Here is a 124439-nt window from a genome sequence, read left to right as displayed (position 1 = left end):
GAAGACAGCGCATCTCAATTACTTTCCGTTCCCTGCCTACATGAAAGCAGACTGATTATCATTTGTGTTTAATTCAAATTAGACATTTGCAAATCTGCTTTTACTTTGTAAAACAGGTAAGTTTCCAAAAGGAACATAAAGGAACACCACTCCCTTTCCTGTGACATTGATTAATTGTTGTTTGGTTGTTGTTGTTGTTTCTTTTGTTATTCTTAAACAATACTAAATATATGGCAATAATTAGCGACAAAAAAAGAGAGCTATCCAGATCACTTTACAAGTCACAAATTAACATGTTTTTAGATGCTTCCACCTATTGTAGTTGACTTGCAATTACACATTCTTGAATGGCAAAAAAAAGAGTTGCCTGGGTCACACGCCGCCCCTCCCCACCAGTGGCGGTTCTGGGGGGGGGGGGGGGGGGGGGACGGTGGCCAGTGCCCCTGTAGCACCGATTCTGGCCCCCCCCCTGTGGCCCCCCCTCCGAGCGCAGATTACGCAGTCGTGCCGAGTCACCGACGCGAAGGTGGAACCAAAGTGCGTGATTTAACATTCTAGTCGGACTCTTTAGTGCGCTGCGCCACTTAAAAATGAGCGGGAAAATGAGAAGCAGTCCGCAGAGAAGGAAATTACCACAACACGAGTGCTATTTGCGTGTGTGTGCGTGTGCGCGCGTGTGTGCGTGTGTGTGTGTGCGTGTGTGTGTGTGTGTGTGTGTGCGTGCGTGCGTGTGTGTGTGTGTGTGTGTAAGTTTTTTAGTCTCCCTTTTTATTTTAATTTTTATTTAACAGGATCAATATATAAGACATTGCCTTTTAAAATTTGGACAATTATATGCATGTAAAACATCTAGCTTCAGTGTATTTAACTTAGCTTGTAGCAGACGTGTGCACATTTTCAGCATGACGTCTGATCCACTGGTGAAAGGACACTTTGATCCTCTCCTCTTTCATCTAGAACTGCTTCAGAGAACAAAGTGAATGCAGAAAAGTGGTGAAGATTGCACGACTGTCTGTGTCCTATGTGTTGTGTTGTGTTATTTTTGTTATTTTGACTTCAAAATGGCGCCGCGAGAGTGGCTGCCTTTCCAGCAGCTCCTATATTTTGTTGTTCTACTTCTTCCTTTCATAACTTTGCTGCTGTGAATCGGGAATTTCTCCATTGCGAGACTAATAAAGGTTTTCTTATCTTATCTTATCTTATTTGCAATTTTTGTCCCCGGCAGGCTGGTACCATATCATCCCCTGGCTTGAATATTCTCAACAGATGGACACGGCGTATTGTTACGCTTGCAGACATTTTAGCCCTCCTAATACTGTTTTTTTCTCATCACTGTAATGTTATGACTACAATTTCAAAGTCTGAAGAAATAAAAAGTCAAATAAGATTTCGAATCTGTCTTTTTAGCCCTGGGTTGAATGTGCCCCCCCATCAAAACCCCTGGCCCCAGCCCGGCCCCCTCAGTGAAATTGATCCAGAACCGCCCCTGCTCCCCACCCCGACATCTCACCGCACCCCTTCAAGGGATCCACCCCACTATTAGAGAACTGGTTAAACCATGAGTACTACCTCAATCATACATTTCCCCAAAGTAGAACATAACTGATTTTTAAATGGAAATCATTTTATTTCATTCCTCTAAATTGAACATTTAATTATTTGGCATAGACTTTTTTTAAAACTCAAATGAAACAGAAAAAAATACTTTGAAAATAAATAAATCAATAAAAAAAAAAACATGGGTGGCCCAGTGGTCGACTGGTTAGCGCGTTGACCTCACAGTGCAGAGGTTGTGGATTCGACCCTGGCTCCGATCTTTCTGTGTGGAATTTGCATGTTATCCCGTACCTTCATGGGCTTTCTCCGGGTACTCTGGTTTCCTCCCACATTCCAAAAACATGCTTGGCAGGCTGATTGAAGACTCTAAATTGTCCCTAGGTATGAGTGTGAGCGTGGATGGCTGTTTGTCTCTGTGTGCCCTGCTCTTGGCTGGCATCCGGTTCATGGATGGATGGAAAGATGCCTTTGTTTTATGTCTTACAAAATTTCCCACAAAAAATGGAGCTCCTTTGAATAATTCCCATTTAAACTTTAAATATCAGGAACAAAATATCAATGTTCTGTGCTCCCTGGACATCATAGGTTTGTTGATGACAAAGTAGGTCTCCAGATTCCTAACTAGTGAGGCCAAGTGAGGAAGCACAGTGGCACAGGCAATGAGAGTCAGCTCACTCTTTCCCCTCCCCGACCCCCTTGCTGTTCTATATTTCATTCATAAAATGCAGCATCACTCGCCACTCCATTTTCACTCCAGCCAAAAGTTGCTAGGCAACAGCAGGAAAAAAAAGGAAGGTGAATTGGGAAGAGGGAAACTTTCACCCATGTAATCTCGTAATTGAAAGAACTTAACAGTTGGTGCCAAGTCACTGAATACTCAGATCACCACTATTTTCCACGATATAAATCTTATTTTAAATGTAATTGTGTGTGTGGGTGTGGGTGTGTGTATACATATGTATGTATGTATGTATGTATGTATGTATGTATGTATGTATGTATGTACAGTAGGTATGTATTTATGTATGTATGTATATAAAGTATATATATATATATATACCGGTATATATGGGCGCCCGGTGATCCAGTGGTTAACGCATCAACCTCACAGTGCAGAGCTACCGGGTTCAATTCCAGCTCCGGCCTACCTGTGTGGGGTTTGCATGTGCTCCCCAGGCCTGCATGGGTTTTCTCTGGGTTACTCCGGTTTCCTCGAACATTCCAAAAACATGCATGGCAGGCTGATTGAACACTCTAAATTGCCCCTAGGTGTGATTGTGAGCATGAATGGTTGTTCGTCTGTGTGTGCTCTGCGATTGGCTGGCAACCGGTTCAGGGTGTCTCCCACCTATTGCCCGAAGACAGCTGGGATAGGCTCCAGCACCCCCAGCGACCCTTGTGAGGATAAGCGGATCGGAAACCAGTGAGGTAGAGGGGCTGTGAGCATTTTCATGAGCTATCATTAACATGATTAGTGTCTTCACACATTAACAGCAATCATTGGTAATAACATATCAAGGTAATTTAAACAAATTTGTTATCCAGTACAATATATATTTGTAGAGCACTTTCACAACAGCTGCAGCTTTATCTCAAAAGATTGTATCAAACCGTGAACCCGTTGCATTGTTAGTACGAAGAAGTTGCTCTTAGTTGTAAAAAGGTTGTTAACACCTGATAAGTCAATCATTCCAGCCCTCTGAGGTCAACGATATAGCCCACAAAGCAAATGTTTACCACCCCTGAAGAAGTTGGCAGATCTTCTCATAATTTTCATATATGTTTCCTTGTGGTACATAAGTGAAGACACAACTTTGAAAGAGACCAATCCCAAATGATCAGTTTCTCTGATTTAGTGATTCATACCTGCAGGTCGTTTGTGTATCATTGAGTAAAATGAGCTTTTCTTTTGATTCGATAAAATGAGATCAAAAATTCCAAATACAAATATTTGCACTGGGGTACGGTGTTTTTCTTGTTTTCTCGTTAAATATAATTTGAGTTTCAGATTTTGTGCACGTTCGCCTAATGAGAAGAACCCGAGTAGGCCTATAGGGAGGAGTCGATGATGATATGCTTCCATTTCGATCTTTGGTTGTTACTGCAGAAAAGCTGCGCTCTCGAGTTGTATCTCCCTCCCGCGTCCGTCTACCATGCCGCGTCCTGCCAAGCTGGCCAGACCGCGCCGCGCGTGCGTTCCATTCTGACCAACATTTCTAAAAATAGCTATTGGTTGACGTCACTTGGTGAAACGTGTATGAGTCGCTTAGCGGCGTAAGAGAGGTGGTGGGGGGAGGGGGGGGTGATGGAGGAGTCTGAAGCTCGTGTCTGTATTTGGAGTGATTTGAAACCTCGATACAATCAGCAGTCAAACGGCAGCATCACTATCCCAAACATTGTCACGGTGCTGACACGCCAGATCAGCGGCAGAGGAAAATATCGGTGACTTTACCCCCATCCCACCCACCACCCCACCTTCGTTTAGTAGGGCGGTGTGATGCCGTCGTTAGAATGCTGAAGACCAATTACAGCGCGGAGCCTGACGTCGCCGTAGATTGTTGGCCAATGAGATCCGAGACTTATCTGTCAATCAAGTCGGATTCACTTGAGTGGGCGGGACATTCACTGGACTGTAGTTCCGTCATCTAGCTCATCTCCGGGGCTACTGGGGGCCAATGTTGATTTGGGCGAATTCACGTCGATATTGGTGGACAGTCGATTTTAAAAAGCCTCAGGTTGCTAGCGCTGAAGCTTTCGACTGACAACACCGCATCCCCGTTATCCCATTGCTGTTTTTTTAATGTCATTTCCAAATATTAATTTATTTATGTTTTTGGGGAGCCTGTGTTGACGGTGGGAAGCCAGGGGGGGGGGGGGGGGCTTTGCTCGGAGGGGGCTGCAAGGAGGCAGAGGAGAAGACTGGCTCCTCGGCGACCCGGGATTGTCGCTTAGAATCGGCTGGGTGAGCGAGCGGCTGCCTGCACCCTCGCGGCATCAGCAGCGGACAGCCTGTTCAAGATCAACACCTTGTTCGGATTTAGGAAATACGCTCTAGAACTAATCGACCTGCTTGGCGGAGCCCGAGAGCGACTGATCGCCCGTTGACAGGTTGTCATCATGGGCAACGCTCCCACGGCTCGGAAGGGCAGCGAGATGGAAAGCGGTGAGTAGAGCAAAGCAGTACACTTCCACACCTGACTATCACCTGGCCGGCGCAATCCTCTTCATGTGAGCGTCAGAGGCCTTACGATGTATTTATTCAGAGCCACGTCGGACTTGGCTGTTCATGCAATCCATATAGTGCACACTGCCAGTTTTACAATCCGAGCCGTTTATTATGTAAGTAGCATGCTGATTACGTGGTTTGTGTTTTCAGTGGTGTACAACTGTATTACATCAGCCCTTTTTATTGTTTTGTACCTCTCGTGAAGCCAAACTAAGCAATGAAACTATCAGCCGAAACGGCTCTGTATGATGCACAGCACTTCAAGTGGCAACCACAAGAGTAAACATCCCCATAGTATCTAACGCAATGCACGTGGGCCAGATGTGGGCCGCCAAATCATTTTATGTGGCCCGCAAAATCAAATCATGTGTCTCCACGTGTTTCTTCATGTGTTTCTTGTCATCACTTTGAATACTACTGAGTTTTTGAAAGCATTTTTTTGTCATCAAATCATTTTTTAAATTAAATGGAGTAACATTTAAACAAATGTTATGAATGACCATTTTAAACTAGCTGTCCCTCAATGAGGCTACTCGTTGAGGTGTTTATACATTTTTATTGTTTTGAAACTTAGCTCTGCCCTCCAGTTTTCTCCTGGTGCTCCGGCTTCCTCCCACATTCCAAAAACATGTTTCCTAGGTTACTCGAAGACTCTAAATTGTTCAGTGGTTGTTTGTCTCCATGTGCCCTGTGGTTGGCTGGTGACCAGGGTGTACCTTCTCAACACTAGTAAACATGAGTGATATGTACTACAGGAGAGAGGGTTTCAGTCATCATGGCCTTCAGAGGAAAACCAAAAGTATGACAGAAATCAATTTTACACCATTGTTCTAGATGTACTGTGTATCGCTCGAGAAAAGTCAATCTGATTATCATCTTTGTAAAAACGGATGTGTTACCACAATACACTTATTTGATCTTGTAGGTGTACCTAATCTTGTGTCCAGTGACTATGCACATACAGTGCATGTGCCAGTTGTTCAGTCAAGCATGATTTAATACGTAAAATTTTCAACTTTGTTCCCAAAATCAACACAAGATCTCAGCATATTGACATCTTAAGTGCACTAAAATACAATCAATGTGTGATCTTGATCTCCAAATTATTCTGTTGATCAACTTGTTTGAGAATGATAACTAAAGCTATGTGGTGCTGACTGGCTTTTTTCCATTATTAGGTGCTTGCTTGGCTAAGGCCCCACTCTACAGTTGAATGAAATAAATTGTATGTCCAGTTCATTGTAAATATTGTTGAAATCGAACACTACTGTTATGTGGGTTAAACGTCCATTAATAAGATTTTCATATTAGGGTAGGGAGCTGTCCAGAGCATTCACCGTATCACTGAGCAGTTAATTGTTTTGATGGGTTAAAACTGCCTTATCTGAGTATTTTTTTTAATGCTTTGAATAATATTAATATAAAGAAAAGACAGTGGCTTTAATTTTTTTCCTCTTGAAATAAATAAATCAAGCATTGCTGGTGTTGTCTTCAACAGTTAAGGAGTTCCTTGCTAAAGCCAAAGAGGACTTCCTAAAGAAGTGGGAGAGCCCTGAACAGGTGAGTGAAACCGCCAGACAGTAAGTACAAGAGGTCCTGATGGAAGATGTTCTCTTCATTTATTCGCTTCCATTTCATTCTATCCAAACATGTTCAATGCTATCTTATCAAGTAGCTCAATGTCATATTATTAAACCTTTGCTTTTGTTCAGAATAATGGAAAACATAATAATAATAATAATGGAAAACATAATAATAATAATAATACATTTTATTTAAAAGCGCCTTTCATGCCACCCAATGACACTGTAGAATAAAGGAAATAAAATGTAAAAATAAGTAAGAGAAATATTTTATAAAAACAGGACATAAAATTACAAAACAGAGGAAATGGAAGAATTATGTGTTGTAGGCAGTCCTAAACAGGTGTGTTTTTAGACGGGACTTGAAAGTGGAGAGAGGTATACAGTTTTGGAGGTCCGGAGGTAGATTGTTCCAGAGCTGAGGAACAGCGCGATTGAAAGCTCTGGCTCCCATAGTGCTGAGGCGGGCAGGGGGCACTGACAGGCGGAGGGAGGACGAGGATCTGAGGGAGCGAGTGGAGGTAAGCACCTGGAGAAGGTCGGACAGGTTGGGAGGGGCCAGGTTGTGGATGTCCATATATGTATATAGGAGCAGTTTGTAGTTGATGCGGTATTGGACAGGGAGCCAGTGGAGCTGCTGAAGGACGGGGGTGATGTGCTGCCAGGAGGGTGTTTTTGAAATGATGCGAACAGAGGCATTTTGAACCAGCTGGATTTTATGGAGGGACTTTTGAGGTAGGCCGAAACATGTTACGTTTCTCTATCAAGAACCAAAAAAAGAAGTCAAGGAGCTATATGAGGTCCCAAATTATTATTTCCCATGCTAGCTGTGAATTTGTAATTGTTTCATGGGTGCCTTTAGGCTAGAAATAAGACAAGAAAGTGGCAATCTACTAGGAAGTTGAATTTGAGATCTTAATGACAAATAATCAGGATGTTGCTTGTGTTTCAATTCAGATTCTTGATGTGATAGCACAATTTTTGAGGAGAAAAAAATCTTGACACCATTATAAACGGGGTCACCAACCTTTTTGAAATGGAGACCTACTTATTGGGTACTGATGCACACAAACGCCTACCATTTTGATACACACTTCTGAAATGTCAAATTATTTCCGCGGTAAATCAACTCCTCAACTCCACGAACTGGTTTGGCCATACACACAATACGAGAAGTATACTGTTTTTTTGTTTTGTTTTAATATTGTCATTTCCAAAATTTCACTGATGAAAGTATGATTTAAAAAAAGAATAGCACCCCAAAAAATGTCACCACAACTCACAGCTAATTTCCATTTTTTTGTGGATTTACAACACACACAAAAAAACCCGATTACCATGAGCATGAGCTATTTTTAGAACAGACCTGTGGGCTACTCATGTGGTCCTTGGGGGCTACCTGGTGCCTGCGGGCACCACAATGGTGATCCTTGTTCTCGTGAAATCCATTGACTTCTAATAACTTGTATATTTAGAACAAGTGTGAGTGAGTGTATTGAGAAAAGTCTTGAATAACTGCCATGAATATGGATATGTTTTATTCAATTTGTAATTTGTAAACATGTAAATAATAATTCCTCTTAAAAATGAATAATTTAAAAATAATCAGAAGAAATCTAAGATAGACCTTTTAGGACTTTTTTGTCACATCTATCTTAAAAAATAACCCTTTCTCAAGTGAAAATTCTATTCTTGAACTGCTCAGACAAAATTTGGCCACCGTGTGAGGAATAAGGGTCAATACATGAAACCACATGTGGGAAGAGTGCGTTTGTGCTGAAATATTTCATTTATTGTTTAGGACAAACGGTTAAAAGGGACATCTCAGCATGTTATGAAAATATGCACAGCTCTACTCGATGTGCAATTAAAGAACACAAATAACATTTGATTTTCCTAAATATTAAAGGGGCCATATCATCCTCAATCAACTTTTTTTTTCTCAGCTTTTTGCCATGGTAAAATGCTAATTCCACACCAAAAACACCCCATTCCCCCATCTCGGAGCATTCCTGCTAATTCCTGCTGTCTAACACAAACACAAACTTAATATTATCATGTTTCAAAGATTAATTTCAGTGTATGCTTGATTGACCTCGAACAGTATGTTCTCACAACTTGTACACAATGGAGCACACAGAAAAAAGGGCCAACTTGAGCTGAATAAAGCCAAGTCCTCATTAACTGATAATGTCGACAGGAAGGTTCAACTTCGGGAGGGCAGCATGATAAGATGTCTTCAGTTTGCAAAATCTACCCATTGAAGTAACAAGGTATCCATCCATTGTTTGTACCGAGAGATGTTTTGGCCTCTGAGGGGTGTATCGGTGGGCTGGACTGAGAGGCATGACATGTAAATGAAGAAGGGAGTGTTTTTCTGATGTATCATTTGTAATTTGCATACACGATCAATAAAAAGCCGGCAGAGGCTGCAGAGGTCAGGTGTCAGTTGGTAAGCGCACACGGAGTGGCTTCGTAGAAAACTGCGCCTCCTGCCGGCAGAAAAGACAATCTCTTCCTGAGTCTGTTTGTTCAACTGTCCAAGTGAACATCTCTGACACCCGCCCAATCCAACAAAACGACAGAGTCTTCACTTTTCTGCGTCACAAAGTGAGGAGCCACTCCTGCCCCACCCCTGCCGACAAAACACACGGCCACTTTCTCAGAGCATTCTCGTGTATTAAAAAAGTTGAACAAAATAAAAGAACAGCTATACCATGTGCCGTAGTTGTGGTATGACACATAGTTTACATTTGGTAGGCCAGGAATCCATATTTTCTAAAAGTTATGCTTTAAGTGTAGTTCTTATCAGATAGACAATATAATGAAAGTTTCCTGAGAAACCCTCACACTTAAAATGCCTTTGTCACAGAAAACAAATCGAACTGACGCTTTGTGTTTTTGTTATTTCAGAACACTGCTTGCCTGGAGCAGTTTGAGAGGTTGAAAACTCTGGGCACGGGCTCATTTGGTCGCGTTATGCTGGTGAGGCACAGAGAAACGGGACAGCATTACGCTATGAAGATCCTCAACAAGCAGAAGGTCAGTCCGGGCCAGAGCTCAGGGTGCACTCTCTGCCACAATGCCAATTTTGAAAGAGGCGATGTGTTTGGATGCTCACAGAAAACATTGCAGTGTAATTGTAAAAGGTCCAGACATTTTGACAAGATATAGTCGGGTTCGCCTTGACACACAGCTTGGGCTCTGGTATCAGTCCTCTTGAGAAGTGTTGGACTCTATTTCACTCTGGAGTTGACCCCCGTTGAAAGACGCCAAGCAGGTGTTGGTATGCTTATTCCTTATTACTGTTTGCCGGTGTGGCAAAACCTGAGAGGTGGGAGGATTTTCCTGAGGCAATGAAGAACAATTTCCGAATGGCTTTGAGGAAATTCTTGTCCCACAGATATTGTGGGGCTGTCCTGGTTGACTCACATCTGCAACATCGAGTAGATATCAAGGACAGTGCCTCTGGATTGACAGACCGAAATAGTGGTCCCCCTTTTTAAGAAGAGGAGCCGGAGGCTGTGTTCCAACTAAAAGGGGCTCACACTCCTCAGCTTCCCTTGTAAGGTCCATTCAGGGGTGCTGGAGAGGAGGGTCCATTATGAAGTTGAATTTTAAATTCGGAAGGAGCGTCGGTTTTCATTCTGGCCGTGGAACAGTGGACCAGCTCTACACCCTCGGCAGGGTCTTAGAGGTACATGGGATGTCGTGCAACTAGTCGACATGACTTTTGTGAACTTGTAGAAGGCATTCGACCGTGTCCAATCGGAGTCCTGTGGAGGGTTCTCCAGGAGTATGGGGGACTGGCTCCTCTGATATGGGCTGTTTGGCACTTGAACGACCGGTGTGAGACTTTGGTCCGCATCGCTGGCAGTCGTATTCGTTTCGAATTAGGGTTGGACTCCGCAAAGGCTGCCATTGTCACTGTTTCTGTTCAGGACTTTTGTAAACACAAAGTGCAAGCGCTGCCGAGGCATTAAAGTGGTCCAGTTTGGAGGCCACTTTAATATGCCTCTGCTTTTTGTAGACGATGTAGTTCTGTTGGCTTTATCAAACTGCGATTTTCAACTCTTGCTGGGTCTACTCACAGCCTCAGACAGAAAAAGGGTGGAATCGGGATTGAGATCCAGCCCCAAACGAAAGAGTTCAAGTACCTTGCATTCTTCTTCGCAAGTGAGGTTGAAGATGGAGCAGGAGATCAGCGCGGCTTCTGCTGTGCTGGTGAAAAGGAGCTGAGCAGAAAGTCAAAGCTCTGGATTTACCGATTGATCTACGTTCCTACCCTCACCTATGGTCGCAAGCTGAGGGTTGAGACCGAAATAACAAGATCACCGATACGTGCGGCTGATATGTGTTTCCTCTGCAGGATGTCTTGGTTCTGTCTTACAGAGATAGGGTGAGAAGCTTGGTCAGTTGGGAGTGGCTCAGACTAGAGCAACTGCTCCTTCGCATCAAGAGTAACTACATCAGGTGGCTCAGGCAGCTGTTTAGGATGCCCCCTGGACGCTTCCCTGGAGCGTGTTCCGGGCACACCGCACCGGGAGACGGCCCTGGGGTAGAACCATGACATTCTGGAGAGGCCGTGTCACATGGCTGCCCTGAGAACGTCTCTGAATTCCTTCAAAAGAGCCGGATGGCTGGGGAGAGGGAAATCTAAATTTTCTGCTGAAGTTGCTTCCCCTGACTTCCTAGATAAATCGCGGAAGTACATGAATGGATGTATCATATGTATCGGAGTCTGATTATGATATTCATCCACTCATTTTCAATACCGCTTAGTCTGTTAAATGCTGTATGTGTTTATGTATGAAAAGCACTTGTAATGTTCACCACCTTCACGGTGAAACTCTGTCATCTGTCACTAAAGTCAGGACTTTGTGTTTTATTACTTTTGTTTAATATACAGTACATGCATCTATAGTGAGGATAAGCGGTACAGGGAATGGATGGATGAATGTCTTAACAACACAAGTTAAGTCAGTTTTACATCAGTGTGACAGTTAAGAATAGTTCCTGTGCAATTTCAGCTTCATCAAATCCGGAATGGATTCTTTCTTTTAATTTCAGTATTTCCCATTTATTTATTTATTTATTTATTGATTTATTTATTGGGGTAAATCCAAATAAATTGTTCCAGAGGTGATTGCATTCGACCTTGGAGGTTCAAAGTTTGTATTTGGAAAGCTGCATCTTCACATTAGTAATTAACCGGACGATTTATATTTTTATGTCTCTGTTTGAAACACAGTGGTATTCCAGATTCAGATTCAGATTCAGAAAACGTTATTTATCCCCGTGGGGCAATTAGGACAGGGATAAATGTTAGGGATAGATGTGTTATTATAATCTTCATTAACTAATTGAAAAATCACAATGAGGCCATTTCAATTCTCGCTTTCCCCTCATTTTAGGTGGTGAAGCTCAAGCAGATTGAGCACACTCTGAACGAAAAGAGAATTCTTCAGGCCGTCAACTTTCCTTTTCTTGTGCGGTTAGAGTACTCGTTCAAGGTAAGACGATTTTGATTGTTTCTCCAAAATTGTGTCTGATTGAATGCTGATGTCATGTGGGAACACCTTGACAGCAGACTTGTTTGACACTGTACCTGGTCCCCAGCTGGCTGTTCTCCACTTAAGGCTTTATCCATTTAAGCTGTTTGGATGAACCTTAAATGCCCCGCGACTGAATACTTTGGTGCCTCGGATAAACCTGTTAACAGCAGGCTTGCCCAGTGTCTGGTTTTTCTACCTCCTTGACATTTCACAGAATTAAGTGGTTGGTATATGGAACGAACCGGTTTGTATATTCCAAAGATAACACCGACCCGCGGGCCATATTTCTTTGAGACAGGACACTGCAATCCCATTTCATTTTAGCTGCTTTTTGTGGAGAGCGGCCTCTACTGGCAATTTTTAGAAGTAGATGATAGTAGCTCTGCTGAATCAAAGATGACAGACAGTATTTTGGTAGCATTAAAATGATACTTTCTGAATTTTAATTTATAGCATTGTTAATGTCATAGTTCAATACTGCCAAGCCCAATGAACCTAACGACCCGATGACGGAAGAGTCAATCTCATCAATTTATCTTCCCTCATTTATTACACAGATTTTTCAAAACATATACTGTCGATATATTTGTGTTGTTTTAAATATAAATATTTATTGAAAATATTATATAATTGTCTTGTCATCCCAACTCGCCCTAAAGGTCTTAATTGGCTTCCTGTTGCACATTATTGCTGGAGTGTATTTTCATGTGGTTCAGGGCTTTTGAACAATGTTGGGCTTTTCCAAAAGCAAGGCAAGGCAACTCAATGAGCTTTACATAATGAAGTAAAACATTTAAAAGCATTTCTAAACAAACAGATGAAAAACTAAATCTAAAAATAAAGTACAGAAATAAAATAAACATTTCTAAAATTACTAAAAGAACATACAGTAGAAGAAAAGTCTTTTGGAAAGTTGATTTTTTAAAAAAGCTTTAAAAGACCTCCATTGTAGGTATGGTTAAAAACAACTTTCCAAACCACCATATCATAAGAAGAAAGTTGGCGGCAGCAGGCTACAGAGAAAGAACATTAATGCAGTCTGTTCTATGTATGAAAATATATGAAAACAACTGTGTTGTTGGTTATCCGCAGTTTTAGGCCCTTTTTCATCATGACATAAAAAAAGTACATTTTTCACTCTCCTTTCTCAACAGGATAACACTAACCTTTATATGGTCATGGAGTATGTGCCAGGTGGAGAGATGTTCTCCCATCTACGGAGAATTGGCAGATTTAGGTTAGTATGTAGTTGACATGAATCATTTTTTGGGGGGCATCATGACAATGGTGGTTCTACACATTTGTACTCATGCGCATGTTTGCCTATGTTTGCAGTGAGCCTCATGCTCGGTTCTACGCTGCTCAAATTGTTCTGACCTTTGAGTACCTGCATGCTTTGGATCTGATCTACAGAGATTTGAAACCGGAAAACCTTCTCATAGATCAACAGGGATACATACAGGTACATTTAATGAAGGAATACAAGAGTAACTTTGGAGATTCAGTTGTTTGAAGCTTTTTAAAAAGTCATTCAGTTAGCTCTGTTTTATTTACTTCCTGTGGTGTTACAGTTACAGTGATCCCTCGCTATTTCGCGGTTCTTTTATTGCGGCTTCAGTGCATCGCGGATTTTTTCAAACATATTCATTAAAATATATATATATTTTTTTTCATATACATGGAGTACAGTACAGTATATGTTGCTCTATGTGACTCGCTGTTGTTTTGCAGCTTCTCGCGGACCGTTTGCAGACTTTTTTTTAAATGTTTATTAGTCGCTACTTCGCGGACTTTCGTTTATCGCGGGTGGTTTTCGTCCCCATTAACCGCGATAAACGAGGGATTACTGTACATTTTTTGAATATGTAACACTGCTACATGTATTCAGTCACTCCTCAAGCCTGCCCAATCCTGCCTTCAAGACTTTCTGGGTCCCTGTTAGACAATGTAAAACTGGCACCACTAGAGGGCACATCCATGCCGAATGCAGCTAGCTACACGACGGTGTCCCAGAACCTTTCTCAGTCTCTCTTGTTGTTACACGAAGCAAATTCCCAGGCCATCTTATACAGTCATGCAGCAGTGTCGCCTCTTTGTTACCTCTTGGGGAGACGCAGGGAGCTGGAATTGCTGTCCTCCGCCGATAGCACCTGTGGTCCGTTGCCAGCGATGGTGGGAGTCGGTAACCATATAACAGAGAGGTGGGCGTAGCACTGCCGAGATGGCTGTATTTATGGCACTCATTCCCTCTACTTATTGAACACAAGTCAAGATTGTTCTGTTCTTTTCCTACAGTACACAGTTGTGCACCGCTATGCACAAAAACATCTGCATTTCTCTCCCGGGCACCCTCTTCCCTCACACATGTGCACTCCACCCGCAAATGGCTGAGGAATATTCAGTATGAGGGTAGACTCGGACAGTTTTATTGGTCCATTGTGACGTGTTCTGTAATTTCATTGGTCAGGTGGGACGAGACTATGGGTAAATCTATTGGCGGCTTGAAGCTCATCAGTGAAAATTAATAGATGGATAGATACGCTTACTCAGAATTCAGTCATTGGTCTTTTCCCCCTCATAGGTGACAGATTTTGGCTTTGCCAAACGTGTAAAGGGCAGGACCTGGACACTGTGTGGAACTCCAGAATATCTGGCCCCTGAAATCATTCTTAGCAAGGTGAACCACTGTTTTCCTCTTTTTACATTTTTTTATATCAACTAATGCTGGTACTTTAGGTTACATTCAACCTTTTATTCTCAATCAATGTCATAAACTGTTTAAATAGATTAAGACACAAAACGGTGTACTTGTGTCACTCAAATGGTGGCATATAAAGCTATAAAAAAAAATTTTTTTAAATTGTGCAGTTCCTTTTACTGATGCAAGCTGCTTCGTGACTGCACTCAACGTGTTTATGAGATGCCTCATGACCATGCTCTCCTCCTAATTAGGGATATAACAAGGCAGTGGACTGGTGGGCGCTGGGCGTACTGGTCTACGAGATGGCAGCCGGGTACCCGCCTTTCTTTGCTGACCAGCCCATTCAGATCTATGAGAAGATTGTATCTGGGAAGGTACAATTCACTCACTGACTGACAGTTATGTATTCATCACTGTCCGTTGACAACTGTGTACTAAAAATTGCAGTTTTATCTCTTGAGAAAAAAAAAGAAACGGTTTTACAGCAGTTATTCGTTCAAATACACCACAGACAACTGACAGATTAAGCACAAGGAACCTAAACATGTCTTTGCACAGACATTTACAGGATGTATTGACAATGACACCTTTAAAGCTGTGTCTTATTTGGTTTTACTGGACAAAAGGCAAAAAAGAAGCAAATACTTGGAGAAGGGTGCTACGGTATATTTTCAGCTGCAGTGGTGCATGAAAAGAGTAATTACATGCTGCTGGGCACATTTTAATGCAGTTGTTGGTTTAATCATCTCATCATAACCAACAAATGTAATTCCACACCTGCCTGCAATTTACAGTATGCTGATAATTCTTTTTGAGTAAATATACCGAAATATTTAGTTTGACCTTCAATTTCGAGTCAGATTTTTAAATGATTGGATTCGTTTAGCTGTCAGCAAATTTAAATGCAGAAGCAGCTGAGTGCTGGGGGATCGAATTGTAATTGCTTATAATTACAATTTGAAGGGACACAAAATGAAAATGTTGCTTTTGATCATTCAAATATCTGTGTGTAAAGTCTCTGACAACCCCTCGTGTGAAATTCAACAGGCAGGTACATTTGTTCTCAGATTTCAAACAATGTGAGCATGCTCTTCTGCATTTTTGTCCCACTGTTACAAAACATTGGGGTGCATACATAACATAAACATAAACATAAACCATCCCACAAAGACTTTCGCAGCCAATGACATGATCAGTGAGGTGGCTGTTGACCACTAACATGTCAAAACCAAAAGGTAAGCAGACGTAAGGAGTGTTTGGCAATGGTGATGTATCCGTGCGTTATCTATCGAGGTAAATGTTGCGTCCTGGGTCAAATTGCTCATATTGTCTTGAAGCCAGGCATGGACGAGTACTGACACAGCTATTAGTATCGATACCGGCCTTATTTCAGTGTATCATGATCGCGTGAAGGCAGCCGATACCAGCCACTGATACTTACATGTATAGCTGGCATTATGTTTTATGTGTGTGTGTGTGTGTGTGTGTGTGTGTGTGTGTGTGTGTGTGTGTGTGTGTGTGTGTGTGTGTGTGTGTGCGTGTGTGTGTGTGTGTGTGCGTGTGTGTGTGAATTGTATCCTTTGCAATCCTCTCATATGCCCATTGAGACATATGTCTGTAATTACACATGTTTATACATTCTATTTTGATGCTTAGAGTGCTTCATTAGCATATTGATATCGAAATCCATCCATCCATTTTCTGATCTGCTTATCCTCACAAGGGTCACGGGGCGTACTGGAGCTGATCCCAGCTGTCTTTGGGTAGTAGGCGAGATACACCCTGAACTGGTTGCCAGTCAACTGCAGGACAGACATAGAACAACCATTCGCACACCCAATCACACCCAGGGTCAGTTTAGAGTGCTCCATTAACTTGCCATGCAAGTTTTTGGAATGTGGGAGGAAACCAGAGTACCCGGAGAAAACCCACGCAGGCACAGGAAGAAGAGGCAAACTACACACGGGAAGGCCGGAACCAGAATCGAACTTGCCACTTCTGCACTTTGAGGCAGACATGCTAACCAGTTGCCGCCCGTTGCTATCGAAATGTGCATGTTTAGTTACTCACTCAATTTGGGCGGTTGATGACTTTCTGCATTAAGGCATGTCATGCATGTATTTTACGACTGTCATTAACAAATATTTATTTATTATTTATTAAAATTATATGTTATTCTATCAATTACTCCATCAAGTTTGCTTGAGTCGATGTGTTTACACGATACTCACTTCAAAGTAAACATTTTCATATTAACCAGGTTAAGCGGGGTGGTCCCTCTTCTGCCGCAAAACGCCATAAAATGCAAGTTCCTTGGGTGCAGTGGGCTTTGTATAGATCGTATTTATCATGTACTGCTGTCAAATCATGACTGTTTTGACAAATATTAAATTAATGGGTTTTTTTGGGGGGGGCAACCCCACCACTTTAATTTGTGACAACAAAAACAATTTCAGTGACGTTTCCTTGAATATACTGTCGCTTTTGATCCCTTCCTTATGTCCCATTGTAGTTAACATTTTGCAAGTGAGGCAGACCATTTTCGAAGGTGAAAATGAATATTGGTCAACTCTAAAAACAGTGACGGATCAAGACTAGCAAGCAGCTTTGTTTTCTGCCTTAGGTGCGTTTCCCGTCTCACTTCAGCTCCGACCTGAAGGATCTCCTGAGGAACCTGCTACAGGTAAAACAGTGCAGCTATTTAAATGAGCATTTTCCATTTGGGTTTCTTTGCCAAGTGTCCTCGCTGAATCGTAATGGAGGAAATGCTTTGGTCTGATTCTCAGGTGGATCTCACTAAACGCTATGGAAACCTCAAGAACGGCGTCAATGACATTAAGGGACACAAGTGGTTTTCGACGACAGACTGGATTGCCATTTACCAGAAAAAAGTATCTTTAGTTTTCTGTGTTTGTGCGGTTTTTCGTTTTATGTGCAGATGAAGGCAAATTGTTCTTTTTGTCCATCAACAGGTGGAAGCTCCATTCGTCCCCAAGTTTAAGGGGCCAGGCGACACCAGCAACTTTGACGACTACGAGGAGGAAGAGATCCGCATTTCCTTCAATGAGAAATGTGCCAAGGAGTTTGCTGAGTTCTAGAGTGAGTGTGTGAGTGAATGAGTGAGGGAGTCGATCAGGGAGCTGGGGGAGTCTGAGCTAGGCTGGTCGAGTGGGAGATGTAAGGAGGAGCGTTACCGTCTCCTGTCACAATCACAAGCACCAGCCGCAACAAGAGGGAAAGGGAATCGAGCGAGGAGAACGATAACCAGCAGTGTTGCCTTTTTTTCTCTTCTACTTTCTTTATGATTCTGTCTCATGTTTGGATTCGTCTATAATGCAGGTGAGCTTCAGATTCATGGGTTGGGGAACCCCACTTGTTGAGGGGTCGCCTCTACAGTTTCCTCCCCGCCGGTATGATTTCATCTTTCCCGTGCGCAGCCCGAGAGAGGCAAGTCCATTTGTTAGAATCAACCAACTGTGTTGGTTGTCCGCGAGGACCACTGGAGCCAGATCAGCTGAAGTCTGCGCTGAATTTTTAAATTCACATCGGTAATTGCTTGATTTGGTGAAAAACAGACATTTCAAAGGAAGCGCTCAAATCAGACACACACAGATACACATTTGGCTTGAAAGGCTTTGGTTTTACAACTTTACAATTTACCAATGTCATATCTTTAACCATATGATGCATTGCAGGCACAAGTCACTCTTGATGACTCTGTGTGCGTCAATATTTAGTCTCATTGCGACTCGGCAACTTTATCCATCTCCGCAGCACCCACTTTTAAATGTTGACATGTGTCTCGGTGATCTCATGTCGCAATAATACAAAGACGTGGAGAAGCGATTGGACAATTCAGTTTTGTGAGGGAACCCATGATGTTACAAAATGGTATCTCAGGTTTGAATAGGTCACTCGGTGGGGACATTGGATCAACGTAGGTGACGTGGAAATGGAAATTTCTAGTCCGAATTCAAAGGAACAAAAGGGAATTTTTCAATATTTGATTCGTGTCTTCCACATTTTTGCCCTTCCATTTGGTTTTGTGACTGGATAAAAGCCTGTGTTGTCTGTTGCTCGGATCTCACCTGCTCTGCATGTTCTTGCCCTGAAAGGGACCATCTGAGGCAGACTACCTCAAACTGCTTCTGGATTACCAGAGCACTTTGATCTGTCATTGATGCTGGTCTCATTGGTGTCCTTTTTTTAAATGTTTTTGAATATTCCAATGCTCAACTCTTTTTTTCAAATGTGCTTTTTTCCATATGTGGTAATGATCTTTAAAAAAAAAAAAATCATATCATTGAACAACCCAGGAAAAGGGAGAGCATCTGCAGCTCGTCATTGGAGAGGCAAACATGGTTCTTCGTGCGCTGTATACTCTTTAACTTACATGATACATGTGGTCAGTAACTCCTTCAGCAAGGATGGCATGTGTTTTGACCACAAACTTCAACAATGCTCAAACAAAACAAACATCAAAGTCTTTCAGTATTATTTTACAGCAACATTTGAATGCACCGCCAGTCATTAGTTCTCGATATTTGAAGAGAATTTCATACAAAAAGTCGCGCACTGTAAGTAGTGCAAACACACTTCAGGTGCAGTTCCATCAAGTTTCATGTTGTTGTAAATTTAACAATGAATGGGGAGGGAAATTAAGGGGCTGTTGGTAGTGTAGTTCATTGACTTTCGTACAGCGAGTGTGGGCTCAATGCCCTCTTTGAAATTGCCCTGTGATGACTTAATTCAAAGTCTTGGCCCCTTTCATTGACTTTGCATGGTGACACAAATGCAGCGGCCGCAGGTTTAGTGCAGGATATTCTAATTCACCACATTTAAGAACTGCCTAAGCTCAAACTAAACTGCTCTAATTTCATACACCACTTTTTTAGTCATTTCACTGCCTTACATGCAGTCTGCAATGTTTTCTGTGTTTCTGTTTTTATTTATCTATCAAACTCCAGAACATTTTTCAAAATGCAACTCAAAATTCATTTGTCTATTTTTTTTAAGAGCAGACTCCATACCCATAAGAACAAAACACAAATCAAAGAGATTGTTGAGCTTTAGCCATCGAAAGACTGACTTGGAGCCACCTTGAAAAGGAGTTCATACATCAAAAAGGGTTTTATCCAAATGAAATGTACCATGACTGATGCTTATCTAACAATACACTAAAACAAAAATTGCTCATTTACTGAGCAGTGCTTTTTCTTTTGGGAGGAGTAACAATTGACTAATCAATATGATGTCAAATTCACAGTCATGAGATCAATCATGATCATTCCTGCTTTTTTTTTTAATATGTTGTTGTAACCCACTTCTTAAGACTTGACATTTGCTGTATCCCATCCACGTCCAATTCAATGTTGACTAACACCATGGACGAAACAAAGTTTGAAGTTACATGTGATTCAACAATACTGTGTGTCCATCGATGATTCTGCAGTGACACTTCCCCTCAAAGCAGGCACAATGCTGGTATATGGTGTCGCATTTTTAGGGAAATGAGAGACTCTGGTGTGAACCCAGTTAACCCTCGCCACACATACAGCTTAACACACACGCTCAGACACCCATGCAGACAGACACTGAGTAAAGGGAAGTCACAGCAGCAGTGGCAAAAAAAACGTGAGTGGCATATTTTGCAACATAAATATCATTCCAATAAAGTTTTACTTGTAAAATTATCCTGAAGTTTGCTATCTTTCCCATTGTGGATTTGTTGCTTCTTCAAAGTTTACATATAAATAGGGTTGCTGCACGAAGGTAGATTTTTCAGGTATCTAAATGTATGAGAAAGTATGACCACGATCATCTAACACAGGGATGGGCAACTCACACACATTCACATTCTGAGTGGCCCCTTTATTAACTAAAAAAGTAAAAACTTTTGAGAAAAAAAATGTTTTATTTATTTTCCAACTTTCATCATTTAAGTTGCCCATTTCTGATCTAACATATCAGCATATCAGCTCATCAATAGTACGAAATTGTTATCAGTTGAAAAAAAGCTGTCTTTTGTGATAAACAGCATGATGCTGTACAATTTTAAATCAGCCTATGCACTGTGTGTGTGCATGTGTATGTGTGTGTGTGTGAAAAGAGATTGGCCTGACTGCAGTGATGCTAGCCGAAGAGCTGCATTATGCTTGCTATGCAAATGCACAGCGACACAGTTGAATTTGGTGCACAATACTTGTTTCTGTGCGCATGCACACTTGCAAACCACTCATGCTTGAACTAAGACACATTAACAACAATGATGCAACAGATTTGGACAAGCAAAATATTCCCCACCTGTGGTCTTGCTTCAGAAAACTGTTTGATGTTGTCAGCATGACAAATGATTCTCTGCGCAAGTGTTAATTGGCTCGTGCCAGCCTATAGAAATTCTCAGTGTTATATGGGAAACACATGACAGTTAAGGTGATTTGTTTGAGTTGTCATTAGCTAACGTCGTGGATGTTGTTTTGTTAGTTACATCCCAATAATCTTCCGGAAACACATTAGTTTAAAAGCCTGAGCCAATGTGGGCTGGCCTTTATATTTTTGAAATGTGAACGGGAATAATATAAAAGATGGAAATGACTTATAATGTATACCGTAATTCTAATTATTCACAAATAATTATTTTTATTGTATATTTTTATATATTTTCCATAGTAATTGATAAATTATCAAAGCGAACATGGGTAAAATGAACAGTAAAAATAATCATTAATAATAATAGTAATAAATGTTATTAATAATTATTATTCTTAACTAGTTAAACCTAGCACTCCTAATTTGACCTTTAGTCAGTCTTCACCCACGTATATCTGTAGCCTATTTGTGCCTATAAGTACAGATTGGGAGTACTTTTGCCCCCTCCAATGATGGTATTGTAGTTTAAAGGTCAGTCGTCCTCTTCGTCTCTAACAGTGCAGCCGCCTGCGGAACCTAGTGGGGGCGGCGGGGCGGGGGAGCGCCCCCACCCCGCACATCTCTTGAGCGTCTTTCCCCACCACCACGCGGCGCACACGCAGCCCACCGCGCGTAGCGTGCGTCAGTCTTTGTGTATCCACCGTGGACTCCACACGATGACACGGTGAACAAAGAACGTGGCTGTGATGCGCCAAAAGCGAGACAATTCCACCTTAAATGCCGTCGCGAGCGCCATCTTCGGTCCACCTTAAGCGCACATTGTGGCCGACGATCGGCGAAGTGCCGAGCGGGCTTCCGTAGCGGTCCTCCAGCCGGGGAGTCGCACTCCGCTTCCAGCTTTCACACAGCAGCGCCACTTGAGGAACAACGAATTCACACATTCTCAGGCCGAACCCCAAGGAGAACATGTCCGGACCCAACAAGTACCGAGAGTGGATCCTGGAAACAATTGACTCTCTCCGCTCGCGAAAAGCGCGTCCGGATCTGGAGAGGATTTGTCGAATGGTTCGGAGACGACACGGGTCAGACCCGGACCGAACCAGGGCAGAACTGGAAAAATTGATCCAAGAGCAGACTGTGCTTAAAGTTAGCTACAAGGGCTCCATCTCGTACAGGAACGCGGCCAAGGTGCAGAGGAAAAGCAGAAAGAAGAGTGAAGACCCTGTGAACAACAACGGCGACAGCGCGCTCAGCTTCACCGACCAGGAGGACGACTCGGAGCCCAGCCCGTCTCAGCATGCAGCGGCCAGCAAGAAGCGCGGCGCTCCCCCCAGCCCGAGGAGCGGAAACGAGAGCATCGGTGGCGACGGGGCGGCGGCCCGCCTCATAGAGCGAGAGAAAACAAGTGCAGCCACGGGAGCACACGAAGTGCGTCCCGGTCCCGGCCGCGACGATGCACTTGGGGGAGACATGCAGCCGAGTCCGTCCGGGGATGACGCCCGCAACCAAACTTGCGCAGGATGCGCCAGCATACGCAAACACACAGTGGCCCCGCAGCCCAAACTTCCAGTGGAGGGAGCGGGCACCGAATCTAACTCGGACCTGGGCGACCGGCTTGTGGCTTCAGTCCGCAGCCTGTCGGAGAGGAGCCACCGAGGGACCGCCGCCGCCGATGGCACAGGCCCCGTGAAGCCGCCGGGGCTCAAGGAGATTTTGGGCTGTCTGAGCAGCCAGGAGGAGCGTCTCTTCGAGGAGAAGCTGACCAGGGCCGAAGTCAAAGTGGGCATGGAGAGAGAGGTGGTCAGCGGCAGGCTGCGCACGACCCGCTGCGGGAACATTACTCTTCCTCCCAGGGGGGCGACGACGACGACGGAGGCGTCCGCTGAGAGTCTTGCAAAGAGCGCGCTGCAGCCCGCGATAAAGGTGGGCGACACGAACTTAACATTTGCAACACGTCCGGGCCCGCGCGGCGCGGTGAAGCGCTGTCTGCTGTTAAATTAATAAAATCTGGTCGAGATCGTGCACATTGCAACATAACGCGTTCCACTTAAACCAATCCAAAAAAAAAAAAAAAAAAGAAAGAAAGAAAACAAAAGATACTGCTGCATAATGGAAATGTTTGTTTCTCGTTAATTATAGTGAGACATGTTTATTGGACAGGCGTGGATTTGGCCGGTTTTGCTTGTGCTTCAAGCACAAAAGCTGCTGGTGACAGCTCAGGAGCGGCTCCCGAAGAAAAAACGCGCGCGCATGTTGTGAGCGCCTTTCTGCATGGCGCGTGCACGAGCGAGTTCTTCTTTGGAAGTGAGATCAGTCACGTGTCCTTTTCCCTCTCAAGATTGGTCGTCGTGGTTGTGACCAGCCGACCCCGCTCCGTCTGTTAATTTGCATCAAGCAAGCGGTCACTTTGCTCGCCATCCCCGTCTCTCCCAAGTTCCTGTCATCATCATACAGCCCTTTGTATCACCGTTGTTCTCCTCCTCCCTTTCTCCACTCCCACAGCGTGACGTCTTCACACGTTGGTTAGAGAAGTTTATGTATTTATTTCTTTATTTTACAGTCATTCGATTTGGACGTTGATTTGAAGCATGAAAATAAAAACAAAACAACCAACAATAGACAGTGAAATACTTAACACAAGTGTCCCATTTTCAAAAAGACAAGGACATCTCATCCTTTCTCCATGTACGTAAAATTAATTTATGCTCCCATGACACTACCATCTACTATTAATAATAATAACTAAGTTCGTACATCAAGTTATCCATAGCTCTTATCCTCATTCATGTCACCAGTCGATTGTAGAGCACATATAGAAAACCTGAGGACAATTTAGAGTACTCGCTCAGCCTATCATGCATGTTTTGGGAATTTTAAGGGGAAGCAAGCGCACCCGAAGAAAACACGTGCAAGAGAATGTGCAAACTCCACCCAAGAATGCCTGATTTGGGATTTAAACCCTGAACAGAGAATAAATCAATTACAGGGGCATTTGGAAAAAAAATAAAAATAAAATGTACAATAAAATAATGACAACGGTGTACGTACCTTAAAAATATCCATCCATCCATCCATTTTCCGAACCGCTTGATCCTCACTAGGGTCGCGGGGGGTGCTGGAGCCTATCCCAGCCGTCTCCGGGCAGTAGGCGGGGGACACCCTGAATCAGTTGCCAGCCAATCGCAGGGCACACAGAGACGAACAACCATCCACGCCCACACTCACACCTAGGGACAATTTAGAGCATCCAATCAGCCTGCCATGCATGTTTTCGGAATGTGGGAGGAAACCGGAGCACCCGGAGAAAACCCACGCAGGCCCGGGGAGAACATGCAAACTCCACACAGGGAGGCCGGAGCTGGAATCGAACCCGGTACCTCTGCACTGTGAAGCCGACGTGCTAACCACTGGACTACCGGGCCGCCCACCTTAAAAATATAATATTTTAAAAAGATTGAATGAGACATGCTTGGTTTTAGCAGTACAATCTTTTATCTTCACATTCTGGTCCAAATTGGAGCCACAATTGGTGAAGTCCAAGCAAGTCTTCTTTTTTTTTTTTAACCCCTTGTCGATGCTGCACTTGCCGTCTCTTCAGGACATTGAGCCGATAGAAGAAGCCAGTGAAGACGATGGTGTGCAGGAGGACAGTGAGGATGAGGAGGATCCCAGGAGTTCTAATGAGGAAAGAGGACAATCATTGGTCACCATGACAACCGCAGCAACCCTGGTTGGGAAAACCAGTGAAGATAGCGAGAAAACGTCGGAAGAGGAGAGCCTCGGTCATCATCTACATCATGACAGAGGTGGCTTTTTTTTTGACAGATTTCAAGAATAATTAAGTTCATCGTTTAATAAAGGCATTTTCTCATAATTTTAGTATGTTGGCTGTCCCTGCCCTCCTGCACAAACTAACGAGATCCCATGTAGAAGATTAATAACAATTGCTGCCGCTAAAAAAATGTGACTTGGTTTTGATTGACCGTCAGACAAGTACTCATTTTAAAACATGTACAGTACATCAGTACGCATACAGTGATGTAGAACTGTACAGCGTCCCATGGAGAGGTTACAGGTAATACTATTCAAGTTATTAGTGTATATCTCAAGTTCGAAATCGAACAGATCCACCTCTCGGTATGATTTCGCTTTACTCTAATGCAGATATTTTCAGCGAATACCTCTCTGACAATGGCAGTCAAGGATGAGCTTTTATATGCGCGTTGGGTCTCATTAGATCGTGCAGGTGTATCTAATATTGTGGCTGGTAAATAACAGTTCAAACTGTTTGGTGATCTCATCTCCGTGCGGCAAATGTTTATTTGCTCATCCTCCCCTATTGGCGCCGATGCCTTCTCAGTCGTGGATCCTCTCAGTAGGACCGAGTCTTCACGTCGTTTGGGTCCTCCTCCATCGCTGTGCTTCACAGCCTATGTGGAAGAAAGATCTGCCACACCTGATCAGCCACTTATGGATGTGCAGGTAAACCGCTAGAAATACAGTCCTTACTTCAGACAATCGCCCTACTCGGTGACTTTGCGAAACTCCGTGTGAATTAATGTCAGTTTTTGTTGGTGCCTTGTGATTTTCTGGCCGTGGTGTATAGTCTGCCTTTTTCCCAAAGTCAAGTGAGATAGGCTGCAGCTCCCCAAAACACTAACCGTATTAGCAATCTGGAACACGGATGGATGGACAGGAGAGAGATTTACAGTCACATACCGATCAATGAATCGTTTGGATGTTTTTATTGATTTTATTAGTCTGCCTCATAGTGCAGAGGTGCAGGGTTCGATTCCTGCTCCGCCCTTCCTATGTGGAGTTTGCATGTACTTCCCGTGCCTGCGTGGGTTTTTTTCCGGGAACTCTGGTTTCCTCCCACATTCTCAAAATAAAACATGAATTGATGGATAAAATACATGCTCTTAATATATTTTATTTTTCATAATAAATTTCTCAATGAATGTTTAAAAGATCCAATTCCTAACCTACCAACACAGGGTGTGAAGCAAACAACAAAATAACTACATCGTGTAATTTCTTTTCAGTGAGATGCACTGGGGGACAAAACAATTTTTTTGTAAACCCGAGACGTTTTGCAAAAATGCTTACAACCTCCAATATACGTTTTCCGCAAAAAAAAAAATGGTTTGCTCCTCGAAGAAAAATCCAAAACAAAGAGAAAAATGAACAAAAACATTTGTATTAATAATGAAATAAGAATATTGAAAACATCCGCAAATGGTGTTGAGGTGTATTCGGTGGTCCACTGTAGTAAAGGAAACATGTTCATGCTGTGATGTGACATTGTGGTTGATTTCCTAGCAATGTGGTCAAAATGATTATTTGAATATGTAAACATTGGCAGACATTGTATTGATATTTTTCTGTTTCCTAATTATTGTGAGAAATCATGAACGTGAAGATTGTCTTCAGTAATTATTAAGAATAACAATATAAAACATAATTTGAGCAAATTTGCTATTTTGGAAGTGTGCATAAATTAGATGGCCTTTGGCACTAATCAGTACCCAAGAAGTTGCTGTCACTTTCAAAAAGGTTGGTTAACCCTGGTTTAACTTATCAAGGACGTTACATATGCGTGGTTTCGCATTTCAGCTGTTTCACCGTTTGTCCAAATGGTAACTGAACGAAATTGGTTTAAGTCAATAATTTAAATATTTTCTTTACACGCAGAGTCAGATCCACACCCAGCACACCCAGTCAGGCTTTAACGGTGAGCTCGTCTCTCCTCTGCGTGTGTGCGTATCCGTGCGTGCGCGCGTGCGTGTGTGTATACATTGATGGTTACAACAAGAGCAGGGAATCAAACTTTGTGTGTGTGTGTGGGGGGGGTAGGTGTTGAATGTAAGCCAGAAGCAGGCGTGTCGTCATGTTTGCTCACACCCACCGCTTCCCCGAGAGACCCTGGCCTGTCTGAAGAACAAGGGATGAACGATGAACAAGTCAGTCATGGAGGGTGAGCACAATCATTTCCCATCCATTCTTTTTCTACCTCTTATCCTGTTTAGGGTCATGAGTAGAGTAGTCACCATTTATCACAGGGCACACAACCAGTCACACTTACATGCATGTGAATGGTCTGCCACAAGACAGCAGGGGCGTGAACAATGAACCTCGATATAGCAGGGGAACACTAATTAATTGATGCCATTCATTTCATTGATTGATTTTTTTCAATTTGTAGGTTTCATAAGATGGAAGGGGCCAGGGGTAGCCCAGCGGACTGGACTGTGTCGGATGTGGTCACTTATTTTACCATAGCAGGTTTCCCTGAGCAGGCCACCGCCTTTGGAACACAGGTGATGATGCCTTTTTAACACTAGGGGGCGGCAAAGACCGATTTAACAGTTGCACATTTTATGTACAAGATACTTCTGCCTGCCCAACTCCTGTACCTGGCCGTTGCTCTCTGTAGGAAATCGATGGGAAGTCCCTTCTCCTCATGCAGCGTAATGACGTCTTGACTGGCCTGTCAATCAGACTTGGCCCCGCCCTGAAGATCTACGAGCGACACGTGAAGGTTTTGCAAAAAACACACTTTGAGGATGAGGACTGTATATGAAACACATACAGAATGTAACTGGGAAAAAAACATGCACGAAACTATTACGCTCTCCAATACATCCATCCATCCATTTTCCGAACCGCTTGATCCTCACTAGGGTCGCGGGGGGTGCTGGAGCCTATCCCAGCCGTCTTCGGGCAGTAGGCGGGGGACACCCTGAATCAGTTGCCAGCCAATCGCAGGGCACACAGAGACGAACAACCATCCACGCCCACACTCACACCTAGGGACAATTTAGAGCGTCCAATCAACCTGCCATGCATGTTTTTGGAATGTGGGAGGAAACCGGAGCACCCGGAGAAAACCCACGCAGGACTTCTTGGAATTAAAAAATATATATATTTAAAAATCGTGTTTTTTAAATATATTTATAAGTGTACACAAACAATTGAACAATGTTTCTCGAGGTAATTTCAACGACAAAGACTGTTTCTTTGTCATGCTACCCCATGTTTTGCTTCTGAGTGGGTACAGTTTATCTACCCCTCCATTTTCTATACCACTTGTCCCAAGTCAAGAATCAAACCCCAAACCTCATCAGCGATGTGCTAACCACTTGTGGATACATTTACGTGTTTATGTCATATGAGGTAAAAGGTCATTCTTATCTGGTCATTCTGTGTGCACAATGATCAGAACGATCATTTTCTTTTGAAGGGGCGGGGTATTCGATAACAAGTGGATTGATTTTCTTGCCCTCTCAACTCACTGACTGTTTTTCATATGCATTTTGTTGCCGTGGATGACATAGGATGATTGAGACTAATATTAGGTACAATTGATTGTGGTTGGTTTAGTCAGGGATATTGATATTAGTACTTCCCAGAAGTTCAATTGTTTAAAAAAAGTTAATCAGTTGAGTGGCTGTTGAGCTATGTCTATTATATGCATCAAGAGTTCTGAGACAGTCCTAACAAAAGTGTAGCGGAAGTGCAACTTGTAAACCGCCATGAAACCAAATCAAGTGTTTTTGTGCTAATGTGACTTTAATAAGAAGCAGAGACTATCATCATACCAGGACATATTTACAAAATGATCATAGATCTTGAAAGTGCTCTTCGGGCAGCTTTAATAGGATATGTGATGCGATGTGTTATGTCATGTCTCAGATTGAGTTTCTATATTGTTCAAAGTGAAACTACACAAACAACTGACAGTATCTGATCAAAATGGAGCATTATTACTTTTGTAGGGGTGGCCCGGTAGTCCAGTGGTTACCACGTCGACTTCACAGTGCAGGGGTAGCAGGTTCAATTCCAGCTCCGGCCTCCCTATGTTCTCCCCGGGCCTGCGTGGGTTTTCTCCGGGTCCTCCGGTTTCCTCCCACATTCCAAAAACATGCGTGGCAGGCTGATTGAACACTCCAAATTGTCCCTAGGTGTGAGTGTGAGCATGCATGGTTGTTTGTCTCTGTGTGCCCTGCGATTGGCTGGCATCCAATTCGGGGTGTCCCCCGCCTACTGCCCGAAGGCAGCTGGGATGGGCTCCAGCTCCCCCCGCGACCCTAGTGAGGATAAAGCGGTTCGGAAGATGAATGAATGAATATTATTTTTATAAAAACTAAACATTTTTTTTTAGTTTCCTGTGACGTCATCCTATTGCCCAAGTGTACCTAATATTGTGGATAATGCCCATGGAGAACTAGATGCTATATCTCCAAGGAATCTGGTACAAGCCTCAACAAAACACAACATACTTCTTACCTCAACAATTGATGTTAATTTATAGCATACACTTGTCAACAGACACACCAGCTAAGTCAACAGAACAAATAACTTAATATGTACATACACTGTATGTAAATATATTCGGGCCTCTGACAAGAATTTGTAAATAACATACAAGTGATTCTGCAAGTGAATCACAGGTTCAAGTCAATCAGCTGCTGTCATGTAACACAAAGTCCGCCTATTTAACACAAACTCTCACGACAAACAAACATTCAAGCATCTAGTTTGACAGCACATAAATGCTTATTTTGTTATTGAAATATGTAAATGTTGTTCCGTTTTATGAATGGTGTCCTCCACAAGCATGACTACCTCTTTCATTTGCCCATTTTCCACTCTCTTCAATGTCCAAGAGCAAATTCTCACTTCACATTGAGGTGTTGATGAACCTTTTCCATGCAGTTCAGATGTTAACCAAATTTCTCTGGTTTGCTCATGTTGTACAGTCGAGTTTTGTCCTACTTGCTTGTAACCTTTCATAATAAAGTCTGAACAAAAGAACGCACTCATGTGTCTCCTCTTCGTGTCTATGTTGATCCTCCGTTCTGACATTGTGAAAGCAGAGTAAATAATAACCGACGTGCCCATGTTTGAGACTTAGGGTGTGTGTTTCTGCATAGTTGTGTGCCTAATTTGAGGTATTAAAGGCGTCTAAATAGGTACATGGAGTGCCATAGAAACATGTTAAGTCATGGGCAATTATAAAGAGAGGGGGAGGGGAAAAATGCACACGGGAGCCAATCAGAAAAGAAGCATGCAGGAACAAGAACCTAATACCGTTGGCACTGATTCGAGGAGAAGGCAGATCATACCCGACTAATATAGTCCGACTGGACCCAGAAGGACAAGTGAACAAAATGAGAGCAGACCAAACAGAACGAGCTTCTGTTGGAGAAGAGTGAGTGAAACGGCAACTACAGTTTCATCTGAATTTGTCTCATACTACACATTTACTGAATAATGTTTTTTTGCCACACTTCAGAGTTGACACAGAATTTGGTCGATTATATTTGGATTCAAATGCCATGTGTCATTTTGCAGTTCTCATTCTCATTTGCATAACTTAATACAGAGGTTCACAAAAGACATGATTATGTACAATTATCCTGCACAATGGCACTCCAGTGTTTCATTCTATTTCATATACACTTGTCCGATGTATTGCAACATTGAGCCTTTATCTTTGCTCAGGTTTGTCATGTAAAAAGTGACTGAGACAAGCAATCAACTGTTAATCTTTATGAAGCTTGTAAATTTAGACCTGTGGTTTTCAACTGTTGTGACCCTGGGTTTTCATTTTTCTACTTTCAGCACATTGCGACCCACTCTTACCTGATTTATTTATATTTAGGAGTGAAGAACAATAAAGAAAAAGTATTTGTCAAAAATAACCTTTGAAGGCATTTATTTTCAAATATAACTAAAAATGCTTTCATGTGAATATGAACGTGTCTTTCGAAGCCCCTTATAAAGAAACTGAGGATGGACACATTTGTACAAAAATAAATTGTTGGACTGAACTCTGCCATGGAAAGCAAAAACCTAAAACCGGGGGGTTAGGTTGATGAACATTTCCAGGCTATAAATGTAAAACAATCAAATGAAAAACATGGCAGTTACTGAGCTTGCATTCTTATGTCCACGCGTTTGCACACTGCTGCCCAAACTAGTCAGTTGCGCACCATTCCTAACCGTGAAACGTTATATGTTGGTAGCATTGTAAACTGAGAACCCCCCCCCCCCCCCCCCCGGTGATGTTTTTATAACCTGTCCACCACCCAACCTTTGGGTCCCGATCCACCAGTCGAGAATCACCGACTGAGGCAATTGCATTTTTTTATAATGAAACACAAAATTTTAAGATAGCAAGAGAATAGGATGTCTTCATGATATTTGGATTTTTTTTTATTTTATTTAAATGTACAACAGGTCTTTGCTGTGACTGAATGCAATTAGGGAATCCAGTAAAATTAAGAAAGTCTGCATGATCATTGACTATCAAAGGGTAAAATGTTGAGATAGAGAGAGATAATGGTGCTTCTTCTCAGACACAACATTGCTCTTTTTATTTTTTTTTAGGTTCGGGGAATCAAGGCGTTACACAGACCTCTTTGTGTTTGTTCCTCAGTTGTCATCGACAAAAAAGTACCCTTCACTCCACTGTGGTACAGAAAACTGTTTCGACATGAAAGGATTGGTATCCTTCATTCTGCATGACCTCTCAGCTGAACAGGCCAGGTTAAAAAAATCAATAAGGGGACGACCCTCGGGACCTGTGCGCTGGCACGGTCAACGCCAAAACGCACGCTGAATGAGTCATCGGCCAAAGTACTGCAGACATGACAGGCGACAGGTGGAGAGTTCTCTGCCATATATTCTGTATTCTATCTTTGCAATGGAACACTTTATTCACTTCTTCTCTGTATCTCACTGTCTCATAGTTACTATCACACAAGTGGATCTGTCTGTCTACATGCCTGTCTGTATCACATCGCAGACGCTTGCTCCAGGAGAACAGGTCTGCTGGCAGGCTATGGATCAGTGGCATTCAGTGATGTCGCTTGGTGTGTGGTGGGCCCAAGGTGCTGATCAGGTATCCCATTGAGTGAGAATGTCGGGTTGATTCTGCAGTCACGCTCGGTATCGTTGCACGTTTAAACTTCTGAGGTTGTGATTGGTACCTGCTCTCAGCTAAAATCCGCCCAGTCCACCACTCAAAACAGAGTCAGGCTTTGTGTGCCTGGTACAGACTGAGTCAGTGGAAGATTAAAACATAAAATTCCCTACAGGGCGGCTGTATGTTTTATAACTTTCAGCCTTTGGAGTGGGAACACATGCAATGTAGTTAGAAATATTAATAGTAATCTATTCAAACGTTGTTTTTACATTTGTTTCTTTTTGTAGGGTGAAGACGTTTACTTTATTCCAGGGACCAGGATGCAATGCTGTAAATGGGTTGGAAAATTAATGGTTTTATATGTCACATTACAATTCACATATGTCACATTATATATAGTTATAGTTTCATACACACCCATTGCATCAGATTAACGTTTTATAACTCCCGGTGCACACAGTCAGTCATACCTGGACTTTATTTTCAAAAAAACTTTAGATTGCACAATTTTTTACATCACTAGTTTGGAGGTACAGTAGATATCTTCCAGTCTGACATCAATATGGGACAGCCTTTCCCAAAATAAACTTAGCATGAGTTTTTATTGGGTCATTCATTATTCAGAATATTAAAATAAATAAGCACAATTTTCAGCATTTTGTTTTTGCGTAATAGTCATGTCTGTTGTACTCTCGTTATTTGTATGTACTGTGTTGTGAAAATACTTTAAATATTTCTGTATGTTTGAGTTCCTGAAGATGAACATTTTTAATGTGGATTTTGAGCATATTATATTTTCTACTTAGGTTCATATCAGATGTTAAAATGTATCTAGTACAGTGGAAACTACCTCTTCAAGATATACAAACATGTAAGACAATGTCATTAAAAGGGGGCAATTAAAATTACATTATATTGAAATACAGACTATTCTAAACAGATTCTAATTGATCTGGGGAAAAAACCATCTAGGCTGTAAAAAAATGACAGGAGGAGATCAAGACGAGTTGTGTCACAAAGGAAGCAGCAAGCTACTCTCCTTCAATCCTATTAAGTCTATCATCCCTATAGGTACAGGTTCTTGGTGACCCACGTTTAAATGTTTTATTATTATTGTTTTGTAAAATTGAACCAAAGCATGAAACATAAAAAATATATATACAAAAATAGCTCGGCACGTTAAATATTATTCCAACTAGTTTTGTCTGCATGTCCCAATGTGGCATTCTTAAACCATCACCAGAAAGTTGTGTGCAAAAAGCTTTAACAATTGATTTAGAGGAGCATCAAAATTGCTTGATCACCCTGAAATTTACTAGCGGAAAGGTTGTTGCTTGCTTAAAGGGGAAGATGTTGCTGAAGGACTGAATTTGTCAGCTGTTTATTTCCGGTGGAAACGGAAGTGGATTCAAGGGGCTTGTGTAGGTGACCGAATGGCAGATCGCTGAACCATTTTGAAAATAATTTCCCAGCACGGAAGAAAGACAGTTCCACTTAATATTATTAAAGTACATACTCTATAAAGGATACAATGGGGGCTCACCTAGTCAGACGGTACATCACCGAGACCGACACCGAGCCAGACCCGGCGAAGAAATTCGAGTTCGACCCCAACTTTGGATTTCCTGAGAGGAAAGAGCGAGGTTTGTACTACGTACTTGTGAGACGTTAGTGCATTGGATGATTGTGTTTGTATATTTCGGTTGGTGTCTGAAATTAGCGTATCTGAGCACGTATCGACGTAATCTCGCGATAACTTGTCAGATTGGCCTGTGCGTATTTGGGCTGCATCAAACCATATTTTGGCATTTATCGCAATGTAACAGGAAATGCATCTTTCTCGTTCCAATTTTTCCTAGAGGGAAATATTTACTGAATTAAAAAATGATAATGTGTGAATTAGGTTTGTGCAGTTTACCATCCGAACACAGCAATATTTACAATATTTAAATCAGCATGGTGTAATTGTGGTTCCCACGTTTATCTCACAATTCTGAAGTTCTGGGTTCGAATGCCCTTCCTGTATGGAGTTTGCATGTCCTGACGTGCATGTTTGTTGGTTCACTGACTAATTGGCTTAAGGTTTGAATGTGCGTGTGAATGGTTGTATGTTTTCTGTGATTGGCATGGCGATTACGGTGGTGTATGGTGCAACCCGACTCTCTCCCAAAATCAGCCCGGGTAAGGCACCAGCTCACCCGCTACCTTGATGAGGACAGCGCCATAGAAGATGGATGGATGTATTTTAAAAGGCGTGTCATTGCTCAGAAATGATTCTGTAATGCAAAACCAATTACTAGCAATTCCCAGATAACTAAATTGTTACTAAGCATAATAATATAGCATAATAATAAATAGTTACTCCGCGTGCTGTGTTAACCACCATTACAGTCCTGAATTAATTCATTTTCACCGTTCTCACAGCCAAAACATTTCTCAGCATGGCAGGTTAATATATATATTGCGAGTGGATTAAAAAAAAAGAAAAAAAGACTGATGGTATGTTTGTGTGTGCGTGCTCCTTCCAGAGATGGTTGCGACCCAGGAGCAGATGAATTTGGCCATGCTGCCGTTGGAGCAGAGGGACTATTGTGCTCATTACCTCCTGAAGTTCATGAAGTGCAAAAGGGACAACTGGCCAAACTTCCTTGCCTGCAAGCACGAGAGACATGACTGGGACTACTGTGAACACCGGGAGTAAGTCTTTCCATCACGAGTTACTGTTTTGTCAGTGGTCACTCTTGCTTGAAAGAATATATTTGATTGACCACATAGGGAAAAGTTTGCTACGATGCAGTTTATTTGCCGACGCTAATGTTTCAAAACATGATCAGTTCTCATGGCACAAGCATTCCATCTTCAAGCAAAATGTGTATTTCATGTGTTTCTTTGTCTGTAGCTATGTGATGCGGATGAAGGAGTATGAGAGGGAGAGGAGGCTCCAGCTGAGGAAGAAGAGAATTGAGGCCCAGGCTGAAGCTGCATAATGACACACATCTTTTCCCCTCATCTCTGTATATAGCTTACACTGTTCACATTAAACAGTGCTGCTTAATTACAGATCGCAGTCATCGCTTTTTGTTTTTCAAGCATCTGGGATTTCCCATTTCTCATAGCTCTACCTAGCTCCTTATGATTCATATGCACTTTTAAAGATTTCTGATATATGTTCCATCTTGTGACAATGACAGTTTTGAAAGCTCTAAAATCACATCATACTTACTTTTTTTTTTTTTAATTGCTTGAAGAATTGGGAGGTTTTAATGTTCTTTTTGTCTATGTTGAATGTGTAATTGTGATTGGCTGGCGACGAGTCCAGGGTGCACCTTAATTCTCTCGCTAAAAATCCAAGGCTAACGGTAGGGATGTGTCTTGCCTGTCTTCATTGCACACACACAATCAAATAGATGATTCTGTTCCATGTGTTTTTTTTTAAGAACAGACATAGTTTTGTTCAGTCATGTTAAACAGCTGGGCGGCCCGGTAGTCCAGTGGTTAGCACGTCGACCTTGCAGAGGTTCAATTTCAGCTCCGGCCTCCCTGTGTGGAGTTTGCATGTTCTCCCCGGCCGGGCCTGCGTGGGTTTTCTCCGGGTACTCCGATTTCCTCCCACGTTCCAAAAACATGAATGGCAGGCTGATTGAACACGCTAAATTGTCCCTAGGTGTGAGTGTGAGTGCGCATGGTTGCTCGTCTGTGTGTGCCCTGCGATTGGCTGGCAACCGGTTCAGGGTGTCCCCCGCCTACTGCCCGAAGACGGCCGGGATAGGCTCCAGCACCCCTGCGACCCTAGTGAGGATTAAGCGGTTCGGGAAATGAATGTTAAACACCTTTTACTTTTGACTGTGCTGATGTGCTAAAACATTGCGAAACACACAAAAAAAGTTAACATCCTCTTCTTAAAACAATGTATGTTATTGTCATGTGTCACCCTTGTGCTATAATGTCTATACCTGTGAAATTGTGACTTTTTCAATTTGTATTTTTTTTCCTCCAGCATGGGCGGCCCCAATACTCTTTATAAGCACAATTTTGTGCAGCTTTTCCATCTTGTGCCTTGACAAGTACATGCTCAGATTCTGTCAAATGTTTTTTAGCGCTACATATTCCAGACAGATAAAGAATCAACAAAACCCGTCACAGATTTGATTCCTTTTTATTAATAAATTACTTTTTCAGAGGATTGGATGTAAACAACAATTGACATTTCTGAACATGAAAACATAAACCAGACCTGCATGAGCTGTACAGTGTATGTCAGTGCACAAAGTCGTTTGGGGGGCAGAACTTATGTGGGTGTACAAAATAATTCACGGAACCAGGCAAAACTGGTTGGTTTGTTGAGTGTGCGAAATGAGGCAAAGCAAGTGATGCGTTAAAAATTTAGCATTTATAGCGAACAAACATGCAAGCAGCACGCAAGCATGTTTTCAGTCACTATTTCCAGTATAGAAGCGGGGGCGAAACAAAGAGATGATACTCGTCAGGTTGGGAGAGAGACTGGCGAGGTGTCTACCAGCAACGAAAGCAAATTTAGATGAAGGAGCCCTCATCTACAGGACAAAGGGCAGGATGGGTGACCGGAGAGGAGGGTAATCCCGGAATTCCTTCAGGTAGCTACGATGCTTGCCCTTGGCCCACACAGTCATCTGAATGAAACCCACCAAGGTGAAGAAGGCCACGGGCAGACACTGCGTCATCAGCGTGAAGCCGAGCCAGGAGCCCAACTGCAACAAAAAGGAATGTGGAAATGTATACAATGGCTGACCTTTCACTACTTATATTAACATGATTAAGAATTTTAGAATGGAGTCATATTTGAGTTTTAACACCATAACAGGAAAAAGAAAGAAATAAAACAACCTCATAAGTGTAATTGGGACAGGAGACCAGCAGGAAGATCCAGGTAAAGGGGTTCTTTGTCGGGTAGGGTATCTTCCTGGTCTTGGAGCCTGAATAAACAAGTGGAGAGAGAGAGAGATTTTTTTTTTTGGTAGATCCATAAGTGTTTGTACATTTTGCTCCAACAGTATTTTATTATACAGTAATTTAACACCCGTTGAATGGTATCTCAACATGATGAATGTGATTTTCCAAGTTAAATTTCGGAAAGGTGAATTTAAATGAATTAATGTCATGGTAGGTAGGTTTGGATTTTTTTTGTGTGTCTAAATAAGTTAAATTGGTTTTTCGAGATTGCATTTCATATTTCCTTGGGTTGTGTCTGTGTGATATTAAAACTGGTTTGATAAACTGCAAATTGCACAGAAATCAGGAAGGGTGCAGATACTTTTTCCATGCACTGTATCCACAAACATTTAATTTACAAAACAAGTCGATGTACAAAATATTTGGCCAACACTTAACATTAAAATCACAAATTTTCCACTGGATAGTAGGGCAAGAGTGCGTATACCTGGTGGACGAAGGTTGCGAAGGGCGATGTGGATGGAAAAGTTGCCAACTTGACAGAACTGAGAAAGAGAACGCCGTTGATGAGAAACACGATCTCTGCGGATGCCATACATTGATTGGAGGGGTTCTTACCAGGAATAAGATGAGGGCCAGTCTGATCTGTTTCTCGCCATAAACTGGAACAGTAATTCACACAGACACGCGGAATGAAGTTCCAAGGAGACATTTATGTACAAGAGAGTATAGAATATGTGCATGTGCTATGTGCACACTCACTTGGCGGTGTATAAAGTGGGTGATTGATGTAATAAGCCATCCATGCTGCAAAGCCCCAGTAGTATGTACAATTCTGAAAATAGACACTTCTTTAAAAGTAGCACTAAAACAGGTGCCTCAAACATTGACGGGGCAGCGACATCACATGATCAGATGACAGCGCTCAAATAGTTTAACAGTCTCACCTTGAAGATGTTGCGGAGTGGCATGGTTCCATGAGAGAAGCGATGGACAAACAGCGTCTCCAGCAGCCTTTTCACGTAGTGGAAAGAGTGGCACATACAAGCAAGACTGGGAAAAGCAAAAGATCTGGATTAGCAGCTTATTAAAAAGCAAATCTTGACTCATTGGCCTTTGTGTCATGAAAAGCACGTTGTCGCGGTTCTGTGAAAAACAGGTGTCCATTTTTCATGGGAGTGTCTGCCTTTCGGACATGCCATTAATGAAAAAAATAATAAATTAACGACAAAAACAAGCATAATGTACGTGTGTTTCACAGGACAGCGACGATATATAAAGCCTCGCTCATTTGTAACTTGTTGTCAGAAGGCTAGGAGTTCAATTTTGACATGCAAACACATTTGTAAACGTGTCACTTGAGTGACATTTTCCGAGACACTTACTGCACGACCCAATGTTTACTGGTGGTGAAATCATATTTGGGGGCGTAGATAAAGGGGACCCTGAAGTAGAACATCAGGTAGATGACAAGAGGTCCGGTGTACTCTGTCAGGAAGACCTGAAAGTCACAAGATGCCACATAATCAAGCATTTAGTACCAACTAAGCGTGTAAACTAGAAAGAGCCAAGAGCGGTATCCATAATCCTTCTTTCGCAAAGTAAATATTTACTGGTGATTGATGCTGTCAGAGGTCCTCATTTAACATGCCTGTTTCTGTCATTGTTGTGTTTGCACTGGTGTAGGACTGAGAGCCGTTCGTAATCTTTGCTTACCTTATTTAATTAATTACATGAGAGTGATAAACCAAGAAATGGCCAGTAGTATAAAAACTGATTTTGTTTAAGATTGTTCATTAGATCTCATTAAATTGTGCAAGTGCATCTAAATGTGTACACTGGCTGCAATGATCTAAAATGTCCTATTTTGCCATAATATTGATTTAATGAGGACATACTGTACACTGCTTAGCAAATGTATTAGAGGGCCTCTCATGAAAAGATCATGCATCGTGAAATGCTCTTATCTGGACTCCGTGCAGTGACTAAAAGCCGCAGCAGCTAAATTCAGCCACAAAAAACATATTTGTACATATTTTGGCTGCTTCATTGGATTAGTTATAATGTATGGCCAAAGACAATATAAAGCAATAAACTGGTTTGATAAAGTCTAATTTAGGCTGACCGTCACACACCCACACACACTGTAGCATTCATGTGCTGATGTGTGCCCTTAGAGGGTGCGGCCTTGTGAAAGACTCCAGCTCCAGTTGCTCTTTCGCCATGTGGCTTGTTCAATGTTGGGTGGAAAATTCGCCTGCCTTCACTGTGCTGTTATGATATGTCATGACTTCTTCTTTAACTGCCTGATTTCAGCAACCTTTGTATCTGTGCAAATAAGTCAGAACATACTCTTCTCCAACATAGTCGAGGCAAACCATGAACTGTTAATATCATCGCTCAACTCTACTGGATGTGGTAGAACCTGTACTGACCGTGACCCAGCTGATTTGAGCCCCCAGGTCTCGGAAGTAAAAAGTTGCTGTGGTTCCCACAGGAAGCTGCTGCAGAACGTCCTCATCCTTCAGTGATTTCCCCTCTGAAACATACCGGTACACACTTTTACTTAACACACACTCAGAGAGGTCCAATGTAGTCCAGAGAGAAAATTGCAATGTTGTATCGCATTATATCTTGGTTCATCGTTCATGCTCCAGCGCCATGGTGGATGGTTTTATAAGTGGTCATTTATGGTTTGTTACATAATACAGGCAAGTCTGACATGGCCATGTATGTTAAAGTCGTTTTTTTGAAGATTTATAATGAGTACACCTTTCATATTACACTGTATGTTAGCATTAGGCTAATTAAGGTACAGTGACATCTCGCATTGTTGCAAATTCACCTATTTTCAGGTTTTAGTTTGTAACCTATCAAAAAATAATAATTCTGTCAGTAAAAAAATACTTCACACTACAGTATGTTTGATGTTTTATTGTATTGTAGCATCTCTTTAATTGAGACCAAAAAATAAATAAATAAATAGTCGACCGCTTAATTAAACAATGTTTGATTTGATGTGTCCGTTTTATAGTAAACTTCAACAGGGAGTTTGAAATAACTTACAGCAAGCGTGCCTTGCATTTTATTTGGAGAGCTGCACGAGCAAGAGTGAGCACAGAAGCTAAGGACTACTTTAAAAGTCTGTTTTAATAAATGTGAGCGTGCTCAACGTGGGCGGGAGGAGTGAAATGGCAGTATTTTATTCATGTTTTATATGGTCTCTCTACTTTGTGGATTTTCACCAATTGTGGGTGGAGCTGGAAAACATCTTGAAGATAAATGACGTTTAACCACAGACTTCATTGACTATGAGGTGACGTTAATGAAGCCACAAATGACTTACTGGGGTCAAGGCGAATGGATTGTCTGGCTGGGTACCACTGTGGATCTGAAACAGACAGACAAGTGTGAACATTTGTTTGCTATTAATTACGATGTATGAGGCCATAGCGAAAACACTTACGGCTCTTGTGGAACATAGACTTGATCTCCCCAATGGTGGCATTTGGTTCCACCTACAAATAACAACGTGACAAATCAATTGATGTAAACACACAGATGAACAGACACCAATCCAGTTTTCCATTCATGACAGTGATTAGCAGTAAATTTAGCTCTGGCAGTGCCCCCCCCCCCCACACACACACATGAGCAATCCAACAGCTGGTATTCAGATTTCAAGGATCCTACAGCCACAGCCAAGGCACACGGCATCGTGCCAAGCTGACAGCAACCAACTTTACTAAATATGAACCCAAAATTGTAGTAAACACTCAAAATATTGATGCCTATACAGTACTAATGGCTATATAGTGAACTGATGTTGGCATACTCCCCCCCACCCCTCCCCCCAAAAATCAATCAAACAAGCAATCAATAAATCTATTTACACAACATATTCCATGTACAATATCCAGACACACACTTCAAATTAACTAAATTCAAAAATACAAAATTCAAAATGAAATAAAAATTAACTACGGTACCTGTTTAATGAAAAAATCCGAACTATTACCGGGTTTAACCTTGGTTTGGAGTTGTGTCGCCCTAAAATTTTGAATTCGTACCAAAACATTTGGAACCATCATAAGCATCTGACTTTGTGGAAGAAGACCCGTCCGTCTCTGTTCGCATCAAACGAGCACATTTCATGATTTCATGCCCTACAGCCACAACAGATGTTTCTGGTGACACTCTGTGAAGTTTCATCAGTATTCTTTCTCTCTTTCCTTACTGTCATTCTTCCCACATATCACAAAAAAGAACTAAAAAAACCTACAGTAATGCTTATTCTAACACGGTATTATGCTTTGGAATGGGACCAAATGACCCTGTATCAATTAACTCAACTGAATTGATTGTGTACAATGCAAACTTAGTTTGTGTATGATTTAAATTGCTCATCTCTGGAAAGCAGAGCTTGTTTGAGTGTTACAGCTCTCTCGCCAATTACAGGATGGGTTTGTTTTTCCATGCGTGCTGAACTTTCAGAGCCATTTCATTAATAGACTGCTTGCCCAAGCTTTGCTAGACTGACAAGCTTCAATTCTTTCCACGTCAGTCTGAAGACCTTGCGACCTTTTCAGCAGGATGACATCATTAAAAAAAAAAAATAACTGCACACAACCCCCCACAAGTATCTGGACTTCATTAAGTGCTCAGATTGCGGCTTCGTCCTATAAACCCTGACTAGACATAATAAACCGTTTATAGAAACAATCCCCTTCCAAAGCAACCCCATCCTTTCTGTACTGTATCTGCCTTACACGAGATTGACAAAAGCATTGGGACACCTGTCCATTACACTGCAAGGAGTGAAAATGGCCTGTATGTGCTGCTATGTCATTCTAATCTGCCCAAGGCCTTCAGAATCAGTAGTACCAATCAATGTAATTTAAAATAGATGAGAAATTTCACAGAATCTCCAACAAATCTGCCTTTCATTTCTCCACCCAAAGCAAGCACATTGACTCTGAATGACATCCGCATTTTTCCATTCTCTGGTTGGTCAGAGCAACCCAAATTCGACTAGCAAAACACATCTGCAGTGATCTGAAAACATAAATACATTTAATAATTATGTTGGTGAATATTTGCTTATTCATCCAGAAGAACATTTGTGAAGTCAGCCTAAAAGAGGGTCTAATGACACACACACACCATCTTTGTTCTAGTTCACCTTAAAGGTGTTTGATTGACTTGAAGTCAGGATGCTGAAGTTCTTGCCTTGTGGACATTACCCTGTATATTATGGTACACTCATGCTTGAAAAGAAATTGGCCTTCCCCGACTTGTTCCTTCAAAGTTTGGGTATAGAATTGTTTTGGTAAAATGAAGGAAATTAAAATTTAAATGGTAAATGGGGTGCATTTATTTTGCGCTTTACAGAGGCTAACCTTCACTCATTCAGACACCAATGAGCAGCTCCTGCCCTGCAAGGTGCTGCCAAGGCCCTACTGGGAGCAAATCAGCGTATTGTTTTTCCATTTGATTGTTTAATACTTCCAGCCAAGAAGTGATTTTCAAACAAATATTAACTGGGATGGTGACTGCACGACTGCGTTTGCATCGGCTAGTGATCAACTCGTGATCGACTAACTAAAGCATTCAAATTTGGGTTGATATGGGTGATGTACCATAAACTGAGCATCCACTGCATATCGACTCTGTACCTTTCAACTAAGTGGCCAGAACACCAAGCAGGCAGAGTTTGGTCATGTGTGAAAGTGTGCGTTTACAGTTGCACGCTCTTTGACGACAACTGAGGCAGCTTCAGTATGTTCTCGAAAAGGTATGACTCTCACTGACACAGTTGGATATTTTTACATTACAGAGAACCCAACTTAGTTGTACCAGTTGTGTGCAATAAGCATTCGCACGCCCAAGCTATGCAAAGAATCATGCAAATTGTAATATGAGTGTTCGTGAAAAGAGTTCAGATGTCATTGCTCACCTTGTCCAGGAAGCAGAGCTTGTCCTTGGTCTTGGCATCAAGTATCTCCACCTCAAAGAAAACAACAGCCTTTTTAGCTTTTTTAGCAGGTTTACGTTTGACCGGTGCGGGGGCCAGTAGAGGTGCAGCCGCTATCCCGTTAGCTGGCCTTTTCCCAATGGCAGCCTCAAGCGCGAGGGCATCCATGTCAACGGTCCACCTTCTGAACTCACTTTATTCACTTCTCTCCACCACCAAAGTGTCAAGCCTAGAAACACTGCAAGCCAGAGGAGAGTTGCTGCACTCAGCTGTGGAAATAAATCTGTCTCCCCCATGCTTGGTGCTTTGACAGCCCCTCCCTCTTCCTCCGCTACCTCATCCAACAACCCCATCCCACCCCGACTGGCTGCCTCTGTCTCATTCCTTCGCTTCTGGCCAATTGCTTATTTCAATTGCCAAACAAACCCTGGAGAGTGGACAAGTGTGCAAACAGTTGCAGATTCGGATTGGCCATCTGCAAACATCTCATGAAGGGAAATAGGCACGTGATTATGGAGTTGATTCGATTATGCAATACCCCCCCCCCCACCCGGCCACTCCCCTCTCCCAATCTTACCATAAAAACAGTCTGACACCGCTCAGTCTAGTCTACAGCTAAGTTGTCAGAAGGGACAGAGGTGTTATGACAACCAACACCGTTCGACCCCATCTCCTCCTCTCCCTGTAGCTAAATATAAAATCAACTGCTAACGCTGCATAACCCTTTTGCCACTGACCCCCCCCCCCCCATATGTCTATGGGGTGATGTCATTAGACTGACATTGCCATTTGTTTCTTAAAAACACCTGACTTCTTCAACAGGTTCTGTTGGTTAACTGGTAGTTTCAAACCCTCTTTTCCCATCTTTCAGTCACACACAGCAGGAGTTGCCTTTTTTGCCACCCAAAGGTGATAATACCACAGATTCTTCTCACTAAGTTAGGGCATTCCCCTTGCTGAAGCCCACCCATGCCTCTCCACCCTCTGATGATCAACAGTTGCTCATACCGTTGTCATTTCTCAATGAAAGACATACAGTTAAACCTTGCAACGTGGCGCTTCAACTCAGACGTGTTTACTGTCGGACTTGTCGATGAACATCGAATTTTAATGCGCCAACGTATTTTCACATCACTCGCAAGCCCAGAGGCCAACGTTAAAGTTGAACGGTACTTATTAGAGCGTTGCTATTTGGCATGGTTGTGCATCGTAGAGCGCCACATTGTTTTGTTTGTTTGTTGGCAGGGTACTTACTGTCTAATGGAGAATCGTTTACATCAGGGGTTGTCATTTTTGATGACTAATATAATATTAATATATATATATATATAGTACACACACTTTTTGATGATTACTTAAACTGCTCATTTGACTAATTACAGGTCGATAGGATCCACTGTATATTGAAAAAAAGGGACAATATTGGGGGGGGGGGGCATATGGCCCCATGATACTGTTCTTGAGGCCAAGCATCCAAGCATACCCATGGCCACTTTATACCCCTCACGCCCTCTCATCCTTGTCTATATAAAGGCTCAAGCTAATAGTAACAGCCTGTCAGTCTAAGGCACAATGAGCTGAGGGTGAAGCGAGGAGAATTTAACTTCAACAGCTCTTGGTACGGTAAACACAAGCAAAGATGGGCTAATTTGCCAGATCCCTCTGCAAGGTAAGATTGTGATTGTCAAATCATTATTATTTGAATGTTGGGAGTCGATTTGCAGGGTTTAGCAACTACTAGACACAGTTGGTCTACAGTGTAAGAGAGAGAAAGAAGTAGGGATTTTATGGCCCTCTGGTGCAGTCTGGGTTATATTTTACAAAACTAACACATGGATTTTTTTGTTTTTAAAATTAGTGATTGTCATGATAATCGTCAAGTATTGCGTAGAATGTGTGGAATTGATTGTTGTTTGTTTAATCAACTAGGTCCAAATGGAGTGCACTAATTGGCTTCCACCAGCAGAGGTAATAAAGTTGTGTTCAGTACGACAACGGGACAAAAATGCTAGTGAAGAGAAAAATTCACAATAAAATATTTGAAAAAGAAAAAAACAAGTAATGAATGCTATGACTGCTTTCGTCCAGAGACATTCAAGCAAATGTTCATCCAGCTTTTGTTTCAAGGAAGTAGTGATGGGCAATACCAGACAATTTTGAACCAATTTCATATCGAATAGTTGTAAATACCAATTTTTTTGTAAATACCAAAACCGATAATTTTTTTTCTAAATACCAAAACCGATACTTTGTGTGGGGGGGTTTTTGTCCTAATTAAGCACTTGACAATCACCGCCCATTTAACAATTGTTATATGTTTTGTTCATAACATGTTGATTTAAAAAAAAAAACTATATTACTTAAAGGGGAAGTCATCTAAAAAATATCTTTGCAATAATATATTATATGCGCCCCCATTAGTCTCAAAGCGGCATTACGATTAATATTACATTTGTGGAATGTGAAATCCAGTTGTTTTTATCCCTCTCTGGGGGTGGGCATTTTGCCACTTGCTGTCGACTGAAAATGACATCACAGTTGTTTAGGTCTCAGGTTACGACCAATTACAGCAAATGCTAGCAAACGTCACATGACCAAACTCATGAAAAAGGTGAGCTGTGATCAGTCGTCACTTGAGTCCTGAGCAACTGTGAAGTCATTTTCAGTCGAAAGCAAGTGGTAAAATGGCCACCCGCGAGATACATACGAGGTGGATTTTTTGGATTAATTCATACTACACAAAAAATAAATAAATAAAAAAGATGACTCAGGATGCCGTGTTGAGACGAGTGGATGCACATTGAAAATATTATAGTAAAGAAAATCTTTGAGTTGATTTCCCATTTAACTTGACATTTTAATTTGTCAAATGAACAATAACTTTGGTGAGCAGGATTATTCATCAAACAAATGTCCTTACAGGAATGCAATTTAGAAGTACTTGTAATTTCTTCAAATAATTATGAATTAAGTTGTCTTTTTTTTAATACAATAAAAAAATTACATATATTTGAACACGTTTTCAGGAACAGTAGCAAACTGTAATCACATTTGTCATACATCTTGTATGTAGTAAATTCTCCTAACAATTGTGGGACACATTGCCTTTTTATTAAATTTATTAATTAGAGTGCATTCACAAATTTAATCTGACGCTCTAACTTTGCTGTGAGAAAAGCGTTCCAAGAAGCAGAGCATCATCACTTTACTTGAATTTACCAACATTTTGTCAAATCCATTCAAATCCCACAACAGCCCAGAACCCTTGCATCTTTCATGAATAACTTCCATCTTGTCAAGCCTCAGGCTCTGACGCTCTGTGTCCACAGTCAGAGCAGCCAGAGCGCACTCCAGGCACCCCCAAAGTGTGGCACTCTAGTCTATAAAACCAAATGGCACATTCCAACAATGCTGTGAGTTTCCAAATGGTCGGAGATGAGCAAAGCGTGCTTGGAGAAATTTCCGAACACTTGATTCTCGTGAGATTATCAAAATATCATTACCACTGAATCAGTACACCCATCCCTGCAAGGAAGTAACTCCATGATTAAAAAAATAAAAAACTAATGTGTATCCCCATGTCCACCAAGTACAGTCCTGTATTCAATATTTTGAATTTTGACGGTTAACAAACTAATCCAAACTGTACCAATTTGGCAATTTATTAAAACTTTTACCCATCAACTGAAGTATACATGTCACATCACGGACACATTGTGTTCACATTCTAAGTCACTTCTATTTTTGGAATGTGAACAAGTACCGGGGTACATAAAAAGGTCGGATTTTACAAAAAACAAATCAATCATCTGAATTGAGCATCACACTCTTCAGTGTGAACATAGCCTAATAATAACAAATACCATTAGCAAGAGCATACATTTAAATATAAATCAAATCCAAATTGTTGTATTTACACTAGTTTGAGGTACTTCAAATTTGATGGTACAAATGGTTTAACAATAACGATAATAAAGACAAATAATGTTAATATATTATTTAATACAATCCATGGCAAATGTTTTGGAACAAGATTGCATTGTTAGTCATGTCCAGATAGAGCTTTGCATCAATGTGCTAATATTTTGGCTACGATTAAGCACCAAATTTTTCAGTAAAATTCAGTGCCCTTCTACACTACTGCTAACGATGACCACAATAACAAATATATTGTCCAATGAATACAATGCCAATCACAGCATTAAACATTATTAGCCTTATGACATCACTACTACATTGGATCTCATTCATATATGTGACAGATTAATGTACATGTTCATTTACCTTAAGGGTAAAAAATAAAATACACTCTAATCATCAAACTTTATTAAATGTGCTGCTTCTTACAGGATTTATTTTATCCCGAGCATCGTTATTTATGATGTGTCCACATGGTCCCTGGATTTGTATCATTCATGTGTTGTTGTTAAATTCCCACTCAGGTTCACAAACCCATTAGTGCCAAGAAACACTTGTCGAGTTGGTTTCTGTCATTCTGCTTCAATCCTGTCTGATGGGTTGTGGGGGCTCTTGGAACTCAAGGAGACATTTTATTTCCCTCTTTCGGTACTTGCATTGTTTTGGTTGTGTTTTCCACACGATCAAACACGTGAATTTCATCTTGATTTGCAGAGACGTGAAAAATCTTCGCTAGGCCAAGAGGGACCGTTGCAACAAGACTGTCTTATCAAGTGGATTATTGAGTAATAACATGACAAAGAAGGCCATGAGTCATTCCAGCCAGAGATGGCGGTGATGCAGCGTGTTACGCGATGTCTTCGGATAGCAGATATGTTTAGTTCAATTGCAGATTAAAGAAACGCGACACACTAGTCTTCTGACTACGACTAATTCAGCGATGAGAGCGTACCCTCACCAATAAAAAACGCTGAGGTCAGAATACGCTCAAACACAAAGCTTCGGTCACAGCAGGCAGTCGATGTAAACTGCCGTGCTGTACCATGCTAACTCCTGCATAACCAAAGATTGGCTAATGACAGGGTGTTCACTGCGATGTAGTCACACAAAACATTCGCAACTCATTAAATTGCTCAAATCTACGTAAACGCCACACTGAGTTGAATTACTCATAGTCGCTACTCACCTCGTAGTGCTTCATCTTGTCAGTCCTTTCCTTGGTATCACAAATGATTGACGCAGCAACCTCCAATCAGAGAACTAATGTCCAAAACGCTGAGCGGATATTGGGCGGGCTAAACGATCCCTATTAGCGAATCAGATTTAGTGTTAGTCGGAAGAATTTCCGCTTTCAGCAAATACGACTCTGGTGAATTGGAAGGTCGTTGTCCATACGAACTGTTACATTTGTACTCAGAAATGAAGACCATACCCCGGCAGAATTTGAGAAATGTTGGCATTTTTTTAGGGAAAATAACAATAAAAGCATCTAATAATTTTCTGTATTGCTATGTATCCAAATAAAAATGTGAATGTGAAAAATTATGTAAAATTAAATCAGTTTGTTGTGCCTGATCATTCATGTTCTTGTTTGTGTTTTACATAGTGGTACACATCTTTCAAACCCTGCCGACGTATATAAATTTATAAGACCAGCAGTATGTCACGTGTTAATGCCAATGCTCACTGGTCACAATCAGGGCCCGCCTATGCCTCTTTCTGGCATGAAGCAAAATTTAATTTTGAAGCCCTCTATTTCTTCTAATATAGATGATAATTGACTATTAATACCACTATTAATACCCACATTATAAATTAATTCCTGAAGGAATGACTGCTGATATGTTTATTAATCTGTGAAGGTAACACATTCAGAGATAAGAACAGCGAGACAGTTGAATTATACAGTACATCTTCAAGTGATAAAGAACTAAGTGGCGTAGTGAATATTATTACTGGCCTTACTTTATTTCTGATGTACCACTGCAAAATAAATGTGAAGAAGTCATTTGTAGTTCAATAACAACATTAAAGTGTAACAACGGCGGCCTGGTAGTCCAGTGGTTAGCACGTCGACTTCACAGTGCAGAGGTACCGGGTTCAATTCCAGCTCCGGCATCCCTGTGTGGAGTTTGCATGTTCTCCCCCGGCCTGCGTGGGTTTTCTCCGGGTATTTCCTCCCACATTCCAAAAACATGCATGGCAGGCTGATTGAACACTCTAAAATTGTCCCTAGGTGTGAATGTGAGCGTGGATGGTTGTTCGTCTCTGTGTGCCCTGCAATTGGCTGGCAGCCGATTCAGGGTGTCCCCCGCCTACTGCCCGAAGACAGCTGGGATAGGCTCCAGCACCCCCCGCGACCCTCGTGAGGATCAAGCGGTTCGGAAAATGGATGGATGGATGGAAGTGTAACAACAAATAAAATCACTTAGTGTGATTATTAAAAGAAAAACAGGTACAACTTTAAAATACAGATACAAAAAAAAAATACAATGTCAAGCTAATACTGATGTAATGATGAGGGAAAATATCTAAACCTATACCGTATTCTAAACATGTATCTTGTATTTGTTACTATCGTCTTGCTAAATACAGTACTCAAGGCTCTCTTCACTGTTAACTTCACAGGGGTCCCCTGAGTGGTTGTGGGGCCTTTCACAGGTGCTTAGTTTTTTATATACCCTGAGCTAGCTCTGGTCACAACATCAGGTACCCTCGATAATCCAATGTGATAACAATACAGGAACAAAAATGATGCCCGTAAAAGATGATTTACAATATGTTGCTTTATGTATTAAACGACAGCTACCATTAAATTGCCATCATCATCAAAGGCATCTTGCGTTACACTGTCCATTTTTTCATCAACCGTGAAAAGAGCGTAGAGCGCTCAACCTGAAGCCCGGGACACAGATCCTGAAGGAAAAAAATAATTTGTTTTTCTTCATTTAACGTTTGTTTGTTTTATCCCTCGCAAAAAAAAAAAAAGATCGAGAAGTGACCGGACTGTCTTGCTTCATTACTTGAGTAACAACTATTTACATACCTCACTAGTGTGCAAAAATCTGGGCCACACCTTACTCAAACAAATGTTCAAGTCAGCACTTACTGACGTTTGGTTGAGAAAGAACAACCGCTCTAGAGTGTTGCGCATTTGTCTTTATGTCGCATTTTCAACTCATAATGTTTTATGTTGGCTGTGCAATAAGAACTACCACATGCTACTTTAAAAATAGTTTGTTTTATGGACAGACTAAAAAGGGATGGAGCTTTACTGTACATGAAGGCATCACTGTTGACGTGTGTGGGGCGTGGTTTATTTCAGTTGCTGGATTCTGCACAGCGGAGATTGTACTGGCTTGTTTTGGAAATCTCTGGAAGTTTCCATACGGTTTATAGTCACACTGTCTCGGGTGTGTCGCAGATTTGAAACCCGGCATTGAACGAGGACTCAAGGCTCTTCCGACAGTTTTGCATTCAAACGACTGACTGGCTGCCGGTTGGGCGGGCAGAATGGGGAAAGACTACTACGACATTTTGGGAATTAAAAAAGACGCCTCTGAGGACGACATCAAGAAAGCTTATCGTAAGCAAGCTCTGCGTTACCACCCAGACAAGAACAAGTCGCCGGGAGCCGAGGAGAAATTTAAGGAAATCGCCGAAGCTTACGATGTTCTGAGCGACCCAAAGAAAAAGGATATTTACGACCGCTTTGGGGAAGAGGGTAAGCTTTTCATTTTGTTTATTTGAAATAGCGACCCAGTAATTTTTTTTGGTGGGCCACTTTTGATGGTAGCAACACACAGACGTCGTTTGGTAGTGTGCCTAATGGAACGCGTTCCTAATAGAGCTCACTCGATTTAAGTTTAGTCGTCGAACTTTGTTGTCTGGGCCGGGATATAAAAGCAAACCTCTTAAAGCAGCGACTCCGCTGCTAGTCCTTAGTTGTGTTGTCAGACTTGTACGAATTAAAAGATGGATACAAATAACATGGAAGTGACGTGTCTTCCAAATTTAAATCAAGCGTCACACTGTTTAATACTTGGGATGGCAAGTCGAGTCCTCTAGATTAGACGTGAATGTGGGCCATAAATATACATAGTAGAATACGTCAGCACAGTAATTATAATAGATTTTTACTGTACCCGTTCCTTTTGTTTTGTATGACTGGAGAAACGTGTTCGCTGGCCCACGTATTGTTACCATGGTAATGACATACACAGCAAGGTCCCTGTGGAATGAGTCAAACTTTCTTCCAATTTTAAATATTACATAATTTATCTTATCCATCATATACACTTTTAACGCGTGATTTTATTTATGTTGTTATTTTATTTGAAGTAAGTCTTGTTGCCTTGCTTAATGGTGTCCTGTGGTCAGGCAGGAAGCATACAAAACATCCAATGTCCCACCTGAATTTTAACCTTCGCTCTTTTAATCTGCTCTTTGAGTTTTAACTGACTCAATCAGAGGCAAATCTCTATTACAGGGTTCAGGGGGGGGGGGGGGGGGGGTTCAACTTAATTGTGTTAATTTATCAAGACAGCTTTTTTGATGTTTTTGTAATCATCAATTTGCACAGTTCAAAGCACGAACAACATGCCTGCCAATAGAGAGGTAATTTACTAAAATATCAATTTTGCCAAATCACTTAGCAACTATCCCGACCCTTCTAGTGACTATTTTTCATCAAAGCAACAAGCAACTTTCATAAACACTCAACATAAATTGAGTCACAGCTTTCCTTACAGCTGGGCAATATGACAATTTCTATCGTGAACACGATAGAAATCATTCCGTCCTTTCACTTGTCTACTATTGCATCTATCGTCATTTGTCATATGGAGGAAAGTGCCTGTTACAAGAACGTTAGGCGTAAACTTTGAATCTTATGCCGTACAGCTGCCACCAGGTGGCAGACTAAACAACTACAGTATGGTTGTAGGGAAGTGAATCATATGCAGTACACTACTCTACTGTACAGTCATCCTACATTACAAACGTACGGGGCATAATTAAATCTAATGGCTAATGAAAATTAATAAATAACCAGGTGAGTGAATGCAATAATGACTACTACTACAGTACTTTGGGAAAGAATACATTAACAACAACAAACCCATAATTATTATTAACTATTTACAACAACAACAAAAAGTCCCCCAAGGCATGCCGGGTACTCCTTAAACTACACAACCTTAGCAGTTTGCATTTTGAGCCTCATCAGCATAGAATGTAATAAAACAACAACAACTGAGAACAAGTTTTTTTCCCTACGGAGACCGTCCCATAAAGCTTTGCTGGGCTGCTTATGTCACCTGCATCGAGACGCTGCAGCAGCAAGCTGCTATTTGCAAAGCTAACCACGTTATCGTGAAAGGCCGCAATTAAGGGTTTGGATGAGTGAGTATACTTTACAGAGGTTTAGCTGGGCTCTCATTCAAGTGGAGCATATCTACCTTTTGACAGCAACACAACAGGAAGATTAATAAGTGTCCGAAGAGAAAATTATAAGAAAAAAAAAAGATAAGAAAACCTTTATTAGTCTCGCAATGGAGAAATTCCCAATTCACAGCAGCAAAGTTAGCAAAGGAAGAAGTAGAACAACAAAATATAGGAGCTGCTGGAAAGGCAGCCACTCTCGCGGCGCCATTTTGAAGTCAAAATAACACAACACAACACAACACATAGGACATTATACAAAATAATTCTACACACAGCCAAACTGGAAATGACTGGTCCGGCTCCTTGTACGTCAGCCGAGAGGAGTGGCCTAGAAGATCAAGTCAAGTCAAGTATCAAGTATAGTACAACTTTATTGTCACATGCAGCACATGTGACAATAAAATGTGATGTAATTTCCTCGCTCATAAACAGACAACAAGAGGATGAAAAGTATCTTACAATTGAGGACAAGTGAATCAGAAAATGGCAAATACCAAGTCCTTAATTTTTGTACTTGTAGCAGAAGTTGACAAAGCATTGCGTTTTTCAGTCAACTCCGAAGTAGTCTTTTTTTTGTGTGGCCGGTATTTATTTATTTATCCCCCCCCCCCCCCCCCCCAAAGAGACCTGGAACAGTAAATACTCTTGGTGCATTAACTTATGCATGCTAAAGAATGTTGCTACCGGCAATAATGTAATACTACTACTTGTTTTTCCATTTCTTATACTTTGATCTGGCTAATGCTTTTGGTGCCACCATTTATTTTTGAAGCATGACACTGTTAAGAATGCCACTGTTAAGTTTGAGAGGACATTCAGACCTCCAGGATATACCTTCCAGTTGTTCTTTTGCAAAAACCTTACGATTTTCATGCTGAGGGACATCACACAAATATGTGTCATCAGACTCATGCTTTCTTCAGATTATAGTTTATTGTCACCATGTAGTGCAATTCTGGAATACAACAGGCCATTCATTGCTATTTTTAGTATGGAAAATTAGATATTTTTCCAGTATTAAATTATTTTTATTTACCTGTACTTGTGACCTAGATGTCTGGATCAGTATGTTTGCAGGCACCAGATTGATGATGATGACGTGAGAATTACACCAGACAATAATATATTTGAGAAAAAACATGCATCATTGGGTAGCACAAAAAACAACAGACTTTTTCATCGGTACATTAATTTTACCATTCATATCTGTGTTCTCCCCCCCTCTCAATCAGGTCTGAAAGGAGGCGGTCCCTCAGGTGGTGGTGGCGGTGGTCCAGGCAACTTCAGCTACACCTTTCAGGGTGACCCACACGTCATCTTTTCAGAGTTTTTCGGAGGACGAAATCCTTTTGAGCAATTCTTTGGCGGCCGCAATGGCGGCATGGATGAGGATATGGACACTGATGATGCGTTTGCCCGCTTTGGAATGGGTGGCGGCGGCTTCCCCCGCTCCTTCAGCTCTGGTTTGGGAGGGTTTGGCGGTCACAGTAGTGTTGTGAAGAAACAACAAGACCCCCCTTTGGTGCATGAGCTGCGGGTGACCTTGGAAGAAGTGCTGTCTGGTTGCACAAAGAAAATGAAGATTTCTCGCAAAAGGGTGAATCCTGACGGGCGAACGCTGAGAAGAGAGGAGAAAATCCTGGAGGTGCAGATAAAGAAGGGTTGGAAGGAAGGCACGAAAATCACATTTCCCAAGGAGGGGGATGAAACCCCAACAAACATTCCAGCTGATGTGGTCTTTGTGTTAAAGGACAAACCGCATGCTTTGTTCAAGCGTGACAACTCTGACATTGTTTACACAGCCAGGATTTCACTCAGAGATGTAAGTTCAGAATCAATATTGTATACATTTTCAATGTGCTGGAAATACCCAAATGAGGAATGTTTTTTTCTTGATGTGGAACTCACTTGGATGTTCCTTCTGCCTTCAGGCCTTATGTGGCTGCACGGTCAACGCACCGACACTGGAAGGCCGAGTCGTCACAGTGACATCAACGGATGTGGTGCAGCCCGGGATGAAGAGACGCATCAGCGGTGAGGGGCTACCGTATCCCAAGCGCCCTGATCGTCGAGGCGACCTCATTGTGGAATATGAGGTCAAGTTCCCTGAGAGGCTCAGTCAAAGCGCCAGGGACACCATCGCCCAGGTTTTACCTCGGTCATAAACACGCTAAAGTGGACTCAAGCCCCACACCCCCACACACCGACCCACCCTGCCCCCTCCTTAAGCTGCCAATTCAGTTTTATTTTTTGTATAGCACCACATGGCAGATAATGTTGTGTACTGTTGTCACACCATAGATATGGGACATAATACCTAGTGACCCATATTGTAAATGCCTCATTGGAAAATGTAAGATATTATAGGCTAGATTGTAAAAAAAAAAAAAAAAAAAAAGCCTATCTTTTGAATGTTACATTTTATGAATGAGATTCTATTTTGCTGAAATATTTGTGTATAAGGGGACTGGAGCTACGGCATTGTGTTAACAGCAATAAAAAGTGAGAGGATTTGATTGCTTATACTGTGTTTACTGATCTGTCGACTTGGCAAGTGAGCTGTATGATGATATCTTGGACTCAGATGTGAGACCTTTCAGCCATTGCAGTGCAGTCAGGAATACACATGCGCCGCCTCAAACAGGATACTTTAAAAGGTAAGCAAATATCTACACGTTTGTCTCATAATCATGAATGACCGAACCCACAGGACAAACTGAAGTCAGTCAGTTGGTTAAAACGAGCATCTAGGAAAATGACAACAACTGCAACTTCTACTTAAACTAAAAACACTCGATTCATCAGATGGCTTTCTTATTCAAGATGGCTACATTAAGAAGTTGTTCTTAAAATCAGTATATATTACTTATAATATGACAATTCCATAAATATTTTGCACATGTTTTTTAAAAGGAATTTGAATTTTTATGTACCGGTAACGTATTTCCCTCTTATGTTGAGTAATAGTGACTGAATGACATTGACTCACTGACTGTGAACTCCAACCAGAGTTGTGCTTTTTCTGTTTCGGTATGCACTAAAATGGACGGCCTGGTGATCGACTGGTTCGCACGTCTGCCTCACAGTGCAGAGGTGCAGGGTTCAATTCCGGCTCCGGCCTTCCTGTTTGAAGTGTGCATGTTCTTCCCGTGCCTGCATGGGTTTTCTCCGGGTACTGCGGTTTCCTCCCACATTACAAAAACATACATGGCAGGTTAATGGAACACTCTACATTGTCCCTTGGTGTGAGTGGATGGTTGTGTCTATGTGTGCCCTGCAATTGACTGGCAACCACTTCAGGGTGGCCCCCGGCTACTGCCCGAAGACAGCTGGGATAGGCTCCAGCACACCCCGCGAACCTTGTGAGGATAAAACGGATCGGGAAATGAATGGGTGCATGGTTGATGTGCACTAAAACGTGAGGCAAGTAATTTATCCTAAATACATCATTTGAACACATTTTGTACATTACAATTTACAATTTGTACATTTAATAATTGTTGAGGTTACTGAACTGAGCATTAGGTAATGTGAATAAGTCCCCGCCAGTCATTTTCAAAATACAAAAACACTGCTCAATCACTCAAGGCCAAATCTTGTGTTGTCGCTCGCTTGTCAGGGACAGGTAGTTTTGGATTTTTTTTTTTCTTCTTGTGCCTTAATAAATTAAATTGGCATTTAGATGAAACCTTTCTATGTGATAAATAGGCAAAGAACACAGAAATCAGCAAGGGGGCAAATACTATTTCACAGCACTGTATATACTCCTTTGTTGTGACTCATCAAAACCCAGTGGATTTGGTTTACTGTACTCACAAGCTTACCCATAGACTTGTCGCACACGTTTCCTGCTAAGTGCCATCACCGATCCCAACCCTCACATACCCCACAAACCTAGAATCGCCCCTGGTTCACAGACAGAACATTTAAGGGGTTTCCAGTCCCAGGTCCTGTTCTCGACTGTCACTGTGCTCTAAATTCAAACTATAGTCAACAATTTGAACTGCTGGCAGCCGATGACAGGTGGGAACTGAACCAATACAAGCTGTTGCTTGTTGTATAAGCATGATACAATAAATCTGAGAGTAACTTTGTTTGGATAGTCACAAGGAACATGTATTTAACTTTATTTACCAAGAATAACTACTGATACCCGTGACACAGTCAGCAGATTTCCGTTTCAGGCCTCCCAGCATTTTGTGTTGGTCAGGCACCAAGATAAACATCCCTCTGCAGAAACAACACTTGCAGACATTCATGTTGAGGCTGGAAGGTCGTCGTGGGCAGACTGAGCATCAGATAAGGGAAGAGGAAGAGGAATCGGCAATCTGACTGATCCGACTGGATATTCTTTGTCTTCAACTCCACCGAATACAAAACACAATGAATTCTTTGTAGCTTTTCTGTAGGGCACTCATGTTACATGGTACTGTATTACTTAAGCAGGCGACAAATGAGAAGCATTAGACCTCTTCGTCTCAAGGATGGACGTTCTTCATGTTGTCCTGTTTTGCTGCCTCTCTGGTGAGTTCTGAATTTACCGTAGTCTCATATGAACATTTTGGTCACAATAAATGGCATAAATTGGTTTTGTTTATGTTATTGTTATTTTATTCCAAATATTGTGTGATCGTTCAATGTATAGAGATTTTCTAAGTCATTTCCCGTCAGATTTATTTGCATCTATTCTGGAGGGATAAATTGTAACAATGTATTATAATTATGAGATCCATCAGTGAGATTGACTTCAGCATTGAGGAGTGCTCATACATAGTGAGATCAAAAGTGAAAACGACTAAAAATTGCTGCTATGTATGTGAGGGGTAGCAGGCAACTCAGATTCTTGAGAGCCGCAGTTCTATTTGTATTAGAAGTTTCACTCTCCCAACAACCCAATCCTGGTCATTAGAATCAGGTATGTTGGAAGAGGGAAACTTCTATAATAAGCAGGAATGCGGCTCTCTTGGCCTGGAGTTGCCCAGCCCTGGTCTTGTTTCACAGAGCTGGTCAAAGCAGCGGTTGTAGCTTTCATTTATAACAACCATGCACAGACATGTTCTTAAATTATATCTATGTTGTGATTCTCCCACCATTTAATCAATGAGAGCTAACCTGACAAAAATGAAAGCATCCGCAGGCAACGGGTGCTTTATTTACACAATGGTAACATTTACGTGTAATTTAATAAACAGACGAAAGCATAGCACCAAACAAAACAATAAAAACATTTGATGGGTTGACTCAAATTATTGTAAGTAGTCATAAAATGAGGCATTCAGTGGTTTGAAAAATATCAAGAGACTTAATGCACATGCTGAATGTTTTTTGAAAAAGATGACGGGTGGCTGGCGGGGAGACTTTATTCACCTATTACTTGTCATTTTTGAGAACTTCTCAAACCAGATGGAGATACTTGTTGATTTGATTTCCCAAGAATCCGTGAATCAAAATTACTGTACATTGTTACTATAGTTGAATGTCGTCAAATGACTTAGTACAAGATCCTTTCAAATTATACTAACCAGAGGATATGACTTGTCTTTTGTTCTATGGGAGTGTCAAATAAAGCCCATTGGCTTTTTTCTTAAAACCTGTGAGACAATAAACCCACATAATAAAAACATGTATTTGTTGTCTTAAAGTGTTAGCACTCCCTCCTGGATCTCCCCCCTCTGGGAGTCTGCAGACACTTACAGAAAACATTCCATCCAGCACTGTGAGATTGCCAGCAGCATCAACAACGTCCATCACCAAGGAGGAGACCAACCAGAGAACGACAACCAAACTATCAGGTTCGAATCATAAGTTCCTCTAACAACAGCACACGGTACATCTCATCATGGACAGATGGGTCAGGAATAATGTTTTTTTTTTTTTTTGTGCAAGTTCACACACTTGAAGTATGTAACTTACCTTGGAAATAACACAATATCTGTTAAGTTTTTAATATTCATCAGTAACATAATCTTAAGAGTTAATTTCAGCAAACATGATGGAAGCGTTGAAGTGGAAAACTCACTTTTCTGAATAAAAAAATATTCCCAATTTTAAACAGGGTTCAGATAACTCCAGTGAATGCCATAAACTACAGTACAAAGTAGAACGAGATGAAACAAAACATGATCTCAAACCCACAGCTCAACAGAGTACAACTATGAATATATGTTGAGATCAAATATAACGAGTAAATAAAACTAAGATGAACGAAAATTACAAACTGACATTACCCCCTTGCTTTCATGGGTGTACCAAACATTCCACAAACGTGCATGACTACACAATGATTTTCTTCACCAACTGTACAACTGTCATAGTATTGTATTCTACCACTGATCACTTTAGCTCTGCTTGATACTTTGCACATTGTCTCACAGTTGTCATGGGGTGGTACCACCGCACTACGGTTCACTTACATTACAAAATGTTCTACAATACCTATTTGTCATGTCCCTGTTTATGATGATACTAATGCAGCGTGTTATACCGGAGACAAATTCCTTGTGTGTTCTACATACTTGGCCAATAAAGATGATTCTGATTCTGACGATAAGTGACCTAAATATGTGAATTGCCCATGTGTGCGAGTGCAAGGGCAAATTGTCAGTTTATGTAGGAACCGTGTTCCCTGCCTCTCACCCTAATTCAACTGGAAAAGACTCCAGCTCACTCATGAACCTAAATCGAATAAGCGGTCAAAAATGGAGAGATTATTTTCAGTTCCCGAGCAAGTCATTCAACGGCATCATGTCTCTGACTAGTAACTGAAGAAGGTCAAAATGTTCACTAAAATAAGATCGGGTGCGGCAATAAAACTTTGGTGAATTAATTTTAGCTGGTTACTGATACGTCTTTCCATGAGTGTACCATCCTATAGAGGCATATTCACAGAGAAAACAATGTTGTTGTAAAGGATAGAAATATAAAATAATCCATTTTTATCCATTTAAAATCACATAGTAAATTATTTTGACTTATTTTTTGGTCAAATTTTGTTCGAAGGAAAGGCAGCATGGTGGGCTGTATATGTATTTTATATACGGTGTATATACTGTATGCACATGCACGCACGCACACACAGACACACGCACACACACACACACACACACACACACACACACACACACACACACACACACACACACACACACACACACACACACACACACACACACACACACAAACGTGGGACAGACATTAGATGGATGGATCTTTTTTCGGGGGTTCTTCATGTAAGCAGACTTTGTCCAGCCACAGTAATGATACTTTTCGAATGTTTTGCATAACTTCCAACTACATTTTTTTTTTGGTTTGTCTGAAACTGCATTCTTGCCGACCTCTGTAATGTTCACAGACACCACTGTGGTCATCATTGTATCCGTGAGCTTGGCTCTTCTGGTTTGTGCGGTCATCCCGCTGATATTCTATGGAAACTGGAGAAGAAGCGCAGGTGAGGCCCCGAAACAAGTTTAACACACGGCAAAACAGCATCACACATATGCTCAGCCTTGCCACTTCATTCTTTCAGAAGCTCAGAACAGACCAGGCACAAACAAAGCAACGTAAGTGTGACTCAAAAAGCAAAACACTTTACACAATGTTTACTCAAAGATTTCTCTGATTTGTTTGTACACAGATTGAGGGAAATTAATCAGTAAGGCTGCACTACATTCAATCAGGCGGTGGCCCATGAGCAGAATCCTTTTTTATTTGCCGCATTTTCCACTCAACCAGCCAGATCCGGAAAATCTTGAATGGATTGGGATTTTGTATGTTTGTCCTTCCTGAGTGCTGGCAATGATTATCAAGTGACTTGTTTGTTATCAAGACTTCTTGTTAAGACATGAACTAGCCACTCCGGCCACTCCTATGCCTTGGGAAACATTTTCATCGCTATGATTTTGCTGCCATTATCACATGAACGCAATATTCCATAGAGATCTTGACAGTCTGTCACATTTGTGTTACAGATATTTTAAAAATACATGTAAAATTAATCTGAATGCATATAATGTGTTTTAAATAAGGAACATTCAATTGTTACTGTTATTTGTCAATAAAATCGTTACTTTCACAGCATGGCAAGCAAACAACATGGCGTAGAAGTAATTGTTGAAATTGCATCAAAGCATCCACAGTCATGGTTTCATGAAATCAGATGCACCCTTATACCAATCACTTCTTTCTAGCTGTCCATCATGTCTGATGATGACACTTGCTCCAAGGGAGGGGAGGATGGGTAGGGTGGGGGGGGGGGGGGTGTCAGCGACTCTGTCGCTGGTGCCACTTCTCGTGGGCATAGAGACCGATTCTTGAGCCGCAGACTCGACCACAGATGGAGCAAGGGAAACCGGATACCAGGGGGGTACCAGCTGCCCGCTGGTGTCGTTGAATGCGTTTCTCGGTTCGTCTGGCTTGGTTAATTTTGTGTATTTCAGAGATTGCAGTGGCACAAGTGATCTGCCAGGTTGGTCTGTTGAGTGCAAGTGTTTCAAGCTGCGTGGGGTTGACGTTGGCTCGCTTTAGGAGGTCCCTGCTGTAGTCCTTGAGGCGCCGCTTTTGCCCCCCAGAAGAACGCTTTGCACCTCTCAGTTGGCCATAGAGGACCTGGCGGGGCAGGCGGTTGTCTGGCATGCGAATGGTGTGTCCAATCCACCGAAGATGTTTCTTCGCCACGGCCGCTTCCATGCAGATGGAATTGGTGCTTTTGAGGATGTCTGTATGGGGAATTCGATCTTCCCAGGACAGGCCAAGGATCTTTTGCAGGCAGCGGATGTGGAAGGCTTCCAAGGTAGTAATGTGCCGGCGATATGGAGTCCATGACTCTGACCCGTAGAGCAGAGTGGAGAGACACACTGCGTTGTACACAGCAATCTTGGTACAGGTCTTCAGGTTTCGGTTTTCAAAGACCCTGCTGCGTAGGCGACCAAAGGATGATGATGCTTTATTAATACGGGTGTGGACTTCAGTGTCAAGGGAACAGTTTGAAGATAAAGTGGAGCCAAGGTAGGTGAAATGGTCCACTACGTTTAGTGGAGTGCCATTAATGTGAAAGCTAGGGGATGTGGAAGTTGGGGTAGCGAGTTGGAACATGACCTCAGTTTTTTTAATGTTGATCTGAAGACCAAAGGATTGGTACAGATTGGAAATGGTGTCCAGGGCGTGCTGCATAGAGTTTGAACTGTGAGCTAGTATAGTGCAGTCATCAGCATACTGAAGCTCACAGATCTGACAGATTTTTGTCTTTGTGTGAGCCTGGAGCCGTCTGATGTTGAAGAGGCTTCCGTCTAGGCGGTATTCCATATGGACACCGTCTTCATGTCCCATGCCACGGTGGAAGAGGCACGTGGTGGCAGAGAGGAGGATGTTAAAAAGCACTGGAGCCAAGACACAGCCCTGCTTCACCCCGACTTTCACCTTGAAGAGCTCTGACTGGAGTCCTCCGATGAGCACTCTGGCTTGCATCCCATCATGCAGCTGCTGGAGGATGCAGAGAAACTTGGGTGGCACCCCAAGTTTGGAGAGGTGTTTCCAGAGCAACTCACGGTTGATGGTGTCAAAGGCTTTGCTGAGATCGATGAAGGCTATGTACAGATCCTTGTGATGTTCTCTGCTTTTCTCCATTAGCTGTCTTAAAACAAAGATCATGTCAATAATGGATCTAGTCCTCCGGTAGCCACACTGGGTTTCTGGAAGCACACCTTCTGAGATGTGCTCGACCAGCCTGCTGAGCATGATTTTGGCCAAGATCTTTCCTGCGGTGGAGAGGAGAGAGATTCCTCGGCTATTCCCACAGGCTGCTCTGTCCCCTTTCTGCTTATAGATAACAACGATGTTAGCATCCTTCCAATCCTGCGGGACGGTCCCATGTTCCCAGATATTTTGAATCAGGAGGTGCAGTCGGCGCGTGAGGAGATAACCTCCGTGTTTGATAACCTCTGCAGGGATGCCATCGGGTCCAGCGCTTTTGTTGTTCTTTAGGCCCGCAATGGCTTGCTGGGTTTCAGAATAGGATGGTGGGGCGTCGAGGCTCATGATTGTTGGCAGGTCTGGAAGATTGTCCAGAATGTGTGGGTTGACAGGGTTGGTATGGTTGAGAAGATGTTCAAAGTGGTTTGCCCAACGGGCAAGGATCTCATGGTGGTCCTTGAGGAGTGCAGAGCCATCAGCTGATCGGACTGGAGCAATTGCCCGCTTCTTGGGACCATACAGTGCTTTGATGGCATTGTAGAAGCCCTGGGTGTTGTTACAGTCTGCCAGATTTTGGATCTCATTTGCCTTCTGCACCCACCAGGTGTCCTCCATGATACGGAGTGCTCGCTGGGTCACTGTTCTAACTGCAGAAAAGGTGGCTTTACGGGTGAGAGATGTAGGGCAGGACAGGAGAGCTTTATGGGCCTCATGCTTTGCTTTCAGAAGTGTATGTATCTCGGTTGAGTTGCAGTCAAACCAATCCTGGTGGCGTCTCCTTGACTGGCCAAGCACCTCCGAAGCTGTGCTCTGGATAGCCTGGTGCAGAGCTGGCCAGTCACCTGATTCCTCCGGGATCTTGTCAAGGTTTTCAGCAAGGAGTCGCCGGAGGTTGGCTCTGGAGGTGGGGTTGTTCAATGCTGCACAGTTGAGCCTTTTGTTGGGAGCTGCCCTTGGATGACGGGGTTGAATGCTCATGAGGAGTTTGGATCTGACCATGAGATGGTCAGGTAAGGTGGTGATCCCACCGAGGCGATCCAATCACACACACACACACACACACACACACACACACACACACACACACACACACACACACACACAAAAACACACACACACACACACACACGCACGCACGCACGCACGCACGCACGCACACACACGCAAAATACAAGCAGGAACAAACCTAAAGTAACTTAAAATTGTGAAGAATTAACTTTTTATTGTCTTTTTGCTTTTTTGATATGATTTGAACGAATGAGCCATTGATTGTATCCAGAAAGTAGGGCTATGACTTCACCAAAACACGCCTCTTTGATGGTTATGCACAAATTTCCAGTTTACACGTTGTGGGTGTGTCAGAAGTCTGGACAGGAGAATTGCCGAAGCTTGCAAGTGTGCAAAAAATGGCTTCAGCGCGAACGTGAGAATATGTCCCTAAATCTAAAAATTTGGGACATATTGAGTAAATGTGTGTGTGTGTGTGTGTGTGTGTCAATGACTACACCTGTTTTCACAAGCCAACCTTTTGACTATACTCAACACGTCATATGGGAAAGAGAACAGAGAACTTTCACTTCTGCAAATCTACATTGCAGGTGAATTGCTTTGGATTACCAGTAACTTTAAAACAAGACTTTTTAGTAAGTCACGCCCCATTACCTTCACTAAAAATGGAACTATGCTATCTGAATACCAGTGTTTTCTTTTCGCCCACAAATGTCATCCTCGGACTAGATCATTTGGGAACTCACCCCCAAACCACAAACATTCTCAACTTTCTAATCAGTCATTGGTCGGTATGAAGCGAGTCACAAACGTTACATAGTAAAGAATGTAGAGAAATCAATTTAGGATTGTGTACAATTTTCCACCACAGCAGTCAAATGGGCTGTGTAGGGTGTACCAACCATCAAATTAGCAAAAATCGGCAAACAAAACAATACAGCAATCACAATGTCATCGTTGAAACCATCCACAAAGTCCACAATGAAAACTCTGTGGTGGAGGATTTAATTTAAGAGATGATTTTGGATTTGCATTTTCTTCTCAAATTCCTAACCAGAGATTAGCAGTCTTCAGTGCCCAGGTGTTTCTGTTTTGGCATTTTCTTTTCATGGAGATTATAATAGACATGCTCCTCCACTTGGCTGAGATCTAAGTCGAGGTATTCACTGGTGCTGAGACGGCCTCCGGACTCTTGATTCTCCTCCGTGAGGTCTTTTGGTGCATCCGAATGAGCGATACACTCCGGACTTGAGTCCCCAAAGTGACCCTCACTTATAACAGCAGGCATCATGGTCACATAGTCGGATGACATCTGTTTGATGGGCACAAATCTTAGAGCAGGGACGTCAAACCTTTTTTTTTTTTAATGAGGGCAACATATGGCCCGCTTGAGCTGATATTTAACAAACATGTTAAAACCAATTTGTTATACCTCAGGTCAACATAGGACATGCCAGGCGGTTACAGATACTTAAAGAAAAAAAAGGCTAATCTTATTTATGCTGTTGTTATCGTGTTGTGACAAAGCAAAGCAAATTCTTACTATGCGTGTGATATACTCAAAGAAAATTGCCTGCTTTCTTGTGACATTTTTTCACATAAAATTTGTGCGACATCTTGCAGCATTAAACACACTGACAATTTAAATGGAAAAAGAAAATCCAGAAAATTTCGATGATTGTTTTACTGAAAAAAATAACAATGCATCATATCATGTATATTTTTGTTGGAATATGCGAGAGGCCAATCAGAAATTTGCAGGATTCCCAGTTCAGATTTTGGAGAGCTCTATTTTCATTGAATTCGATTCAAGATAATTCCAAGCAATGCGTGTTTCACTGTGAACAAACCTCTCTATTCTGTTGTGGGATGATCCGCTGGGGTTTCATAGTCACCAGCAAAATGAGTGTATATAGACACACACATATGGCAACTGTACACACCACCGCAGCCACAAATAGCATTGGGTTAGCCTCTGCAAGAAAGAAAAACGACAACTCATCTTTCAGCAGGACTCATTCCAAGGCTCGAAATAAGCATTTTTGATCACCAGTGACATCATTTGAGGAGCAACTTCGTAACATAGAGGATCATATTTTATGGGGTTTTTTGGGGGGGGGGGGGGGGGGTTGCGGGTTAATTCCAGGGACATAATTAAACAATAAAAAAATGACAATATAATGTGAGAGTTATTCTTGTCATTCACTGTGCTATATTACCAGACATGGTGTCATAAAAAATGTCTGCGGCTTCTTGGACGAGGTGAGTGGCCACTCTACAAGTCTATGTGTTCATATTAGTCACAAAATACGCATTTTTATTTCTAGCCTTGCATTCATGCATAACAGTAATTTTAGTTGTGCTAATTGATTTCTTGTCTGCCCAAATCAAACCTCAATGTAGTGTGGTGAATTTCAATTTCTTGATTCTGGCTTCCAAACAAAATAAATAATAACTTGATGCGTACGTAACAATAGCAAAAAAATAATCAAATGATTCTCCTGTCAGTGAAAATTGAAGACATTTACATACAGTGTACATTGAGGCTGAGTAGTATTTTACTCCAATGATAGCACTAGCTGTGTTACGTCTCTTACTTACTCTCCACAATGATGTTTTTTGGAGTGGCCAATGTTCCGTTTACTAGAAAAGAAAAATACACCAAACATCAAATGTTAAAATTAAAGAACAACTACATACAGAGGTGCTTGGGCTAAGAGTTAAGTGTCATGTGAGAGAGATAATTGTCATAGTGTGTGGCTTCTATGGTATCTACTGCCTTGTTCTTGTAAAAACTGACACTGCTTGCTGCTGAAACTGACATTTGCCACAATGTGGTCGGACAAACATATCCACCTAGGTGCAAGATTTTTGGAGATCTGTTTTCCATTACTGTACCTGCTTTTCACACTTTTCCTCACCAGTAAATGGGATATAACACATTGTATACTTCATTCATTCATTTATCTATTTTCCGATCCGCTTATCCTCACAAAGGTTGCGGGGGTGCTGGAGCCTATCCCAGCTGTCTTCGGGCAGACACCCTGAACCGGTTGCCAGCCAATCGCAGGGCACACACAGACGAACAACCATCCGTGCTGACGCTCACCCTTTGGGACAATTTCGAGTGTTCAATCAGCCTGCTATGCATGTTTTTGGAATGTGGGAGGAAACCGGAGTACCCAGAGAAAATCCACTCAGGCCCGGGGAGAACATGCAAACTTCACACAGGGAAGCCGGAGCTGGAATTGAATCCTGTACCTCTGCACTGTGAGGTCGACGCGCTAACCACTGGACAATTGGGCAGCACTACTGTATACTTTAAATGTGGAAACATTTAATTGTATGAAATTGTAATGACTTGAGTTAAGGTAACCATGGACACCACACACGTATATGCCACTGTCGTTTGGGAGGAATTGATCCATCCTGACAATGAAAAAGCCTCCACTGGTGTGAGCCAAAAGAGAAAAACCTTCCTCCTTCCACCAAGGTATTGTATGGTTCCGTTGATATCAGGTATTTGGAAAGCATGTTGTCTTCAATTGGGCTGAAGAACTGTGCTTTACTTTGCTCACCATGAGGATAGTTACATCTAAGTACAATGCGTTGACCTTCCCGGATGGTTATCAGGCTCCTAAGAGCTTGCTGATGAGCTCATCATTTGAATCAGGTGTGTTGGAGATGTAAGCCATCCAAATCATGCTGGACAGGGGCCCTTGAGGACCGGAGTTATCCACCCCTGAATTAGAGAATTGGTTTTCAAACTGACCACAGCGGTCCATCAAAAGAAATTGTTAATGTTGCGTTATTGTGTTTTGATTAACAGTTTAAACCAATGTACTGTACTTTAAAAATAAGCAGAGCACGTAGCCTACCTTGAATATGTAGCATTATGATTATTGAAGATACTCCCATCACTTTCAAGCTTCTCCAAGTCTACTGTGTGTGCTAAGGTAGTCTCATGCAGGAATGAGGAAGCATCTCCTTATATGTCCATGCGCTACCCCGCTTCCTCTTTCAGGAGCCAACTTGTCCACATCTAATGCTCACCACCTGAAAGTGAAACCAAATCTTCTGTAGGGAGTCGCAAAGCGTTGTGTTTAAAAAAATTTTGCATCCCAAGAAAGTTGTATTCAAGGAGCATAGAGAGAGTCACACACACACACACAGTATATATATATATATATATATATATATATATATATATATATGTATATACTGTATATATATATATATGGGAGGACAAGCCTTGTCATGGCATTTCTCATATATATATATATATATAAAAAATGTTAAAAAATGGGAAAGTCTCGTGTGGTGAAGAGCAGTTTGACAGATTGGCAATCAGGTGCAAGGAGCCTGGTGCCTGCATTTACATCAGGATACGGAAGAATTTTCGCATGCTCTTCTCACGTTTTTCAGAGGCAGATGTTGACAGAGGAAGTGCAGCAAAGAGGAACCAACCAAGGGCAACCAAGAGCTGGACGAGACCAAAAGTAAAAACGAACCGATGCAAGAAAGCATGGAGATACTTTTCCTTGTCATGGCATTTCTCATGCAAGGTAACAAAGAACTCATTTTACGTGTTTTTTTTTCTTTTGTTGTTGTTGTCGATTTTCTGTACTGTCACCCATTGAATTGCAAGTTACAAAGTAAGTTATATAAGTGGTGTCTTTTCTGTGTTTGGTGCAGGGAGAGCAAACACGGTGGTTGAAGTGACAGGAGTATCTGGGAAGGACATAACAATAACATGCTCTCACGACAGTGCATTTGATAATGTCAAATACTTCTGCAATGCAGTCTGTAGACATGATAAAGATGTCTTAATAAAAAGCAGGGAATGGTATTCTCAAGAGAAATACAGCATAGTAGATGCGAGAAACATCTTTTATGTTACAATCTTTCATCTGACAAAGCAGGATGCTGGGACCTACTGGTGTGGATGGGAAAGAGTTGGTCTGGATACATACCAAAAGGTTGTCCTCACGGTCAGAGAAGGTGAGTGGATAAACAAGTCTACACTTAAAATCTCTTTATTAGGTACAGGTAGCTCTGCACTATCGAATCTTTTTTGGTTCGGGGACCTCCGACATGGGAAAACATTTTTAAAGGACCCCTTCATACTCTTTCACACCAACTAAAGAAACAGTAACTACCATGTGGACTCCTAAATGCCATATTAAGTTTTTATTTATAAAAATGCAACCAAAATGTATTATTACTGGAATGGACTACATGCACGCACCATTTACACATTTGGGCTATGGAGACGCGCTAACTTCCGGTTGCTAGTCGAACGCATAGCGATAGCATCCATCTCTCTAAAATATAGCAGGAGACAACAACAGTGTATTCTATTCGGAGTCAGAAGGAGTCTCACGAAATATAAAACTGATGTACAGTAAATTGCTTCTGTTGAGTTCCCGCCTGGGTCTCAAAGAAAAATATCAAAACATGTCAGATCTAAACCAAAATTAATACAATTTGAGAAATATGCAATAGAGGCTATTAATATTATTAATAGGGGCTCACATTGTCTTCCCATCAGGAGGCGTTTGAGTGTTTATTGATTTTTGTTATGATTCCTGCACTCCCCTGTCCAACACACGCAGTTATAAAGGCAACATGACAGTTTTCAAGATTAAAATGTGTACCAAAACAGTGATAAATTAAGAAATCCAAATGTCAAACGTGTCTGAGCACGGTGCTGAGTGTGTAGACATATGAACAGAATGTCGATGGCTGTCATGGCTGCCAGTGAGACTTGATTGGCTGATTTTTGACCCCCCCATAAAAAATAAAAAAAAATAATGTGAAACATCTAAAACATGAAGGAAAGCGGAGTTGCCCACCCCTTAGCTCGAGAAATGGTTTGTGCCAAGTGAGTCATGATTAAAATGACTGATGCAAGGATGACACAAATTATGCGACGAGACACAGTCTTGTCAGAGCTTTTTATTGGCCCAAAGCAAAAGGAGGGGGAAGTAATGGTTTATCATGGTTTGTTTTATTGGTGTGCTCTATGCAGCTATGCATTTTATTTAAAAATAACAAATAAAAATAAAAAATACATGACACAACACAAATTTATCTGAAACTGTTTTGCTGACGCCAAAGCTCAAAGACCCCCTTCGGTGACCCCCTGTTGTAACTACCATAATGGGGTTTTGTACAGTTTTTAATGACATTGTGAGAAAGCTATTCATTTAACAATAGTTATTCTTAAGATCACAGACACATTTGATATCCAAGTGACCACTTCACAGATCTGTGCTCGACGTGCTCCGAGACACGAGCAAATCATTTCATTCTTCCGCCATGATGAACACTATCAGTGAGCCTGACAAGTTTACACTTCTTCTCAGTCGCTTTGGTACATTTTGAACCATTGAAACAAGTCAGGCGGCCCAGTAACCCAGTGATTAGTGCGTCGACCTCACAGTGCAGAGGTCGTGGGTTCGATCCTGGGTCTGGCCTTCCTGTGTGGAGTTTGCATGTTCTCCCCGAGCCTGCGTGGGTTTTCTCCGGGTACTCCGGTTTCCTCCCACATTCCAAAAACATGCATGACAGGCTGATTGAACACTCTAAATTGTCCCTGTGTGCCCTGCGATTGGCTGGCAACCGGCTGAGGGTGACCCCGCCTACTGCCCAAAGACTGGTGGGATAGGCTCCAGCAACCCCTGCGACCCTTGTGAGGATAAAGCGGATCAGAAAATGGATGGATGGACGAAACAAGTTAAGGTATCTGTGTTCATCCCCACAATGTTTGGGTGCACTTTTTGAAGTACACCCAACTCTGCACAGACTTAGTCCGCACCTTGCACCGAACTTGCACTGGGCATTAAAATGGAGCTCAGAAAGTAAACGAATATCATCAATCTATTTCCCTCTCATTGTCACAAATTGCCATTTCATCGGTCAAAGTCAATAAAGTAAGGATCAGACAAAGGAATTGATCAAATGAAAGACATGCTGAATGCATTAATTCTTTTATGGGTCATCTTTTTGCTTGTTTCCCTATTTCCATTTTGTATTTTTTTAAGGATCAACAGAGGAGCCCAAGGAAGACAAGCCAACAACAGAGGAGCCCAAGGAAGACGAGTCAACAACAGAGTCTCCTGAGCAAGTTCCTCCAAGTACTTCATCCTCGAGTAAGTTATTATTACTTGGCCACCAAACCTGTATGTGTAAAACACATACTTCTGAGAACTAATTTTGTCTTTTTTTGCAGTGACGCCATTGTACATCGGAGCAAGTCTCGGAGTAATCACACTAGCCACGGCACTCATTCTTCTCATCTACTTCACACAGCAAAAAGGGAAGATTAGCACACATCCTGGTATGAATGACACAGAGGACCCTATTTTCATTCCCAGCGCAATTCTAGTGCAAAGTACAGTCTAGCTGTATGCATGGGTTGAATTTTCTTTCTTTTAGTAATTTACTAGGCTTTGTGGGGTGGAACCGAACAGAGTCTTGGCTTAAAATCGGGGTGGTTGGAAAGCACACCGGGCTTGATATTGTAGGAACAGAAACAGACTTGAAGGGGTCCGAAGATGACACTCTCAGTTTGGGGAGAGCCTTGCAACACTGCCGTGTGCCGTCCTTCCACTGTCATTTTGTTATTTAATTTTATTAAGAGAACAGGGCACTTCCAAATATACAGTACACGAGAAAAACTACTGTTCTAATGAGCATTACAGTACTTACAGTATAGTATGCCAAATGTTGTGCAAACAAGAGACAATTAGTTGTTGTCCTCTCTGATGTCCTGATGTTGTTGGCCATGGAATCTGCTCTAACGTGATTGGACTCTTTGCCCAGCATCTGCCATTGTCATCCCATGAACAGGACATGGTGTACAATAGTGTCATCATTGATGATTGGTCTTGGTCTTGCTTGTCCCCTTCCTCCACCACTCATACAAATACCTTTGCCTCTCTGTGTGGTTCTGTTTTTTGTCACCTGAAATAGATTTTATTCTAGACGATTGGTTTGTTTGATCACATTATTGAAAACTTCCATCCATCCATCCATTTTCTGAACTGCTTTATCCTCACAAGGGTTGTGGGGCGTGCTGGAGCCTATCCCAGCTGACTTTGGGCAGTAGGCAGGGGACACCCTAAACCGGTTACCAGCCAATGTGGCATGGCACACAAAGACAAACAACCATTCGCTCTCACACTCACACCTAAGGTACGGGCTGAACATGCAAACTCCATACAGAAAGGCCGGAGCTGAGATCGAACCCACGACCTCTGCACTGTGAGGTCGACGCACTAACCACTGGCCCACCGGGCCGTCCTATTGGAAACTTGTATCATCAATTTTGAGTTGCTGTGTCTAAAACTTGACAGCTGTGCTGGAGTTGTGCTCTCATTTTGAATTTAGAATATTGCAACGCAAGTATGTCACAGTGTCGCAAATATGTTAGGTGAATGAGAATGAGAAGCTAAGTACTGTACCTGAACAGCGTTTAGGGTTTGGTCAAAATAGTGTTTGATTTGAAAATGGATTGAGACAACTATGAATTTGGTTCAGAGAAGGCTTTAGTGTTTTAGCAATTGTGCAGCACTTGATGCAGTGCAGTTTTACAGTCCTACATACTACAACCACACTAAATAAATATAAATATACTGTACATACAAATTAAACATATTCATAATTTCACTCTGTAGTTTATTACACATATCTCTAATCTTCAATTATAACAATATTTGCAAATCACAATAAGTACAGCTTGAAATCATGTCAATGTGGTGCATTGTTTTCCCCCACAGGAAAAGAAAAGGACACAGCCCTAAACTATGCAACGGTTTCCGAAGAAAAGTTAAAATCATCTGGCACACCTCAGTCATCTGCTGCTCAAAACCAGGATATCATCAAATCTCATGACTCCCCGATTTCTCCAGACACCCTCCTCTATTCCACTGTCAGCCACACAAACCACATGGACAGAAGCCAGGTCTCTAATCAGCCTAAAAACGTGACATACTCCACCATTGTCTTCACAGATGAATCAGCAGTGTACTGCAATGTTTGAACAAAGTACACATCACCAGTCTGCTGCAGTCTCATGACAAAGTTACGATTGTGTATTCTATGTTTGATCAAATAACTTAGCCCCACATACTTTAATATATCATGAAATAAACAAAGTATTTGCCTGTTGTCCTTTTGCTGTTATTCTTACCACCTCGGTTACTTCTGTTTCAATTTCTGATTCACAACAGGAGTCACATCCTTATTTTAAAAACACCATGCAAATATTTTAAGTTGGGTGCAGAAAAGACAAGCTGTACATGTTTTCATACGGATTTGTGATGAGAGAGAATATAACAGATCGTAACACCTTTTATGTAGTGCCACATATGACAGAGTGCATAGCTATTTATTGATTCAAAAACAAGAATTGGATCAAACAAATCATAAAAGGAATGGCAAGAACATTAAAAGTTTCCATTGACATCATGACAGGTAATTTTGTTTTGATTTTATTGTTGGTAAATGAATATGGTTTTGGTTCTGGTTTTCGACGTATTCAAATGTCTATTCCTGCAGTGCCATCATTAACATATGCAAAAATTATGTTTTCTCAGCCACGGCGCTTCTATTGACAGTGACAGGAGGCAAAAGTGGTTCTCAAGCAATCGGTGATACACGTGAGTACAATTAAACAATATAAATTGGGAATTTCTCCGTGGTGAGACAAATGAAGGTTTTCCTATCTTATCTTGAAGCAACACATGAAAAATTTGGCATGATTTGATTAAAGACAGTATGACTTGTGATGATTTTAAACATAAAATCACACCCAAAAATGCTTTATTTAAGAACAGTCATTGATGATGTAGTGAAGTGATTCTGAAGCCTGCTTTTCGTGCAGGTGGGTTTAGTTCCCACTCGCTGATGGTGTGAAAGTGTGTTTGAATGATTGTGTACTTACTGTATCTCTACATACACGCCCTGTGACTAACTGGCAACTCGTGCAGGGTGCTGTTCGCCTCTTGCCCATCGTTAACATTCATTCATTTTCCGAACCGCTTGATCCTCACTAGGGTCGCGGGGTGTGCTGGAGCCTATCCCAGCTGTCTTCGGGCAGTAGGCGGGGGACACCCTGAAACGGTTGCCAGCCAGTCACAGAGCACAAAGAGACGCACAACCATCCACGCCCACACACACACACTTTGGACAATTTGGAGTGTTCAATCAGCCTTCCATGCATGTTTTTGGAATGTGGGAGGAAACCGGAGCACCCGGATAATGCCCAGGCAGGCCCAGGAAGAACTGCAATGCAAACTCCACACAGGGAGGCCGGAGTTGGAATCGAACCCGTTACCCCTGCACTGTGAAGTCGGCGTGCTGGCCGCCCCCATCGTTAACATCCATCCATCCATCCATCCATTTTCCGAACCGCTTGATCCTCACTAGGGTCGCGGGGGGTGCTGGAGCCTATCCCAGCTGTCTTCGGGCAGTAGGCGGGGGACACCCTGAATCGGTTGCCAGCCAATCGCAGGGCACACAGAGACGAACAACCATCCACGCCCACACTCACACCTAGGGACAATTTAGAGCATCCAATCAGCCTGCCATGCATGTTTTTTGGAATGTGGGAGGAAACCGGAGCACCCGGAGAAAACCCACGCAGGCCCGGGGAGAACATGCAAACTCCACACAGGGAGGCCGGAGCTGGAATCGAACCCGGTACCTCTGCACTGTGAAGCCGACGTGCTAACCACTGGTATTCCCCGTTGAGTTGTTTGCCTTGTTAGTGTTCCTACGCCATCTCGTGGTAATTCTTAGCAGGAACAGGAACCAATTGTAACTTAGAAGCGTTCCGCAGTACATTTCCCAAAGCGCATTCAGACGGACGATTACGACTACTTTGTGAACTCTGCACAAACATTATGAAACGATAATGCCAAAGAATAGCTAACTGCTGTACTGACTAAACGAAGGAAGAGGGTGACCCGGCTTGTGGGTGTGAGCCCAGAGGTTTGTGCGCCGTTTGTCGAATCGATTGTCTTTAGAACTATTGTCTTTAAATAGTAAACTATTGTAAGTTGAGGGGTTCGTAGGTTTTGGATGGATGGCTCTACGTTCGGAATGGGCAAAAAGGAGAGATGGACTTCGTTTGAACAGAGCTTTTTATTTTCCAACGTCTGCTCCGTAACTCTCGAACGAGTACGCCTCTTTCAGGTAACCAAAACACTTCCTGCTTTTTTCGCCAATCAGATGCAAGCAACATAAGAATATTTCAGCAATGATTAAACAGAATATAATTTAGGTAACTGTAACATAAAAGAATATACAGTAATGCTCAAATATAAAATGATAACAATTAACAATTTAACAAAAGCTTACACGATTGTAACTGCCATTTGTATTTATTTATTTGTTGTATATCTTTGTTTGTGACCAATTCTCAGTGGCTGCCAAGGAATAAAACCTGCATTTTGATAAACCTCGTGTTGTGCTTAGTGCTACATCTTCAGGGAGCTTCACCCAATCGTAAACTGGGATAAGCTCCCGGGAAAAGCAAATGGATGGATGGATCGGTATTTATGAATTACTCCTACTTAACCCCTGCCTTTGATCATGTGCAAGTATGAATACGTTTTAAACTAAATTCCTTTCGAAATTTTCTTCTGTCAATAATTGTTGTCCACACCTCTAAATGCACATTCACCTGTTCAATGTTTCAGAACCTGTTTGCACACCATGCATACTCCCTAACCAGGAGCCGAACAGCAAAATTCACAAGTCTTTGATCTACGAATGGACCAATGATGTTAACACAGTGATACTTGTGTCTGATGAAAAGGACTGACAACTGTATATATTGCACATGGCACATATGTGAATCGTGTATTGATAGAGATATCCCATTTGAATGACACCCTTATTTACTAAATGCACATATATGTCTTGGACCACAAGTCAATCAAATTAATCAATCACTGTGTTAACATACTTTTAACAATTCTATGGACCCCAGACTTCGGCCTGATTACAAAACCTTTGTAATAAACAACAGCAGAGTGGGTGAAGCAGGCCCTCTCTCAAACATAATTGACCTATGAAATGTTCTTCTGGGTTAAAAAACAAAATTGCAGAGACAATCCAAAATTACATCCAAAGAGGCCAAGGGTCTAAATTCTTGATTCCCAAGATGTGTCTTTGCAGCAAAGGGGCGACATTGATGTTGATTTCTTTTCAGACTGGGAAGACTTGGAAGCAACAGTAATATCCAAACAGGTTGGAGAATCTGTCCAAATCCAGTGCCCCTACTCAAGCAACCATGACAAGGATGATCAATTCTTGTGCAAAGGAGATAACCCTCTCAGTTGCAAGAGAAAGACGAAGAAAACCAAAGCGTTGAGAGTAAATGAAAGAAAAAAACATTTTTCGGTGTACATCAGTGACCTGGGCAAAGAAGACTCTGGAACATATTGGTGTATCTTTAAGACAAACAGGAACCAAAGTGAATACACCAAAGTGCAACTTCATGTTGGTGAGTAGAAGTGACACATTGTCAGTCATAGTGTTTATTGTTGTCCTCACAAAGCAATAGGACGACAAGCCGTTTGGACCTCTTTCTTTACACATGTTTCTACCTTCGCCAACAGTCGCAATCTTTTGCCCTCAGTGGGATCGGGGCTTAAACCCCGATCGCATTGACCTGAGAACAACTGCGAGTGTTTTCGAAGGTGGCGAATGTTGCATTCTCGTTCAAGATCGTATTGTTTGCCAAATGGTCGGCAGACATTTGCCTGTACTTTTCTTGTAACATGAAAAAACACGAAAGCGTTTGGAGAACATCTAGCGTGTACTTTTCTTGTGGCAAGGGAATTTGGAACATGTTCCAAACATGTTCTGTTTTGGAACATGTTCCAAATTCCCTTGGGACAAGAAAAGAAAAACATTCCAGACAGACTCTGACAGCCCAAACCTTCCCTTGGAAATGGTAAGATAAATCAGTCCTTCAGTGTGTACGTTACAAACGGCATCACCACTTCCTCCTGTGAGGAGCACACGACATGGTCAGTTCTCCCACCTCCTCATCTGTGCATTACAGCCGTGTAGCAACAACGTGCCGAGTGACTGGAGTCACGGCGGCCAATTGAGCTACAGACAATTGTAACAATTTATCTTCTTGTTCCTATGAGGGCTCAAATAAACCACGATGTCATTCTGTCTTCGTGGAATATGTAATCCTGTTAAATCAGGGGTGCCCAAACTTTTTGGATCGAAGATCTACTTTTCGATCAACTAACCTCCCGGGATATACCCTTACCGGCGCGCGCAGGCGCACGCGCACACACACACACACACACACACACACACACACACACACACACACACACACACACACACACACACGTGCGCACGACATGATGAGAAACAGCCTGAAACGGAGGCATGCGATGCACTTTTGCAGCCTGTTAACTATTGTAGCTCACACGTACCGTTTTAAAGTGCTTCCCTGGGCCCTCCTAGATTCCTATTCTTTGCTCGTGCCCTCGGTGAATTGTACACAAAGCAAACTCTGAATGAGAATCATGACGATAAAAGATAGAGCGCAACAGCTCTGATCACAAGCTGCAATTGCAAACTGCTGAGCGCTAATAACTTCCGGTGACGTAATTAAAAAAAAGATTTACCTGCTTTATTTTATTTTTTAAATATTTTTTTAGTGAAAATGAGACTGATAAGATTATTAGGGTGCAGTGTATCCATCCATCCATCCATCATCTACCGCTTATCCGGGGCCGGGTCGCGGGGGCAACAGCTTTAGCAGGGAAGCCCAGACTTCCCTCTCCCTAGCTACTTCTTCCAGCTCTCCCCGGGGGATCCCGAGACGTTCCCAGGCCAGCTGGGTGACATAGTCTCTCCAGCGTGTCCTGGGTCTTCCTCGGGGTCTCCTCCCGGTGGGACATGCCCGGAACACCTCACCAGGGAGGCGCTCAGGGGGCATCCGAATCAGATGCCCAAGCCACCTCATCTGGCTCCTCTCGATGTGGAGGAGAAGCGGCTCGACTCTGAGCCCCTCCCGGATGACCGAGCTTCTCACCTTATCTCTAAGGGAGAGCCCGGACACCCTGCGGAGAAAACTCATTTCGGCCGCTTGTAGCCGGGATCTCGTTCTTTCGGTCACGACCCATAGCTCGTGACCATAGATGAGGGTTGGAACGTAGATCGACCGGTAAATTGAGAGCTTCGCCCTTTGGCTCAGCTCCTTCTTCACCACGACAGACCGATACAACGTCCGCATCACAGCAGACGCTGCACCGATCCGCCTGTCGATCTCCCGCTCCCTCCTGCCCCCACTCGTGAACAAGACCCCAAGGTACTTGAACTCCTCCACTTGGGGCAAGATCTCCTCCCCAACCCGGAGGGGACACTCCACCCTTTTCCGACTGAGGACCATGGTTTCAGATTTGGAGGTGCTGATCTTCATCCCAACCGCTTCACACTCGGCTGCGAAATGCTCCAGTGAGAGTTGGAGAGCCCCGTTTGAAGGAGCCAACAGCACCACATCATCTGCAAAAAGCAGGGATGCAATACTGAGGCCCCCAAAACGGATCCCCTCAACGCTTCGGCTGCGCCTAGAAATTCTGTCCATAAAGGTTATGAACAGAATCGGCGACAAAGGGCAGCCTTGGCGGAGTCCTACCCCCACTGGAAACGATTCCGACTTACTGCCGGCAATGCGAACCAAGCTCTGACATCGGTGGTATAGTGACCGAACAGCCCGTATCAGGGGGTTCGGTACCCCATACCTACGAAGCACCCCCCACAGAACTCCCCGAGGGACACGGTCAAACGCCTTCTCCAAGTCCACAAAACACATGTAGACTGGTTGGGCGAATTCCCACATACCCTCGAGGACCCTGCTAAGGGTGTAGAGCTGGTCCACTGTTCCACGGCCGGGACGAAAACCACACTGCTCCTCCTCAATCTGAGGCTCGACTTCCTGACGGACCCTCCTCTCCAGCACCCCTGAATAGACCTTACCAGGGAGGCTGAGGAGTGTGATCCCTCTGTAGTTGGAACACACCCTCCGGTCCCCCTTTTTAAAAAGAGGGACTACCACCCCGGTCTGCCAATCCAGAGGCACTCTCCCTGTTGACCACGCGATGTTGCAGAGGCGTGTCAACCAGGACAGCCCCACAGCATCCAGAGCCTTGAGGAACTCCGGGCGGATCTCATCCACCCCCGGGGCCTTGCCACCGAGGAGCTTTTTAACCACATCGGTGACTTCAACCACAGAGATAGGAGAGCCCACCTCAGAGTCCCCAGGCTCTGCTTCCTCCAAGGAAGGCGTGTTGGTGGAGTTGAGGAGGTCTTCGAAGTACTCTGCCCACCGATTCACAACGTCCCGAGTCGAAGTCAGCAGCGCCCCATCCCCACTGTACACAGTGTTAGTGGTGCACTGCTTCCCCCTCCTGAGACGTCGGATGGTGGACCAGAATTTCCTCGAAGCCGTCCGGAAGTCGGCTTCCATGGCCTCACCGAACTCTTCCCACGCTCTGGTTTTTGCCTCGGCGACCACCGAAGCTGCGTTCCGCTTGGCCAGTCGATACCCGTCAGCTGCCTCTGGGGTCCCACAGGCCATAAAGGCTCGATAGGACTCCTTCTTCAGCTTGACGGCATCCCTTACTGCTGGTGTCCACCAGCGAGTACGGGGGTTGCCGCCACGACAGGCACCAACCACCTTACGGCCACAACTCAGATTGGCCGCCTCAACAATAGAGGCACGGAACATGGTCCACTCGGGCTCAATGTCCCCCGCCTCCCCCGGAACATGGGAAAAGCTCTGTCGGAGGTGGGAGTTGAAACTCCTTCTGACAGGGGATTCCGCCAGACGCTCCCAACAAACCCTCACAATACGTTTGGGTCTGCCAGGACGGACCGGCATCTTCCCCCACCAGCGGAGCCTACTCACCACCAGGTGGTGATCAGTTGACAGCTCCGCCCCTCTCTTCACCCGAGTGTCCAGAACATGCGGCCGCAAATCCGATGATACAACTACAAAGTCGATCATCGAACTGCGGCCTAGGGTGTCCTGGTGCCAAGTGCACATATGGACACCCTTATGTTTGAACAAGGTGTTCGTTATGGACAATCCGTGGCGAGCACAGAAGTCCAATAACAAAACACCACTCGAGTTCTGATCGGGGGGGCCGTTCCTCCCAATCACGCCCCTCCAGGTCTCACTGTCATTGCCCACGTGAGCATTGAAGTCCCCCAGCAGAACAAGGGAGTCCCCAGCAGGAGTACTCTCCAGCACACCCTCCAAGGACTCCAAGAAGGGTGGGTATGCTGAGCTGCTGTTTGGTGCATATGCACAAACAACAGTCAGGACCCGTCCACCCACCCGAAGGCGGAGGGAGGCAACCCTCTCGTCTACCGGTGTGAACCCCAATGTACAGGCACTGAGCCGGGGGGCAATGAGTATGCCCACACCTGCTCTGCGCCTCTCACCTTGGGCAACTCCAGAGTGGAAGAGAGTCCAACCCCTCTCGAGAGAACTGGTATCAGAACCCAGGCTGTGTGTGGAGGCAAGTCCGACTATATCCAGTCGGAAATTTTCTGCCTCACACACCAGCTCGGGCTCCTTCCCTGCCAGAGAGGTGACATTCCATGTCCCAAGAGCTAGCTTCTGCAGCCGAGGATCGGACCGCCAGGGTCCCCGCCTTTGGCTGCCGCCCAGCTCACATTGCACCCGACCCCTTTGGCCCCTCTCATGGGTGGTGAGCCCATGGGAAGGGGGACCCACGTTGCCTCTTCGGGCTGTGCCCGGCCGGGCCCCATGGGTGTAGGCCCGGCCACCAGGCGCTTGCCAACGAGCCCCACCTCCAGGCCTGGCTCCAGAGGGGGGCCCCGGTGACCCGCGTCCGGGCAAGGGAAACCTTGGTCCATATATTTTCCTCTTCATAAGGGGTCTTCGAGCCGTGCTTTGTCTGGCCCCTCACCTAGAACCTGTTTGCCATGGGTGACCCTGCCAGGGGCATAAAGCCCCAGACAACTTAGCTCCTAGGATCATTGGGACACACAAACCCCTCCACCACGGTAAGGTGACGACTAACACAAAAAATATATTACTAACATGTACAAAGACACACAAATGGTTGTTTTTCTTTTTCTCCTCGGATCTACTTGGGACCTGTCTTAGATCTACCGGTAGATCAGGATCGACCTAATGGGCACCCCTGTGTTAAATGATACTCGTTTTTAATAACTGTACCTATAATCGGATTGTTTTTTCCTGTAACTGTAATGGAATACAGTTTAAAAATATGCATTTTGTAACAAAAATATAGTTATGGTTGACTGGACATTTATGCAACTGCAAAACATGAGTATGTTTACATTTTCAATAATGTGGATTACAATCAGTGATGTTGTTACAAAGCGGTGCTGTTCTGATGAGTACTGTGCTTCTAATTCAGGTGAACGAAACAAAAGTAAAAAACCAATACGTCCAGTTGTACATGTAACAGTAACACCAGTGATGAGACCAAAACCATCTATGTCTTCTTCATCGACAACACCATCAACACACAGTATGGTCAGAGGTGAGTATATTATGTTTTTGGCTACGCGTGCACACACACACACACACACACACACACACACACACACACACACACGCACACGCACACGCACACGCACACACACACGCGCGCGCGCGCGTACACACGCATATTGATATGGTCCTCTCCCATTCCTGTCTTACTTCAGATATCAATCTGGCTGTACTTGTTCTGCTGTGTTCAATATTGTTGGCGGTACCTGTGCTCATACTTGCAGTGTTTAGATACAAACTCATCAGGAAACAAGGTGAGGACAGCATTGGGCTCACACAAGCACATTTTACAGTCATTACTCTACAGTCAGTAATCATAATGGTTGTGATTGTTAAGTCTTTATCAAAACGATCTAACTTTTATGCATTTAAATAAGTGTTTTGTATTTTTGTATGTACTGTACTTTTTATAAAGTCATCATCTATTAAAAGTACTGTACTTTTTCCTTTATTTAGTATTTTGCAATTCCAAGTAAGCAGTTAGTCTGCTCCCCAGTTAAGTACAGCAACATTCATCCATTTATTATGGTGGCTGATAAGTGCACAACCAAAAACTGTGAAATACACTTACATTGTATTAAATAAATTACCAGTTCAGAAAACAAATTAACAAAAGCAGAAACAAATTAGTCCACAACAATTAGCCGCTGGAGCTTCGTGGTGCCCAACCCGAGCCATATGTACTATCAGACATCAAACATTCCAAATTATTTTGATGTGATGTGCTGCAGGAGGATCTTCAGCGCAGGCGACACACTGTGGACCCAACATTGAGGTTTGTTGGGTGTGTTTGTTACTGTCTTTATCTCGATTCTACAGCTCTCATCATCACCCACTTTTCTTATCCACGACAGAGAGATCCTGCCGATCACCTGTATGAGGAGATACAGATGCAGTCCCTCCCAGGACATGCCATGATCAGCTCTCCAACAGACCTTGTGCACTATTCCAGTGTTAGTTTCCAGCATGACTCAAGCAGCATCTCAATGGTGCATAACTCCAACCTTGAGCCTCAAGAAAATAGCTCCTACTCCTCTGTCCGTGACATTCACCTGAGCAACACTCCAGTGGCAAATACTATCTACTCCACTGTAACAAAACCCAGAGGGCCATGACATCACCAGCCTTGCAATTTGTCATACAGTACCTTTAACTTGTGTTGGTCTTAAAAACACCTAATAAGTTTTTGTTTTGCAGAGAGCACATGGCCTTGCGGTTAGCAGATCTACCTGACAGTTGTTCTGCTCTGGGTTTGAATGTCACTTCTTCCAGTCGTGCAGTTTACACATTTCCCTGTACTTGTGTGGTACCTCTGGCTCCCACACACTTTCTGAAAACATGCAGGTCCATGTTAGGTTCGGTGAAAATTCACATCATTCTATGTGGCCCGCGAAAAACGGTTCATGTTTCTTGCTGAAATACCAACATTGCTCATTATCTTCACTTTTAAAAATGTTGAGATATTGCAAGCATTTGTTTCCAATTCTCATTTTAAAATAAATGTAATACGATTTTTAACAGTTTTTCCAGTCGTTTGATTCCACGACCATTTATTCATATATTTGTTGTGTGAATTTAATATGATGCGATCATTTATTTGTGTTTATAACGGCCATAACTATGATGAGGCCCTCCACAAAACTGTGTTTGACACCCCTTTATGTGGTAGAGAATTCTCTTATTACTCTCGTTTCATCATATTCGTTGTTAGGTCTTTTTCCGCCCTCTGACGGCTGAACTGTGAACATCGCTGAGAAATTTGATCGAATGCTAAACGTGACCTTGTGTGACGTCTTTCCTTTTACTCAGTCAACGTCATCTTCTACAGAGTAACGGCCACCTAGTGCTGTATTTGTTTTTTGCACAGCTCTGTCTCTTTTGAGACAAGCTTTAAGGTCGTGTGGCTTGACGAGTTTTCCAACTTACCGTCCGTATTGCTATTATAACGCATCTTGAAATATGTATGTGGGTTTTGACGGACGTTTGAAAGGGCCAATGAGAGAGGTGAGTGCTTACGGGGGCGGGTTTGAGCTTCTCGTCTGACATTGAGTGTGTGTGCGTGTGAGGTGTGTGCGCGGGTGTCGCCTGACCGGATAATGACAAAAGTTTTCAATGTGGCTTCAGTACATCGTCATTAAGCCTGCCTGTTATTTTATTGCATCCAAGACGTGTCAAGGTTTATTATCACCTCCTTTTACTAGAGGGGAAAAATCCTACATATTTGACTGACCGCGCAGTGACATCTGGAACTTTTGATAAGCGACCCATCGGCCTTCTTTTTGACAGTGGAGACAAGCACTTGGAGCCCGCTGAGCGGATCGGGGTGCCACCATGGGAAACCGGGGGATGGAAGACCTTATTCCCCTCATCAACAAGCTTCAGGACGCTTTCAGCTCCATCGGCCAGAGTTGCAACTTGGAACTGCCCCAAATAGCGGTCGTCGGCGGCCAGAGCGCGGGGAAGAGCTCCGTTCTGGAGAATTTCGTTGGCAGGTTGTACTCTTGATGTGAAATTTTCATTGTGAATGTGTGATACTTATGAAGTGAAATATTTTCAGTTCCTTGCTCCTCGTTCCGCTACTTGTGTCTCGTGTAAAAGTCGCCAACAAGGCGCTTTCTCTGTGGTTTATTTGCTTTTTAGAAGATGAGCGATTCACCATCAACGATTACGCTTTTGACGCAAGTTAATTCGTGTTTTTATTGAAGCAAAACACTAACGGTTTAATTAGCTAAAACACACACATAAACGCGCGTAATTGCACAGACATTTTTTGAAATTTTTTTGTCTGATCGCTCAGCTCCAGCATTTCTGTCAAACATTAACCAAGTCAGAGCTCCTTAAGAACACTCCCCTAAGGCTGTAAACACGTATTTTATTGGCCATGCACTGCATAGCTCAGGTCAATGTCTCACTTTAAGATCTATATTTACAGCAGGCTTAGTACAGTACAACTCATTTTTGTCACGTGCCTCATTGTAGTTACGGTTTCCCTCAGACGTTTATGACTCCAACAAATACATGATCACCAAATCACATTATTACATATAGACAGCAAATTGAATGGATACCTGTTTTTGATACTGGAGCTCCACTACATAACACGATTTTGTGGGCTTGTTCTAGCCGCGGGCTTGAATTCGACACCTGTGTCCCGGAGTGTTGTGTTTTCTGGATAAATAGATTTAATGAGCAGAAATGAGTGGAACCGGTTGGAGTCTTTTAGGATGCCAGCACTGCTGAATTTGTGAGCTATTCGCATGAGACTGACAGAATCTTAATGAGGTCCCCCTCCAGACAAATAACAAGAAACCAACTGTTAGAACTTCATTGGTAATACAGGCGCATAAAAACTTCCTTCAAGAAATTATTGTTCATACGAGCTCAGAAAAGGAACATCTGACGGGTCTACATTTCATGATGTTGTCAGTGTTGAGTTGGGGAATGTGGCTTGCGCGGCCATGCCTTCCTTTACCCTTTTGCCTTTTGTCTGGGTCCCAAGCGGTTTCTGGGGGAGACAGTAGGGCCATTGATGCGCTGATGTGTGGGGTCATCAGTGATATCACCAGCTGCACTGTCATGAGTACATGACACACTTTCAAGCAGATTTTCACAAAGGGTGCCTGAGCTATTTCATGTCTGTTTATGAGCCCACTAATGAAGCTGTTGATATTCTTTGTTTCGTTTGACGGTTGGAGTGACTTTTTCCAACGTTTGCAATTAACAAATCTGTTTGCTCCAAGTTCAAGTATTTAAGGCCACTGGCCCCACAGTGGCAATTGGTGAGACCAATCAGAAATAAGGGTGGTTAGATGAAGCCAACTGATTAAGATTATTTGTATTTTGGGCTAGGGGTAACATTCCATGGATGTGAACTAAAATATAACTTGGAGAATATTTCATATTACATCATTTTCTGTGTGATTGTTCCTCTTGTGACTTGAGGTCTATCAACTGTTAAAATGTGATACTAAGTAGATCTTTGAGGCCTTTTTTTTTTACATTTGACTTTCTGTCAGAGTTCAATGTACTTTGACTTATCCATTAATTTTCCCATTCAGTATTTCTATTTTCATTCCATTTGTGTTTTCTTTTTAGCAGATCTTTCAGTCATTTAATGTAAAGACATGTTTTCAACATTAATATCCAGTCACAGAATTTGGTTTGGTGCTTTCGCAAGTCATAGGAAATACGAAGGAAAGAGGATGGGATTGTTGTGTAACTTCCTGAATGCTCCGTCAGCATTGGAGAACAGGCGTAGTAGGTGTGAGTGGTTGTTAGTGTGTGTGTGTGTGTGTGTGTGTGTGTGTGCGTGCGTGTGTGTGTGTGTGTGTGTGTGTGTGTGTGTGTGTCAGACCTGCTAACCTGCTAAAAAGATGCTGTGTAGCAGGCTTGACCGATATATTGAATTGCTGTTGAATATTTTATATTGGGGAAGCAATAGCTCATCAGCATGGAAACATGGAGGGGCTAACCATTGAATCACTGATTCTCTTAAAAGAAAAAAACATGTTGAATGTCAGCATTATAATGATTACACAAGTGTGAGAAAAATTACATAATAATCTATTATTCTGTACATAATTTTGTCCAAAAATCGAATTAAAACAAGTTTTAATTTTCACCATGTCATTAAAAAAAGGACATTATGTTAAGTTCGCAGTGCAGAAAATAATTATGATTCAGTTACTGATTGAGTCCATAACAAATAATTATCTATTTGATAACCGATTACTTATTGATTAACCAATTAATTGTTGTAACACTGCAAATAAGAATCAATTTTGAAACACTTAACCCTGACGAGTACACAAATGTGGTATGTCATGTCACATTTTACGGCAATAAAGCGTCTGAAAATAGCAATTTGCACATAATTGTTCATGGATCCCAAAAAAGTTGTATTGAACAAGTAAAGTTTAGTATGTAAAGTTGATATACTTTTACTCCCACTGAAATAAGAAGTGATAGTTACTGTACATAGGGGTCAGTCGCTCTGGAAATCACATAACATAACCATAAAAACTTCAACAACTCCAAAACAAAATGATGTCAGTCAGAAAATATTACATAACATTAACATTTGTGTCAACATTGCTTTGGGCGTTATTGCTTCTTTCATGTTGCGTATTATTACGTTTGATACTATGTGTGTATTTTGTTGAGACTGTCAAATCAGTGTGGCTTTAATAAGGACAGCCACGTTGCCATTGCCGAGAGTGATGTGTCATCATTGACCTGGAAATAATCACAATTCTATTGAACAGGAGTTTCCATTCTGATGAGCTCATATTGTATGTGCACAAAGGGAACGAGAACACACAAGGAATTTGTCTCCTGTAGTATAGGCTACACCAGTATTGCAATAACAAGCAACTACGATAAACAAAGACATGACATATAAGTATCGAAATACTTTCCAATATGTAAGGGTACCATTGTGCAGTAGTACCACCCAATGACAGCTGTGTGCCAATGTGTAGAGTCATCGAGCAGAGATAAGTGATCAGTGGTGTGATACAATACTATGACGGTTGTGCAGTTGGTGCGGATAATCGTTGCACCATTTTCTAAGTGACTAGTAGAAGTTGTACTTCAACTTTGGGTGTGCAATTATACAGAAAGTCCTTGAGCACTTGAAGGTGTCTGGTGCTGTGGAATATTAATCAGCGACAATCGTCAAACTATGTACAGAGCTGGAGCTACAATGATCATTGTGGTAAAACTGTTCCACTGGGGTGTGCAAAAATACAAAGCGCCACTATAGATTTGAGTCACTGTTTAAGGAGTCAATGGCGAGAGGGAAGAAGCTGTTTGAATGAATGCTGGTTGGTGCGCATGGTTCAGGAGCGCTTACCAGAAGGGAGTAGCTGGAAAAGGTGGTGTGCAGGGTTTGGGGGGTCCAGTAGGATTTTCCTTGCCTTGGTTCTAGTGGTGTGCAAGTCCTCGAGAGTGGGTAGGGCGGTACCAATGATTTTTCTTCTGAACTGCCCAATGCAGTTGTGTTATAGTGCTGCAGCCATAAGAGATACTGATCCTGATATATTATATTTAGGTTGTTATTATTGTGTTTGTTAAACATCACTTTTCTCTCCCCTGCAGAGATTTCTTGCCCAGAGGGTCTGGTATCGTCACCCGTCGTCCACTCATCCTGCAACTCGTTAACAACAAAGCAGGCAAGTGGAATAGGTACCGGTACTTCGAGGCATAAACACATATATGTGTTCCTGCAAATGTCCCCATTGTGTGTTGAATACATGTTGACTTTTCTTCTCTTCCTCCCCCAAATGGAGGATGTCTGAATTAGCGCCTCACTCAAAACAAACATCTCAACTTTTCCCCTCAGGAGTAAAACAGATGGGATAGTAATGTGTCCTATACAGTACATGAAAACAGTTTAAAAATCATTGAAGGTGCGCCTGGTACTCTGAAGCGCCTTACAGTGCGGAAAATACGGTAATTGTTCACCCCTCGTAAGTGAGTAGTGACCGTGCAGTTGTGCTACTAGTAGAGAACAAAAATACGGCCCTATGAGTTAATATGGCTGTTAATATGGCTGTCATGGCTACTTAAAATTTGTCTTATAGCACGCAATCGGCCTTTTCCGTTCTCTGCATCATCTTATTTTCATGTTCTCTGTTTTCATGCAGAATATGCAGAGTTCCTTCATTGTAAGGGCCGTAAATTTGTGGACTTTGACGAAGTCCGTCAGGAGATTGAAGCAGAAACTGACCGGCTCACCGGATCCAACAAGGGCATTTCAACCATCCCAATCAACCTTCGAGTCTACTCCCCCCATGGTGAGGAAAACACCCACTAAGAGATAAAACACACAAACGTTTTCTGTGTTCTTGCTTCAGGTTTCTTTTCTCCTCTGTCGATACCTCTCAGTGTTAAACCTGACCCTGATTGACCTGCCGGGAATGACAAAAGTGGCTGTTGGAGACCAGCCTGTAGACATTGAACACCAGATTAGAGACATGCTGCTTCAGTTCATCACCAAGGAGAGCTGCCTCATTCTGGCCGTCACTCCCGCAAATACTGACCTGGCCAACTCAGATGCCCTCAAGATTGCCAAGGAGGTCGATCCTCAGGGTAGGATGGTTGTGGCCGTTTGAATTTTTCAGCCTCGTTAGCTTATTCTCTTTACAACCTTTTCTCTACATTGTGACTTTTGTCTCTCTGTCTTTGTGTCTAGAATAGCACTTTGAAATGAATGAAAAAATGTATATGTTAAGAAAAGGGTTAATTAGTCTATAATTATCTTTGTCGTCTTTACCAGCACTTTAAAATTGGCAATTTAAAAAATGGTTGCTGGGCCGCGAACAGCATGTAATTGTCTCAACTGCTCCGTGGCACAATAAAGGTTGGGGACCACTGCTGAGTAATTGAGTCAATGAATGAATAGTGTGTAAAATTCTATTGAATGTGTGAAATAAATATTGGGGTGCCATTTTTGGTTGTGACATATTTGTCTTCAGGTTTGCGGACTATTGGCGTGATTACCAAGCTGGACTTGATGGATGAGGGGACTGATGCTCGAGACATTCTGGAAAACAAACTGCTTCCTCTTCGCAGGGGTGAAAACACACACACACACTCAACAAACTTATATACACGCTATTCCTGCCCGCTGTTTATGGTGCACCCATTTTTGAAGCAGAGAGAGCCAAAAAAGATGTTCATTTTTGGCCAGTTTGATGCTTATAGAGCACAGGTTCTTAAGTTGGTTTTGAACAACACCCAGGGAATCGGGGTGCTAGTCTCAGGGGTTTGGTGTCGGACAAGATGCGCAAGCACACACACACACACACACACACACACACACACACACACACACACACACACACACACACACACACACACACACACACACACACACACACACACACACTCAGTTCCTTCAACAAGGTTAAGAACCACCAACTCAGGGCCTCCTTTACTGTCATTCGTAAAATGTTCTGTCTTTATCCTCTGCAGGTTACATTGGGGTGGTGAATCGCAGTCAGAAGGACATTGATGGGAAGAAAGACATCCGTGCTGCTTTGGCTGCTGAGCGCAAGTTCTTTTTGTCCCATCCTGCATACAGACATTTTGCAGAGCGCATGGGCACGCCACACCTGCAGAAGTCACTGAATCAGGTCAGCTGCACACCTAGCCTAAAAAAAGCTACGCAATGTTTATATTAACATGTAAGAGTAATAAAACAATAACTTTGACACGGCACGCATGATGTTGCCCTGCAGACAACGTTCTGTGTACAGTGTAATCTTCTCATGTTCCTCTCCTAACACATACTTGTCAAACATATAAATCAGGATGTATTGTATTGTATAAACACATGGGCCAAATGTGGCCTGCCACATCATTTAATGTGGTGAGAAATTGAAAGGCCAAACTGAGGTCTAACTACATTTCCCACAATGCATGGCGATCATTACCGATGAAGTGACAGCATCCTGCCACTAGATAGCAGTGTACATAACCACGTCGGTACAATTTTCCCAACACAACAAATTGAGCAATAGAAAAAAATGATGCCAAAATGTCCAGAAGAGCAAAATTGATGCAGATGGAGGCAGTTTCTAGAAAGACGAGAAGTGTCATATCTGCTTGACTTGCGAAGGCCATCTTGTTGCATTTACACTCAACTATTCAAGAAACATATTCAGAAATGTCTCTTCGAGATGTTTTTCACCTACTGTGTTGGATTATTGTTTATACAATATTGAAGTTCAATTTAAATGTTTTTTTTTTCCTTCAGCAACTTACCAACCACATCCGTGACACTCTGCCAGGGTTGCGCAGCAAGCTGCAAAGCCAGCTGCTCTCCCTTGAGAAAGAGGTTGAGGAATACAAAAACTTTCGTCCTGATGATCCTACACGCAAAACCAAGGCGTTGCTTCAGTCAGTACACACACACACACACACACGCGCACACACACATTAATATATTTGAAAACGATGACACCGCTTCACATGCAGGATGGTGCAGCAGTTTGGTGTGGACTTTGAGAAGTGCATCGAAGGCTCGGGGGATCAGGTGGATACCTCCAATTTATCTGGAGGAGCAAAGATCAACCGCATTTTTCACGAGCGTTTTCCTTTTGAGCTGGTGAAGGTAACTATAGTTACGGTGTTCACTTTCATTAAGGTAACTGATCATGACTGATGTTGACGGATAAAGTCTGATCATTTTTCACAGGCATATAGCAACAAGCATGCAGCCTGGAAGGATGTACTGTCTAAAACATTCCTTCGTTCTATGAAATATTTAAGACTTTGCTTCTTTTGTGTCTTAGATGGAGTTTGATGAGAAGGAGCTGAGGAAAGAGATCAGTTACGCAATCAAAAACATCCATGGAGTCAGGCAAGTTGGAACAGCCAGTCAACATACTGCATATAAACACTTTGCCTCCTTCTGTTAGCTTGTGTCTCAGCGCTCTCCCTTGTTTGTTAGTCTGATAACATCCATGTTCTTCATGTTACGACTCATTATGCTGTGGTGTTTTTAAAATTGGATCTGTTTTGATACCCTGGCTTATTTTCTGGTTAAGTGGTCCCTCCATGTGCTCCTCCTGTCTTCCTGCTCCATGTCTGTTTCATCTGTATGTCCTTCAGGACAGGCCTGTTCACCCCAGACTTGGCGTTTGAGGCCATAGTGAAAAAGCAGGTCATTAAGCTGAAAGAGCCGTGTCTGAAATGCATCGACATGGTCATCCAGGAGCTCATCAACACAGTCAGGCAGTGCACTAATAAGGTATCACCGCATGGTCTCTGCCATGCTCGTACACCAGAGAGCTTAGTCAACTGCAGTGCTGCCAGGAGCATTTTTGTGGCCATAATGCAACTACATGTTTTTGCACTTCATATTCACATTAGCATTAAAGGGGACATATTATGGAAATGTGGCCTAGTCATTGCTTACAAATAATTGGGCCTCTGGAGGGCAGGCCGACTCATCAAGTATGAAATTAAACAGCCAAATATTTTTTGTTTGTTTGTCTTACATGTGTTTCAAAAGGGGATTTTCAGTGACGTGTTCTGAAGTGCTTCCTGCATCAGGAAAAAATACTCACTTTTTTTTCGTCCACATTCTGGGCTCTGCATTCTCCACTTTTCACTTTCACGCCAGTCATCATGTTAACAAAAGGCATACTTATCATTGGTTTGGCAGTAGTGGGGGTGAACCTGCCACATTTTCTAAATTGCGGATGGGGTAATCATAATATGTCTCCCTTAAAAGTTGATTTAGTTTTGCACTTTAAAGTCTGAGCTGCACTGGGTTCACCGCAGTGGTGTCTCTGAGAAGCTGTGTGGTCAGAAACGGTTCTACATGTGTTCCTGTGCCGGTTCGTAACAATTCAAGTTGCAGCTATCTCTCTCTCTCTCTCGCTCTCTCTTTTTGCGGCTTTATTTGGTCGGTGTAATGATGTACTTTGTGCTCTACTCGTAAACCGAAGCTCTACCACTATTCTTAGTTCAGACTTGGTCTGACATATCAAGAAAGAGTCCAGTAAAGTTGAGACATGTAATAACTTTATTGTATCTCACCTAAATGTATTGGTCGTAGAGTCGTTTGTTGCCACCACTGAGTCTTTTTGTCTGGAACATGCTCACATAAGATGTTTCCTAACATTGACCAGATAAAAATACTATGGTACATATACCAACTCCACATATACAGTATCTTAAACAGGAGGGATATGTGGGATACAGCATTTTCAGCTGTCAACGCGTGCCTTACTAGTTTTTATTTCTGCCTTCTTGGTGAATATCATCACCTGTCTTTGTTTATTGTTTCTTTCTGAGAGTCAGTTTTGTTTGTGGTTTTGTGGCAGTGCTTTTTCAGCATTTCCTGCTATAAACTATGCACAGTAACAGTCATGCTCTGTAAGGTGAAAGGAAAGTTGTTGCGCCTTTCACTTTATTGTTACAAATAGCTATTTGGATAAAACTTCCTGGTCAAATGAAGAATTACGATCCAGTGGCAACTACATGGGTTACCTCGATTCATTAAATAATGAATCAAGGTATGCCCCCGCTTTATTTTTTCATATGCAAACCTACAGCTTGTTTAATTAGCCAGAACATGAAGCAGAACTAACTCAAATGTTCCCTTTTTTCCCTTTTTGTCATAGTCTTCCTCATTGGCATCACTATTTACTCCTCAAACATGGGCTTTCCTTTCTCTGCCACCCTTCTCCACCACCTTTCTATGCAATGCTACACTAGCTCATCTTCCATTAATTGTCCAACTCCCATAATGCATCACCACAGGACAGGCCTGTTCACTCCTGACTTGGCGTTTGAAGCTATAGTGAAAAAGCAGATCATTAAGCTGAAAGACCCCTGTCTGAAATGCGTTGACCTCGTCGTCACCGAGCTTGTCACCCTGATAAGGAAATGCACCGAAAAGGTAAACGGGAGTTGCGGACAGGTGGTGCGACAGAATGATAAAACGCAATCCAAGATAGATCAATGCACAGAAGAAAAAGCACTAACGTGTTGCTGTCTAATTGCTGTTAATGATTACAGGCTTCACTCAGCACCCACCTCATCCTGTGATTCCCTTTTTAAATTTAAGACCCCCCCGATCCTGGACCTTGACCAGCCCTCTTCACCCCATCCGCACTAAGAGCAGTGATTTAACCACCCCTCTCACTGATTAAACCCATTTCCCATGACACGCTAAGGAATATCACAAATTCGAAAAGAGAACCTGCCTTGTATTTTGATCAAAACTATATTATCCTCTGTCCTTCAACCCATTTTCCTTCCTCACGACAGCTCTTTGCACTCATCGTTTCAAGTATCTCACTGATGTTCTGGCAGAGTTTGAGGTTACGCTACTCTAACACAGTGGAACCTCAAAGGTCAAACACAATCCATTACATGTTCATTTAGGAAAAAATGAAAAATAATTCCTCTTTGATGTGAAATGGTCGAACTCTGAGGTCCCACCATACTAATTTTGCATGTCTTACTCTTGCTTCATGCATTTGTTAATAATGCACACTTCAACTGTCTGTGCTAGTGTGGAACAGCGTTTTTATGCTGACTCGCGCGCACAGTGTTGTGTAGTTACTGTCGTTGCGGTGCCTGCAGCAGTGTGTGTTCTTTTTGCTGTCTGTAGCTTGGATCCTATCCTCGCCTTAGAGAAGAGACTGAGCGAATTGTCACCACTTACATCAGAGAGAGGGACAGCAAGACTAAAGATCAGGTCAGTGCGCATATGTGTGCACGTTGAATCTTTGAAAGGTCTTGTGCAAATATTTGTCATGTTTGGCCCATCAGGTGCTCCTGTTAATTGACATTGAACTCTCCTACATCAACACTAATCATGAGGACTTCATCGGGTTTGCCAAGTGAGATATGATTTCCGGTGCAAGGGGATGAACAGTTGTTTATTTTTGTTCTGCCTCACTCTAGTTCTGTGTGTGTGTGTTTTTTAGCTTGCCTTATATATACAGTACAATAGTGATGAATAAATAAATAGCATGTACAATGACTACGATGAATTAAAGGAACTTCTTAAGATGATTGTAATAAAAATCCCATCAGAAAGAGAGATGGCCAGCCGCAGTGCTTAAAACAATTACAGTACACCCATTGTACACATGCATGATAGTGTACTAAAGTCAGAAGAAAGTCAATTTGGGCCTCCCAGGGAAAAAAATCATTTCATTACCTACTTAATAAAAATACATCTTACTAAATCTTTAGTAGACCATTGCTTATGAAGCAAAACATCTGATCTTGCAGTGCGCAGCAGAGGACGGCTGCGAATGCCACCAAGAAAAGAGTCATGCCGAACCAGGTAATTGGTTGCCTTGTGATTCTTTTTATGTCTTGGTCAGTTGTGGTTGCATGTCATGCCATATCTGTCTTTTGTTGATTCCCATTAACACACGTCTGCCCTTGTGTACTTTTTTGTTTGTTTGTTTGTTTGTTAATTTTTAACTCTCCCGTATTGTTCCTACATTTCACGGTCCAGGGAGAGATTCTTGTAAGTATCTTAGCATCCTCTTCCATCTCTTGTCCCTTTCTCCTGCGTGGGTGTCCTTCAACCATCCTTTTGAGCATTTTGTGGAACTTTGTGACAGTGGGGGCAGGGGAGGGTGAAAGAGATCATCATCATGGATGACTCTTGAGTAATGGGCTTTTTTCATTCAATCCCTCGCATCAGTTTAGGGGTAAAGTAATACTCTGAGATAGGTCTGCTCAAAAGTGAAATTTTATTCCCAACGTTAACCGACTCGCACAAGTGCACAAATATAAACATCTAGACAAATTGGTTGCAACTGTTACTTTCCAGTTGTATCATACTTTTACACACCCCAGTGTCCGTTTTTCCTCACGCGCATGTTCCCTTGTGTCTGTCTGCTTGTGCCTAAGTCTGGCAGAGAAAGGGATGCAGGGAAGGTGACTCTCTTTCAAGTGTGTTGAATTTGTGCGTGTCTCGTTTTTTTTTTCTTTCTTTGTTTGTAGGGGCTTAACTTGCATGTTTGTTTTTTGGAATTTCTCAGGATTGTTGGTTATTTATTTATTTTTTTGTTTTGGTTTGTTTTTTGTTTTTTAATGGGTGTTTTCTTGGGGGGGGGGTCTTGTGGTTTGTGTATACAGTAGTCGTAAAGTGTTTGTGTCTTGCACAGGTTATCCGTCGAGGCTGGTTGACAATCAACATTAGCATCATGAAGGGAGGCTCTAAGGACTACTGGTTCGTCCTCACTGCAGAGTCCCTTTCCTGGTACAAAGATGAAGAAGTAAGGACGGTCCAGTGCCTCATGTTTAAAAAATTGTTCGCTCCAGCTGTTGCATTTGCATGACATTTGTATTGCTACTAACACCTTTTTTTTTTTTTAAAGAAATATTGAATGTAGTATACTACACGTGTCTGACCAACGGTTGGTAGTGTAACTAACAGCCTATTAGCTCCAGCTCGTGCACATCTTTGAGATGGTCAATGCTCAAATGTAACTAGGGTAAATTTTATAATTGTCAGAAAAGGTTAAATTTTAGTACTGCAAATAAATACACACTCATTATATGCACATTGTTACGTACATTTGCTTAATCGGTGGATGTCTGGTAAAAGTGAGGTGTCGGACCGGTGCCTAGGCCGCTGAAGAATGACGGACCAGCAAAATTTGGGAAAATGCCCACCCCTTTTTATCATGTTCCCACAAGTGATTTTACATAGTAAAGTGGCAAATCGCATGTTGTGTAATCAGGAGAAGGAGAAGAAGTACATGTTGCCACTTGACAACTTGAAGCTAAGAGATGTGGAGAAGGGTTTCATGTCCAGCAAACACGTCTTTGCCATATTCAACACTGAGCAGAGGTAAGTGCACCGCTGCCAACGACTGCGCCTTTACACCTTTTGAACATCGTAACCTGTCCTGTCATTGTATTTGTGTGTGTGTGTGTGTGTGTGTGTGCGCGTGTGTGCGTGCGTGTGTGTGTGTGTGTGTCTGCGTGTGTATGTGTGTGTGTGTGTGTGTGTGTGTGTTTATCACACAGAAACGTGTACAAAGACCTGCGGCAGATCGAGCTGGCGTGTGACACTCAGGAGGACGTTGACAGCTGGAAAGCCTCGTTCCTCCGAGCTGGTGTTTACCCTGAGAAAGACCAGGTATTTACATTTTAAACAGGTGATATTTGAAGATACTCGTAGTCGTGTGACAGTTACGGTTTTAGGCACTTTGGACTTGTTGTACCAGATTGCGATGATGGTTAAAGCACACTTGGGTTGACACTTAACGGTAACTTTTCCAGATAAGTAGTCACTAGCCCCTTTTTTTTGGATACAGAACATAGAGGGCCACAACTATGTTGTGTGGAACCTGCTTTTGTGTTGTTGGTCAAAGTGACTGATTTTAAAAGTTTGAAAAATAATCAATGAAAATGTTTTTAAAATCTAAAAAAAATGGGATAATTCTTCTGTGTCGTACACAAATAAGCACAGTGGTACCTCTACCTACAAACTTAATCGGTTCCGTGATCCTATTTGTAACTCGAAATGTTCGGAATAGCTGTATTATATGTGTGTATCTATATATGTATCTCTTCACTTGGCTTGTCTTTCTCCCTGTAGACTGAAAATGAAGATGCGATGATTCCGAGCGACACCGTATCTATGGACCCGCAGTTGGAACGGCAGGTGGAGACCATCCGCAACCTGGTGGACTCGTATATCAGCATTGTCAACAAGTCCATCAGAGACCTCATGCCCAAGACCATTATGCACCTCATGATTAACAATGTAGGTTTCCCTTTTATTTTGACACCTGCAGAGACTTTCAGCATCTCATTATATGTGCCACAAGAAATTATTCTATCGAAATATGTCTTGACATGAAACTGGTCCATGGTGCTAAAAAGATTGAGGACAGAGAACATTGCTAAATAAGCTGATTGCAACATCCCATGAGTCAGGGGTGGGCATTTCATTTTTCAAAGGGGCAATGTGAGAAACTGAAACGGTTGTCGAGGGCTCCACCAACATGCTAACCTCAATCATGTCAAACACGACTTTGCTGCCTTTTTATGAAGCAGGAAATATTTTGAATAATCGCTCGCGCTCCCGACACATTCAAATAGAAGCGACACTCATACTTTTGTTTTATGTTGACTTCAGAAAGGCTGCGAGCGTTGTTCAGGGACTCTGGACGGGCCGCATGATGTTGATGATAATGTCTCACACAGACACACACACACTCTCACACACACACACACATACGCACACACACACACACTGTGAATGGATGGATAGACGAACGGATGGATTGTTGTGCTCTTTGACCACCAGGCAAAGGACTTCATCCACTCTGAGCTGCTGGCCTACCTGTACTCAGCTGGGGACCAAAGCAGCCTAATGGAAGAGTCTGCTGAGCAGGCTCAGAGGAGAGATGAGCTGCTCAGGATGTACCATGCTCTGAAGGAATCTCTAGTCATTATTGGTGACATCAGTACCACCACTGTTTCAACCCCTGTGCCTCCACCGGTAGATGACACCTGGATCAAAGAGTCTAGGTAACGAGTGTGGATAGAATGTGTGGCATGACTAGCTTGAATGTTAACATGAGATGAAAAATGTTAGATGCTAAATGCGTAAAGCCCCTATCCCACTGAGCGGCGAACATTTACGAGTATTTATGAAGTTAGCAAATGCTAGGTTCTCCCCAGGTTTCGTTCAAGGACTACTGCGCTGTGGTCCATGTTTTTTGTTGTTGTTGTTTTTTTTTTTGACGTACGGTTATTGAAGCGAGAGAACCTCTGGAGACAGCACTGTGTGCAATAAACCTTAATATTTTTGCTTTTAGCCGGCACAATCTCAAAATAGTAACTGCACTTCTGGCTTTGAAAACACAAATCTCTCTTACTTATTCCTCCATTAGTGTTTATGGACAGGCGAGTATAGCCAACGCACTAAAAACGATGATGTCATTCCCTCAGAAGTGAACCATGTTGGAGCTGTAAATACCTGACTGCTGCCTCAAAATTTATTTGAAAGACCACAACGGTTTCCTCTATGCCCATCACCTCTGCAAAAATGCTGTTTATTCTTGTATGTTTCCCAACTGTACTGACATTTTTGTCTATCTTAGTCCTCCTGCAGGAATTCGCCCTGCTTCTGCAACAGCGCCCCCCCCAAACCGACCCCCGGCAGTCAGGGGACCCACACCTGGTCCTGCCCCACCGTTGAATCCCTCGCCGGCATTCGGGGCTCCACCAGTCCCCACTCGACCTGGCCCACCGCCTGCCCAGTCCGGTTTTGATCCAAACGTTCCGCTGATTCCCTCCAGACCGGCACGTGTGCCTCCTGCGCTGCCGCCGGGCATCCCAAGGTAAGCAACAACATCAGCTGCATTTCTAACAATAATAGAGCTACAAAGATAGAGATTGCTGAGACAGTTCCATGAAGAGTGTGACATCATACAACATACAACACAAATGGCTTCGTAAAAGGCTCTTTATTATGAGAAGACAATCAGGCAAGTTTTTTTATTACTTGCAGATACAAAGATCTTTTACTGATCTGATTATTTACGCCAAAGAGGCCGAATCTAACAACCCGCCCCCCTTTCCTCCCCAAAAGACCAAAACAACAACTCAACGAAGTAGAGAGACCACTTTATGTTGTTCTGCAGACAGTGCTCTGTGGACTTCTCTAAATCATGATTGTGGGATGAGTCCAAACTAAAAGGCCCATCTAAAAAAAAGAATCTACGGCAAAGTAAGGAAACATTGAGCTTGCAAGAAAGCAGCTATCCTTAACGCGACAGTGGTCAGTGTTACACAGTAACAGTACTAAATTGAGAAGAAAAAAACTAATCATGGCAGACTAAACAAACAAACAACAACAAAAAAGGGGTTCGGGGGGGACACCAACATAAGTTTAAGAAGAGGCACCTTTTACTGCATGTTCTTCCCATTTGAGCATGGAAAGTGGCTGCTCTTTGACAATTAACAGACAAGTCAGTGTGTCTACCTCCACTGTAAGTCATTTATTTTGGTACGTTTCCGAACATAAGACAGTGGAAGCTCTCATAATTGTGCTAAACCATATTTCTTGGTGGAAATGGAGCTTCCGGTGCATTTTTTTGGTGTAGTGCAAGTTAAGGGAATGTCCATGGTGGCGGTGCTTGTGGTGCTTTGGGGATCATGGCGCATGACTCGCTGATGACGTGTTTTCCTTGCATGTTTCTCTCTCCCTCCCATTCTATCCCACTTCTGACTTCCTGCAGCAGAAGACCCCCGGCTGCTCCCAACAGACCCACCATCATACGTCCTTCAGAACCCTCCTTGCTTGATTAGAAGCACACATTCAACATGCATTTAGTTTACACTTTTAAATTTCCAGTTAAGTACTTTTTACTTGCAGTTTGGAGGCATACTGTTATGACATTTTGACAACGTGCACAATGACTTTTGACATGATGCAAAGGGATCATTTTTATGAGTCTTCTGGTTTAAGAACATTTTATCTATATTGTTTAATGTTAAATTGGTTTTGTTATGGTTGAAAATTTATTTTCAAGGTAATCACAAAGAAAGAGATTTGTACATGCTAATGTTGAGTCCAAAATCTTACCCACTTAGCAACTCATGATGTAAGCAGCACTTTTTGATGAGTCGTTTATCTGCACGTGTGGCAGATCTACTATTCGTATATTTTAATGAACCATTACAGTCATTGTCCCTTAATATTTTTTGCTAAATTACTTACATAACCTAATTCAACATCGTAAGACATGCGTTCGTTAAGTTTTATTAAATCCTTTCTCTCCCCCGTGCTCAACCTATGTTGAATTTTAATCCTGCCTTGACTTTTTGTGTATCATGATTATCACATCCAAAGCCATAAATATCATTATGAGTAAAAGTGCTTCTCAGAGTGTTTATTCAATGATGCCGTAATTTTATTTTTTTAATGAGTATGTGCCATTGCTTCCCTTTTCAACCATACCTTTCTTGGGTTTGCATGCTAATTAGTCTTGTACGCAGTGATAGGTAGCATGCACGCTATTGTACAGTTTCTAGGAGCAACAGAATAAAGACAGTGCAGCATGAGGCTTTTCGCAGAGCTGCAATGACTATAAGGTATGCAACTGGAAGTGTACTGGTTATTCTGCATTGTATGTGCTTCTCCATTGTGTCTGCTATTTGGACCTTGAAATTAAAAGAAAGAAAAAATAAAATCTGCCTCTTCCGATAGGCGCCCGCTTCCACACACTCGTGGCAACCAAAGGTGATGGACGCCTGAACGCAGCGCAAACTGGCTCGGCAAGCAAGGATGGATACCCACTCGGTTTGTGGCACATCAGGAATTTGTTTCCCAAAGGAGAGGATGACCGCTAAATTAAGTGCATGATGCACTATTTCAAGTTCAGTAAAGTGTCATTTGCCGCAGGATGTGGATCTCAGTCCACGTCCTGTGCGGCAAAGTATGCACAGGTGCACCTCAAATTAAATATTGTAGAAAGGTTCATATAATTCAGTACCGGTAGTTATTGGTCATTTTTAAAACTTAACTCATATTTTACAGATTCATTTAACACAGAAAAATAATTTTCAGAAGACTAATTTCACATTTCTATCGGAAAAACAATCATCCTTTTTTATGTAATAGTTTGAGATGGTGGACTTTGGGTCAGAAAAATCTGAAAAACAAATGAAATATTTTACCATATATGGTGAATCTATATTTTTTACTTTTCGAACCAACTGAAATCTTCCACAATATATTAATTGATTGTACTGTATACATGCAGAAATATACGATTGTCATTGAAAACTCAAGACATTCATTCATTCATGAATGCAGATGGCATTAAAATGTTTCTTGACATATTGTCATTGACGAGTTCAGGTAGTGTGGGTTTGGTTCACACTCAGCGACAATGTGAATGTACGCCTGAAAAGCTGTCTCTCTCTCTCCATTTTAATCTGCACATGCCCTCTGTCACTCTCTGATTTTAATCTCTACATGTCCTGTGACTGACACACCCAGTTCAGTGTGTCGTCCGCCTTTTGCCCCAAGACACCTGGGAGAGGCTCCAGCACCGTGACCATGCACCATTTGGGGTTGTCAAAACAACTTGAATCACTTCTCACCTCATTTGAAAAAGATGAACGCATATCATTGCAATATAAAACAAATGTTTATTTGTGAACAGCAAATTGCTGTAATCATAGATTTTTTTTTGTTGTAATTTTTTATGGTTTTATTGTTCAACTCAATTTTGAAGACGTCTATCTCATCAACACAAAAATTCAACAAACATTAAAATCAATGCAAAGGCTCCCATGAAAATCTTGCTTTGAGCATTTACTGTGGCAGTACCACCCACTGGATGCAATGGGCAAAACAAAAAGAAAAACAGGGCAGAGACCTTCAGCACAAAGGCACATTACCATTATGTTCCTAATTCATCTTTGGAAGCCAAACATAGATTTATATACCGTATTGGTCCGAATATAAGACGGTGTTTTTTTGCATTGAAATAAGGCTGAAAAAGTGGGGGTCGGCTAATATTCGGGATCGACATTATACCCATTCACGACACTAGATGGCGCCAGATATCATTGAAGTGAATGCTGAACTTGACTTCCCAGGCCAAAATGAACCCGTCACGAAGAATAAAAATAAAAATAGTGGTAGCACGAAGAAAAATAAAAAGAGCGGTAAGAAAGAAAAGAGAAGAAAATAATAGGATAACAGAAAATGGAGAAACGTAGCGACAATCTGGAAAAAAGTGGGTCGAAGATCGGCCAGGTTAACCGGCAGCTGAGGAGAAGTTATGATGTAATTTACATTTCAAAAACCAAAAGCCATTCATTTATGAATGTGATTGCACTTTAGTTTACATATTTAAATGTTCAGATATTAAGATTTGAATGAGGCAAAATAACATGCTTTTTCTCTCAAATATATTATCATCATTTGTTTCAGATGTACTGTAATTATTTTCTGTATAAAATTGGTGTTCAAAAAGTCTTTTTTCAAACTTGAGTCTTGAAAAAGAGGGGGTTGTCTTATAATCAGGGCTGTCTTATATTCGGACCAATACGGGATATATACAGGATATATATATATATATATATATATATATTTTTTTTAACCAGTACATTTTAGAAAAAAAAATTGTAGAACAAATTCAATACTACTGTATTGCACATTATTAATGCATATAAACTGGAAAAGCTGACAGGTTTTACAAGTCATGGACGTTTTACCTTTAGAAAAAAAAAAACATACAGCAACACTCACCATTGTTTAACTGCAAAATATACTGCAGTGCCTTTTAAAATGTATTTTTGGTATCAGCTTGTGGTAAGATTTCACATTAAAAAGGCACTAATGGAAACAAAAACGGCCACCAACGTAGAAACTGTTCTTCACTGTGAACTGTTATTGCACAGACTGGTGCGCGACAAGCTTGCGGAAGTGAACCACATCACTTGGTGCCGACAGCTGGTGCTATGTACAATGTCTCCACCCATTTGCCGTGGCTTGTGAGCCCCACCCAGCTTGTCTTGTCACATCGCAGAGTTCGTTCTACGTGCAGATCCTCCGCTTATCGTCAAACAGTTTACGCACAGTGTAGACCTGAAGGGGAAGAGGTGACAATCTTGTCAACACCAACCATATGAGTGACCAAAGGTAGGAATGAACAGCAGTTTACCTGGGTGAGGGCCACGCACAGCATCACCAGTACACTGGCACATGACCAAAACGAGACTCTCCACAGGTTGTCTTCTAGAAGATTTCGGTCCCGCGCCTCAAAAGCTCGTAATACCGTTTGCATCTGCCGACTACGTTCAAGACGTTTTTGTACAGAGTCCATGTACTCCTGAGGGAGTAAAGAGGAAATAGCCATTCAGCTGAATGCAAAATATTTTAGATTGTGATATTGTGCAAGTGGTCATAATTTTGCAGCTGGTCTGTGCTCTTTAGAAACACTGCAGCTCACTCTCATATCTTGCAACTTGTACTGCAACATGTTTTCATCCATCTCCTCTAAACCAGCCCATTCTTCATCACCGCCCACATCTCCTCCTTGCCCCTCGACATAAAGCTCGAAGAACACCATCTTTTCCGAGAAGTGGCTGAAGCTGTTATCAAAGCAGACTTGATAGTCTCCCTCCACTGTGGGCTCCACCCTGGGTAAAGAGCAAAAACAGGAAGTAAAGACAGTTGTAAATGGATGGATCCAGGAACACGATCCAGGATCTGGGTGTTATTTGAGGTTGCATAACTAACACATGAACTCCATCGGAGCGACGAGTCTCTGCGACCAATGGTGCGCCCTCTGGATTGAGGATGGTGAAATCCACATCCATTCCGGCTCCTCCAATCACCTGGAGATAAAAAAACACATCCATCCTAAACCGTTTTATCCTCACGAGGGTCACAGGCGTGCTGGAGCAGATCCTATCTGTCTTTGTGCAGTAAACCGGGTATACCCTGAACTGGTTGCCAGCCAATCGCAGGGTGCACACACACACACACACACACACACACAAACAACATTCAAACACTCACAATCACACCAAAGGACAATTTAGTCTTCTATTAACCGACCGTGTATGTTTTTTGGAATATGGGAGGAAAATGGAGTACCTGGAGAAAACCCACAATGGCACGGAGAGGAGATGCAAAATTCCTTATAGGAAGGCCTATGAGCTCCACACTGTGAAGTGGACATGCTAGGTGGTCAACCACCGTGCCGCCCCCGCAAAAAATAAAAAAACACACATCCGCACTTTTTATTTCCCTAACAGATAGACCCTCAAGCAAACAGTATTGACAATGCACGAGTGCGGGGGCCAAAACCCGTCCAAGAGCCATTTTTGGCCCGCCGCATATTCTAGTCATTAAAAAAAAACGCCTGAATCAGAAGGTCGTGAGAAAAAGTATAAAGAGAAACCTCAATATTGCACTGAAATGAAAGTGAATGACATTTTTGCTCCACGCACCTAACTGTTGATTGCATAGCTAAAGCAGCAATAGCGTCAAGCTCAGAAAGCGAACACTGAAGGGTAAAGAACTCAATATGCAATGATTAAATAGGGAGCATTAAGTTTATGGGGCACGGATACAATTACCTGATACTCGACCTCCATCGTACCATTCTGTATTGCCCGCTGGAAGAAACAATCGGATTTTCCGGCTTGTAAAAGGAAAGTGAACTCGCTGCTCTCCTCCCCGAAAACGAACACCTGCGCCAAACCCAATCCAAACACGGCGAGGAGAAGCAGTCGCGTTTTGCTCACAAGCAGAAAATCCATATCGAGAATATTATATTACGATTCCAGGTTACACTCAGACGTTCCTTGACATCGTTCTTCCGCAGGAGAACTTTTTCGTGCTTTGATTGGGTAGATAAGAAACGTCATGTCATGTGACACAGATGACCAATTAGAGGAGGCAGCGTTACACTTATCAACCAATCACGATAGAGAAATATTCACCAAGCCTTTTCGATAATTTGGCTAGGATAATTGAAAAATTTAAATACCATTTTCGGGCATTACAGTAATCTCAACGACAAGAATTGAAAGCATGCATCAGCACCTCCTTTTTACCTAGACCGAGAAATGGGCAGACTCTGGCTATATTCTTATTAAACAAAACAGATCTTAGTTAAATTTATGAGGAATAAAACTAAGATCAGAGTAAAAAATGATGCTCAGGTTCTTCACACACTGTTAAGGTTTAAAATCTTCTAGTTTTAGTAAAAGTTTCTCTCTCTGACCTTCAGGCCTGATAACTAACCCTATGTTTTGTCCTGGTTGAGCTGTAGGAAATTCTCTGCCATCGATGACTTATTATCTAAAATACCATTTAAAAGCGTATCAATTGGCTCTGTGTCATTTGTAGACACAGTGATGTACAGCTGTGTGTCCTCAGCATAGGTGTGGGTAGAATATAAAGATTCAAAAGTATTGGGCCAAACTTCCATTCATGCATGTTCTAATTTGCTTTTCCTCACGTGGGCGTGCTGGAGCCTATCCCAGCAGTCTTCGGGCAGTAGGCGGAGGACACACTGAACTGGTTCTCACCCCACGTAGACAAACAACCATTCACACTCACAATCACACCAAGGGACGATTTTGAGCATTCTATAAACCTGCCATGCATGTTTTTGGAATGTGGGAAGAAACCGGACTACCCGGGGAAAACCCACATAGGCACGGGCTGAACACGCACACTTCACACAGGAAGGCCGAAGGTGGAATCAAACCCAGCACCTCCCCACTGTGAGGCTGACATGCTAACCATTCCCCCACGTGCCTCCCTAAGGGTGAACCCCACATGTAATTTATTGCTGTTTTGAAGGAACATGTATCCATACTTACAAAGAAACATGTCTGTGAGATGGGAATAACACCAGTTAAAAGACATACCAGAAATGTCCATTAGATTTTAAGTCTTTTTTTCCATAAAATGTGATGATCTATGCAACGAAAGCAGCACCAAGGCTATGAGTTTTTTCAAGCCTCGCACCTGATATCATTTAAAATCTTTAAAAGAGCCGTCTCTGTACTATGATTCATCCTAAAAGCAGATTGATATTTCTCTCACATATTATTTGCATTTAAAAGAATAACACAATTGGAGGAAAACCATCGTTTTCTCAAATCTTACCTAAAAATGGTAAGATGGATACAGGCCTGGAAATATTAAAAATGCTGGGGTACAAACTGCTCTTCTTCAGGGGGGCTTCACCACCACCGTTTTAAAAGGCCATGGGGAACAGACTTGACCGAAGAGAGCAATTGACTATGTTTGAATATATGTTCCTTGAAGAATCCAGAAGAAGTTCTTTGGGAGTGATATGGGAATTGGATCTAAAAGACAAGTTGTTGGATTTGCGTGGGAGAAAACTCAACCAAAACTTTCCAATATTTCCTCGGGTAAAAATTACTTTGCAGGTTTATTAAAACTTACATTCTATATAATACGGAATCATTTTGCTACAGCTATTAGTAACTTATGCAAGTGTGCAAGGCTGCGGAGAAACAGAAAACACACACCCATAGACCCTGTGAAGGGAACTTTAATTTCCACCCTTAAGAAATGTAACATTCCTTTGTTCCCCAAGGATGGAAGTTGTTCTGCTTCTTTGCTCCATTGTGAGTCTCGAGCCCACCATCGTCAGATCCCGAAACCAAGCACGAACGGCCCAAATCTGCACTTACTGAGTTACAGCCAACTAAGTTTGGGGCTAAACATATCTAATTTACAAGCGGGTGGAGGGGGGAACGCCATGTTGTGAAATATGATGGGATTTTAGTAGAAAACTATTATGACAGGCTCCCAAAAGGGGTCACAAATGGGGGATCTGACCTGCGATTTTGTTTGGTTTAGTTCGTATTTTCCAAGAGGCTGTTTTATTTTTATATTGCGAGGAAATTCTTGCACTATAACCGTTACCTCCGGGACACCATACAAACACTTCCACTGTGTGCTTTCGCAATAGCTGTAAATTGAACGGCACTCATTCAAGCCCACCGCAACTGCAGACTTCCATCTGTCCACCCAACATCTTTCCACTAAACACAATAATGTATGCATATGACTTCACCATATGGAGAAAATCACGTTCAATTCCCTTTTGCAAGAAAGACAACATATTGGGTGCAAAGTTCATCACGATCACACTTGCGTTGAATATATACATTCGTGCCCTTTCTACAATCATTGATGTGAGGAAGTAATTTGGAAAACACAACTAAAACTAGATGGCCAAATTAAATTACATTAAGGGGATATATTGTGGGGGAAAATACTTTTTAATCTATGGATACAAATATTGAGAGGTATTTGCAACTTGACAACTGTAATGGTGGCCGAGTGATGAAGTGCTGTCTTCCTCTTATTACTACAGTAATTATGTGAGTTGACCACTGGAGTTTTTTTAACAGTTGTTTACACACAAACATGACAATTTTGTTGTTATATGTTCGAAAGCTGCCCGCATCTTTAGTGTTAGCGGGTGAAATTTGATCAGTGATTTAACACAGCCCACTCGTTATAATCCAGTATTGTTTTTCACCTCACAGCTAATTTAGTGTGCATTCATATCCATGGAAATGCTGATTTATTTACCTGGCCCGGTTGCCAGCCCATCAGAGGGCACACACAGACGAACAACCATCGACGCTCACCCTTTGGGACAATTTCGAGTGTTCAATCAGCCTGCCATGCATGTTTTTGGAATGTGGGAGGAAACCGGAGTACCAAGAGAAAACCCACGCAGGCCCGGCGAGAACATGCAAACTCCACACAGGAAGGCCGGAGCCGGGATTGAACCCATGACCTCTGCAATGTCAGCTTGATGCACTAACCACTGGCCCACCAGGCCACCGTAGAGATAAAAGGAATAATTGTTTTCCATGTCTTATAAACTAATGTTAGACTACAGTACACCTACCCCTAACTATTTGATTATTATTGGGGTGTTTTTAATGATTGACAGTAGTGACCTCTGTGGTGCTACGGGTGCATCTGCTGCCTATTCTTTCTGCTCTTCGACTTTGTCTTCTTCTTCTTCTTTTTATTTACTGGAACAAACCTTCAATGAAAACAAAAAACGTTGCTTAAAAATCCATGACATGCTCATGGTGCGTTTGTGTTCCCATTATTATGAATGCAACTATTCAGTGCTGCATGCAGCCCTCTTGCCACACACAAGTCCCATACAATACAGATTAGTGCTTATCTTAAAAGTCGTGTAGATTATTTGCAAGTAAAGACGTGTTGACTTCTGGTGCAGCGTCATTTGTATTTTCCACAATTTGCCACTTCACAACTGCAGGAGGAGCCCATGAGCAAGAAAAATCTGCTGCTGAAAAGCGTGTTCACACACGAGAAGGAAACATGAGCTCATGGAGAATAACTATAAATCACAATCACAACTTCCAGTATTTGTCATACTCACTACGAGGGAATACTCGCTGTCATCTAAGTGGTGACAAAGCGCATGAGGACAATTAATAGAACGTGGACTACATGTTCATGGCTGTGCAATCCATTTGTCACCTTCAAGCAGTAACACGCGTAGCCACCCAACATTGAATCAATTCCTCTTCTCCAGTATTTACATTGCTAAGATTAGTATGCCTCATTGATGAGAAACTACTATAAATATATATTCAGTACTCATTGTGGGGAGTGTCCCAGACACACAATCTTCTCTTGCTCTCGGGTTGTTTCTTCCCTGTGTCGTCTTCATTTCCTCCTTACACGAGCTTGTTTCAAAAAAACAAAAAAACAAACCCAATATTGGTGACAGCAGGATATGTGTGTGGCAAGACAGTCAGCTCAGTGTTCACCTATAGTGGTGGCTGTAAGGTGAGACATTTTTCCAAGCTCACAATATTATTCATTCATTTAATGTCTCCCATCGATGTGGTTGTTTTAATCATTTTGCGTGTTTTGTTTATTTTATTGATTTTGTTTTGTTGTCTTTAGCTGTCTTTATAGCATCCCAACCTGGGTAAATTATCTGCTGGATGTGTGGCTGAGTTCAGAAGAAACATCTGGAGCATCAATAAATCCAAGGTATTGTCTGTAAAAAAAAATACATTAAAAATAAAAATTGCTAAATGTAGTAATGTCTGTTCTCAAACGCTATACTCGTATTCTTGCAAAAGACTATAGAGTATTCACTTCCGAGAAGTGAGGTTGCATCACATGTTCCCACAGGGAGGAACCGCTATTTGTTTTGCAGGCCTTTTATGTCTGTCCATCTTTCTGTCTTCCTTTCATTATCTTTCATTTTGTGTCTAGACTTGCCTTCGAGTATGCCCGCTGCCTCCTTGCCCAGATGGGCCTTGTGACCTTGTGCCTCCTTGCGTCACAGGTGGAGCGGGAGACAGGAGATGGCAGAGGGCGGCGTGGCTCGGCACCCTCAAGTCTTTGTGGTGGACAGCCAAGCTGGCTTCTTCCCCGCTCCCAGACCTGTGAAAAAAACACGATGGACTCCGACAGCAAACAAGTTTTTTCTGCTGGTGGTGGCGCTGGCCATGCTGGGACTTGTTGTGGAGGGATGTTTTGTCTATAAACTTTACCTGATAACTGAGGTGAGGTTGATGTCTTCAAATCTTGCTCTTGTGTAGACTACGTTTCTGCATCCAAAATTTCCCTTTCCTTACGTCATGAACTCTCTCACTCTATCTTTCAGAAACACACACACACACACACGCACGCACACACACACAGACACACTCACAAGCTGAAACAACTCAACATCCCCATTTTGTTTGTTTTGGCAATCTCTCTTTAAGTCACATTGTGTCAAATGTGTCAAGTGGAAGATACGGTCTCCCACGTTCCAAAAATAAATGTCTTACATCAGGGGTGCCCATTAGGTCAATCCTGATCTACCGGTAGATCTAAGACCGGTCCCAAGTAGATCCGAAGAGTGTCGAGGAGAAAAAAAACCAAACAACCATTTGTGTGTCTTTGTACATGTTAGTAATATATTTTTTAATGTACGCTGCACCCTAATCATCCTATCAGTCTCATTTTCACAAAATAAATATTTAAAAAATAAAATAAAGCAGGTAAATCTTGAATTTACGGTGGCGCGTGATTACGTCAACGGAAGTTGTTTGCGCTCAGCAGTCTGCAATTGCAGCTTGTGATCAGAGCTGTTGTATCGTCATTATTCTCATTCAGAGTTTGCTTCGTGTACAATTCACCGAGGGCACGAGCAAAGAATAGGAATCTAGGAGGGCCCAGGGAAGCACTTTAAAATGCGTGCGCGCGCGCCGATAAGGGTAGATCCCGGCAGGTTAGTTGATCGAAAAGTATATCTTTGGTCCAAAACGTTTGGGCACCCCTGTCTTACATCATAGTTTGCACTTTATTTATTTAAAACTGTATTTAACAATACTGTAACTGTGCGAAAACAGCACAGCAGTAAATTGTTGAATAATATGATCGTAATAGCATTAAAAAAATAACAATACTTAGAAATTCCCCCGCTCCATCCCCGCCCCCGATGACGTTAACATTTCAGAACAACTCCTTCCAATAATGGTTTAAGTGTTAGGGGATGTCAATCAAAATAGTTTGGACATACTACTAGTTATTTTCAGTAAATTAAAAAAAAAGTGGATTTATATAAATATTTTGACATTAATTTACCACGGCAGGAAATTCAACGGTCATCCGCACAAAAGTTTGACATCCCCCTTTTCACTCCCATTTATATTGTACGTCAGCACATCAACCAAAAACTGTTCTGCATGTGCTTGTGATGACACCTTTTAAATCTCCTGACAAAGGGCCTCTTTTGGTTTGTAGACAACAACAACACTTCCTGCTCTTGAACTTGTGACATCTAACTGTGCTTGTCTAACTTTAACTGTGCTTTGTCTAACTTGTCTTTTCACTTTCCCCCTTGCAGGCATTTTCCATCTGTGTGTCAGATCCTCTCTGTCGAAACATGTCCAACACTAGAACATCCGCCCAGCAGGTAAGATTAAATGGTGAGTTTGTCAGTGATTAATACGTCACATTGTGCTTTTGAATTGCTAGAGTTATTTTTGTCTCTTGCAGGTTGGCCCCTTAAAAGGTCGAGTGCCATCGGAAGGTTTGATTATTATGTTGAAACTTGCACACAAAAAAACCCAAAAGCCAAAATTACAATCTGATGGGGAAAAAATGTATAATTGCCATAATTTAAACAGGCTCTTTTTATGAACACAAGTGTGTCCGTAAATAGAAAAATCTGTCATGCTTAAGTCAGTGTGGATGATAGCTGAGTCTTCTTTAGACCAAAAACTACTGGAGACGAAGTCGAGTAGGCCTCTGGTCCAGGCATGCAAATAGTAAAAACATGCCTCAGTTGCTTCATGACACAATAAGATAAGATATCCCTTTATTTGTCCCGCAATGGGGAAATTACAGTCAGAATTCAGAAAGGAAAATGCTGGGTAGGGAGAGGGAAGGGATATAATCACTCAACAATCCATTTTACACAGCTGACACAACTCTGAACAACGGATAAATCTATGATGATCCACATCCTTATTTGATGGGTAACAGATAAGATTCAAAATATTGTAGATGACTGTCATTAATCATATAGTCATACCGATTGATTTGCTCCCCTCTGGAAACAGGAGGCTCCAATGAGGTTCACCCAGTACCAACTCTGCTGGGGCCGAAGCCCTTTGCTCACCTGATATGTAAGAGTCCTCTTAATACAACACCTTCAGTGTAACACAAAATGAAGATCAAAATAGAGATAAGTGCATCTGATTAGATCGACATTTATAGCTACTGCTTGAATGCATTGGTGGACCCCTCTGTTTACTTGATGACAGGCAGCAGCGATCAGTTTGGGGAGAAAAATGTGGTGCAGTGGTTGGACAAAGATGGCGACTCCATCACCCACCAGATGGGCTACAAAAATGGCCGCCTGTTGGTGGAGAAGGACGGTTATTACTACCTCTACTCCAAAGTGCAGATAAATGCTGCAGAAGTGTGTTCGCTCATCCAGCACAAAGTGATGAAAGACACAGGAGCATACGACCAATCTATAGAACTTATGCAATCAAAGAGGTGAGTGAGCACCTTGTTTTCTTTTTCAGTTGCTAACTTGCTACACAACCATTTCAAACTGTTCTCAGTCTGAGTGGGGCCATTCAATTGCTGGCGCTATGTCGACTCTTTCCTCCAGGTCCCGCTGCTGGACTCGCGAACCTTCAAGTGTCAAGTCATCAGGTGGGGAGGATTTGTGGGACAGTTACCTGGCGGGAATTTTCCACCTGCAGTCCGGAGATCAAATTTTTGTCACAGTGGATAGCATACGCAAGTTGCGTCCAGGACCGACTGAAAATTTTATGGGCGCCTTTATGATATCTCCACAGAAACATGTTTAAAAATATATATATAACTCATCACACATGTGTTTCATTGTGATTAATTTCTTCCTTCCTTTTTCTCTGAATGTACTAGAAGCACTCCAAAAAAAAAAAAAAACCCAAATGATTGTAACCTCAAACTATATCTGATATTCAGACTAGATTATTTGTTGCATGAATAAAAATTCTCTGTATTACCACAGTATATGATTATATATATTCCGGATTGTTAAAACACTCCTAAATTTCTTTGCAATTATATTTAGTGCTCCAGGCACATACAGGCTAACCACAAACTTACAGGTCACATTACACAGTTGCAAATTTGCTGATGTGTTTTAAAACACGCGCCATGCAAAGCAATGTGTGAGTGAGTGTGTGTGTGTGTGCGTGTGTGTGCGTGTGCGTGCGGGTGTGTGTGTTAAGAGCAGGATGTGGTGAGGGATAGATGCAAAAAGGAGAGGATATAAAGGCAATCAGAAAAACAACACCCAGGTTGGTGTGGTTGACTCAGCTTTTTGCAATGTGTAAGAAACATTCAATATTCCGACTCTGGCCTTCCTGTGTGGAGTTTGCATTTTCTCCCTGTGCCTGTGTGGGTTTTCTCCGGGTACTCCGGTTTCCTCCCGCATTCCAGAAACATGCATGGCAGGTTAATGGACCGCTCTGAATTGTCCAAAAGATGTGAATGTGAGCATGAGTGGTTGTTCGTCTCTGTGTGCCCTGTGATTGGCTGACCAGTTTTGGGTGTCCTCCGCCTACTGCCCGAAGATGGCCGGAATAGGCATCAGCACATCTTTTTAGCGTCTTTAATTGAAGTTGAAATCTTACACTTTGATGACATCTTGACTTTTATTTAAAAAGGGATTGTGATGAAGTATGGAGGCAGAAGGAATAAAACTCATTGTCCAAATATGTTTCCATCGGACTGTGTAAATGTCGGTCTAGGACCTTTGCTAAAAGTATCATTCTTCAGATAAAAGTGCATGCAAGGCTGCACAGCATGGAAATTGACAAAAAGAGTCTACAAGATATGGAAACCACGCGGTAAATGGAGAGACCATGTTTAGACAGACTCTTGAAATAATTGGGTTATTTCCTGTCGTAAGCCCCGAATCAACACATCCGCATCTCCTGTGTACACCTTACAACATGAATGTTGGCCAGTATGTGGTTGGTGGTAATCTCAAAACAATTCAAAAACTGATTTACTCGGAATTTACATCTGTTCATTGAAAATAATAAATCTTCGGTGAAAAATATAACTTTCTACAGTATGTATTTAATCATACAGTACCTGTCTGGCTTTTATACATTTATCAAAAAAAAAAAAATCTCAATTTTACATCCTGCGCTGCTTGTTATGTCTTTGATTTCTCGAAAGATCTTGTCTGAATGAGATCCAGCGCAAGAATGACATCACAGACAATACATTTATTATTGTAGTTGTAGTTTTCTGTGGTGTAGAACTCTACCGCAACAACAACAAAATATATGAACGTAATTACATATTCAATGTGCAACTATAATGCAAACTATAATCACAATAATAAATGCTAAACTGATGTGGCATTTCCAACAAAATTTGCGCTGAGCATGCTGAATCTTGAAAGGTTATTCTAACCGTCTGTGCACGACATGCAAGTAACCAAAGACAAACACTTCTGGAATTTGCTTTTGATGAAATCAAGCTTACGAGTCACAATGCCGAGGAACAATTTCTATTAATTTTTTTGTTAACATTGCCACCTCGGGTGGCTATGGGCTTATTTTTTTTTAAACCAAACCACACTTTAAAATAAATAAACAGGAAGTGATGCACTGTTATTTCCCGCTACTTGCAACTAGAGGGAACTTTCCCCTTCGCGAGACACTTTTCAAATATTCCACTGATAACTTTCTCGCAATTGTTTTCACAGACGTCATTTTCTCCTTTTTACACACACACGCACAGACACACATGCAAACACAAACAGAAATATGAGCTCATATATTTATTTCCATGTTAATATGGATACAATCAGCGCGGTGCAGTTTGTCCATTGGACTTACATCGGTTCATCACATTTTGCAAGTCCACAATTTGTGCATTCAACAATACACCTGACATCCTTTGGTTACACTTTATTTGAACAATGCCCAAATCTAGAGCTAAATCTCTGTATTTTACACCTTAAATGAAACATGTACGTTCCTGTCAACCTGTTTCGCTTACTTCTGTTTGATTCTTCAGATTTGGAAATTAACTACAAGTGCATGGAATTGGTTGACGGCAGTCACTGACTCCCGAGCATGCATGGAAGGATTTAGTTCAGTCAGAAACGGCGCGAATGGGAGACTGAATTGTTGACAGTCGTCTATATGTGCCTGATTGGCGACCGGTTTGTGGGAGTGCTTCATCCCAAGAAAGTTGGGATCGACTCCATCACGCATGAACCCTAAACAGGATCAGCAGTGCAGCGAATGGATGAATATGTGGATGACAAGAAAAGCTTCATCAATTCAATCAATTCTTTTTGAGTGAAAATTCAAGTTGATCTTACACAAGCTTGTATTTACATGTTAGTTTGTGTTTATTGAGCAAAACTGAACTGCTCCGTAAATATTTTGGGGCTCTTTTTTCCCCCCTCAATCTTTGTTTGCAAAACTAATCACGCCTTCGACTTTCTATTGTGTTATTACCCAAGCAATGATTTACAGTCAGTGTTGCAGTGCTGCCAACTGATCTTGACTGGTGTTTATCCAACATGTCATGAAGTGAAACCAGAAGACAATCTCAAAGCCATTTATAAAACAAAAACAGAACAGCAACTCAAAAAAAAAAAGTGGATTGCACATTAACACTAATGTAGTGTTCTTAACATATAATAGCATCGCATTTGACATAGAGCAACCTGCAACATAAATAGTCCCATCTTGCCAAATAAATATGCAAATTATTACAAAGAGGCAGTCAGTGTCGAGTCCATATCTGCTTCCTGATTGCAACATCTCTTCTTCTTTTTTTTCCCCACGTGAGCTCTGCAAAGTCTTTCACACGATACTCTTGTTTTGTTCTTTCCTTGGATTACTTACAGGTCACAGGGAGGCGGTTCTGATGTCAGATATTAGTCCACGAGGAACATGCCCAAATTGGAACCAGTGAGCTCCAGCTTCCAGTCCTGCAGTCCCTCTTTCGGTATACTCATGTGGGTGAGCAGCCGCGTGTTGCCGTCCAACCAGCCCACTGTCCAACAATTCTTGCTCTGTGGTAGCGGCTCTGCGCGAAGCTCCACTTGGCAGCTCAGTGTGTCTCCCACACGCACGCTGAGGAGGCCGGCATTGCAATTGTACGTACAGGTCAGGTTGAGGTTCAAGTAGATGAAGTAAATCCCCGCGTGTCGAGGCCACAGCGAGTGTTGCTTTGAGTCAAAATGAAATTTGCTTCCAATCGACTTCTCAGTGCCGTAGTGGACTGGATCCCACTGAACGGTTGAGTTGATCAACTTGCCTGCAAAAAGAGACAAACGCATCCAATTAGGGACATTCCCTTCCTTCATTTACAGAACCGGAGACGTCAGAACAAGGCAGGCAATTTAGACAACTGCCAAAGGCCCCAAGCTGAAGGGGCAGCTGAGAGGCAGCTGACATTAATCCATATCAAGGACAAGACAATTGTCCTGCATAGCTTAGGTTCGCTTTCAATATCCATTCATAAATTGCACGTTAAATGGTCTTTTGTTGTTGCAATGTATGTGAGGTTTGCTTTCGGAAATAATTGTTTCATCCATCCATTATCTGATCCGCTTATCCTCATGAGGGTCACGGGCATGCTGGAGCCTATCCCAGCTGCCTTTGGGCAGTAGGCTGGTTGCCAGCCAATTGCAGGGAACACAAAGACAAACAGCCCTTCATGCTCACAATCACAGCTCGGGACGATCTAGACTTGAGTGTTCAATCAACCTACCCTGTGTGTTTTGTTGGAATATGGGAGGAAACTGGAGTACCAGGAGAAAACCGGCGCAAGCACGGGGAGAACATGTAAACTCCACACAGGAAGGCCGGAGCCGGATTCAAACCGACAACCTCAACGAGGTGATTCTCAATCAGCTTTCATTGATCTCAGTGAATGTTCATTTCCCCTTCGGTCAATGAGGGAGGACATGGCGTCTGTTCATGTTTTATATTGATGACTGTTGGACCTCAAATTCACTTCAAATGTGATGAGATGACTGATATTTGACATTTTAAGATTTTGTTCATTTCTATTTTTACATAAATAATCTCTATTCTGAACATGCAATGCCACAACTAATAATACACATGAATGGTATGTAGTCATCAGTAAGAGTGTCGTTGATAGAGCAAGGAGCCACGCTGCTAACTGATTTGAAATTTGCACAATAAGGCAGTACGCTAGAAGATTGCTCATGACAATGGAAACGGATATTAAATAACTTTCCTAGATTCTAAAGTGAGCAAAAAATCATATTGTAAAATAATGAGGCTAGAATATCTTATTGCTTCCACTGCAGAGTTGACATCCGGATATCCGCCTTCGTCCCACATTCCAAAACCATGCATGTTAGATTAATTGAAAACTCGAAATTATCAGGAGGTGTTAATGGTTGTATCCGTATAGGGTGCACAGTCCCTGCGCCGCCTTTCGCCCAGAATCAGCTGCTACAGCTAGACCCTAATTAGGATTCGCGCTGGAGAAAAGGGATGGATGATTTTCAAACACATTTCACCCAAAATAATAAATGGACTTACTTGAGACTGCCTCCAAGAACGCAAAGTTTTGCATCTGTCAACAGACAAACAACAATGGCATAGTACGTCATATATTGTGCAAAAGAGGAAAAAGCATTTGAGTGATATGTCTTATTTAAAATCCAAAATGAACCTTGTATGCCGGGCTCGATGCGAGTCCTCTGAGTTCTTCCGGAGCAGATTGAAACGGCGGCAGCCGTGAGTCCACAGTGGAGCGCAGCTCCATCAGCACCGGGATGCAAGCTACAGCCAGGGCAGTGAGCGCTGCAAACAGGACGAGGATTGACACGAGCATGCACACGTCCAGACAACGACCACGATCGCGGCTTCTCTTCTCCGGACACTCAATGTCCATGTCTTTTGGTCTATGTCCCAACAATGCGCACATGAGCTCGGTTGAGGTGACAAGACGTCTAATTGTAGCGGGTAACTTCCACAGGATGGCGGCTCTTTCTGCACCACAGTCCGGTCCGGCCCACGGGATTGAACAGAGTGTCGCCGAGCCGGCCCTTTTATAGCCAAAAGGCGAGAGTTCGGTTTCACACAAAAGGAAAAATCACGGAAGTCATGGGTTTCCCTCCTTACCTTATTCTCACGCCGCCGCCTCCTCCTCCACCATGCATTGCCCGGGGGCGTGAAAACTTTCCGAGACTCCTCGATGTTTCGCAACCGCTTGCGCCGCATAATTTATTTTGAGACGGAGGAAGTGATACCGGTTCCACTCTCCGCCATACTGTCAAAATGCCAAAAAGAAAGAAAGAAAAAAAGAGCAACAAAACAAAAAGCGAATATACGAAAAAATAAAAAATAAAAGCAACAGACCCGATAAAATCGGTAAACAACGCCAGTAAAAAAAAGCACCTGCTAAATCTAAAAATAAACGAATGAACAGAACAACAACAACAACAACAAAAACACCGGTATTGGGGGGAGAGGGTGGTCGGGGTGCGGGGGACGCTGTGCAGGTATGGATGGAGTGTAGCGCTTGAGTTACATCATTGGAATAAGAGAGGAAAAACGTTTTCTGGCGCAATTTTGGCACATCCACACCAAACGGTTTCGCCTCCCATGCCAGCCAATCATATTAATGCATTCATGTGACGTCAGGAATTCCCCGTCATGTGGGTGAGTGGTTGACGCAACTCAGAGAGCGAAAGGAGGCACAATCGCTTTCCGCACGTCTTTTCGATTGCATTTGTATTGTATTGCCTATCCAGAACTTATTTGATGACTGTCTGTTCAAATCTAAACAGTTAGCAAACAAGAAGAGGATACTTTTCTGTCAAACTGTTTATGAAAATAGCCATTGTTAAAAACTTTTGATATTTTAAAATTGCTGCTGCATACTGTGAAATCCTTTGGCAAATTATTTTTTCCCCCTCCAGTGGATTAAGATCTGGTGGCAGAGTGTGTTCAGCACGTCTGCCTCTTAGCCAAACCCACACATGCTGTGAATCTTGGCTCATGCTTTCTGTGTGGAATTTGTACGTTTTCCCCAGCATTCCATGGGTTTTCTCTACCAGTACATGCTCCTGTTCCGTTTTCTCCTAGATTCCCAAAAACACGCTTCTAAGTGAACTGAAGCACTTACATTGCTCTTGGGTGTGAACAAGGCTGCACTGGTGCAAGAAAATGGACCCCGGACTTTGACCCGCGTTGCGGGGGCGCGCGCAACGAACAAGCTCACAAACTCGCACTGACGTCAGCACGCGTGTGCATCACAATCAAGCAGACCCGTTCGTAAATGGGGCACATGGTATGCATGGTGGTGTGGCGTGGGGGTGTCAATTCTTTAATATTTATTGTTCGTGATAAACCTCTACTCCACTCTTAGTAAGAGTCAAAATGTCAGAAATAAGGGTAGGTCCACTTAAGCCCTTACAGCATTTTATTTGCTACAATAAAATATATTTTTTTATACTGTACTGACTTACATGCTGTCTTGCCCCTGGAGAAAACAACCTGGAGCCGTCCCTGTTTCTCGCAAAAATGTTTTTGCTTGATAACATTTTGTGTGTCTATGAGTCCACTATCTTGCATGTTTTGTGTTTTTTTTCTTTCTTTGTTTGTTTGCTTGTTTTTGTATTGTGCTACTCGCCGACAGTACTACGCTTCTCATTGGTCAAGCCAGAAATTGCAGTCTTAACGGCAACTTTGATTGGCTAGGCTCGGCAGTACATTTACAAGGAAACACGGTATTGTAAAATAATCTGAAAAGTTCGTAAAGTTGTTTTTTCCCCCAATATTTTAATAAACGTTTGACTCTCACCCCTTTACTGGGTCATCAAACGACATGATAAAGAGCCCAGACTAGTGGCACTGCCGCTCCTACAGTCCCTTGTCTTGAATGGCCCCCTTCGCGACAACCGCTGGCAAGTATTATTACAGTCAACATTTACAATATATATATACACATTGATGCCTTCTTGATTGTGTCTATGCCTCAGCTGCATATGGTGTGGCAAAGTGAAGCTAGCTGTGGTGATGTCTCATTCACCTGTGCAGCCATTGGAGATATATGATCAAGCCGGAACTAATTGGATTAATATCAAACCATTGCTTTCAATTGCATTAAGTTATTCTTGGATGGCATTCTGTTAGTATTGACAGACATCCGTTAATCCATCATTGATGGGGACCTGTTTTGCTGACGAATGATGAATAATGGGAAACTCCCAAAAACTCACATACTCGACTTCCGATTTGGCACTTATTGACTAGAGACGTGTTTTCCTCTCGCTCTATATAACTTCCAAATTTGACTCCCATTTGTATAAGAAGTGCCTGACATATTGGTTAACTATAATATTTTGCCTGTGTGCTTTTTCTGACAATTTTTTGGGATAAAGATGCTGAAAAAGCCAGACGCTGATACTACTGCCGTTAGCAAGTCCATGCTAGTGCCCATATTACTAGACCACCGGTGGACTCTGAAGTCTTCGTTTGCTGAACTGAGAGGGAGAACTGAGCTCCAACAAACTGTCAATCACCACAACAATATGTTGGCTTCCCTGGAACAAAACGCATTGTCTCTTCACAATCGAATGGAAGGCGTTGAGGATAGCTAAGACACACTTGAGATCGTGTGGTTACGGCAGTAAGGCAGAACCAGTTATCTGCACACAGAATCATGTCCAGAAGTTGGAGAGTCTGGCAATTATCCAGTGGTGGCTGCGACCACAGTTGGCCACCATGTAGCTCCACCCCTTTCTATCAAGGACAATTGGAGAACCATCCATCCATCCATCCATCCAATTTCTGATCCGCTTTATCCTCCAAAGGGTCGTGGGTGCTGGGGCCTATCCCAGCCGTCTTTGGAGGCAGTAGGCGGAGCACCCTGAACTGGTCAGCCAATTGTAGGGCACACACAGACGAACAACGATCCACGCTCACACTCACACCTCCGGACAATTTAGATTGTTCAATCAGCCTGTCATGCATGTTTTTGGAATGTGGGAGGAAATCGTAGTACCCGGAGAAAACCCATGCAGGCCCGAGGAGAACATGCAAACTCCACACAGGGAGACCGGCGGTGGAATTGAACCTCTGCACTGTGAGGTCAATGCGCTAACCACTGGCCCACCGGGCCGCAAGTGTAAAACCAATACAATTCAAACACACAAGCTGTGGACATTTTTAACACTGATGTCCCCAGAGAAACACCACACAGAAAGCCCTGAGATGAGCTCTGAACCTTTCACAGCGAGGCAAATATACGAAGAACATTGCAATGTGACGTTTAATTGTAAAATATAGCATGCATGAGAAACAGAGTCAAGATAAAATAGAAGAAAAGAAATTGAAATAAAGATACCCAGGTTATTTGGCATCATTGTTGGAGTATTTTGTGTTTTAAGTATAATTTGTCACAGTCAAAAAGGCATTTGCAGCATGCTCAAAAAAGAAGGGAAGATACAATTACAATTTTTTAAGCATTTTTTTTTTGCATTTGTTCTTGTCTTGGAAAACTTTAAAACCAAAAAAATAAAAGAATATGTCAAAATAAATTAATTCATCACAATGAAACGATAAAACTGTTTTTGTTTTTTTATTTCCCAGTGTGGTTGGGCTCCCTTTTGTTTTTCAGATTTGTGGAGTCCACTGAAACATTTTGCACTGAAAAAGTGGAAATGACATTATCTCTCCAGGTGATGTAATCACGCAAAACATGCGGACTTTGAAGTCAGCGCTCGGGTAATTTGAGTATCATGAAAAACGACACTCGAGATTATACAAGGGAAAATGGGAGGATCTTTGATATGAGGGAGGGACAGGGAGAGATGTGGAAGTCACCATGTCACACTCATGACGTATGAAAGCCAGACAGTTAAAGTCGTGCAAGTCATTCCTGGCGATGAGTAACTTTAGGCTGCCGTAACCTTTGTGGGAAAAAAAATTATACATTTTTTTTGTGTTTTCCTCACAGTTCAGCATGACAGGGTATAAAGTTAAGGATAGGACATACAGATGAACGTCACTAAACTTAAGGGGGGAGGGGGAGTTAGGGCTTACCTCTGCTGCACACCACCTTAAGGGATGTGGGCTTTTCACTGTGTTCACTTTCGTTTTTTCACTCTGACAACAGCGCTCACTCACCTTCACAGTGCTGCAAACCATTTTGACAGTCAGCAAAGGGGAAGTTTGTTTTCCTGACACATAGTGCCACTAGCTGTCTCAAACTTGTTTCAGCCACAATTGAGATTGTAGAGTTAGAGTCAGCAAATTATGTGATGAGCCAAAAGCCCAAGGCGTTATTCCTTAAGCCAATTAAAAAAACAAAACAAAAACAAACCAGTTACACACCTATGGACAATTTAGGAGTCTGACATGCTTTGAAATGTGGGAGGAAGATGGAGAAAATACACTCAAACAAGGGAACGTGCAAACTCCACACAGGGAGGCCAGATTTGTAGGTTGACGACAGAACTGTGAGGCGGATATGCTAACTATTTGTCCACCTGTATATAGTATATCTCAATACTGTATGTATGCAAATACACACTTAAAACCTACCATTGTTTGTATGCAGTTATTGCTGAAATATACTGGACTCCAAATTAGATCACAGATTATTATTTAAACAGTGACTATATGTACATCCATTTTCTTAATGAAGGAAATGTTTTGTTTTGGTTTGCTAAAACGCAAACAAAACAAAAAACGGTGGATCAACGTAATTATATAAAAAAGGAAAAAAACAATAGAACTGGGATAGACATAAATGAAGAGACATGAGTATGTGTGTGTGCGTGTACAAAAACACACTCTGAAAACAACTGGGTGAAAATATACAGTAATCCCTGTTTTCGCTGTTAATTGGTATCGGACCCGCAAAAAGTGAGAAATCGCCAAGTAGAATTTGTCCCCTGTAGCAATTTTCGTGTTTGTATGTGGATGCACAGTAATATTTGCATACAGTTACATGTGAACCTGAATTTCACGGCTGTTCCACAGTATGTTAGCATCCTCTGTTGGTGAAGGCGTGAGACTACAGTCAGTTGACAACAGACCAGTGACATGCCGTTGTCTGTCTGATCATTGATGTTATTGCAAGCAAGAAACATCACCGGTGCCAGCATGTTTAAAATATCTAAACAGTATTTATATATACTTTACATATTTGAGACAAAGAATACAGCAGTACACATATTTACTTCAATCTTTGAAAACCTCAGTCATTAACATTCAACAACGTCTCCTCCTGGGAGAGGTGAAGAGGCTTGTGTTAGTGGCGTAAAAGTCAGCTCACTTGACTCATACAGGCTGGAGGTGAACGATGTAGCTGTGAGGTATTTAAATTGGACAAAAACATGGTGATGGGTAGCTCTTTGAGGTTCATCTTGCCTTCTTATTCGATGAAACCACGAACACTAACTCGAAGTACTCAAACAAATTCCTGGAAATCACAAGGAACCAAAGTAACAAACAACTATGACAGGAAACAAAACATGACAGGAGCACACATATACTCACACTCACAATGACCCAACAAAGACTGACAGAACTCAGGAAACTAAATACAAGCAAAGTGACGAGAAATGGAGATACACCTGGACAAGACACGAAGGGTTGAGGGAGCGGATTGGTTAAACACAAGGGACACATATGACTAGAACAGGTAGCGACAAAAAGGGCACGTGAGGAAACAAAACAAAACGTGACCTAAACAGAAGCATAACACTTACACGTTCTCACACAACTTGCTTCAGAGGGTGGCAAGGTGTTGGACCCCAACTTAATTAACTAATCAAAAAATATTATCACTCAAAAAGTTATCTATATATTCTGGGCTGTTTGAAATTCTTTTTTTTTTTTTTTAATGACCCAATTTTTGACAAGTCACCCCAAAGCCCGGGACAGTTGATGACAGAGCCTTTTAGGATGGGGTTTGAGTTTGTCAGGTTAAACAGCACCATAATACATACATCAAGACACCTTATAAGGAAGAACCGAGTGGTCAGGCGAGAGCCAGTATGTCAAACATACGGCCCGCAGGCCGAAACCGGCCCCCAAGGAGGTCGGTCAGGCCAGGATAGTTTCAAAGTGAAAAAATACATAAAAGACATGGAATGAATATTTGAATAATCTGCAATTCATGGATCATCCGCTAGGGAAACACTGTTTTGATCAGAGTAGAGGACAATATTGCTTTGATCAGAGAAAAAGACAGCAGCGGTGTTAGTCTGTCACTGAGACAGCCCCAACACAGCAATAAAAGCCAGCTACCTAATTGCTAGCGAAATAGCATTAGAATCAAAGCCATATTCCGACGGTGACTTTGTTAAAGGATGCATGATGAAAGCGGCTGAACTTGAAGAAGAGACAAGCTTTTGCCAATATTAGCCTGACAAGGAATACTATACCAGAGAGGATTTCGGACCGATCAGCAGATTTAGACAGCCACTTGAAACAGAGAGTCAAGGCATTTTGTCAAATGTTTTGTAAAAGATATGTTCATTAAATTTCAAAATTTTTGTCATGGTTCTGTTTGTGGCCAAGAGGTGGCACTGTAGGGCTCCGCCTGCAACTGCACACCTATTGGTCATTGTGTCATTAGTTGGTTTGTTTAAATGGACTCCCGGCACGACCATTCGGTGTCGGGTCATTGTGAGCTGTGAGTATGTGAGCATACGTGTGCTCCTGTCATGTTTTGTTCCTGTCTTAGTTTTGTTTGTTCCTTGTGATTTCCAGGCATTTTTTGAATACTTCGGCTTAGTGTTTTCCCATTGCACTCCTGTATGTCCATCCATCCATCCATCCATCTTCTACCGCTTATCCGGGGCCGGGTCGCGGGGGCAACAGCTTTAGCAGGGAAGCCCAGACTTCCCTCTCCCTAGCTACATCTTCCAGCTCTCCCCGGGGGATCCCGAGGCGTTCCCAGGCCAGCTGGGTGACATAGTCACTCCAGCGTGTCCTGGGTCTTCCTCGGGGTCTCCTCCCGGTGGGACATGCCCGGAACACCTCACCAGGGAGGCGTTCAGGAGGCATCCGAATCAGATGCCCAAGCCACCTCATCTGGCTCCTCTCGATGTGGAGGAGAAGCGGCTCGACTCTGAGCCCCTCCCGGATGACCGAGCTTCTCACCTTATCTCTAAGGGAGAGCCCGGACACCCTGCGGAGAAAACTCATTTCGGCCGCTTGTATCCGGGATCTCGTTCTTTCGGTCACGACCCATAGCTCGTGACCATAGATGAGGGTTGGAACGTAGATCGACCGGTAAATTGAGAGCTTCGCCCTTTGGCTCAGCTCCTTCTTCACCACGACAGACCGATACAACGTCCGCATCACAGCAGACGCTGCACCGATCCGCCTGTCGATCTCTCGCTCCCTCCTGCCCTCACTCGTGAACAAGACCCCAAGATACTTAAACTCCTCCACTTGGGGCAAGATCTCTCCCCCGACCCGGAGGGGGCACTCCACCCTTTTCCGACTGAGGACCATGGTTTCAGATTTGGAGGTGCTGATTTTCATCCCAACCGCTTCACACTCAGCTGCGAAACGCTCCAGTGAGAGTTGGAGAGCCCCGTTTGAAGGAGCCAACAGCACCACATCATCTGCAAAAAGCAGGGATGCAATACTGAGGCCACCAAAACGGACGCCCTCAACGCTTCGGCTGCGCCTAGAAATTCTGTCCATAAAGATTATGAACAGAATCGGCGACAAAGGGCAGCCTTGGCGGAGTCCTACCCTCACTGGAAACGATTCCGACTTACTGCCGGCAATGCGAACCAAACTCTGACATCGGTGGTATAGTGACCGAATAGCCCGTATCAGGGGGTTCGGTACCCCATACCCACGAAGCACCCCCCACAGAACTCCCCGAGGGACACGGTCAAACGCCTTCTCCAAGTCCACAAAACACATGTAGACTGGTTGGGCGAATTCCCACATACCCTCGAGGACCCTGCTAAGGGTGTAGAGCTGGTCCACTGTTCCACGGCCGGGACGAAAACCACACTGCTCCTCCTCAATCTGAGGCTCGACTTCCTGACGGACCCTCCTCTCCAGCACCCCTGAATAGACCTTACCAGGGAGGCTGAGGAGTGTGATCCCTCTGTAGTTGGAACACACCCTCCGGTCCCCCTTTTTAAAAAGAGGGACTACCACCCCGGTCTGCCAATCCAGAGGCACTCTCCCCGTTGACCACGCGATGTTGCAGAGGCGTGTCAACCAGGACAGCCCCACAACATCCAGAGCCTTGAGGAACTCCGGGCGGATCTCATCCACCCCCGGGGCCTTGCCACCGAGGAGCTTTTTAACCACATCGGTGACTTCAACCACAGAGATAGGAGAGCCCACCTCAGAGTCCCCAGGCTCTG

The 124439-nt window shown here is 42.5% G+C and overlaps 13 protein-coding genes and 1 long non-coding RNA gene across 21 annotated transcripts; 9 read left to right on the top strand and 5 right to left on the bottom strand.

Moving 5' to 3' along the window:
• Positions 1 to 4433: 4433 nt before the first annotated feature.
• prkacab (protein kinase, cAMP-dependent, catalytic, alpha, genome duplicate b) lies at positions 4434 to 20315 on the top strand. The gene is made up of 11 exons (XM_086120301.1): positions 4434 to 4720; positions 6282 to 6343; positions 9280 to 9408; positions 11781 to 11879; positions 13076 to 13158; positions 13257 to 13383; positions 14503 to 14598; positions 14874 to 14996; positions 17246 to 17305; positions 17409 to 17513; positions 17595 to 20315. Exons 1-11 carry the CDS (start codon positions 4675 to 4677, stop codon positions 17718 to 17720), a joined length of 1056 nt encoding a protein of 351 aa, XP_085976427.1. The 5' UTR covers positions 4434 to 4674; the 3' UTR covers positions 17721 to 20315.
• A 1372-nt stretch (positions 20316 to 21687) lies between these two features.
• samd1b (sterile alpha motif domain containing 1b) lies at positions 21688 to 27648 on the top strand. Its single transcript, XM_086120125.1, has 7 exons — positions 21688 to 22914; positions 24590 to 24797; positions 25352 to 25473; positions 26686 to 26725; positions 26848 to 26968; positions 27197 to 27311; positions 27428 to 27648. Exons 1-7 carry the CDS (start codon positions 21958 to 21960, stop codon positions 27572 to 27574), a joined length of 1710 nt encoding a protein of 569 aa, XP_085976251.1. The 5' UTR covers positions 21688 to 21957; the 3' UTR covers positions 27575 to 27648.
• A 5655-nt stretch (positions 27649 to 33303) lies between these two features.
• Positions 33304 to 34984, top strand: ndufb7 (NADH:ubiquinone oxidoreductase subunit B7). Its single transcript, XM_086120201.1, has 3 exons — positions 33304 to 33567; positions 34453 to 34621; positions 34824 to 34984. Exons 1-3 carry the CDS (start codon positions 33456 to 33458, stop codon positions 34909 to 34911), a joined length of 369 nt encoding a protein of 122 aa, XP_085976327.1. The 5' UTR covers positions 33304 to 33455; the 3' UTR covers positions 34912 to 34984.
• A 1080-nt stretch (positions 34985 to 36064) lies between these two features.
• Positions 36065 to 47969, bottom strand: tecrb (trans-2,3-enoyl-CoA reductase b). Of its 2 annotated transcripts, XM_086120200.1 has the most exons (12): positions 47932 to 47969; positions 42810 to 42860; positions 40320 to 40371; positions 40200 to 40244; positions 39289 to 39392; positions 38239 to 38354; positions 37801 to 37906; positions 37616 to 37688; positions 37472 to 37515; positions 37341 to 37398; positions 36788 to 36876; positions 36065 to 36651 (listed from the first exon to the last, which is right to left on the bottom strand). In XM_086120200.1, the coding sequence occupies exons 1-12, from the start codon at positions 47944 to 47946 to the stop codon at positions 36478 to 36480; spliced, it is 927 nt and encodes a 308-aa protein (XP_085976326.1). In that variant the 5' UTR covers positions 47947 to 47969; the 3' UTR covers positions 36065 to 36477. The 2 variants fall into 2 exon arrangements, with proteins under 2 accessions (XP_085976326.1, XP_085976325.1); XM_086120199.1 differs by lacking the exon at positions 47932 to 47969 and having other exon boundaries at positions 42810 to 43114.
• A 2097-nt stretch (positions 47970 to 50066) lies between these two features.
• dnajb1b (DnaJ heat shock protein family (Hsp40) member B1b) lies at positions 50067 to 54706 on the top strand. The gene is made up of 3 exons (XM_086120758.1): positions 50067 to 50469; positions 53423 to 54012; positions 54122 to 54706. The coding sequence occupies exons 1-3, from the start codon at positions 50259 to 50261 to the stop codon at positions 54353 to 54355; spliced, it is 1035 nt and encodes a 344-aa protein (XP_085976884.1). The 5' UTR covers positions 50067 to 50258; the 3' UTR covers positions 54356 to 54706.
• Positions 54707 to 56461: 1755 nt separating this feature from the next.
• Positions 56462 to 60268, top strand: LOC147200445 (uncharacterized). The gene is made up of 5 exons (XM_086120169.1): positions 56462 to 56714; positions 57833 to 57982; positions 59542 to 59637; positions 59716 to 59749; positions 59824 to 60268. The coding sequence occupies exons 1-5, from the start codon at positions 56675 to 56677 to the stop codon at positions 59843 to 59845; spliced, it is 342 nt and encodes a 113-aa protein (XP_085976295.1). The 5' UTR covers positions 56462 to 56674; the 3' UTR covers positions 59846 to 60268.
• Positions 60269 to 63836: 3568 nt separating this feature from the next.
• Positions 63837 to 66935, bottom strand: LOC147200444 (uncharacterized). The gene is made up of 4 exons (XM_086120168.1): positions 66764 to 66935; positions 65487 to 65528; positions 64736 to 64860; positions 63837 to 64197 (listed from the first exon to the last, which is right to left on the bottom strand). Exons 1-4 carry the CDS (start codon positions 66801 to 66803, stop codon positions 63946 to 63948), a joined length of 459 nt encoding a protein of 152 aa, XP_085976294.1. The 5' UTR covers positions 66804 to 66935; the 3' UTR covers positions 63837 to 63945.
• On the top strand, positions 66172 to 72059 carry LOC147200443 (uncharacterized). 3 transcript variants are annotated; one of them, XM_086120165.1, is made up of 6 exons: positions 66172 to 66378; positions 67311 to 67450; positions 67581 to 67886; positions 69932 to 70039; positions 70120 to 70227; positions 71669 to 72059. In XM_086120165.1, exons 2-6 carry the CDS (start codon positions 67399 to 67401, stop codon positions 71929 to 71931), a joined length of 837 nt encoding a protein of 278 aa, XP_085976291.1. In that variant the 5' UTR covers positions 66172 to 66378; positions 67311 to 67398; the 3' UTR covers positions 71932 to 72059. The 3 variants fall into 3 exon arrangements, with proteins under 3 accessions (XP_085976291.1, XP_085976293.1, XP_085976292.1); XM_086120167.1 differs by lacking the exon at positions 66172 to 66378 and having other exon boundaries at positions 66924 to 67450; positions 67808 to 67886; XM_086120166.1 differs by lacking the exon at positions 66172 to 66378 and having other exon boundaries at positions 66924 to 67450; positions 67805 to 67886.
• A 103-nt stretch (positions 72060 to 72162) lies between these two features.
• On the top strand, positions 72163 to 81999 carry LOC147200442 (uncharacterized). Its single transcript, XM_086120164.1, has 7 exons — positions 72163 to 72365; positions 72488 to 72550; positions 75109 to 75402; positions 80345 to 80470; positions 80637 to 80735; positions 81213 to 81256; positions 81336 to 81999. The coding sequence occupies exons 1-7, from the start codon at positions 72326 to 72328 to the stop codon at positions 81594 to 81596; spliced, it is 927 nt and encodes a 308-aa protein (XP_085976290.1). The 5' UTR covers positions 72163 to 72325; the 3' UTR covers positions 81597 to 81999.
• A 549-nt stretch (positions 82000 to 82548) lies between these two features.
• Positions 82549 to 99844, top strand: LOC147200441 (dynamin-2-like). 4 transcript variants are annotated; one of them, XM_086119380.1, is made up of 21 exons: positions 82549 to 82973; positions 86581 to 86654; positions 87129 to 87278; positions 87370 to 87573; positions 87960 to 88058; positions 88459 to 88619; positions 89243 to 89385; positions 89464 to 89599; positions 89781 to 89848; positions 90100 to 90238; positions 92615 to 92701; positions 92776 to 92846; positions 93244 to 93298; positions 93476 to 93487; positions 94134 to 94244; positions 94713 to 94822; positions 95002 to 95113; positions 95576 to 95743; positions 96290 to 96513; positions 97089 to 97328; positions 99200 to 99844. In XM_086119380.1, exons 1-21 carry the CDS (start codon positions 82813 to 82815, stop codon positions 99234 to 99236), a joined length of 2562 nt encoding a protein of 853 aa, XP_085975506.1. In that variant the 5' UTR covers positions 82549 to 82812; the 3' UTR covers positions 99237 to 99844. The 4 variants fall into 4 exon arrangements, with proteins under 4 accessions (XP_085975506.1, XP_085975504.1, XP_085975503.1 ...); XM_086119378.1 differs by lacking the exon at positions 99200 to 99844 and adding an exon at positions 98232 to 98869; XM_086119377.1 differs by lacking the exon at positions 99200 to 99844 and adding an exon at positions 98229 to 98869.
• A 282-nt stretch (positions 99845 to 100126) lies between these two features.
• tmed1b (transmembrane p24 trafficking protein 1b) lies at positions 100127 to 103369 on the bottom strand. Its single transcript, XM_086119381.1, has 5 exons — positions 103093 to 103369; positions 102248 to 102345; positions 101958 to 102147; positions 101670 to 101837; positions 100127 to 101593 (listed from the first exon to the last, which is right to left on the bottom strand). Exons 1-5 carry the CDS (start codon positions 103273 to 103275, stop codon positions 101543 to 101545), a joined length of 690 nt encoding a protein of 229 aa, XP_085975507.1. The 5' UTR covers positions 103276 to 103369; the 3' UTR covers positions 100127 to 101542.
• Positions 103370 to 107120: 3751 nt separating this feature from the next.
• Positions 107121 to 107888, bottom strand: LOC147200439 (uncharacterized). The gene is made up of 3 exons (XR_015101906.1): positions 107789 to 107888; positions 107486 to 107561; positions 107121 to 107241 (listed from the first exon to the last, which is right to left on the bottom strand). It is a non-coding gene; the product is annotated as an uncharacterized LOC147200439 (long non-coding RNA).
• Positions 107237 to 110909, top strand: tnfsf14b (TNF superfamily member 14b). 2 transcript variants are annotated; one of them, XM_086120956.1, is made up of 8 exons: positions 107237 to 107344; positions 107465 to 107554; positions 107856 to 108075; positions 109407 to 109475; positions 109559 to 109574; positions 110125 to 110190; positions 110329 to 110566; positions 110685 to 110909. In XM_086120956.1, exons 1-8 carry the CDS (start codon positions 107292 to 107294, stop codon positions 110884 to 110886), a joined length of 954 nt encoding a protein of 317 aa, XP_085977082.1. In that variant the 5' UTR covers positions 107237 to 107291; the 3' UTR covers positions 110887 to 110909. The 2 variants fall into 2 exon arrangements, with proteins under 2 accessions (XP_085977082.1, XP_085977081.1); XM_086120955.1 differs by having other exon boundaries at positions 109559 to 109592.
• Positions 110910 to 112849: 1940 nt separating this feature from the next.
• LOC147200437 (uncharacterized) lies at positions 112850 to 117970 on the bottom strand. Its single transcript, XM_086121025.1, has 4 exons — positions 116206 to 117970; positions 115754 to 116129; positions 115621 to 115654; positions 112850 to 114358 (listed from the first exon to the last, which is right to left on the bottom strand). Exons 1-4 carry the CDS (start codon positions 116241 to 116243, stop codon positions 113976 to 113978), a joined length of 831 nt encoding a protein of 276 aa, XP_085977151.1. The 5' UTR covers positions 116244 to 117970; the 3' UTR covers positions 112850 to 113975.
• Positions 117971 to 124439: the final 6469 nt, after the last annotated feature.

Source organism: Hippocampus guttulatus, chromosome 9, assembly GCF_054856545.1.
Source record: "Hippocampus guttulatus isolate MCC_2025c chromosome 9, RoL_Hgut_1.0, whole genome shotgun sequence".
Classification (NCBI taxonomy): Eukaryota; Metazoa; Chordata; class Actinopteri; order Syngnathiformes; family Syngnathidae; genus Hippocampus; species Hippocampus guttulatus.
The sequence above is the reverse complement of the archived record's forward strand: the minus strand, read 5'-3'. Positions and strand labels throughout refer to the sequence as shown.

Bases quoted from the DNA above. Each gene is read 5' to 3' on its own strand.
- prkacab (XM_086120301.1), top strand. From the start codon at position 4,675: ATGGGCAACGCTCCCACGGCTCGGAAGGGCAGCGAGATGGAAAGCG. The intron at 4,721-6,281 runs GTGAGTAGAGCA...TGTCTTCAACAG, and splicing joins GGGCAGCGAGATGGAAAGCG to TTAAGGAGTTCCTTGCTAAA. The intron at 13,384-14,502 runs GTACATTTAATG...TCCCCCTCATAG, and splicing joins ATCAACAGGGATACATACAG to GTGACAGATTTTGGCTTTGC.
- samd1b (XM_086120125.1), top strand. From the start codon at position 21,958: ATGTCCGGACCCAACAAGTACCGAGAGTGGATCCTGGAAACAATTGAC. The intron at 22,915-24,589 runs GTGGGCGACACG...CCGTCTCTTCAG, and splicing joins CGCTGCAGCCCGCGATAAAG to GACATTGAGCCGATAGAAGA. The intron at 26,969-27,196 runs GTGAGCACAATC...TTCAATTTGTAG, and splicing joins GAACAAGTCAGTCATGGAGG to GTTTCATAAGATGGAAGGGG.
- ndufb7 (XM_086120201.1), top strand. From the start codon at position 33,456: ATGGGGGCTCACCTAGTCAGACGGTACATCACCGAGACCGACACCGAG. The intron at 33,568-34,452 runs GTTTGTACTACG...TGCTCCTTCCAG, and splicing joins TCCTGAGAGGAAAGAGCGAG to AGATGGTTGCGACCCAGGAG. The intron at 34,622-34,823 runs GTAAGTCTTTCC...CTTTGTCTGTAG, and splicing joins GACTACTGTGAACACCGGGA to CTATGTGATGCGGATGAAGG.
- tecrb (XM_086120199.1), bottom strand. From the start codon at position 42,995: ATGGATGCCCTCGCGCTTGAGGCTGCCATTGGGAAAAGGCCAGCTAAC. The intron at 40,372-42,809 runs GTGAGCAATGAC...TGTTATTTGTAG, and splicing joins AGCTCTGCTTCCTGGACAAG to GTGGAACCAAATGCCACCAT. The intron at 38,355-39,288 runs GTCAGTACAGGT...TGTGACTTTCAG, and splicing joins CTCAAATCAGCTGGGTCACG to GTCTTCCTGACAGAGTACAC.
- dnajb1b (XM_086120758.1), top strand. From the start codon at position 50,259: ATGGGGAAAGACTACTACGACATTTTGGGAATTAAAAAAGACGCCTCT. The intron at 50,470-53,422 runs GTAAGCTTTTCA...CCTCTCAATCAG, and splicing joins CGACCGCTTTGGGGAAGAGG to GTCTGAAAGGAGGCGGTCCC. The intron at 54,013-54,121 runs GTAAGTTCAGAA...TTCTGCCTTCAG, and splicing joins CCAGGATTTCACTCAGAGAT to GCCTTATGTGGCTGCACGGT.
- LOC147200445 (XM_086120169.1), top strand. From the start codon at position 56,675: ATGGACGTTCTTCATGTTGTCCTGTTTTGCTGCCTCTCTG. The intron at 59,638-59,715 runs GTGAGGCCCCGA...TCATTCTTTCAG, and splicing joins AAACTGGAGAAGAAGCGCAG to AAGCTCAGAACAGACCAGGC. The intron at 59,750-59,823 runs GTAAGTGTGACT...GTTTGTACACAG, and splicing joins CCAGGCACAAACAAAGCAAC to ATTGAGGGAAATTAATCAGT.
- LOC147200444 (XM_086120168.1), bottom strand. From the start codon at position 66,803: ATGGGAGTATCTTCAATAATCATAATGCTACATATTCAAG. The intron at 65,529-66,763 runs GTAGGCTACGTG...TTTCTTTTCTAG, and splicing joins CATAATGCTACATATTCAAG to TAAACGGAACATTGGCCACT. The intron at 64,861-65,486 runs GTAAGTAAGAGA...TCTTTCTTGCAG, and splicing joins AAAAAACATCATTGTGGAGA to AGGCTAACCCAATGCTATTT.
- LOC147200443 (XM_086120165.1), top strand. From the start codon at position 67,399: ATGCAAGAAAGCATGGAGATACTTTTCCTTGTCATGGCATTTCTCATG. The intron at 67,451-67,580 runs GTAACAAAGAAC...TGTTTGGTGCAG, and splicing joins CATGGCATTTCTCATGCAAG to GGAGAGCAAACACGGTGGTT. The intron at 67,887-69,931 runs GTGAGTGGATAA...TATTTTTTTAAG, and splicing joins TGTCCTCACGGTCAGAGAAG to GATCAACAGAGGAGCCCAAG.
- LOC147200442 (XM_086120164.1), top strand. From the start codon at position 72,326: ATGGCAAGAACATTAAAAGTTTCCATTGACATCATGACAG. The intron at 72,366-72,487 runs GTAATTTTGTTT...ATGTTTTCTCAG, and splicing joins TTCCATTGACATCATGACAG to CCACGGCGCTTCTATTGACA. The intron at 72,551-75,108 runs GTGAGTACAATT...ATTTCTTTTCAG, and splicing joins TCAAGCAATCGGTGATACAC to ACTGGGAAGACTTGGAAGCA.
- LOC147200441 (XM_086119377.1), top strand. From the start codon at position 82,813: ATGGGAAACCGGGGGATGGAAGACCTTATTCCCCTCATCAACAAGCTT. The intron at 92,847-93,243 runs GTGAGATATGAT...CTGATCTTGCAG, and splicing joins GACTTCATCGGGTTTGCCAA to TGCGCAGCAGAGGACGGCTG. The intron at 97,329-98,228 runs GTAAGCAACAAC...GACTTCCTGCAG, and splicing joins CTGCCGCCGGGCATCCCAAG to CAGAAGACCCCCGGCTGCTC.
- tmed1b (XM_086119381.1), bottom strand. From the start codon at position 103,275: ATGGATTTTCTGCTTGTGAGCAAAACGCGACTGCTTCTCCTCGCCGTG. The intron at 101,838-101,957 runs GTGAGCTGCAGT...TTACTCCCTCAG, and splicing joins ACAAGTTGCAAGATATGAGA to GAGTACATGGACTCTGTACA. The intron at 101,594-101,669 runs GTAAACTGCTGT...CTTCCCCTTCAG, and splicing joins TGTGCGTGGCCCTCACCCAG to GTCTACACTGTGCGTAAACT.
- tnfsf14b (XM_086120955.1), top strand. From the start codon at position 107,292: ATGTGTGTGGCAAGACAGTCAGCTCAGTGTTCACCTATAGTGGTGGCT. The intron at 107,345-107,464 runs GTGAGACATTTT...TGTTGTCTTTAG, and splicing joins CCTATAGTGGTGGCTGTAAG to CTGTCTTTATAGCATCCCAA. The intron at 107,555-107,855 runs GTATTGTCTGTA...CTTGCGTCACAG, and splicing joins GGAGCATCAATAAATCCAAG to GTGGAGCGGGAGACAGGAGA.
- LOC147200437 (XM_086121025.1), bottom strand. From the start codon at position 116,243: ATGCATGGTGGAGGAGGAGGCGGCGGCGTGAGAATAAG. The intron at 115,655-115,753 runs GTTCATTTTGGA...GTCTGTTGACAG, and splicing joins CATCGAGCCCGGCATACAAG to ATGCAAAACTTTGCGTTCTT. The intron at 114,359-115,620 runs GTAAGTCCATTT...CTCTTTTTGCAG, and splicing joins GTTCTTGGAGGCAGTCTCAA to GCAAGTTGATCAACTCAACC.